This window comes from Orbicella faveolata, unplaced genomic scaffold (genome assembly GCF_042242905.1).
Source record: "Orbicella faveolata isolate gen_17 unplaced genomic scaffold, um_ofav_v1 contig_48, whole genome shotgun sequence".
NCBI lineage: Eukaryota > Metazoa > Cnidaria > Anthozoa > Scleractinia > Merulinidae > Orbicella > Orbicella faveolata.
Window position 1 is genome coordinate 15,119,690 of NW_028301578.1, and position 143,167 is coordinate 15,262,856.

The window sequence follows — 143,167 nt, forward strand, 5'->3', positions numbered from 1 at the left end:
ATGTTTAGCCTTGAAGGCTCATTCAACCAAGTTCTGAATAGTTCAAAGAAAACAAAGTTCAGCGAGGACCGCTGAATATGCAGATACACGTACAATGTTTTGTTATTACTCAGTAAATCCGATCGAATAGATATCGCAGGAAGTGCTGACTACCTCATGTACAAGTTGGTAGGGACTGAAATCGAGAGGAACGTGGAGCGGACTCGAGAGAGCGGCGGAAATCGAACCTAAAATCGACGTTAATGCCATGAACAAGCTGGCAATTACAGATTCAATTGATATTCGGAAATATTCATGCTCGTTTAAAATTCAACTTTCACTTTCACTCCGCGATGGTCATTACCCAAAAAAGAAAGCGTAAGTCGCTCCCGCTTTCTTTTGAGGCTTACTTGTTGTGAACAAAATCGTCAGTACAGTTTCATATATGCCTTCACCAAAGACTACAGCTTTATACTGATTAGTAAACTTCGATAAATCCTACGTGGCTTGTCATGTGCATAAACTAGGCTTGATTGTGGATTCAGATCCTTTTAAGTGCAAGGTTGCACAACATTCGGACTCCCAAAGCTTGCTTCTACATAGTACATATATTTGATTGGTACCAAATGAACTCGATCACGTTGCATGCTTCTCTTTTTGTCCAATAATATTTTTTGCCTTTGAGACGCTCAGATTTAGCTCGAGCGTCTGTTTTATATATAAAAGAAGGAAACTCGACTTAAAATGTGCTATCTTCCTGATTGTAGATTAAATTCCCCCACAAGCGAAAGTGGAAGAGACTTAAAACGATTTCTGCACATGGATAAAATGATTCTGATATCTGCCGAGTTATATCATGGACGACGAGCTTCATGTATCAGTGAGGGAAGAAAATATCAGTTTCTACTTGAAAGGAGAGAATTTTAAGAACCATAATTTACAATTTAAGCCACCAGAAGTTTAGCTTACCTAAAAAAACAGCGGCTACAGTGAAGAGACAATTCATGGTGCTGAAAGCCCGGCGAACGATGAGGAAGAATAGCATCTTGCACTATTACTAAAAATAGATTTTGTCACATGAGATCCCATGAGACCCCCCGCACAGACTCAGACAAACATTTCGATCTGCCAAAGGCGAATGTATGTGCGAGGGCTGCAAGAGTGAAACAAAAATGAAGAAAATTTGGTGAAATCATGGAGTTAATAATTAGAGGGACAAAAAATGGTTTCTACCAAACACTGCTGTTGGGGTGAGTGTAAAACAGACTCGAGGTATCCCGACAAATGGACAAAATCTCTCAAAGAGTTACAAGCATCGGGTAAGAAAGTCTTCATACCGTTCCCAAAACCGTCGCAAGACATCGCTAAGTGCAAGCGTTGGCTAGTAGCTTGTTCTCGGGAATTATTTACAGAGAAAAATATTACCAGAAATACTTATATTTGTGCTCTTCACTGGCCCGGAGAAAAAGGTCCCACGGCTGAATTTCCTGATCCGCTGAAAGCGAATCTAACACGAGCACAAGCGAGTCGAGCATGTGCTCCAAAGAGAAAAGCTCCGAGATCAAGAGCGGAACCAGTCACAAAGAAAGAAAAGTTACACAACAAAAACTGTGGCGAACAATTACTGGACTACTGTATACCGACTGTCGATCGCGAGTCACTAGAATCTGGATCGACGGTCGATGCCATCCTAAACAAACTCAACGAATCTCTAACCAATGAAGAATGTAATGCGACGCCACATGTGTACGAGCACTCTACAGGAAAGCTGGTTTCTGATCAAGGCTCTCAGACCTTGTATTCTAAATACGAGTTATCCGCAAAGGTCGAGACTATGATTTTGAAGAATGATGTTGCCACGAGGAAACCTCAGGCTCCCACAATAGTAAGTACTCTATCTTACGAAAACATCGTGCGAGATGCAAGTCTTATGAAACACTTCATTGGCCTCTCACCTCCACAGTTTGAGATTTTGCATAATTTTCTAGACGACGTTTGTCCTTTGGAGACCATAAACTATTGGACTAGTAAAGATTGCCCTGCAACGGAAGATGCAAGAACTGGCCCAAGAAGTGATTTTTCATCAAGGGAGAAGCTTTTTATTTGCCTTCTGAGACTTAGGAGAGGATTTACTCTCAAGACTCTAGCAGCTCTTCTCAGTACATCAGAAAGAAAAATTGATCCATCCTATTTTCTTCAGCTGATGTATGTAACGTTTAGAGACATGCAACACTTCATGTTTCCTCAGAGAGCCCAACTCAGCAGGTTCCTCCCCAAAGTTTTCAAAACCATGAGGAAAATACGGTGTATTGTTGACTGTACTGAGTTTAGAGCAGAATGCTCCAGGAATTTTGCTAGGCAAGGGAACACTTTCTCTTCATACAAGCACACAAACACATTTAAGTGTCTCATTGCTGTAACTCCCAATGGCGGAGCATGCTTTGTGTCAGATTTGTTTGAAGGGGATATTGATGATGTTGCAATCTTCAAAGAAAGTGGGCTTATGAAACACCTGAAACCATATGATTTAGTATTGGCTGATCGGGGTTTTACTGTGCGGGAGCTCCTAAATCCACTCCAAGTGGAATTAAAAATTCCATCATTTCTGAAAGGAAGAAAAACTCTTAGTGCTGCAGAGGAACTAGAGACGCGTCGTATTGCTAAGGCTAGGATTCATGTAGAACGTTTTAATGAACGCCTTAAGCAGTTCAAACTTGTTGGTCGGAAAATTCCTTTGTCTCTGGCCCCTCTTGCAACTCAAATGTTAGTAGTTGCTTCATGCCTTGTCAATTTTCAGAACACCCTTTGTAAATAGAGTTTTAATACAGAATAGTTGTGTGAAGACTGATTGAAATTTGTACTAGTGCAAGACCACAAGATTAAACTCACTCTGTATTGAGCACTGATGACTGTATATTGAGCATTTATTTTTATAAATCTTGAAAAAGTTATAGTAAGAAAGTTCAAAGAATATCCATACCCTCCCATGGAATGTATGACGCTAAACAGGAATAATATTCAGGTTAAAATGATTCTAACCTAGTTTGATTCTCAATTTTCTCGGTCTTCTAACCCTAATTATTCATTATCCATGAATAATTAGGGTTAAGAGACAAAGGAATTTCATTTTAACCTGAATTTCATTTTGACCTGCATCATATACAAGGGGAGAGGCACTGTAAGAGTCGAGTGTCCTGCCCAAGAGAACAATACAATGTCCCCAACCAGGGCTTGAACATGGACCGCACAATCCGTAGACAAGCACATCAAACCATGATGCTACTGTGGCTCCCCAAGAGACATGGGTGGGTGGTTGGGGAGCAAAGCAAACAAAACTTTTCATTGGAGGTTAATTTGATATTTTCTGAAACAACACATTTTCTCCTTGTGATAATTCTTTTGCAAAAGAGGTTGCTGACCGGTAAGCAGATAGAAGCATTATAATGTAGTGGAAAAAAATTGCAGGCCTTGTATTTATTCAAAAGAACTCAAAAAAAACTCACCAGTTAATAGTAATATGCTGATGTCTCAGTTGTATTACATGTGGTTTAGACATTTTTTTCTTAGACAAGAGGCCTTAATTTAATGAAAAATCAAATTCCTATTTGTAAGGGACACAAAACAATATATCATTATTCTCAATACAATTGAAAAGGGTGGCAGACAATTAACAATCCATTCAATTTGACATTAAATTATATTTTTTATACAAACAACATTTTGAAAAATAAAAGTTGTGTTCAGTATACAGTACTTATTTATCTGAATTTACAAGATACTTGTCAAAGCTCTTTTCATCTATATACAAAAGATACTAATAGAACAACGCTCTATAAAAAAATCCATATGGAAAATTAAATTTCACAACTCGTAAGATGTGGGTGTACAGCAATAATAATGTAATAGACCTCTCTCAATTCAAAATTCTTAAATTTTTGTGCCATGATTTAATTTAAATCTACCATTCTTGTCTTATAAGGTAAGTACCATGACTGTGCTACTTAAATATAGAGGAAATTAAGAACAACAAAATTTACAATCACCATTTACCCTTTTCATCAAACAATGTTCCTCACCAAGCCCTGTCCCCACCAACAGAACATCAACATGCTGCCACTGAACAATTATCAAATTGAAAATAGATGCTAAAATATGAAGGGCAGCCCAGGAACAAAGCAAAAATATGTGTTAACAGCAATCCTCATACATTTTAACCATTAAAGCCCAAATATCCACATATAAATTCTCCTTACTGATGTACATACATTTTTTATGGTATTAGCCGTAATGGGTAATCATTTTATAAATTCTCATCAGCATCTCTTTGGATTAAGTATCATACTGTGAGAAGAACTTGTATGTTGGTCACTCTTGGCACTCAAAGAGTTTTAAGAACAAAGTTCTTAGTCTATAGTACTTATCTTTCCTTCAGTTAGAAAAATCGTTACATTACTCTTCTGCTGATAATGCACAAGTATTGCAGTTAAAGATTTCAAAACTAAACAAACATAGCGAGTTGGTAGTACTAGTACACATGCTTTTTTACCTAATTTACAGTAGACCCAAAAAGAAATACTGTAAGCTCATGGGGAATTCTAAGTTTTTTTTCTTATGTACAGTCATCATGGAATAGCTTGATATTCCATTATGGTTTGAGTTCATGAAAAGGAACATTTGGGATCATATTTTTCCATTTACCTAACTACAATATACTAAAAAGCTTAACGAAAATCCCACTGGCTCATGAAACATAGCTGGAGAAACCTGGATTCCAGAGCCCTTCCTTGTAGATTCTTGCAGCCCATCATACATGTACCAGTTATTCTCAAAATAAACAATACAGATATAGTGCCCTCCATTCCAAAGTGTTACTCCAAATACTGAAACTGAAAGTGGTGTATTTGACAGTTTAAGATAACCTCCTCTGCTCAGTAGGTCAACAGAAAACACAAGAAATGATTTTCAATTCAACATCGAACGAGAGCTGCTCACCCTCACACCCGCACAATGCCATGACATGTTTGCATTGCCATTTTCATCTATTGTGACATCCTCGCTGAAGGGGGTTCCTTCTGAAGGCTGGCTTCCAAATTTCCTTCCATAGTTAGAATCTGGTGGTTGCAGCCAGTCATAAAGGGCATCCAGAAATGCATTGTTATTGATGTACTGGGAGGGTTGTGGCAGTATTACTGACAAAGATTGGACTGTGTGTACTTGCAATGGGCAAGTATTTACGCAGCAAGTTGATGTGATGATGCTTGTCAGGTAGGGACGGAGGAGCATCAAGAAGAAATCCCCTTCATTACCATACAAATCCAGGGTACCAGCCACAACTAGAAATGCGAAAAGGAAAAATTGCCATATTGATCATTTATATCATATTGATTATCCTTTTTTTTTGCTTATTATCATGACTATAAACATTTTAACATAATAAGACTTCTGAACAAACACCCATGTTTGTTGTTAAATAAATTATCCTTATAAAAAATAGTGAGGCATACATACCTTGCTGTTGTTGTGGTAGAGACTGCAGTATTAACAATTTTGCATCTGCATACTGGCCATCATCTATGAGCTTCAGTGCTGTACCTATTGTATGACCTGATTCTGGAAGGTCCTCGAGCTTTACTTTGTTTGATTTAACTAGGGCTTGGAAAATAATTAGCCAATTATCCAAAGGACAAGTATCGGTAAGTGTCACTCCAGTACTTGTCAGTCCACCCCAGGGAAAAATAGTTAGCTCGTGATCTTGTTGACTAGCAGATTTAGGGTTACTGGCTGGACCAGTAACCGAAAGAAGGAGAGCTTCTGCAGCATTGATTTCTGCTTGGGTATATAAGCTGTCAGCAGGAAAGGGTTGTTCAGACTCTGTGACAGATACTGGCAAATCAGATGCTGTGGTTTCACACAGGCCAGATAGGGATGCAGGTGCCACAGGTGTTACAAAGACTCTGCTCTTAGTCGCTGATACAGATGCAGGGGGTGCATTAGGTTCTACAGAGCCAACAAGTGATGCTGAAGAAGTACATGTGGTAGGGGTTTCACCCTCAAAGCATCTGTCAGGTGATGCAGGGGATGCATCAGGTTCCAGGGAGCCAACAGGTGATGCTGAAGAAGTACATGTGGTAGGGTCTCCAAATTCCAAGCAACTGTCAGGTGATGCAGGAAATGATTCAAAAGAATCCAAACAGTCAGCAGCCTCAGCTAAAACAAATGGCGCTAGATCCCTGGGGACACGCATTTCAAAGATTTCTGGGGCAATAACACGTGTCCATAAGGCCGTGGGATTACCCAAAATCTCCTGAATGAGGGGTTCATCCCTTGGTATCCTTTCTACGGAATGAGGACCACTTGCAGCATGTAGAATAAAATCACAATACTTTCTGTCAGTGACGAGAAGGATTTGTTGACACTGATGGTAATAGGCATGTGAACGCTTCAGGATACACTTTCCATCCTCTACCTTAAAACACTGCCTGCTGAGAACACTTTTCACAACTGGGGAGGTGGGAGATGTCACTGTCTCAACACTGTACTGTTTCAAGAGTTTTAGAGATTTAATCTCAATAACAGTGTCACTGCCAACCAGACCATCAGGAGAACAGCCAAGGAATGGAAACTTGGGGTTGACCCAAAACCCTGATGGGTAGACTTTCACATTTCGGACCCTCTCGTACTTAAGTATGGCCTTTGGTTCGCATTCAAGGCCATAACGCATCCAGTATGTCTGGATATGTTCTGACTCAAGTCTCCAAATATCAGAAAAAATAAATTTGCTTGCTTCTATGGCTGCATTTGGCTGACACTCAATGACAAGTTTTCCAACTTTGAAAGCAGAAAGACACTTAGATGCTGTCAATCTGCACCATCTTTCAGAGAACCATTTTTCAGATTTACTTTGTTCTTGTGTTCCCGGGATTTCCATCAAGGCTTTAGGCTTCAGATTTTTATGTAAGGCACTCACTTGCTCCAACAACACTCCTTTTCTCTCACAATCAAGGTTGTAGTCACCGTAGGTGTACTGGAGCTGAGTTTCCCACATTGAAACTCCTTTACCCTCAGCTTGTGAAAGCCATTGCAAGTTACCCAGAAACTTGTTTATGTGGTGCACATTGACATTTCGATATTTAGCTAGCCTCGGATCGAAATCAATCACAGGCAAAATGGCTTGCTTTTTCTTTCCAGGGTATTTGGCATCGCTTAACTTCTTAGGATTTTTGTTCCTCTTCTTGCCTTTATTCCAAGAACATTCTTGGCTTGTGCATGGTTTTGTTAAAACCGTTCCGTGTTTCTGAACGTAGTCAAGTACATAAAATAAAACCGCTACAACATGACTACAACGTCCCAAAGACGAAGCCCGGCAAGGTTCACATGAGGCGTGAAGAACAGCGCCACTGTTCACAGATATAATCACAACAACATTGTGCGGTAGCTCTGTTCTCATCGAAGGCCAAACATGCGCTCTCACAAAATAGTGATCGGCGTTCTGCGTGTCCATCACATCGTGTACAAAGCCTGAATCCACGTACTTCCTTCCATTTTTCATTGGCTTATCGGTCATATGTCCCAGTCCGTCGTCGATGTCTGCTAGATCATTTGCAAGCGATTCTAACGCGTAGTAATACACGTGGCCGTAGTTAAAGAGAGAAGGAATGCAATGAGATGGAAAGTCCCGCCAGCCGGTCGACGGAATAAATGGCAGCGAAATCGAGCTTCCAGTCGCTTGTATCTGCGCACTTTCTTTAAGAACCTTGGCAGCGAACCATTTACCATTGTCAATGCTTGCATCGAGCGTGTGGTGATTCCCAGTCGCTCACACGTTTCACAAGGTCATCGCGTTTATCGCTCAGTTTTAAGCCCCTGCACCTTAACCACCGTTTTAGCTGGTCGACAGTGTATTCCTGTGGATCTCTGTCAAATTTAGAACCAGGAACGTCGTCGTCCTCGGTTAAAACCGTTAAAGATTGAAGCAAACTGCTTGCCATTCACAAATTTCCCCTTAGGATTACTCAGGATTTGGGTCTTTGATTGTCTGAGTCTCGAGGGGGTCTGAAATTTCATGACGTCATTAGTGTAGAGCGCTATTGATCGGCATGAGCTCGGGAGACTAATGTTCACCTGGAGCTTAAAGAAGATTTTCAGTCCTTACTGCGCACTCTTTAGAGTTTGGTTACGTGTTTGTTTTGTTTCATGCATGACGGTACGGGGCTACATAAAACATAGGCACGCAAGGCATGCAAGGGTTATTTTTTGTGAATTAAAAGCCCCCGGAGGTAGCAGCACTCACTCTCAACAGTTATCATAAGGTTAATCCAACAAGTTTGTTTGGTTACGATGTACAGCGCAGAAAGAAAAAAAAAAAAAAAGAATTTGTTTCATTGTAGGTTTAGCTTACAAAACGTTTTTTAGTTCGTATTGTGTAATCGTCGATCGTCCGGGTGAGGGTAGTTCTGAAAAGAACTGTTGTTGGTGACTGACGTTTCGACAACTTGAGCAGAAGTCATCCTCAGAGTCAAGTGAATAGTGTTTGTCAGTCAATGGTGTTATTAATCTGCTCCGTTGAAAGTAATTGGTCAGTTTAGCCATGATGGTATTGGCTGTAAGACGTGATCAGCAATAACAGAAGAGTGATCACGTTTCGAAAGGGCCTTGAAATGTTTCATTTTTCGGTAGTGAAGTCTTCGTTTCGTTTTCCCAGGTTAAAAATCATTGCAGTCCCAGCAACTAAAATCAAGGACAAAAGTTTTGGGACAAATTTGCACTTTTGGCGCTTTTGCGCACACGCCAGACGCGAATACAAGTTCACCTGCCTAACTTCGCCCCCCACGCTCCTTCCAATCTTGAAAACCACTACCTGCAATTTTTTTCTGATTTTCAACATTGTATGGGGTGGGGAGGGGGAACAGTAATGCGTTTTTAAAAGGAAAACAGCACTTTTTTCAAACTTCAGTAGTAAAACACATACAATTCGTTAAATTAAATAAGTGTCCCAAGGACTTTTGTCCACGATTGTAGCTTTATAAATGACTTTGGATCAAAATTATGCAAAGTCATTTATAAAGCTAGTTGCTGGGACTGCAATGATTTCTACATTGGGAAAACGAAACGAAGACTTCACGACTGGAAAGCGGAAAAGTCCACGTTTTACAACTCCGGTCCATTCTGCGAAATATAGTATGCCCTCGACATGTCAGACGTAACTATTTAATTAGGTTAGTTTTTGTTTATCCGTGAAATAGAAATTAGCGCTTTGAAAAAAAAAATCGTTCTTGTTCCATTTTCACCAGATATTTAACTTTATGCCAGTTTTCTCCAGCAATGAAGAAAAAGCACATCACCCCTATGTTTACGAGAAAACCAGAGTTTCGTATTTTATACCTTTATGAGGAAAACAAAAGCATCAAGTTACAAACGTTGGCGTGAAAAGTAAAATCGTCACGTTTGCTGGTGAACGTACTAAGCCTGGTTCACACTAGCGGCATGACAGAACGACATCGACATAACGAGATACGGAAAAGATCAGTTTTATCTTTGTCGTTATGTTCATGCTATTATGTTGCTAATATGTCATTATGTCTACATGTTCACACTATAAACATAACGTCCTTCTTACGTTGAGATAACGTTTTTTTTTTTATGTTAGTGACGATGTCGTTATGTCGCTAGTGTGAACCAGGCTTTACTGAATTTAACCCATTTTATAACAAGACCTAATTTAGCATGGTCTTATTCTGTTGCTTGGAATGATCGTGGTATTTTTCGGTTTTGATATTTAACGAAACCACTTGAAATTAATATCAATATCAAAACCCATTTGAACGAGGAGACATTAGCCGTACCTAACGGTCTGGTGGAAAACACGGGGTCTGGCGGAAAACACGCCCACAGACCTTTCAATGGGTGTGCACGGGTAAATTATGCCACATTCATCACATCCTGCGGCAACTTAAAGGAGCAAGAAAGGGCTTATCTTCACTCTGGTCTTCCTTTCCCAAGAAACTGAGAGAGGGCCCACCATCTTGTCTTCCCCCTGCCCACCCCCCTCTCTCTCTGTCTGCCTACCCCACTTCTCCCCCTGCCCTTTCCAATTCCTCTGAATCCAGCAGTGAACTTAACCTACCTATTACTTAGTCTCGCTCATTCAAAGCAAGGATGCTGTCAGCAGCTTAACTGAACACTAGGAGTTTCAGTTCTTTAAAGACCCTTTGTAAGTTACTATCAAATTAGCCTTCATGTGCAAATTTTATTGGGGGCCAATAAAGAAAATTTACGTTAGTGAAATGGTGGCCATATTTGAGGTTGAGACAAAACAGCTCAGAGATCTTTTGCACACGATTGCAGATGGCTTTCTAGCTACTCTTGCAAGCTAGCTGGTGGTCAGAAAACAGCTGGAAAAAATTCGTCAGGTTACATGTAGCAGTAAAGAGGGAGATTTTGAACAAGGTTTTAACAGAGGGGGGCGGGGGACGGTAAAACTATGTAAACTACAACCAATTGAAACAAACGAAAAGTGCATGTAACTGATGTTACAATTTGCCAATGGAAAAAGTACTGACAATGGCGTATTGTTTGGCAAAACGCTGTCTAGGGTTGCCTTCGGAAATCTTCAGAACGTACGCAGAAATCTTCGGATGTCTTCGGATATGATCGGGTCTTCATCGTAAAAGTAAACCCTAACACCTTTGCTAACACTCGCAGGTTGAAGATCTCACGCCAATGACCTGTAAGTACTATTGTGAATCCTATAGGAAGAACGTATAGAGACCTAGAAAAAGTATGAAAAATAAAGACAGCACCTAGAGAATGGATCTGAAGGTCGAGTTTTGTTCCAAGGCTTTTTTCCCTTGTAATAGCTAGACTATCACAAACTTATTAATTTATTATTTAACTTACTTATAGAGCTTCTTAGCTCCTTAGATTTTCTAAACATACCGCAAAATATCGAAATTTAACGACTCTGTAACTTATGCTTTTGGAATTAGCAGCCTTTAGGGCTCGCCACTCTCGGGGCGCAAAAAGCATTATATAAAGTTGGTACAACTGAGCTTTTTTTACGAAATGAAAGACGGAAATTCATAGAAATAGTTCTTAAAACATGAGATAAATTCTTCGTTACAGTTTGAATTCATGTTCCTGGCATATGGGTGGGCTCTTCATGTCTATGCCGTGCTGCCTGTGGTCGGCAGGAAAACTTGTCAGATAACATAAACTGTTTTTACTTCATGACATACTCCTATATATGTTAGTATGTTGTATCAATATCTCAGTGCGATTGTCGAAATGTTCCTTTTAATACGTATACGCGTCAGTTGAAAATGATACAGAGTTTTATTGTGAAGAAAGATTCCTGTTGTTAGTACATTCCTGTTACTTGATGAAAATTGCATTACAGGTTTTGTACTAACACGGCGTATCGTGAACTGATGAAGCACGAATTGACATTTTTACAACAACATATAAGCGATACCTTTCTTTGTTCTATAGTGCCTTATCGTCATCAAGTTACTCACCGGTCTTAACAATCTCTTGACTGTTGACTGAAGAACTAAATATGCTATTGAACCTTGGTCTCGCCATATTCGGGGGATTGGGAGGGGAAGTGAGGTGGGCTCGCGACTTTCGGGATTAACAAGCGGCCACAATTTTTTGACGTTATTTTCTCGGCGGGGGAGGGGGGGGGGGAGTGTGGGGAAGGGTCGTTAGTGTCAGAATTTTCCTGTATTTTTATTGCCGAGCACCCTTAACACCAACCCCTGACTCGGAAAATTGTGCAAGCACTTCCTGTGTTATTAAAATCACATAAATCACTGACTGACTGACTTAGCTGCAACAAGTGTTTATGTTAAATGATAAACTTTGCCTGCCATGTCAGCTATCGATTTGTAAGTAAATTTCATCAATCTGCAGCCCAGAAAATGTTCAAACTTAAACGAGAACTTTTATATCGCCACCCAACCCGAGAAATTCCTATTCCTGTGTCGGAAGTATGCACTTGTTTTATTGGGCTTGGAAAGAGCAATAAATGTTAAAAAAGAAGCATGGAAATGGTCTTAACTTTCGAATACAGCACCAATATTTGCACCCAAATTTCTGTGATTTCTTCCTTTTTACCCAAAATAAGGGGGGGGGGGGGGGGGCTCCCCTAGATCCGCCACTGCAAAATACCGTCGGATCTGCTACAAATGGAAATAAGGACACTCAGACAACTGGGACCTCACACGTTTATTCTTTCTTCAACTTCGAGGTAAATCGTAAATCGTCGAGATGTCAGGAAATCGTATTGAACAGATTACTTTACTTATACTAGTGAGGAACAAGATTGCATCACCTTAGGTGCAATTGACAGAGGGCTGAATAAAGCGATCAGCTTGAAAGCTGAAAGTAAACTGAATAAACTCAGCTGCAAAACGAGCGAAGCCAGCTTGAAGCCTAGATAAATTCAGCTCACCAATGGCAATCCCAACAAAGCTGGTTCCTAATATACACCTGCCATTTGTAGTCTCGATATTGGCCAAGTTTTTTTTTGCGAGTTTATGGACCGAGACGAAAAAAAAAAAAAGAACGAGGCCAATTTCCAGCCATCTTGACCGAACAAGCTTGGTCAATAAGGGATTTATTATATGGATTTCGGGAAAATTTTTCTTGCGGGACACGGCGGGTAGTCCCGCGAGGGCAAGATAGCTCCATCTTGCCCGCTCGGATAGCCAATCACAGCGCAGGATTTGATTCATCTTGCCCGCTCACGGAGCTAGCCAGGTAATAAAAACTGTTATTTATCAAGGTGTATATCTAAAGTTTGCTGAAAGTACATTTATTTAGTGCACTATTTGTACAGTGTCTTATTTGTACAACTTTTAACACACCGAAAAATCTCACTTTTGTACTATTGCAGTCCACGTGAACTTAGACCTTATTGAACCTATATTTTCACTTAACACTATTAAAAATCGACTTAACTCGTTAACTTATATTTGTTATAGGGAACACTCAATTACTGGTGAACTACTAAATTACATTGCGGCCCTTTCAGTCACATAACATACAAACATTGCAGATCGAATATTGGAAATAGGCGGAAACTTGTTAAAAATCCCAACTTTTGGGAGGTAAACCAGTTAGCCACCGTAAACTTTCGAAAGAAACGACCCTCGCTACTTCCGGAATTAGCAGCCTTTGGGGCTCGCTTAGCTTCTTTCGGGGGTCATTACTTTCGAAGGGCCGTTACTTTCGGGGAGCAAAAAACATCCTATAAAGTTGGTAGGAATGAGCGCTTTTTACGGAATAAACGACGGGAATTCGTAAAAACAGTTCTTAAAACACTAGATACAATTCTTCGTCTTAGTCTAAATCTATGATCGAGTGCTGCCATATGGGTGCATGGGCTCGTCATGTCTATACCGTGTTGTCATTGGTTAGCAGGAAAGCTTGTCAGATACCGTAAACATTTTGTACTACATGTCAGTCTGCTGTAACAATATCTCAGTGCACTGGTTAGGCTTTCAATTTAAATTTGAAGAAACGTTCCTTCTGATATGCTTCAGTTGAAAATGATATTAAACAAACTGAAATCAAAGTTTCCTATAGTACGTTCTTGTTACTTGAAGTAAATTCTACGGGTTTTGTTTTAACACGGCGCAAAGCACGAATTCACGTTTTACAGCTCCTCTTCGTGGCATAAGCGATACCTTCCCTTGTTATAAACTTACGGTACCTAACCTTTGACTTGACTGTTGATTAAACAAATCAGTATATACTATTAAACCTTGGTTTTACTATTTTCGAGAAGAGGGGAGGGGTTAGGGTGGGCTCGTTACCCATGGACAATCGCCACTCGGAGAGTCGCTACTCTCGGGCTTTATTAGTGGCCACAACTTTTTTACGTTACTTTCGGGGGGTTTTTACTTTCGAAAGTTTACGGTGTATAAAAGTGTGGAACTGTTGAATTTGGGATTACCAAACACAAATACATCTAATGGAAGGGGGGTGATTTGAACCTGGGACGTCCGGATTACAAGTTCAACTCCTTAACCACTAGGCCCCGGTCGCCTCTTCATATTGTAATAAGATTGTTTGGGTACCAATTTGATGTTACGAAAAGCACTACATAAAATAAATAGGGAACGACGCCATTTCTCTCTCCTGCTGCACTCTTACTTTCCGGTTGCTCGCTGGGACTTGAGACACCATCATCAGGAGGTTTGGGGTACTTCGCACACTGATCGGTTTCCTCCGCCTGTGGATCCTTGTCCCCGTCACAGAAGGGATTGAAGGAACCGATGACCTTTCTTAGGATAGCATCGGTCACATTTGAGTGATTGCAGTGGGTGCGCCACGCGAAGATTGTACACTGTTTGGCTTTGTCACGTTTCCTGTCACAATGAAACCAAACATGATGATGAGACAAGAAATAAAAGTAAATCAAGGAGTAACTCTGTTGTTCTACTGAGCGAGACAATGTGGTTTCCAGATCACTTTTTAACAAAGATGAGGTCTGAACAAAGGCGAGGTCCAAAGCCGGTTTGTACTTAACAAATAAATTCCATGTTGTCGTGCGTCTGTTGAGTAATAGACCACGGATGACTCAACATGTGGTAGGAGAAAAAAAGTGGCACACGAGGCAATAGCCGAGTGTGTCACTGATGTTCTTACCACATTTGGACGTCATTTGTGACCTATTACTGAATTACGTCATCTATGCGACCTATGCGTCTGTCCTCCAATAGATCATAAGTATCACTTCATGAGCTATGCGGTCAATCTCATCTCCAGTGCCTGCCTTCCTTTAGTCAATACTCAGAAAACGGACTCTGGTCTTAAGTGCAGTATTTTAAGCAAGCCCGGCGTACTCATTTTGAACTGTCTAGCAGTCCGCTCTAAGCGGAAACGACAAAGAGTCAGTGAATCCAGGGCTATCAGATCGAACTTGACCTAGTCCGCGTTTTCGGTGCTGATGGAAGGAAAAGCGAGCTTAGAGGAAAAGATTGGAATGTCGTCGTTGCCGTTGTCGTAGTGGTTTGCTTACGCTCCCTACTCCCTGTTATCTACGCAACCCGTCTCAGTACCTACCACCAGGGTCTTGACCAAAACACAATAACAAGTTCAAGACGTGCTGGCCTCATGGTTAGTGCGCTCGTCTCTGGATCGAGCGGTCTGGGTTCGAGCCCTGGCCGGGAACATGGTGTTGCGCACTTGGGCAAGACACTTTACTCTCACAGTGCCTCTCTCTACCGAGGTGTATAAATGGGTACCGGCGATCTTAATGCTGAGGGTAACCCTGCGATGGACTAGCATCCCATCCAAGGGGGGGAGTAGAAATACTCCTAGTCGCTTCATGCTACGGAAACCGGGATAAGCTCCGGCCTGATGGGCCACTTGGCTCATATACAGACTTTACCTTACCTTCAAACACAATAGCTGTTTACTTCTGACTGAGAAACTAACCAATGGAAACGTTTTGGTGTATGAGCGCAAACAAAAGATCGTGCAAGGTCGTGGACCTTCCAACGTAAATGTAGCCATTTTTGTTGGCTCCTATGTTGTTTGCCAGGCTCCATAACCTTTCCCCTCTATTCACTGTGATCAGGGGTAAAAGGAAAAGATCTAATGTTTTACCTGCACAGAGATGACTGCGCAAAGTGACTGGAGAAGGTTGTCGCGAAGTCACTGATGCAGTGATCAACTGCCTCCTTGTGCTTGTTGGAACACGGAGAGAGGGATAACATCAGAGGTCTCTCCAAGTCCAACCCACTGCAGTATAGCGACTGGACCTCGTTTATATCGGCCGCGTGCAGGCTTTTTGTATGATTTCCGGTTGTTGAACATTTCTCTGCTTGTTTTAAGACGTGGTAGTACAATATCCAAACGTGAAGCCTAAATAATAAGCCAAAACCATTCCAGGCGTAAGTTAACGTCAAGCGTTTAAAATAATAGTAAATAAGTTAGACATTCACTTAGGCCACTTCTGTGCGGATTTACCGATTTATAAAACCATTCTTTTTATAATCAAAATTAATATGCAATCTTACCCGCAATCTGCAGCTGGGTCTTTGTATAAGCGCTTAAAGAGACGCGTTTCGTATTCTCGGACAGTACAGTAGTATTCCATGAATGAGCAACTACCAACTGCTGGTAGCTCAGCATTGCTCTGCTGCAGCCAACCTAAAAAACAGTTGGTCAGTATTAGTGGTAGCAGTAGCAGTAGCAGTAGCAGTAGCTGTAGCTGTAGCGATGAGTGCCATGGAAGTGAAGGTGATGAGTGCCAGTCAGTGATAGAATTTATTTAAACAGGGTAAAAGAAAAATTACAGCGGAGCTGACTTGATCATGTACAAAAAAGGAGACAATTTCTTCAATTTGCTCACTTAGTCAACCTATCCGTACTTTTCATCTTGTTATCCTTGCGCGTGAGCGCTTCTTTGTAGCATTAAATTCTTCCAGAAAAAGTCGAAGAAATAGATATCTCTCGAACTCAACTGAAGTTATGCGATCCGTATTTTACGTATTTATATTTTCCCTCTTAGTTTTGCCATTTGTTGTCAAAATGTTCTGACACAATGAACATACTCAGATTATGTTTAATCTAGAAACTGAAACTACTGACTAAGACTTGGTTTTGAGATTCATACAGCTTCCAAGATATACATTCATAGGGCTTCTTCCTGTTTTTCTGGGAATTGTCAGCCTGTCAACTAACGCGAGCTCTTCTAAGTTATCGTAACAATATATTTGGTGAGTATTTTGGAATGAGCGATTAGTTTAAAACTTGTCGCTTGACTGATTTGTAACGTTTATATGTTTGGGTAAATAATACTTGAAGAAAACAAATTACTTGACGATCGATGCTGTGGGTCTGTTTTTATGCCGCAACACGTGCAATGTTTTCTTAATTTTACTAACTGCAGTAAACCCGATCGACTGGAGACGCGACCATATTTAACAACCTTATGTACAAGTTGGTAGGGACTGAAATCGACGTCATTGTTAGGAACACGCCGCAAAAACAGAATCAATAGAGTGTGTTCATTGTCAGGCAATAAAAAATATAATCAAAAACCATTCAGTGGATAAAGTCAAGAAATTGTGATATTATAAACGATAAATAAATGATTCAGTTCTCCAAGTTTTAGTTATGTGCGTTGTCCCAAAGTTGAGATATTCGTCGAAATGTTCCGCGTAAAATTATAGAGCCTAGTATGGTGATGTTGGAGGACCTCCTTGCTCCTTCAATATAGCGACCGGAAAATAATGTAAACATCTGGAACTTACTTTGGCTATCTAGTCAACTGATTTTCTGAACCGTACCAAAAAAACATTTACACAAGCACTTTTCTTAACACTTTAAGAGTGAATGCCTACAAAAATGGACCTAAATCGCCTATCAATGGCACAAGTCGAAAAATTGATTTCGCTTGTATTTTGTCCATAGATAGGTCCTAGTAAGAATAGAAACGGACCATAGTTAGTTTCTGCTAATACAGCTTTCTTTGGTAGAAATACGCCAAAAACGATTTCGACCCGATTGGGCTCAAAATCTACTTCCGGTTTTGCTGAATTTTCCGAATATTTGATTGCTTCGCGCTCCGCAGAACAGTTACTTGAGAATATTTCAATGGATTTTATATTCAGTTCAGGTCTTCGTAGTATGACTGAGCGAAAAATAAAATAAATCAAAGTTAGTTTTGAGCCCGAAAAGAGATCAAACTGACACGCAAAATTTTACAGTGTGTGGCAAGAGAATTATTGCTTAAAAACATCGTCATATTTTTCTATGGGCTATAACTTTAAATACCGTAAAAACACTTTCTACGGGTTAAATATACACCCACCTGTTAGGCTATCAAAAAACATCTCTGGGCAAATGGTTTCAAGTCGCCCGTCTTGGCCTGTGTTTCTCATAGATTTTGCCCAAAATCCGCCGTTGGAATGTAAACAATTGCGTGACGCGGATAGCCAATCTCGAGTAAAATATTCGTTTCCAGCAATCCGATGAAAGCAATTTTTGAAACGTTGTGTGGATAAAATAATGGAAAATGTTTTTTTTTGTTTAAGTTAGTATAAATATATATGTTTTTTCATTTGCATTGCAACACCCACGACATCCCTGATAAAGAACGTTGCTACAGTACTCCGGGAAATGATTTTAAGACTTGTTTATTTTATTGATTTCACTGATAACTTACAATATAGTGGCAGTTTTAGAGATACACTTAACCAATCCTCTATGGTTTATTGCAATTGAATCATTGACTGACAAATAAAGTCAAGTGGAAATACCATAATTTCTATAAACTACTTAACTGCGTGATGGCATCTCAGCTCTTCTAGCTGAGTAGAAAATTTGTACCTACACAATATGCTCAAACTCAGCTAGAAAACCTGGAATTTCTTGAATTGAATTCGCCCAGGAAGAAATTGCGTTTAAGTTTCGATCATACTGGGAAAAACTCCATCTTTTCTACTTTGGTTGTTTGATCAATTAACTGAAATTTGCAGATCATAACACTGGTAGACAAATAAACATTACAGTGGTCGATCTAGGATTAGGTTTACACTAAAGGAGTTTTTTTTGGATTCGTAAAAGTTCCCGGATTCATCAATTTTAGAGTATTCGGATTAGTAGGGGTTTACAGTGAAAGGATATTCGGATTCTTAACCGTTTACACACGACGATAACTCCGGGCCCATTCATGATGGAATGGTTAACAAGCAGTTTGTTGCCTCGACAACGAGAAACAAAATGCCTCCGAAAATAAGGCTAGGGGTAGGTTGAGACAGTCTGAAGTTTTCTTTCGACTCGCTGACCACGGTACTGTTGTCCATCATGTCAGGTCCCTCCAGGAAGTTATTCTGGTCTTTACTTAATATCTAGAACCGTCGAGGTTTTCGATCGTGCCATCGTCGTCATCTGCGCAGTATTATAAAAGTGATTATCTACACCTGAAACAGCACGAGGTAAATCACCCAGCGACCGCCATCAAATGGCCATTAATGTCCCTACGACTCGACTACGTAGACGACTGGGATCATGTAATCCGCCATTTTCGTTCCACCGCAAACTCAAAAGATCACAGGCGGAAAAATATGCGGATTCGAGAGAAAATTGTTTACACGACAAAACTCTCCAGATTCAAAAGTTTTCGGATTCAAAGTTCCCACTTTAAATTCCGGGGAGTTTTTTTTTCAGATTCGTCCACTTTTATGTAAACGGCAAAATCAATCCGGCACTGAAACGTTCCGAATTCATCACGAATCCGGAACAATTTCCTCTCGTGTTAACCTACAATCCTGGCCATAAGTTGTTGGGACACCTCCCCCTTTTGCGCGCTAAAACCCTCGATTTCAACTACGTCCTTAAAGTTTTAGAACAAAAGATGAATAGAAGCAAGTACAATTGACCCCCCTCCCCCTAGCAATGTTGCATGAAAACGAAGCTATTCTAAAGACTAGATCGGATGTGGGAAAAAAGGAAAAAGGGACAATAGAAAGTGGTTAGACAGTTGTGTTGGAACCAAACGCGATTGCTGAAAAATCGCTATTATTGGAATAAGACGTGAATATCTATCTTCTCGTCTCTTTAGTTCGAGAATACTGTTCTAGGAGGCGAACAATTCTTCAAACGTGGCTATTCTGAAGCTATTGTCAAGGATTTTTTTTCTTCAAGATTTTTATCAACATTGACAGGGGGGAGGGGGGTAGGCGGGCTTGCGCGGTTTTGGTCTTAAGAGAGGCTGCCTGTGAAGTCATCTGCCGTAACTGTCCCAACACTTTTGACCAGGATTGTAGTCTTAAATGAACAGCGAACAGCCATCTTGTTTTGTTCGCGGAAGTCGGCCACGGAAGAGCGAATTTCAATGAAATATATATATATAATTTGATTAAGCAATTAGCCAAAAATAGGTTGGCCGCCAAAACAGTTTAGGGTTTAGCTTAACTCTAACCTTAAGTTTTAAGACTGAAGAAAGAAAGAAAAAAAAGCATTGAGCATTTCAGTTGTTTGAAACAGAAACATTCGCGCACAATGAACTATATGTATAATACGTGCGTAACCTGGAAAGCAATCCGTCCAGCACAGTAATTGTTCAAATTAACAGCTTACCGAGACACTCGCAATGTCTATGCCTCTTATTTATGATTTAAACTTTTAGGATTTGTTTACTTTACTTTTTCCAACTTTTTAGAAGGAGAAAAGGCACTAAATGTGTTGGTACAAATAAAAAGGTTTAACCGAAAATCGATCCGTCGAAATCAATCAACACATACAAATTTAATCACTGTAGCGTTCCTTCAGATCACGTAAGGCTACAATACAAACCAACAATATCAACTTGTCATTACGCTTAACAAATGAACTTAGAACGATTTTCTTTCTAGAACTCGCTCTTGTAATTAAAATGATCAAAGAAAGAACGACAGCTTAAAACGACATAGCAGTAACACCCGAACTCCAAGTAAATTGCTTTTAATTGACGTTTTTAATTAACGAAATTTCCAAAGCGATGACTTTCAAAATATTAAAGTTAAAAGTGGTCCATTATGTGTTTCTTTTTTCACCCAAATGTTCTGAGATAGCCATCTGCGGTTTGTTGGAAACGAATAATGTATTCACGGTGACCGCCCGCGTCACGCAATTGTTTACATTCTCACGGCGGTTCAGGGAAAAATCTATGAGAAGCACAGGCCAAGGCGGGCGACTTAAAACCATTTGCCCAGAGATATTTTTTGATTTTCAAACAGGTGGGTGTACAGTTAACCCGTAGAAAGTGTTTTTATGGCATTTAAAGTTATAGCCCATAGAAAAATATGGCGATTTTTTAGTGCTATAATTCGTTTGCAACACATCGTAATATTTTGCGTTTCTGTTCGATCTCGTTTCGGGCTCAAAAGAAACCTCGATTTATTTTATTTTTCGCTCAGCCATACCATGAAGACCTGAGCTGAATGTAAAGACCATTGAAAGATTCTTAAGTAGCTGCTGTGCGACGCGCAAAGCAATCAAATTTTCAGAAAATTTAGCATAACAGGAAGTAGATTTTGAGCTCAATCGGGGCAAAATCGTTTTTTCGCAAATTTCTCCCGAAAAAAGCTGCATTAGCAGAAACTAACTATGGTCCGTTTGTTTACTAGCTAGGGCCAATCTATGGGCAAAAAATGAGCAAAATCGATTTTTCGACTTGTGCCGTTGTTTGGTCCATAGTTATGGGCACTGGCTCTTAACTCCTAAAATGGCTAAAAATCACGAGATGAGTGTACATGCATTTTTCGACAAACGCGTCTGTAGCATTATGTCACGCAGCCATAACTCCGCAATTCAAAATGCGCTGGTTTCCAAACAAAGGACGCTATTGAGCTGGAAAGTTGTAAACAGATATGAATTTAGTACCACTTATGCCTGATGAAGAAAGCCTTTAGTTACTTTTTAGTTTTGGGTTTGAGAATTTGATGACGTTACTTTCACTTTCAGTCCGCGATGGCCATCACCCAAACAAGAAAGCGGAAGTCACTTCCGCTTTCTCTTGGGGCTTACTCAGGGGCTTACTCCGTGTGAACAAAATCGTCAGTACGCCGCAGAATAATACATACTTTCATCAAAGATTACAACTATATTCTAAGTTGTAAGCGTACGTGGCTGGCATGGAACAGGCTTGATTGTGGGTTCAGGTCCTTTTACGTGCAATGCTACACAATATTCGGACTCCCAAAGCTTGCTTTTACATATTCTATATTTGATCAGTACCAAGTGATCTCGATTACATTGCAACGCTTCTCTTTTCCGTCCAATAATAATTCTTTGCCTCTGAGTCGCTCATGTTTAGTTTGAGGATCTGTTTTACATATAGAAAAAGGAAACGCGACTTAAAATTTACTTTCTTCCTGATTGTATACTGAATTCATACGTAAAAGAAAGTGGGAGCGACTTTCTGCACACAGAGAAAATAATATTAATATCTGTCGAGTTATATCATGGGCTGGCTGCAGGGATCACATTGCGGGGAAAAATATCAGTTTCTAATCGGAAATACGGAGTTTTATGAACCATAATCTGCTTACCTAAAAAAGCAGCGGCGAAAATGAAGAGACAATTCATGGTACAGAAATTGGTCATCAACAGCCTGAAGAAAGATGCGGAGGAATTTGAACTCGTGAGACTAATGTGCACCTGGAGCTTACACAACTTCCAACCGTCACTTCGGTTAGTATTGCCGATTTCAGATGTTATTAGCACTAAGCTCAAAATCTGCTTATGTAAGCTAAAAAGGATTCGTGTCGCCTCGCGCGGAATCCTGGATACATTTCCGGTAGGTCTTTCAACCTCGTTCCCGATAAGAGCTTGGAAACGAGGTTGCGCCTCCTTGTTCTGCGAACTGACAATGGTCCACTGAACACTTTGTTTTAAATAGTCTATGAATTCGTCAGTAAAGGACGTTTTGTTTCCTCAAAAGTTTGCTAATTTTGGTCCTTTTTACACGTTCCAGCGGTTATATGTTGCCCACAGATTTACTTGATACGAGGAAGTTGAGCAAAGCACTGTAACTGGCAACAGAAAGACTTGAGAAACCAGAAACTGCAAGGGACCGCATACGAAAAACGCTGCTAACGTTGGATCTACAAGGGATCTCAGCCAAAAAAAAGCAATGAAAAACACTAGACATCAAGGCTGATACTGCGTGAAAGAAGTTTCTGACCGTTGGTCTTTTCAGATCCGATACGCTGCGCCCTTTTTAAAGGAGGTCACTCCAAAAAAAAACGTTTATCTTTTGTCAACGCTAATAAAAGCATTGCACTAAATTTAGCCACTCACCGAAATTTCAGCCTCTAAAGTGCAGGTTTTCCTTATGAAATTTGTCTCGAAAAAAGCCCAAAATTCGTACATCGTTCCTGCCACTTTGAACAGTACTCAGCAGCCAGGCCGCGTTTTCGTGACGTCATTCCGTCCGAGAGATTTTGTCCAAATGGCTTCCGAAGAGCCTTTTAAACAGCACTCTGGGTCATGGCTGCTCTTGAGCCATATTATTTTGAGCCAAACATGCTTTAAACTTCGAAATGATGGCATTGAAGATAGTGAAGTGGATAATCACTTGGAAAAAATAGATTTTGCTGACCTTGTGAAGGATGCCAAGTCAGTTGGAAGTTTTTCTCATTCCCGCCAATTTCCGGTCGGACGTAATGACGTCACAAAAACACGGCCTGGCTGCCAAGATAGTTTCAAAATGGCGGCCTCCGAAGGCGCTTCTTTCGGGACGAATTTCTTCAGGATAGCTGGCACTTCAGAGGCTGAAATTTCGATGAGTGATAAAGCTGAATATAAATGTTTACTTGCTAATAGGCGAAGACAAAAGAAGTAGGTTTTTTGGAGTGACCCTCTCCTTTAAGCATAGTGTTGTCCATGCGGTGAAATGTTTAGGCTGGCCCTGTCCAACCACATTTAATTTTGCTTTTCGAGACACTAATCGTGACACTTTGTCTCCTTGCGGCCCCGAGACACGTAATGTGGCAGGGCGTGTTTCGGGGTGCAAGCGAGTTTAAAGTACGAAACTTGATAGAGTGAACGGGTCATTTTGCAATTTACGTGCGTTGGCTCTTGGGTTGGCGTTACATATTTTCGCTACACGGTGCTGACGAGTCTCAATAACGACGAAACAGCTGTCCGCTGTTGGGATCCTGCTTTATCGGTTCTTGTCATGTTGGTGTCTTGAAACGTCTTTCTCGTATAGTATCAGCCTTGCAGTTTATTGTTTAATTAATAGAAGGACTTGGTTGGTCCCGACACCTTAAAGGCGCTTTAAAATAGCCAAATGGCAGATTTCGCTCCTTGTTTGGTTCATTATCTCTCTCTCTTTCCTAAAGGTATAAACAATGGAATAGTTAAAAAAATACTTAGGTAATTTTTGAGGTTTCCGTTACCTGTAGAAAAATTAATTAACCGTTAGTCGTAAAAATCACTTGACCCTATTGAGACCCTCAATTACTGGGCAAGGAAATTAAAAAAAAGGCTCTACACTCCACACCCCCTATCTCGATAAAAAAAAAAGAACAAAAAAAATTGCCTACCATGCTATACCAGAATGATCTATTTAAACCATCAACTCGAGAAGATATCTTAATAGGGGGATACTTAAACGCTCTGTCCTGACCCTTCGTAAGACCAAAATCATCTTAGCAATTTTATATTCGCTTCCTGAAGGATGTTTTTCATTAGCGTTGGAGTCGTAGTCGGAGTCGTAATCAGAAGCGTAGAGTGATACGCTCTAGTGAAAATTAAACTGACGGAGAGGGAAGCAGACCACCGATTCCGCTTATGACACCACCGCTTACGATCTAGTGAAAACTAGATTGTCGGATTCGGAAGCGGAAGAATAAACCAATCACAATGCTCGATTCCGGGGCTTGTGGTTGACATGATCATAAGTGACGGAGTCGTAAACGGAATTGGAAGAAATGGAAACGTTCTGATTCTTCTGACTCTTATTCCGTTGAGCTTGGGACTCCACTAACGACTCCGATTTTTGATTTTCACTAGGTCATAAGGCCTCCTACGACTACGGCGCTAGTGAAAACCAGCTTTCAACGAGATTGACTCACATTTAAAAAATGGCAGTTGTGCTCGTCGTACCTTTAAGGGGGTAAAAAAAAGAATGGTTTTAGTACCTCTAAGGGAATTCAGCCTCAAAAGGTTCACAGTGGGAGCTTTTGTAGTACCTTTTAGGGTATTGAGCCCAAAAACAATACGACAGGGGATAATGTATTGTTCAAGAAATGGTAGCTAAGCAAAATGGTATTTAAAAGTTCAATGCTAAGGGTCTCTGGTAGGTTCAATCTCTTAGAGAGTGAACCTACCACAGTTTGTTCGTCATCCATCTATCCATTGATCGCTGAAAAAAAAATGAGAGTTTACTCTTTTGATTGGCCCTTACCTCGAAGTGTGTTAAAAAGGTTACATTTTGGTCTTTAAAATGCTATAAATTCACGAGGAAGTTATTGATTAGGCCGTTATTCGTAAGGACGGTTAGAAAGGCTGCAAATTACTGATCTGTAGCTTTTCCGATAAAGGCAAATCAATGATTTTTTTCTTTAATTAAACAAAATGTTGCAAATGTGCCACACTTTACGTCTAGAGCCGAAGAAAAAGATAATTAACCAATGAAGGAGTGTTTACCCAGTACTACTAGTGATGTTTTATTAGACGAGCTTGCACGGACACGGTTTCATTTGTAACTGCATCTTTGTCGATACGGTTACGCCATCCGCTTACACGGCGACGGTGGAATAAATAATGAATATTTTTGAAAACGCTGTCGAAAGTGGAGCGTTAAAAAAACGACACGGTTTCATGTGCTGTGTAAACTTGGATAACAGTGTCTTTTTGAAAACGGCTTCCGCTTGGCGCGAAACCATGCACTTTTTGTTACGGTTTCGAAAGGATGTAACCGTGTAGATTTGAACCGCGTCCGTGTAAAGACTTGCGAACGCACGTGACCCCAAAAAGCGTACCTTTGTTGTACTTCATCAGTCCTCAGAATAGACTACGCTGTAAAGTCGACAGTGTGACCAGTATATGATAAAATAAATCAGACCAGTAAACATGCGTGTACGGTACGAACATGTAAATGCACCGTGATTTGTGTTCATCATTAGTACGCTTTATAATACATCCCAGTGATCAAGATAATAAACTTAACTTCAGTTTTCACTTTTCAGGAAGAATTCAATCGGCTTCAATTTAAACAGACCGTTTAAATCATTCGCGATAGCGACGAAAACGGAAGTTGTAAACTTTATTTTGGTTTGAATACAACTGGTTGCTGTGGCAATCTTAAAAACTGACAAACAAATATAAGTGTACCGCACGTTCGTTGAAGTTTCAAATGAAACACTAATATAATACATCAATATCTTTATTTAAATAAATATCTGTGACAAGTTACTGGAAGTTTAATATTAACTTCCCACACATATTTTCTATATCACAAAGTAAATTTCTTGTGCAAAAATGCGGCTATTTTATGTTGAGGGGTGGAGTTGAGGACCACTATGTCATTCACAAAATTCATTGTGAAAGTTAAGACAGGGAAATAACCTGCCAGACAAAAGAAGCATTGTTGTTTAATAATTACCCTTTTTATGACCTCAAAACGTTGCAGTCGTACCAAATGTAAGCACTTATATTTTAAATACATCGGTCCAATATATTATCCATGACGTCAAGCATTTTTGCAAACTTATTTCAAGCAAGTCATCAAACTGCTATGAAATTCGCTTTGCTAACAGATTATATGATATTGAAAGATCCAAATTGCGTTAGAACTTGTTACGATCTCGCTTCAGCCTCTAGCATCCGTAAAACTATGTGCTTATCTGACGTATAAAGGACTAAAGCACGGGAAGTCGCTGAACTAGCTCGATCTAATCCAAAATGCAAAGCCAAACTTACTGAATAAATATTGTTTGTTTGATTGAGTTCTGCATGATAGACATCAAATAATTAACACGTTTCTCTCTTAATCTCGACTGAATGGCCTCGAGTTTTCAACACACTTAATTTTTTGTAAGAAAGTGTTTCCATCAAAAGTGACTTAACTTAACTATTGTTTCGTCTGACACTACGACTTTGTGTAAAGTTTCCCATAACCTGATATAACGTTTTGAAATTTTAGCAAATGCCCGCCGGAGCCTATCAACGTTAATGATATTCTGTCAAAAAATATCATTCAACAACGACCAGTGTTATTTTTAAGATTGTGCTGTTCGACAATAGTTCTAATATCTAGTTTGCTCTTTCATTTAATGAACAAAGATCAACAAAGTGTAATCACGTTGAAAGCTTATTCGGCTGGTCGACCACAGTCCCGCACATTATCAGGAGTCTAAGGTGGGATACCGGAAATTAAAAGCGAAAGCTAATGTAGGACATTGAAATTCTCACTAGTAAGTAGAAACTGTGGCGATGATCGGCATCATAAAGGCTTTCCGTAGATTGTTTAAGCACGCTGAACCTTTTATTTCAGCAGTTGTTACAAAATAATAAGTGGTGCTTTTAATTCTCCAGTGATTTTACTTTACACATGAAAGAGTTTCTGAAGCTTTTGTTGTAATATAATATCTTTGGTTCCTTTGCTTTTAATAAAATGCAACTGGTACGAAGTCTCACTTGTTGTGAAGTAAACATACAGAAAAGTATACCTAAAGTTGCTTATTTAATACTCCTGGACAGTATTTTATTTTAATCCTTCACAGAACGAGCGTTATGCGTCATACACCCTCAAGAAGTCTTGTTTACCGCCAGTTCATCATCTTAATGCACCACTGACCACGAAGAATCGTTATCATAATAACGGAACAATTAATTAACTGTATTTTCACGCAGTATTTTAACTGGCGCACCGGGCATTTAAACTTGTTTTGAGGGTCGAAGTGGGTAAAACTGCGTTGACGTGTAAGCGGAATGATCGAGCGGACGATGAATGCTAGAAAAGTTCGCTTCGCAAGCGAAACTTTCTCAGTACTTTTACTTTCGGTTTTCGTTCTGCTATCAAGCGAAGTTGGTGCCAGCCTCCTTGATCCAACTCAAATTGGAAGGGAGCTGCAAACGTTTGCGAGGGATGCCCTTGGAGTGGATGAAATGCAGGTAAGAACAATAGGAAATTTTGCTAAGTCAGAGTGCATGATATCGGTCCAACTGTTGGTCATACTGATTTGAGTGAGGGACATGTAGCCTTAAAATGGTTTGAACACAAGCTTTCCGCAAATTTAAAATCCCTATCCAAAACTTTTTCCAGTTACTCTAATCTTCTTTTTCAAACGTTTAGGTCTGATTAGATTTACCAATCGGTTAATAGTTTGTCGCAGCGTTATCGTTCAATATCTCTCAAACTTCTTCCTTTTGGCAGTGTATTAATTAGGTTTTACAATTTTAGTTTAAAAAAAACTATTTCGAAATATTTTTGGCGGTTTTACCCAGTTATTCATAACTCGCTTGCTATTAACTTTTGAAAATCCGTCCAGTAGGACTGATTGGATTAAGTTGTGTTACACGCAAATGATGAGTCACTGAGGCGCGAAAGTTTTTTCACATTCTTGCACGTTTCCAAAGAGGTTCATTTAATACTCTCCGGCTGACGCCGACTGGGAGATAATTTTTCACTATTTGCTCAATTTCTGCCATTTTCTGCTTTGAAAGTAGAACTCTGGTATAGCTCTTACCGAAATATTACTATTTTTCCGACAGTTTCGTCATTTGTTGTCTAAATTTTCCACATTCATGGAAGTTTCCAAAGACGTTCGTTTTATACTCACCCGCCGAGGACTAAAATATGCATACATTCTTCTCCCACACAAAGAGCCATATTATATCCTCTAAGTGAAGTGTTCTAACTGTTGCATATTTTTTATCTCTTAGAATTATTTTGACAGCCTTCAGTATCAGAAAAGGACCATAAAAGGAGAAGACATCACTCCACATCTAGCGGTGAAACTCTCTGACAAGTTCAAAACAAGGTTTGAGGTTGCCAAACGCCTGAAGAAAGCAGTCGAGGACTCGTATGCCAGGTCAACGAAAGCTGCACCACAAACAGAATGCTGCCACGTCAACAAATCGACTTTGAAGTACGATGTAAGATTTCACTCAAGAGTGGATCTCGACAATGTTTGTTTGAAGATTTCAGGCAGCGCGTCTCCAAACCCAATCCATTTAGACGAGGGCGTTTTCAAGGAAATGAAAGACATCTCGAAAACGTATCCCTTCATAAAGTGGCAGTACTTTGGATCAGAGCAGGGCGTCATGACCAACTTTCCAGTGTTTGACGACAAAGAGGAATGTGACAAGTATGATCCCCGTTACAGACCATTTTACGTGGAAACCGCCACCCCTGAAGCTAAAGATGTGGTGCTTGTTGTCGACATAAGTGCGTCCATGACAGGAGAAAAACTTTACATCGCCAAAGAAGCTGCGAAAACAGTTTTGGATACCATGAACCCAAAAGACCAGGTGGGTGATCAGGGGCATGCAACGGATTTGTCCCATTGTTATGATATCTGTTCGCAGGCTTATTTCCTGAACTACCCCCTGATGTTTACATGCGGGTCCTAAACTCGAATTGGAAGTTTGGAGGTGTTGGTTCTTGTGGATGAAGGAAATCCGGTATTCCCGGAGAAAAACCCTTGGAGAAGGCGAAAACCAACAACAAACTCAACTCATTTCTGGCAGGGGTCGGGATCGAATCCGAGTGACATTAAAGGGGAGGCGAGCACTCACCACTGCGCCATCCCTCCTCCGCACTGTGGCGAAAAAGGTTATGAATTGTAATTGTAACGACCAAACCAGGGACCTCATAGCGATGACGATACGTGACTGATGCATTTGGGCTTCATGTGTACTGTCAGACCTTTATCATATTAATTTATTTCTGTAGGTTGGTATCGTGGCATTTAACAATTACGCTTCCACTCCAGGAGATGTTGGAGGCAAAAGTCGCTGCTACAGTGAAGGGTTAGCTTTGGCAATCCCTACAAATATCAGAAAAATGAAAAGTTATGTCGATGGGCTGGTGCCTCATGGTAAGACAAAAGATCAGTCATGTATAAATCAAGGGTGTAAATCAAGGATTCGATAAGACGGCACTAGTTTTAGCTGTCCAAGTATCGTTAAGGGTGCACTCGAAGAAATAATAGTAACATAACGCTCTTAATTTTGTTTTTAGGCTCGTTATCCGCCGGTCTCTCGACTCTGGTCTATACTAGCCCGGGCTCCTTTCCCGAACAGCGGCTGGTAATGGAGTCAATTCTATTTTAAGTGATATCTTTTAGTGGTCAAATAAAGCTCGAGCCACGCCTGGATTGGTTTCCTTTAAGCACTTAAGGTTACAGTATACCTTCGGGTCGGCAATTTTCTTCATATTTGGATTTTTGGGTCAAAATAGTGGTCGAGGAATAATCTCTAATTTCTGAAAAAAATTTTTGAAAAAGACTAAATATTGGCGGAGAAATGGCGGTTTTACGTTTTCACCGGAAGTAAAAGTTTACCTCTTGATTGACAGCCCTATGGCGCGTATGGAATCAACGGAGACGATTTTCGCGGAAATTACCTATATGGATGTCACGAATTGACTACTCAGTTGATCAGCATTGTTGTTCTGACTACCCAGCTTTTTTGGTATTAGGCGTGTCTCTATTAAGTTATAAGTAAACATAGACCACGTTTAAACCATGGACCGGTTCGAAAAAGCGAAAACAGCGAAGAACGATGAGTCCGATATCGACGAATCGTCGCACTCATTGAGACCATTTGAAGTATAATCCATGCAAAGTTGCCCACACACAGTTGCTCTCGGCGCTTTCTTTTGTTTGTTTTCTTCGCTCAGCCACTCTAACGTTCGTATCCTTTTTAGTCTTCCCCATTTTGCCAGACCAGCTTCAAGAAAAACCGAACTACAGAAAAATTCTCTCTCTGCCTTCGGTTCCTTGAGCGCATTGCGAAACACAAGAGTTTTTTAGAGATTCGCGCGTAAATTTCACCAGGAGGTTAACGGTAGTAAACTTTCCCTGCACTGATTGGCTTAGTTATCTGAGAACCCAGTTGAAGGCGTTTGTGGGCGGAGTTTGTTTGCGAAGCAGAAAATTTTTCTTAACGCTGTTTTCTCGAATAAATTTTTTCACTTGAAGCAGACACTTTAAAGAGTTATAACTCAAAGGGAATTTGTTCAATTGCTCTTAAATTTGGACAGTGGCTAGTTTAACATATAAACTACAAAAGCGTGTCTGGGAATTGTTAATTACGAAATACTTTTTCTTCGAGAGCGATTTTCGTACGATCACTCCACATTTTTTTAATCCTATTTCGAAAATGTTCTGTAACTTTTTACTGCAATTGAATATGCCAAAACGCAGACACGTTTTTTTAAGCGCTTTGGGCCCTGACACCGAGGAAAAAATTAAATTGGCGAAAAACGAAATTCGCTTTGACTTGTAGCTTTCGAAAGGTGATTCGGGCGCTCGCATTTAGTGGTCGTGAAAAATTTAACAATTCATTTTCTTTCAAATTTCTTGGTATAGTTTGATAGCCAGCTCCATAAGCTTTAATTTGATATAGGGGTTTAGGTATCTACAGTTTAAACTGCACGCGCTACATCGCTTGCGCGCGAGACACCCCTGAAGGTATACTGTAACCTTAAATCAAATTTTCCGTTAAGCATCCCCTACCTTGTCATATGAGAGTTCCCCCGAATGCCTGCCTCGCCAAATGAACTTCACCCCCAAACACCGTTCGGACACGTTCGATAATGTCACCCCTTAAAAACTGTGAAGTGTAATTACTGCGTGTGCTCTTTTTGATTTACAGGTCAAACTCAATACAGATTGGCGTTTGAAAAAGCTTTCAGTCTACTGAAAGGCTCAGTCTCTGAAGAGCCGGGAGAGAAGAAGAAAAGAGTCATTCTATTTCTGACTGATGGGGCACCTTCAGATGAAAACAAGGAACTGATTTTCCATACCATAAGAGATAAAAACTTTGACCTTAACAATTCGGTCATCATTCTAACGTATGGATTTGGCAGTGCAGTGAATCAGACTATTCTGGAAGACATCGCCGAGCAAAACACAGCAAAATATGGTGCACCTGCAAGCACTTCTGTCGGAGACATCACGGTAATAAATGAAGTGTTAGTTCAAATGATATCGTTAACCGCTATCTGCGGCAGAGATGTTGCGACACTCGCCTGTTTGACACGTTGCATGACATATTAGGGAGTTTTAATAATGACGACAGCAACACCGAGGAGGACGCCTTGCAAAAAATTGATTCATATTTTACCTTTGAATGTTGCGACTGTGTCATCTGTTCTGGTTAAATATGAAATGAATGCTTTTAATTCCAAGGGAAGATACGAAAACTGCGATTCACGTTTCCCCCAAAAAAGGGGAACTTGGTCATTTCACGTTCTTGTTTTGCAGATGACGGGTATATGAAATGTACCAAGATTCAAAACGCTTGTGCAGAACCGTTGCTTTGCTCGTTAAACCTTTTGTTTTGTGACGTTCTCGTTAGTGTCGCCGTCGTAGTTTGCTAAAGCCCCCTATTGCTTAACCAATACGGTGGAAGCTTTCTTAATGGACACCTCCACGATACAGAAACCTTTATGTAGCTATTTGTTTCAACCTATGAACTTCATTTCAGGGAAACCATGATTCGTATCATCCTTAGTTACTTCTATGGTTCGGACACCTCCGAAATACAGAAGTTCAGCTGAGGCCATCAGATATTGGCCAAAAAGACGTTGAACTAAAACTGCCGTTTTAAAAATTTGCACCACCGCTTGTCAACTGTGTTTATAGTTGAAGCCATCAATCAACATCAATAAATTCATTAACCGGGCTGACCGGGCTCTAACTTGTGAATGCATCTAATCAGCTCTTATCTTATCTCTGTAGCGTGGAGAATACACTTATGTCGAAGACATCAAGAACCTAAGAATTAAAATGGGAATGTATTATAATTTATTCGCACTGGGAAAGCAGCTTGACCCTGTGGTGTCTGTGCCTTATGTTGACGCTTTTGGAACAGGTAGGATATATTCATCATAACAGTTCATACTTACCACTATGGTTTATAGTGTATAATGGACTGTTTGCAGCTGTTTCATTTTCCCAAATCTCAAATCGTCGACTGCGCGCGTTAAAAAACCAGAAAGAAAATTGCGGAAGCCATAGTCATTCCTAAACCTGTCTTGATCGGAAGCAATATATCAGGAAAATGAAACGCATCATATAGATCCTGCACCAGTGCCGGTTAAAATAATAGCAAAAAGTGTTTCTTTATTGAAAATGCGTGATTCAAACTGCGCCAGTGGGATAAAAATTGACAGTACACTGACTAGAGTGTTCGTTATTAACTTTCCGTATCATATCTAACAAACCAGTCATCATTAGCAGGCATTGTTGCTGTAGGTTGAATCACTTTACTTTTCATAAAGGCTTCAAGACTTCCCAACAAATGCCGTTTTCACGGTTACCTTTGCTCATTTGCATTACAGTAAAATCGAGCATGTAAATGAGGCAATTTCGGGCTATTTTGTAGTTTTAGCCCGAAACTTTCTCGCATCCACGTTGGATTACATTGTAATGCAAATGAGAAAAATTAACTGTGTAAAGGGCTATTATTAACAATATACCCATGTTATCGGTTATTGAAATACTGCACATGAATTCTTTATCTTCATTTTTAGGACTTCTTATGTCGATCACGCTCCCTTGTTTTCATCAAGGAAAGTTTATTGGCGTGGCAGGCACTGATATCAACATGGATGATCTGTTGTCAGATATCACGTTCTTTAATCAAGGTCAAAGCACCTATGCGTTTATGATCAGTAACTCTGGAAGGACATTAATTCACCCGCTCCTTCCAGCTCCAACCGATGCGTACGGGGACCCCGTTTTTCTGGACATAAGGACATTGGAACCAGAGGCAGAGTTCGAAGAGGTTTTCTATTCAATAAAAAGGTATGTTCACGGTTTAAAGTACGCTCCTTGCTGATTCACTTCCTTGTTGCGCTCAATATTGCTCCACAGCGCCTCCCGTAGAATATACCCTTGCCTATTGATACGTAGCACAGACCGGAATCGAAAAAAAAAAAGTATTTTGATATTGGGTAAAGGACATTCCTCCCGTCTTGAAAGCTGATATTGTGACACTCTTGAATTTAGCAAGGTGCATCCATTTTGTTCTTTCCTAGTGGAAAATCTGGATCGAAAACATTTGTTGCTAAACGATTTCTGCCAAGAGGGGGAAAAGAGAAAGAAGGAGTAACAGTAAAAGAAGTTAATTCCAGATACTTCTGGAGGCCATTAGTAGGAATTGATTTCTCTGTGGGTGTGGTTGTACCTGTTTCCCATGCTGAGGATCAACTTACCTCACTCAAAATTCCTGCAGGTTAGTTTTTTTATAAGAATACATCAATCATTTGCAGTTCCTAGTAGATCAATTAAAGTTAATGGTTTCATATGTTCAAGGCTCAAGAATACATAAAGGATCTCCTCTGTCACAAGGCTAATATGAGATTCTCACTACACTTGGTGACCGCGCCTTTTATCGTTCCGGTCTATTTTTACGGAACAATTTGCCCGTAATCATACGATCAAGCTCGTCTTTGGACATTTTTAAAAAACGAGGGAAGACATATCACTTATGACTGTTTATAATTTTTGTACATCTTAGTTACATAAGCCCTTTTATATTTTTGTGTTTCTAGCACATTTTATGCTTTTTATAGACCTTTGTTTTACTTTGTTAGCTTCTTTTTATATGCAGAACGCTTTTGAATATTTTATAGTATTAGTGCTATATATAAATTTATAATTATTATTCTTATGAACATTATTATTATGAATATTGTCATTATCACTGTTATTATTTTTATTATTATTATTTGTGACATCTGCGACGGTTTAAAGCAATATTTTCGGAAACAGAAAATATAGTCCCTTCTTATCAAGTGCATGCACGTTTCCCAGTTAAACAAAGATCGATGAAAACGTGCACTTACACATGACGTCAGCCTAAGTGAAAAGGACGGACTGAAGCAAGTATATATTGCTCTGATAACTCGTCAAACGTTTTAACTGGTTGATTTTGTGGTTTCGTTGTTGTTCTTCTATAGACTACACGTTTAAATATCACCGAATTGACCTGAATTATCCGGAGAAGCCGTGTTCTCAGTTTGGGACACATGCTGCTAAAGGTAGGTTGAGCAAAGCGGTCACTAAATGCCTTGCAAAATAAAGACCTTCCTCACGATCTGAATCTATCCAATCTGATGGGAACTGAACTGAGTAAGGAGGAAGCTAAAATCTGCTTTCTACGTTTATAGCTTTACCTGCATTTGAGCGGCATTTGGGCAGCTGGCACCACTCATCAAAAGAAACCAATTTTGATATCCCACAGGGATATCCAAGGGACCTGTTCCTTTACGAATCTCTTCCCTAGCTAAAGTTCTGCAGGCTGGAAAACCCAGCAGCACTCACCTAGTTGATGTAACCTTCATATTCAAAATTTGTTTGCTGCCATGATACTTGTATCTTGGTTGAGTGAGATGTGTCTGAGAGAAGTATTGAAAGATAGCCGGCCCATTTAACCGCCCAATTGGTGGATTATGCGTTTAGTGACGTGTGCTCTGTATCACTAGAACGAGAGACGAAAGCAAATAAGGTTAAAGATAATCATAGGCTTTAACGAATGGCTATTGTTTTGTGTCCGGCAGATTCCCCAAAATATATTTTCAGATAAAGGTGGCGATGGACGAATTACTGTAAAATACAGAAAAAAGAAAGCTGTTAATGTGACAGTCAGCGCGCCACCCATTCGCACTTTCTTTCATAACAAGCTGTTGTTGTAAGAATGTCTGGCTAAGCTTAGATTGACAAGAATACTAGGAAGACACTGAGGACATATTCAATCTGAGACATTCACAGGCAGTTAGAGCATCGAGCTCTAAATACGGCACCGTACTCCACAACTCACTAAAAACAAGCAGCAACAGCCTCAGAAATTAGACTTTGTTATAAAACGAAAATGACCGAATGAGGTTTAATAATACATTTTCTCTAATAGACACCACTGTGGTAAAGTTTGCTCCGGGAGCCTATTTAGACCCATACGAGTATATAGGCAAAGATGAGACAAAGGCTGACGTGCAGCTGCTAACTGCTTACATGAAAGACGACTCAGGAACAGTAAGAAATCCAGGATTGAAGAGCGGTATCCGGGACACAGTGACTGCGACTTGGCAGGTTGAAGACTTGTGGCTGCGTGACAAAACGGAACTCACGCAATATTTGGTCTGGAGATACATTGGTACATCAAATGGAGTTTTTAGAACAACTCCAGGTAGTGTGGAAGACAAAGGTTACGACCCAAGACAGAGACCTTGGTAAGAATAACTCATTAGGAATCGTCTTAGTGTACTTTCTGGGGCGATTCCAGCAGAATATGTCGTCACAAAAAAGGCTGTACTGAAAAGTTGATTTTAAACACTTGCTTTAGTATAGTATCACTGTATATTTCCAACGCCACGGGTGTTTTTTCTATTGCTTATAGAAAAAGAGTGCGAGTGTATCTGATTTCTTAAACCAGGCACACGATTGATTTCCCTATCCTGGACATGCGTATGTGATAGTGGTCTACCAGCGAATAGTCGATGATGAAAGAACAATCAGATAAATAGATTTGTAATGGAACAGGAGCGTCCAATTAGAGTATATGCACGAGGGCGGAATAACAGACTTTTGAGGTCAAATTGAGCCTTAACAAATTAAAATCAATTTTGTTCTCGATTTTATTTGATAGGCAATAAATATTCTCCACAATGCAAATTTTTTCCACTTCCAGCGCCTTCATTTTTAACCAATGGTTAAAATTTACTACTTTTTCTTCAGGTATTATACAGCTTTGGCCCACACCGGTTTGTTAACTCTTACAACTCCGTATTTGGATTCGGGAGGAGCTGGAGTGGTGATTACCGCTGGTCGGGCGCTGTATCGAGGAGAACCGAGTCATATACATCACACAAACGATGAAGTTCTTGGAGTTATGGGGGCTGACTTTCCACTAACTTATTTCCACAGGTAAGAATTTATTATCACATGTGTTGGCCAATCAATTCAAATCTTGCCAAATTTTCACCCAAAGCGTTTATCTATATAGCACAATATAAAACTATACTTTTATGTCTATTTTACAGGTTACTCACCGAGGTTTACCCAAAGTGTAAAGATACACAGACCTATTCCTGTTTCGTAATGGACAGCGCTGGCTTCCTTATCATGCACGAAGACTTCTTGCTTTCATCAGCTGCAGCATCAGATGTTGAATACGTGCACATCACGGAGAAGGACAAGTACGTTGCAGAAGACCTCATCAAAAAAGGGTACCTGAGAAAAATGGGATGCCGTGACCTGGAAGAGATTCAAAGGCAAAGCTTTTACGAAGTCAGTTTACCATCAGGTGGAGTCGATGCTCTCGGAAATGGTGGAAGATGTTCCAAATACCAGCTGGGAAAAATTATAGGAACAAATGCCTATATAGGTTTGCAAATAATTTTTGTATATTCGTTTTTCATAAGATTACCCAGGTTAAAATATTTGTCTGTACAGCGCACTGTTTGTCTATCTGTCTGGCTGTTTGTCTGTCTGTCTGTCTGTCTGTGTGTCTCTCTGTCTCTCTTTCAATCTGTCAGCCACCTGAAGAGTCAGTAGATCAGTCAGACTTTATTAATACTTTTGTCAATGTTCATTCGCAGGGGTTGCTGTAAGAGAATCCTTCTGCTCTACAGAGCCTTGCCCCTGTTCTTTAGATAGGGAATGTTCTCTATTCAACTTGACGTGTGAATGCCCTTGCACCTCCCCCTTGGACTTCCGTTACTGTCGCAGTCAATTCCTCGACAGCAGGTTTGTTATGCATTTTAGCAAATTGTTTGAAAATCGCAAATTTGAAAACAAAACGTTCGTTGAAAGAAGATTCTGTTTCAAGACCTAACAAGACATGCATGTACCTTTTTGTATTAAAGGATAATGTAAAACAATGAGACTTTTGTTATAGTTAACAGTTGTAAATAGGGAATAATTAATCACTTTCCCACAAACATGTTTGTTCTATTTCACTTTCCACGTTGCTGATGATTAAACAAGCCCTACCATGACACGATTCTTAGGAATCTAATATCTGTCTCGGGATGATTTTGCATTTGATAAAAAAGACCTACGTGGATGTAATAACTCCCTTAATTTGCCAGTGACAGGCACATGTAGATTAAATGGTAAAAACGCGGAGGCAAGATTCACGTTTATCAGTGACTGAGTATTAACCCTTCTTTTTGTTTTTGTTTTTGTTTTTTTTAAGCGATCCTATTTGCCCACCCTCAGCACCTGAAATACAACCAACGAGCAATCAGAACTCGCCAGTCCCTAAAAAGATATGCAAAGATCCTACGCCAGGATTAGAAAAATGTTTTGATCCTCGCTGCAGTGAAAGAAACAGTTCGCAAGCATGTGAAGGCGTCGTTGGCTGCTATTGGTGTAAAAACGACAAAGATGATGTACCATTAAATCAACCTTACTGCGCTAGTTCAGAAGTGTGCTATAGAGGCAGAGAAGGTAATACCATGTAAATACCCGAAGACGTCTTTCAGCCTCAGCGTTTCTTGTAGCAAATGCAAAGGCTATTAATATCACCTTGTGACTTGTAATATGGCTATTTAATTTCCTCCCGATATAGTCAACAATGCATAAGGCAAAAATAAGAATCTATAAATCAACAGTCGTCAATTTGATTTGTTAATCTATGCACAGCTGATCAGGAACAATGTCCATTGGAGGGTCCAAAGGTAACGTCACAACCGCAGCAAGTTAACAAAACCAGAAATAAATTTGTCGGTGACGATGAAGGCAGACGGACCGGAGTTATTGTTGGAACTGTGATTGGTTGCACTGCTGTTGTGGCTCTAATAGTGATATTAACGATCTTGGTAAGTCAATTCTTTCCTGCCTATCATAGGATCCAGAGTTGCATGTCTAAGTGGTCGAATGTAGGCGTACATATGACAATGAGTGGAGTTTTGTTGTTTTGTTTTTTTTGTGTGTGTGTGAGGGATGAAAAAGCTATATTAAGGTAAGATGGTGCTGAGTGTTACCAACACTAGGGAAGCCACCTTTTTTACTGAGATATGCTCCTAATGAGTTGGGTTTTTTAATGGATCAACTGGCATTTAGAATTAAGTTTTCTAAACATACAAACCTTTTCCAATTTACTTCTATAGGTAATAAGACATCGCCATAACCTAGGCGGACCACCCATGAACAAAAACAAGAGCGCTTCAACACGACAGATTATCGATCCTGAAAATCCAGATATTGCTACTCGTCCTCCGGCACCTCTTCCGGAACCAGTGGATCTTGCATCTGATGAGGATTATGACGATCCAGATGAGTTGCAGCCTTCCCGTAAACCTTCAGTAATTTCTGTTCAGTGGCCATCACCTTATGATGAAATAAGAGCCCGGTTTAAACCTCCAGCCCTGCCACCTGCAAGGAAACCATCCACGACTTCCACCCAAATCATTCCTAGATCTGTAAGCTATCCGACATCATATCCTGAGAAAAGGAGCGAGATAGAGTCCAGCAGATATCCACAGCCTCCTGTGTCTCCAATCAGAAGAACATCGGGCGCTGTCATGAACACTACTCCACCCAATTTTGTAGCAGGAATCTCCTCTACAGACAGAGGGGTACCAGACGTTCCTGAAAAGAAACGCGCATCTCTTGTAATTCCACCTCCACCAATTTCTGAAGAGAAAAGGCCATCTAAGGACAAGCCATTGACTCAGCCTGATAGACCTTCCTCAGCAGCTGCTTACGAGAAAGGGGAGCACCAATATAGCAACTTACCCTCACCACCTCCTGAGCCTAAGAGCCCGTCTGATACCCATTTGATGCCACCCATAGCTGAAGCAAATGAGCAAAGTTACTCTAACAGGCCGGGTCTACGACAGCGCGAGAGTTGTGATTCAATCGCCCTTGATCCTCATGGCTACATAACATTTATTGCCTCCGAAGGCGAAAGGCTATCGGAAGACCAGCCAGAGAGTCCTGCATCTGATACAAACATGCTGCCTGATGGGCCTTCTTCGTCAGCTGTTTTGAATTCACCCGTTCATGAACCAAGCGACCCGTCTGATAACAGTTTGATATCACGCACAGCTGAAGCAACAGAGCAATGTGTCTCTAGCAGGCCAGGTCTGTCACAGCGCGAGAGCTGTGATTCTATCGCCCTTGATCCCCAAGGCTACGTAAAGTGCATTTCTTAGAACGCAGCACCGGACCCAGTTTGAAAGATCATTCCCAAACACCGAGACAAAGTAAACGGTTGGAACCTGCGAGCGTCGTCTGAAGCAGGACAAAATAAATAACACGGTACGGTCGTGTCGATTTCGCTAAACTGTATCAAGTATAGTTTTGACAAATTATAAATTGTTACTAGCTTAAAAATATCGGTATAGCCTCCAACGTTATGGTCTCGAAAGTGAGGACAAGCTCCCGTCTCTTAGACCATGGCCTGCCAGTATCTATTAGTGTGTGATCACTTTACTAACCAAGATACCATTGCAGAAAGAATTTTAAGGCATTGGTTTGTGATATCCAGTAGCTGTAGTCTACAATGTATTATTGGCAAGTCCGAAGATAAGCCCTATAATCTAGATCACGACAATAGTTGTCATGAACTTGTGGACAATTTGCACTATTCCGCTTGTCTCATAAAAGATGGAAGTAAAAAAGAGTTTGTATTATTTATCTACTGTAGTTATCAATTTGCAGTAGGTATTTAATTAAGGCATTTTGGTAGTAGGTTGAAATAAACCGGGTTGAAAAAGAAACTGAAAGCTGTATCTCGTTTTTACAGTTCAAATTGTTGGAACTCTTGACTGTCACGCCAGCAAATGCAAGTTGTCTTGACTTCTCCCTCTCCACGTCTAGTGCATTGTCGACTTGTACCACTGCAATGTTTCGACACTTGCTTTGGAACAACAACTCTTGAACCGCGCTAAAATATTTATCACTGGGTACTAGTTTGAGAAGCGTTTCATGGAGGACTCTTGCTCCGCAATGCAGTTGACAACTCTCCGTTACCATTTCGTCTCCTGCCTTCACATGGTGAAGGAGGTGTTCTGAAAACGTAGCTAGCTGTGTGGATAAATAATAATTCATTTTCTCTTTCGTTTCATTCCATGGTGTTCGATGTATCGTCTCTGTTTTAAAGTTCTCGTAGTGGGTGTTCTTTACATGCAATCATCAAAGCTCCCCCTGAATCATTCCGAAAATATGCACTATCAATCAGTTTATAATGAACAGTGTAGAAGGCACCCCGGTTTCTGGAAATTTGATGTGCTTCCTGATTAAATTGCTGTGGTATCTAATTAACGTAGATCACGTCATAAGTTATTGTCTTTAATACCTCATGAATAAAATGCGTGGGAAACTTCTTAATTTATGCGGAACATGTCTGGGCAGTTGTAAACGCATTTTGAATAAACTGCAATCAAAAGTACACTTTGATACCAAAGTTAAATAGGAGCGTAGACGAGTATTTCAACTGAGGCAGCCATTTTAGAGGGTCTAACAAAGGGGTCATTGGCGCGAATCGAGGCGCATAGTAACAGCTCAGCCGAGGTAAGGGTTTTATAGGGAGCTAGTTGGGTCAGCGGAGTGAATCGAACGTAATAGAGAGCTCCAGCCGAGATAAGAGTCGAAGGGAGAAGCCAGACAGGTAAGTACGAATTCTACGTGAAACGTTAACAATGTACAACATTTCCAAAAGAAATGACTGCCGTCCGCATTTTATTCATGAGGTATTAGATAAAATAAATCAGACCACTGACTTGCGTGTACGGTACGAACATGTAAATACACCGTGATTTGTGTTCATCATTAGTACGCTTTATAATACATCCATGATCAAGATAATAGACTTAACTTCAGTTTTCACTTTTCAGGAAGAATTCGATCGGCTTCAATTTAAACAGACCGTTTAAATCATTCGCGATAGCGACGAAAACGGAAGTTGTAAACTTTATTTTGGTTTGAATACAACTGGTTGCTGTGGTAATCTTAAAAACTGACAAAAAAATATAAGTGTACCGCACGTTCGTTGAAGTTTCAAATGAAACACTAATACAATGCATCAATATCTTTATTTAAATAAATATCTGTGACAAGTTACTGGAGGTTTAATACTAACTTCCCACACATATTTTTTATATCACAAAGTATATTTCTTGTGCAAAAATGCGGCTATTTTATGTTGAAGAGTGGAGTTGAGGACCACTACGTCATTCACAAAATCCATTGTGAAAGTTAAGACAGGGAAATAACCTGCCAGACAAAAGAAGCGTTATTGTGTAATCATTACCCTTTTTAAGACCCCAAACGTTGCAGTCGTTCTAAATGTAAGCACTTATATTTTAAATACATCGGTCCGATATATTATCCATGACGTCAAGCATTTTTGCAAACTTATTTCAAGCAAGTCATCAAACTGCTATGAGATCCGTTTGCTAACAGATTAGATGATATTGAAAGATCCAAATTACATTAGAACTTGTTAAGATCTCGCGTCGGCCTCTAGCATCCGTAAAACTATGTTCTTATCTGGCATATAAAGGACTAAAACACGGGAAGTCGCAGAACTAGCTCGATCTAATCCAAAATGCAAAGCCAAACTTACTGAATAAATATTGTTTGCTTGATTGAGTTCTGCATGATAGACTGATGGATAATATGTGTATATTTGGTCGTTCCGATAAGGGTTTCTCTATTGTCTTTGCCCCTATTAAGCCGGCGGCAACCCAAAATTTAAGATAAGAGTCTGAAATTGAACGTGACGAGTGATAATTCAAACACACGTCTATCATGATTGTCTTGAATTGATTCCATGTTCACCAAGAAATTTATAACCCGATAGCCAAAAATATTTAAGGTACACCAACCTCTGTTAAGCGGCCAACCCAAAAGCTCTCAGATCGCTCACAATCATTTGCCCAAAGAAATTTTCACAGGAATCTGCAGACCATCCTTCTGCGATTCAACCATGAGAAGGTTAATCCATTTGAAGGCTTCGCACATGGTGAAAATTAATTATATTCATGAAGTACTTTTAAGTGAATGAAATACATGTCGTCGAAATTTAATTATTTTGCACCTAAAAAGACAACGCAACATTTTCTACAATCAACCCAGTACACATTCAAACATTGCACAAAAATGTTTGAGTGTTTTAAAGACGGAAGAATGATGTGGTTTTGCATGCGAGGCTCTCAAACTTGTTTAATAAAATGGTGCGTCAAATGACGATTTTAACGGATTTGGTAATTTGCATATTTCTTTGTAACAAAAGGATATTTTGCCAAAAAAACTACCCAGTAGTTTTTGTCATGCCCTATCCTATCTACCATAAAAATGTGAGCGAAATCGAATTTTCCATATTTATGGACACGGACTTAATCTCGACTGAATGGCCTCGAGTTTTCAACACACTTAATTTTTTTGTAAGAAAGTGTTTCCATCAAAAGTGACTTAACTTAACTGTTGTTTCGTCTGACACTAAGACTTCGTGAAAAGTTGCCCATATTCTACATCTACATCTACATTATGGGGTTCTTGCAAAGGGAGGCATGCTCCCATCACTGCAAGACATTAAATAAAAAAAAAATAAAAAGGAGGGTGGGGGGTAAAAAACCCTTAAAAATATATAATAAAATATGTATATAATTTAAAAAGATTACTTAGAGAAGTTAATTAAGATTAAAAAATTAGAACCTAATTAACCAGAAAACGTCATTAGCAAATGCCCGACGGAGCCTATCAACGTTAATGATATTCTGTCAAAAATATCATTCAACAACGACCAGTGTTATTTTTAAGGTTGTGCTTTTCGACAATAGTTCTGGTATCTAGTTTGCTCTTTCATTTAATGAACAAAAATCAACAAAGTGTAATCACGTTAAAAGCTTATTCGGCTGGTCGACCACACTCCCGTACATTATCAGGAATTTATCAAAGTTAGGATACCGGAAATTAATTAAAAAAGCGAAGGCAGATGTAGGACATTGAAATTCTCACTACTAAGTAGAAACTGTGGCGATGATCGGAATCATAAAGGCTTTCCTTAGATTGTTTAAGCACGTTGAACGTTTTATTTCAGCAGTTGCTACAAAATAATAAGCAGTGCTTTTAATTCTCCAGTGATTTTACTTTACACATGAAAGAGTTTCTGAAGCTTTTGTTGTAATATAATATCTTTGGTTCCTTTGCTTTAAATAGAAAGCAACTGGTTAGAAGTCTCACTTGTTGTGAAGTAAATATACAGAAAAGCATACCCAAAGTTGCTTATTTAATACTCCTGGACAGTATTTTATTTTAATTCTTCACAGAACAAGCGTTATGCATCATGCACCCTCAAGAGGTCTAGTTTAGCGCCAGTTCGTCATCTTGACGCACCACTCACCACCGGTCAGGCAGTGTTGGACACGACTCGGAAAGCATGCCAGGATAAATTTTCCCTGGAGCTCATTTTCATCTGATCGCTGAACGGCAAACATCTCCACGCGCTGATGGTGATGTGGAAATATGACTTATAGGAGGTTCCCTCGCATCCGATGCTGAAAGAAATCTGGAATGACATCCATATGAGATATTCCGCAGGCCCAGTAATAGCTGTAGATGACTTCTGCTCGATTCACAAAGCCACCAGTTTCAGTGCTGAACAGATGATTTTTGGAGTCGAAGCTTCGCGGTTCATCGAATCTTTACGGTTGAAAGATAAATTATTTCCGTTTCTGACCTCTTCGAATTCGATGCCGGAATTGAACCTACCTTTCCTTCTTAGGCATCTCGACTTGCATATAAAGTGTATCAGTGTATCGCTGGCCAACAACATGGTTGTTGACAGATATTATGGTTTTGTTGGACGATAAGAGAGCTGAGGTTGGTAAAACTTACGTAGAAAAGGGTGAATAATTCGGAATCAAAGCAATGTTTTGTCCTTGAAAACTTGTGTAAAGCTTGATTAATCGAGTTTCGCCCGCTGTATTTCTTTATCAACCAAAAAGAATCATAAACAACTTGCTAATGAGCTATGGCTCTTTCAAAATAAAAATAATTTGCAATAAATGGAATTAAGAAGCTAGAAGCTTAATGGGAGAAGTAGGGTATGTTTTGCTTCAATATAAGTGGTAAAAGGTAATTGTATTCGTCCCCTGTACCAGGTCACACTTCCAGCAAATTCTTGTTCAACTAGCTTACAAATTCAGGATTAAATGTGTGCTGTGTGGATCTATTTTGTAGACAATGGGATAACACGATTTTGGTCTTGCTCAACTTCCTTGAATGCATTTAAAGTAAAAGGCAAATGACTTTGCCTCAGACATTGCCACTGGCAATATCAATGTTCAAACTGGTGAGAGTTTGAGATTTCTCTTCACCTAGTGCTTAGGTGTTGGATTTAACGTGTATCTGCTCCAAGTGCCCCATTCCTGGGTTCTCAGTAGATGTGGCTGGCCATGTAAAAGGGAAAATCGGGCTCAATGGAAACAAGGCTTGGTTGAGTTACATGAAATGAACGCTTTGGACAAATAATATACCTCGTGCTATTTAAAGTGGTTGCAACTAAAATTGCAGATGGGAGATGTAAAAAAAAAAACTGACTTATATTTACTTGCAAATAATAATTCAATTCCAAAGTATGTTTTTTAAACTGAATATTTGCAAAGTACTGACAAGCACAACAAAAAAACCAGCAAAACAGCACAAAAGCCATATTCTGGTAACAGCGGCTAACATATAAGTTATAATTTACTAATGTATAAGTTCACTTATAAATTAGTAAACTGAAAGATTGTGAATGATAGGCAGGGTCAATTGGCAATGAATGAATAGCTCATGGTCCTCACCTGCCTTCATTGCATATCCTCATACCACACCTCTGCTGAAGTTTCAGGTTCAAAGTGAGTTGTGTAAACTTAAGGGAGCTCTTTACCCAGAACAGTACTATGTAGGTCATATGAAATATCTGCCAGTTTAAAATTTATTATTTACGGCAAGTCCTGTGGTCAACAACACAATGGTCATGCACTGATATTAACATTTTCTATAGTGGCTATTAAACATTTTGCCAAAAACAGTCTCCACAGCACTTCCTTGTGTCGACTCGTAATGACTGTGACAACTGAATTCAGAATAATCTAGCATGTAGTTGTATCCTAGATCATCTATAGTGAGATGTTTTGACTGCGATAACTAAATTGTAACAACATTTTAAAATACAAGCAGATGCACTATATTGAACACTTGCAGTGACTCTTAAATCTTGGGCTTGCCATGCAGCTTTCTAAGTAGTCACTTGCATTATGTCATAATGATTTCTGTTTCGGTCTATTCCATTCTAAATTCAATATCCTAAACAGCACCATGCTGTAGCTTTCCTTGTTTGATCACTACGGTGTAAGTGGATAAATTTAGTTATTGGGAAATATAGCAAAGTTAATTCCAAGCCCATAGTCTTTTAAAATACCAGCTGGTAATTCAGCATTTGCTTCAAACACATTGGCTGGTTCTGGGTTGACAATTATGCGTAGCTATACACATGAAACACTTATTATTTATTGATGTATAGTCTGCCACTACTACCAACATTCAAAGAAAAACAGGCATAAAGAAGTGGGAGATCAAAAACAATCGGCCATAGATGACTGAACAATAACATACGATCCAAGAGTGGTAAATTTCTGTTAGAGATAACAATTCAAGACAGGCAGTGACCTTGAAAGTGAAAATTCCCTGTAAATTAAATGATATCTTTAATGGACTAGCATCCAAAGCAGGATCCAAAATCTTGAACATCTGCCAAACAAACGAATGACATACGCACTACAAAAAGACATAGCACAAAAACATTAAGATGTAAAAGGAACAAGCCAAGCCACAACATTATACTCTTAAAACAAGGGTAGAAATCACACAATCAGTCCCGCGAAATACCGCCAACATCTGACAAATCAAGGGAAATGCCCCAACTTCGAGTCCGATTTTGACCGTTAAAACGGCGGGGTCCGCCTGGGCCAGCCGGACTTTTCTTAAAGTTCAACTCTCGACCTAGAGTTTCACGCAAAAATAATTCACAATACTGATCCCTGTTACCCCGCAAACGACCAAAAGAATATCCATGTCAAGCGCGTGTGGTAAACAACGTTTTCAACTTCGCATGATTTCCATTGACTAGTTTTGATGCAAAAATTGCTTACCTGCACTTGAGGCTTGCCAAATAACTGGTCTAGATATTATACTAGCAGCTCCTAGAAAAGGTTCGCTTGTTTCTCGTGATGAGTGCAGAAATCGGTCGAGAAACGACAACCTATTCTCCATTCGCAACGAAAAATGTGTCCGCCATTGCTCCGGCTAAGACGACATATGATTGGTCGAATACTGTCATGTGGACCGTGTCCAACACCGCCTGACTGACCACGAAGAATCGTTATCATAATAACGGAACAATTAATTAACTGTATTTTCACGCAGTATTTTCGATGGCCCGCCGGGCATTTAAACTTGTTTTGACGGTCGAAGTGGGTAAAACTACGTTGACGTGTAAGCGGAATGATCGAGCGGACGATGAATGCTAGAAAAGTTCGCTTCGCAAACGAAACTTTCTCCGTACTTTTACTCTCGGTTTTCGTTCTGCTATTAAGCCCAGTTGGTGCCAGCCTCCTTGATCCAACTCAAATTGGAAGGGAGCTGCAAACGTTTGCGAGGGATGCCCTTGGAGTGGATGAAATGCAGGTAAGAACAATAGGAAATTTTTGTAAGTCAGAGTGCATGATATCAGTTCAACTGTTGGTCTTACTGGTTTGAGTGAGGGACATGTAGCCTTAAAAAAGCTCAAACACAAGCTATCCGCATAATCAAAATCCCCATCCAAAACTTTTTCCAGCTCCTCTAATCTTCGTTTTCGAACGTTTAGGTCTGATTAGATTTACCAATCGGTTAATAGTTTGTCGCAGCGTTATCGTTCAATATCTCTCAAACTTCTTCCTTTTGGCAGTGTATTAATTAGGTTTTACAATTTTAGTTTAAAAAAAACTATTTCGAAATATTTTTGGCGGTTTTACCCAGTTATTCATAACTCGCTTGCTATTAACTTTTGAAAATCCGTCCAGTAGGACTGATTGGATTAAGTTGTGTTACACGCAAATGATGAGTCACTGAGGCGCGAAAGTTTTTTCACATTCATGCACGTTTCCAAAGAGGGTCATTTAATACTCTCCGGCTGACGCCGACTGGGAGATAATTTTTCACTTTTTGCTCAATTTTGCCGTTTTCTGCTTTGAAAGTAGAACTCTGGTATAGCTCTTACCGAAATATTACTATTTTCCCGACAGTTTTTGTCATTTGTTGTCTAAATTTTCCACATTCATGCAAGTTCCCAAAGACGTTCGTTTTATACTCACCCGCCGAGGACTAAAATATGCATACATTCTTCTCCTATACAAAGAGGCTTATTATATCCTCTAAGTGAAGTGTTCTAACTGTTGCATATTTGTTATCCTTTAGAATTATTTTGACAGCCTTCAGTATCAGAAGCGGACCATAAAAGGAGAAGACATCACTACACATCTAGTGGTGAAACTCTCTGACAAGTTTAAAACAAGGTTTGAGGTTGCCAAACGCCTGAAGAAAACAGTCGAGGACTCGTACGCCAGGTCAGCGAAAGCTGCACCACAAACAGAATGCTGCCACGTCAACAAATCGACTTTGAAGTACGATGTACGATTTCGCTCAAGAGTGGATCTCGACAATGTTTGTTTGAAGATTTCAGGCAGCGCATCTCCAAACCCAATCCATTTAGACGAGGGCGTTTTCAAGGAAATGAAAGACATCTCGAAAACGTATTCCTTCATAAAGTGGCAGTACTTTGGATCAGAGCAGGGTGTCATGACCAACTTTCCAGTGTTTGACGACAAAGAGGAATGTGACAAGTATGATCCCCGTTACAGACCATTTTACGTGGAAACCGCCACCCCTGAAGCTAAAGACGTGGTGCTTGTTGTCGACATAAGTGCGTCCATGACAGGAGAAAAACTTTACATCGCCAAAGAAGCTGCGAAAACAGTTTTGGATACCATGAACCCAAAAGACCAGGTGGGTGATCAGGGGCATGCAACGGATTTGTCCCGTTATTATAATATCTGTTCGCAGGCCTATTTCCTGAACTACCCCCCGATGTTTACATGCGGGTCCTAAACTCGAATTGGAAGTTTGGAGATGTTGGTTCTCGTGGATGAGGGAAATCCGGAATTCCCGGAGAAAAACCCTCGGAGAAGGCGAAAACCAACAACAATCTCAACTCATTTCTGGCAGGGATCCGGGATCGAATCCGAGTGACTTAAATTGGGAGGCGAGCACTCTCACCACTGCGCCATCCCTGCTCCACTGCGGCGAAAAACGTTATAAATTGTAATCGTAACGACCCAACCAGGGACCTCATGGCGATGACGATACGTGACTGATGCATTTGGGCTGCATGTGTACTGTCAGACCTTTATCATATTAATTTATTTCTGTAGGTTGGTATCGTGGCATTTAACAATTACGCTTCCACTCCAGGAGATGTTGGAGGCAAAAGTCGCTGCTACAGTGAAGGGTTAGCTTTGGCAATCCCTACAAATATCAGAAAAATGAAAAGTTATGTCGATGGGCTGGTGCCTCATGGTAAGACGAAAGATCAGTGATGTTGATATCTGTGTTTGTCGCAAGGGTATAAATCAAGTATTCTGGCCTCACTTAGGGTGTTCATGACAAAACGCCACTATTTTTAGTATCTTTAAAGGTGCACTCAAAGAAATAATAGTAATGTAACGTTCTTATTTTTGTCTTTAGGTTCGATATCTGCCTGTCTCTCGAGTCTCTATACTAGCCCAGGCTCCTTTCCCAAACAGCGGCTGGCAATCGAGCCTCTTCAGTTTTAAGTGATATCTTTTGGTGGTCAAATAAAGCTCGAGCCACGCCCAGATTGGTTCCCTTTAGGCGCTTAATTCAAATTTTTACGTTAAGCATCCCTTACCTTGTCATATGAGAGTTCGCCCGAATGCCTGCCTCGCCAAATGAACTTCACCCCCAAACACCGTTCGGACACGTTCGATAATGTCACCCCTTAAAAACTGTGAAGTGTAATTACTGCATGTGCTCTTTTTGATTTACAGGTCAAACTCAATACAGATTGGCGTTTGAAAAAGCTTTCAGTCTACTGAAAGGCTCAGTCTCTGAAGAGCCGGGAGAGAAGAAGAAAAGAGTCATTCTATTTCTGACTGATGGGGCACCTTCAGATGAAAACAAGGAACTGATTTTCCATACCATAAGAGATAAAAACTTTGAGCTTAACAATTCGGTCATCATTCTAACGTATGGATTTGGCAGTGCAGTGAATCAGACTATTCTGGAAGACATCGCCGAGCAAAACACAGCAAAATATGGTGCACCTGCAAGCACTTCTGTTGGAGACATCACGGTAATAAATGAAGTGTTAGTTCAAATGATGTCGTTAACCGCTATCTGCGGCAGAGATGTTGCGACACTCGCCTGTTTGGCACGTTGCACGACATATTAGGGAGTTTTAATAACGACGACAGCAACGCCGAGGATGACGCCTTGCAAAAAATGGATTCATATTTTACCTTTGAATGTCGCAACTGTGTAGATCTGTTCAGGTTAAATATGAATGCGGTAATTCCAGGGGAAGATACGAAAAGCTAGCCACTGCGATTCACGTTTCCCAAAATACGGGGAACTTGGTCATTTCACGTTCTTGTTTTGCAGATGACGGGTATATGAAATGTTCCAAGAATCAAAACGTTCGTGCAGAACCGTTGCTTTGCTCGTTAAACCTTTTGTTTTGTGACGTTCTCGTTGGTGTCGCCGTCGTGGTTTGCTAAAGCCCCCTATTGCTTAACCAATACGGTCGAAGCTTTCTTAATGGACACCTCCATGATACGGAAACCTTTATGTAGCTATTTGTTTTACTGGCTATGAACATCATTTTAGGGAAACCATGATTCTTATCATCCTTAGTTACTTCTATGTTTTGGACACCTCCAAAATACAGAAGTTCAGCTGAGGCTTTCACATGTTGGCCAAAAAAGACGTTGAACTAAAACTGCCGTTTTACAAATTTGTACCACCGCTCGTCAACTGCGTTATCATTGAAGTTATCGATCAACGTCACTAAATTCATTAATTTAAACAGTCTATTTTATGGCTGGCCGGGCTATAACTTGTGAATGCATCTAATCAGCTCTTGCCTTATCTCTGTAGCGTGGAGAGTACACTTATGTCGAAGACATCAAGAACCTAAGAATTAAAATGGGAATGTATTATAATTTATTCGCACTGGGAAAGCAGCTTGACCCAGTGGTGTCTGTGCCTTATGTTGACGCTTTTGGAACAGGTAGGATATATTCATCATAACAGTTTATACTTACGACTACGGTTTAAAGTGTATTAACGACTGTTTGCAGCTGTTTCATTTTCCCAAATCTCAAATCGTCGACCGCGGCTAAAAACCAGAAAGAGGGAGGCAGCGTGGTCAGAGCGCCGGATTTGAAATCCGTAGGTCCCGGGTTCAAATCCGGTTCTGACCGCTAGCTGATGTTGTTCTCGGTAGCCCCGAGTTCAACTTCTCGGCTGCAGTTGTAAATAGCCAACTGGTCTTCTTCCCGTCAGTTGAGATTCTTAACCTAGTTATGTTTATTTGAATAATATTTATCCTGTTTGTTTACATTGGCCCTGAAAAGTCCCAAAGCATGGGGGAGTGGCAAATTAAGTATACAATGAAGTATACACAAAGAAAATTGTAGCAGCAGCCATAGTCACTCCTAAAAGTACCTTGATCGGAAGCAGTATATCAGAAAAAGGAATACCTGCATCAGTGCCGGTTAAAATAATTGTAAAAAGTGTCTCTATTTCAAATGCGTGATTCAAACTGCGCCAATGGGATAAAAAAATATTTTGACAGTACACTGAGTGTTCGTTACTAAATTGCCGGCAAGGGTCGAAAATTCGATTTCGCTCATATTTTCATGGTAGATAGGCTAGGGCATGACAAAAACTACTGGATAGCTTTTTTGGCAAAATATCCTTTTATTTCAAAGAAATATGCAAATTACCAACTTCCGTTAAAATCGTCATTTGACGCACCATTTCCTTAAGCAAGTTTGAGAGCCTCGCATGCAAAACCACATCATTCTTCCGTCTTTAAAACACTCAAATATTTTTGTCCAATGTTTAAATGTGTACTGGGTTGGTTTTAGGGAATGCTGCGTTGTCTTTTTGGGTGCAAAATAATTAAATTTCGAAGACAGGTATTTCATTCACTTAAAAGTACTTCGTGAATATAATTGATTTTCGCCATGTGCGAAACCTTCAAATAGATTAAACTTCTGGTGGTTGAATCGCAGAGGGATGATCTACCGATTCCTGTAAAAATTTCTTTGGGCAAATGATTGTGAGCGACGCGAGAGCTTTTCAAAGTACGTCAAAAATGCAAATATTTGACCATCCGTCGTCAAATTTCAATTTACGGGTTAGACGTATATTTTAGCATGCGCCACATGACTTGATCTATAATAAGTTGAAATAGACACAGAGCTGATAATTTCGGAATGTTTTAACCTTATTTGTTGCAAAAGGCAGGTCAAAAGCCGATTTGACGTGCTTCTAGTCGATCTCTCACCATTCGTCGTACATAAAGCAGAAGTTTGCTTTTGTTTACACAAAGTTAACGTCCGATGTACATCGCCAACTATCAACCTATTATTCGTCGAATACCACGGATCTGTGACCATCTTTCTGCGCATATGAACATCACTGCATCTAAAATGGCTGAGTCATTTGTAGATAGTTGCTTGCTTTGCACTGCGCCAAAATAATACGTTTGATCGATTGCTGACCATTGCTGTTAACATCCTCGTTCCCAGGGTCTCTCATCTTACCGCCCCCTGGAGCTCGCTCGCTCCAGGGGGCGGTAAGATGAGAGACCCTGGGAACGAGGTTGTGCTGTTAAGTGTGTCGCCCCAGCACAATCTTACAGCCGTTATTTGTTCGTCACGCAATGCTGTCACGGCATATGCTGCACATTTTGATCTATTTTGTATAGAACACTCTCAGGATAAATGAAACAATTTAATCGTTGTTCATCTTTTTGTTCATATATATAATAATATGTGTATATTTATATAGTTGTATTCTGTAGTGTACGTGGCCACGGGCCAAATCACGTTTGTTGTACGTTTTGATGTTTCAGATAACAGCTGATAAAGCTAGTGACAGTACTCACTAGAATTTTGAAAAAAATATTGCCATGAAACAAATTATAGATCAATGAAGCAAGAATTAGCTGAAATGAAAATAGGAAATCACAACGTGTCTAATTCACGAGAAAAACAGACTAAATTTAATTAGTAATTACGTGAGTAAATAGCCCTGGCCATGTCATTTTATTTGGCGTATTTTGTTTGCCTAGTGGCGAGGCATCGGTATGTTTGTAACAGAAAATAGAGGACTGTTTTCAATACAGTCCAAAATGATTGTCAGTAAAATATTGTAAATAAAACACCTATTGACCGGTTACCTCCGCGGCCACCATTTGGTCGTTCCGACAAGGGTTTCACTATTGTCTTTACTCCTATCATAGGGGTAAAGACAATTCAGCGGCCACCCAAAATTTAAACACTTTGTTTTGGAAAGGGCGATGGCAGATAAGGGTCCGAAATTGAAGGTGCACAGCGAGTGATAATTCAAATACACGTCTATCATGATTGTCTTGAATTGACTCCACGTTCACCAAGAAATTTATAACCCGATAGTGAAAAATTAAATATTCAGGGTACACCTCTATTTAAGCGGCTAGCCCCATAGTAAGCGGTCACCACCCATTTCCCCGGGAGTAGCCCACTGTATTACATGTAAATCAAAAATAATTGCACAGCGCGAAAAGACCCAAGTATGAGTTTAGCGTTACAGTATGACGCAGGCCATGTAGGTAGCGGTGGTCGGGTAAAGATATCAACAGGGGCAATGGTAAACTATTCATTCTTCTCATTTCTTAATTTAATCTCTTCCTACTCAACACGATTGTGTGCTCCCAGTGGTTCCCAGCTTTACGGAGCCTTATGTATTGGGATAGAAATTGTCCTACCCCTACCCCCTAAATTGGGATGACAGTATTGCGTGACGAAAAAGGAACCGCTGCAAGCAAGGATTTAAGCCATCAAACCATGATGATCAAACGTAATATTTTGGTGTAGTGCACAGCAAGCAACTATCTACAAATGACTTACCCGTTTTTGACTTAGATGCAGTGGTAATCACATGTGTTGAAAGAGGGTCACAGATTCATGGTATTCGACCATTAAATAAGTTGACAGTTGGCGATGTACATCGGACGTTATGTAAACAAAAGCAAACTTCTGCTTTAGGTGCGACGAATGGTGAGAGAAACACGTCAAATCGGCTTTGGACCTGCCTTTTACGGCAAATGAGGTTAGAACATCTCGAAATTATCAGCTCTGTGTCTATTTCAACTTAACATTGGTCAAGTCATGTGGCGCATGTTAAAATATACGTCTAACCCGTAAATTGAAATTTGACGACGGATGGTCAAATATTTGCATTTTTGACGTACTTTGAAAAGCTCTCGCGTCGCTCACAATCATTTGCCCAAAGAAATTTTTACAGGAATCGGTAGATCATCCCTCTGCGATTCAACCACCGGAAGCTTAATCCATTTGAAGGTTTCGCACATGGTGAAAATCAATTATATTCACGAAGTACTTTTAAGTGAATGAAATACCTGTCTTCGAAATTTAATTATTTTGCACCCAAAAAGACAACGCAGCATTCCCTAAAACCAACCCAGTACACATTTAAACATTGGACAAAAATATTTGAGTGTTTTAAAGACGGAAGAATGATGTGGTTTTGCATGCGAGGCTCTCAAACTTGCTTAAGAAAATGGTGCGTCAAATGACGATTTTAACGGAAGTTGGTAATTTGCATATTTCTTTGAAATAAAAGGATATTTTGCCAAAAAAAACTATCCAGTAGTTTTTGTCATGCCCTAGCCTATCTACCATGAAAATATGAGCGAAATCGAATTTTCGACCCTTGCCGAGTTATTTTCCATTTTTATGGACAGGGACTCTTAACAATTATTAACAATTTCCCCATGTCATCGGTTATTGAAGTACTGCACATGAATTCTTTATCTTCATTTTCAGGACTTCTTATGTCGATCACGCTCCCTTGTTTTCATGAAGGGAAGTTTATTGGCGTGGCAGGCACTGATATCAACATGAATGATCTGTTGTCAGATATCACGTTCTTTAATCAAGGTCAAAGCACCTATGCGTTTATGATCAGTAACTCTGGAAGGACATTAATTCACCCGCTCCTTCCAGCTCCAACCGATGCGTACGGGGACCCCGTTTTTCTGGACATAAGGACATTGGAACCAGAGGCAGAGTTCGAAGAGGTTTTCTACTCAATAAAAAGGTATGTTCACGGTTTAAAGTATGCCCCTTGCTGATTCGCTTCCTTGTTGCGCTCAATAATCCGCCACAGCAAGTTCCGTAGAATATGCCCTTGCCTATTGATACGTAGCATAGGCCGGAATCGAAAAAACAAAAAATGTATTTTGATATTGGGTAAGGGACATTCCTCCTGTCTTGGAAGCTGATATTGTAACACTCTGGAATTTAGCAAGGTGCATCCATTTTGTTCTTTCCTAGTGAAAAATCTGGATCGAAAACATTTGTTGCTAAACGATTTTTGCCAAGAGGGGGGAAAGAGAAAGAAGGAGTAAGAGTAAAACAAGTTAATTCCACATACTTCTGGACGCCATTAGTAGGAATTGATTTCTCTGTGGGCGTGGTTGTACCTGTTTCCCATGCTGAGGATCAACTTACCTCACTCAAAATTCCTACAGGTTAGTTTTTTTTATATATATAAGAACACATCAATCATTTGCAGTTCCCAGTAGATCAATTAAAGGTAGTGGATTCTTATGTTCAAAGCACTAGAATACATAAAGGATCTCCTCTGTCACAAGTCTAATCTGAGATTCTCATTACACTTGGTGACCGCGCCTTTTCTCGTTCCGGTCCATTTTTACGGAACAATTTGCCCTTAGCCATACGATCAAGCTCGTCTTTGGACATTTTTGAAAAACGAGGGAAAACATATCTTTTTAAAAATCCCTTATGTCTGTTTATAATTTTTGTAAATCTTAGTTACATAACCCGTTTATATTTTTGCAATTTTAGCACATTTTATGCTTTTTATAGATCTTTGTTTTACCTTGTTAGTTTTTTTTATATGTAAGGCGCTTCGAATATGTCATAGTATTAGCGCTATATAAATGTATTATTATTATTATTATTATTATTATTTGTGATATCTACAACGGTTTAAGGCAGTATTTTCGCAAACAGAAAATAAAGTCCCTTCTCATCGAGTGCATGTACGTCTCCCAGCTAAAACGAAAATCAATGAAAACGTGCACTTGCATATGATGTCAGCCTAGGTGAAAAGGACGGACTGAAGTATTTATTGCTCTGATAAATCGTCAAACGTTTGTTCTGGTTTCGTTGTTGGTCTTCTACAGACTACACGTTTAAATATCACCGAATTGACCTGAATCATCCGGAGAAGCCGTGTTCTCAGTTTGGGACATATGCTGCTAAAGATAGGTAGAGCAAAGCGGTCAGTAAATGCCTTGCAAAATAAAGACCTTCCTCATGATCTGAACCTATCCGATCTGATATGGACTGAACTGAACAAAGAGAAAGCTAAAATCTGCTTTCTACATTTATAGCTTTACCTACATTTGAGGGTTCGAAATCCAGTGGTTAATCACGTGGGCAGCTGGCACGACTCATCAAAAGAAACCAATTTTGTGCGATGAGCATTATGTTGGGTTTCTAAAGATATAACCTTACCATCAGGGATATCTAGAAGACCTGTTCCTCTACGAATCTGGTCCCTAACGAAAGTTCTGCAGGCTGTACAACCCAGCAGCACTCACCTAATGTAGTTATGTAACCTTCACCCTCAAAATTTACTTGCTGCAATAGTACTTGCATCTTGGTTGAGAGAGACGTGTTTGAGAGAAGTATTGAAAGATAGCCGCCCATCCAACCGCCCAATCGGTGGATTATGTGTTTAGTGACGTGTGCCCTTTGTCACTAGAACGAGAGACGAAAACAAAGAAGGTTACAAATAATCATAGGTTTTAAAGAATGGCTATTTTTTCGTGTCCGTCAAATTCCCCAAAATATATTTTCACATAAGTGTGGCGATGGGCGAGTTACTGCAAAATACAGAAAAAAGGAAGCTGTTAATGTGACAGTCAGCGGGCCACCCATTTGCACTTTCTTTCATAACGAACTGTTGTTATAAGAACGTCCGGCTAAGCTTAGATTGACAAGAATACTAGGAAGATACTAAGGACATATTCAATCTGAGACATTCACAGGCACTTAGAGCATCGAGCTCTAAATACGGCACCGTACTCCACAACTCACTAAAAACAAGCAGCAACAGCCTCAGAAATTAGACGTTGTCATAAAACGAAAATGACCGAATGAGGTTTAATAATAAGTTTTCTCTGATAGACACCACTGTAGTAAAGTTTGCTCCGGGAGCCTATTTAGACCCATACGAGTATATAGGCAAAGATGAGACAAAGGCTGACGTGGAGCTGCTAACTGCTTACATGAAAGACGAATCAGGAACAGTAAGAAATCCAGGCTTGAAGAGCGGTATCCGGGACACAGTGACTGCGACTTGGCACGTTCAAGACTTGTGGCTGCGTGACAAAACGGAACTCACGCAATATTTGGTCTGGAGATACATTGGTACATCAAATGGAGTTTTTAGAACAACTCCAGGTAACATGCAAGACAAAGATTACGACCCAAGACAGAGACCATGGTAAGAATAACTCATGAGGAATCGTCTTAGTTTACTTTCTGGGGCGATTCTAGCAGAATATGTCATCACAAAAAAGGCTGTACTGCAAAGTTGATTTTAAACACTTGCTTTAGTATAGTATCACTGTATATTTCCAACGCCACGGGTGTTTTTTCTATTGCTTATAGAAAAAGAGTGCGAGTGTATCTGATTTCTTAAACCAGGTACACGATTGATTTCCCTATCCTGGACATGCGTATGTGATAGTGGTCTACCAGCGAATAGTCGATGATGAAAGAACAATCAGATAAATAGATTTGTAATGGAACAGGAGCGTCCAATTAGAGTATATGCACGAGGGCGGAATAACAGACTTTTGAGGTCAAATTGAGCCTTAACAAATTAAAATCAATTTTGTTCTCGATTTTATTTGATAGGCAATAAATATTCTCCACAATGCAAATTTTTTTCCACTTCCAGCGCCTTCATTTTTAGCCAATGGTTAAAATTTACGACTTTTTTTCAGGTATTATACAGCTTTGGCCCACACCGGTTTGTTAACTCTTACAACTCCGTATATGGATTCGGGAGGAGCTGGAGTGGTGATAACCGCTGGTCGGGCGCTGTATCGAGGAGAACCGAGTCATATACATCACACAAACGATGAAGTTCTTGGAGTTATGGGGGCTGACTTTCCACTAACTTATTTCCACAGGTAAGAATTTATTATCGCATGTGTTGGCCAATCAATTCAAACCCTGCCAAATTTTCACCCAAAGCTTTTATGTTTATAGCACAATATAAACTGTACTTTTATGTCTGTTTTACAGGTTACTCACCGAGGTTTACCCAAAGTGTAAAGATACACAGACCTATTCCTGTTTCGTAATGGACAGCGCTGGCTTCCTTATCATGCACGAAGACTTCTTGCTTTCATCAGCTGCAGCATCAGATGTTGAATACGTGCACATCACGGAGAAGGACAAGAACGTTGCAGAAGACCTCATCAACAAAGGATACCTGAGAAAAATGGGATGCCGTGACCTGGAAGAGATTCAAAGGCAAAGCTTTTACGAAGTCAGTTTACCATCAGGTGGAGTTGATGCTCTTAGAAATGGTGGACGATGTTTGAAGTACCAGCTGGGGCAAATTATAGGAACAAATGCCTATATAGGTTTGCAAATAATTTTTGTATGTTCGTTTTTCATCAGATTACCCAAGTTAAAATATTTGTCTGTACAGCTAACTGCTTCTCTATCTGTCTGTCTGTCTGTCTGTCTGTCTGTCTGTCTGTCTGTCTGTCTGTCCGTTTCTCTTTCAATCTGTCAGCCACCTAAAGAGTCAGCAGACCAGTCAGATTTTATTAATCTTTTTGTCAATGTTCATTCGCAGGGGTTGCTGTAAGAGAATCCTTCTGCTCTACAGAGCCTTGCCACTGTTCTTTAGATAGGGAATGTTCTTTATTCAACTTGACGTGTGAATGCCCTTGCACCTCCCCCTTGGATTTCCGTTACTGTCGCAGTCAATTCCTCGACAGCAGGTTTGTTATCCATTTTAGTAAATTGTTTGAAAATCACAAATGTGAAAACAAAACGTTCGTTGAAAGAAGATTCTGTTTCAAGACCTAACGAGACATGTACCTCTTCGTATTAGACGAAAATGTAAAACAATAAGACATCTGTTATAGTTAACAGTTTTAAATAGAGAATAATTAATCACTTTCCCACCAGCATGTTTGTTCTATTTCATTTTTCACGTTGCTGATGATTAAACAAGATAGGACATACCTTCCGGAATTATAACCCTACCATGACACTATTCTTAGGAATCTCATTTCTGTTGCGAGATGATTTTACTTTTGATAAAAAATACCCAAGCAAATGACATAACTCCCTTAAATTTGCAAGTGACAGGCACGTGTTAATTAATTGGTAAGAAAGCGGGAGCATGATTCACGTTTATCAGATGTTGAGTATTAACCCTTCTTTTGTCTTATTCTTTTAAGCGATCCTATTTGCCCACCCTCAGTACCTGAAATACAACCAACGAGCAATCAGAACTCGCCAGTCCCTCGAAAGATATGCAAAGATCCTACGTCAGGATTAGAAAAATGTTTTGATCCTCGCTGCAGTGAAAGAAACAGTTCGCAAACATGCGAAGGCGTCGTTGGCTGCTATTGGTGTAAAAACGACAAAGATGATGTGCCATTAAAACAACCTTACTGCGCTAGTTCAGAAGTGTGCTATAGAGGCAGAGAAGGTAATACCATGTATTAAAGACTCGAATACGTCTTTCAGCCTCAGCTTTTCTTGTAGCAAATGCAAAGGCTATTAATATCACCTTGTGACTTGTAATATGGCTGTTTTAATAGCCATTTGCTTCCTAGTCAACAATGCATAAGGCAAAAATAAGTATCCAAAAATCAATAGTCGTGAAATTGATTTGTTAATCTATGCACAGCTGATCAGGAACAATGTCCACTTGAGAGTCCAAAGATCACGTCACAACCGCACCAAGTTAACAAAACCAGAAATAAATTTGTCGGTGACGATGAAGGCAGACGAACCGGAGTTATTGTTGGAACTGTGATTGCTTGCACTGCTGTTGTGGCTCTAATAGTGATATTAACGATCTTGGTAAGTCAATTCTTACCTGGCTATCATAGGATCCAGAGTTGCGTGTCTAAGGGGTCGAATGTAGGCGTACATACGACAATGAGTGGAGTTAAATTGTTTTAGTGAGTGTGTGTGAAGAATGAAAAAGTTATATTAAGGTAAGATGGTTCTAAGTGTTACCAACACTAGGAGAGCCACCTTTTTTGCTGAGACATGCTCCTAATGAATTGGGGTTTTTATGGATCAACTAACATCTAGAATTAAGGTTTCTAAACATACCAGCCCTTTCCAATTTGCTTCTATAGGTAATAAGACATCGCCGTAACCTAGGCGGACCACCTATGAACAAAAATAAGAGCGCTTCAACACGACATATTATCGATCCTAAAAATCCAGATGTTGCTACTCGTCCTCCGGCACCTCTTCCGGAACCAGTGGATGTTGCATCTGATGAGGATTATGTCGATCCAGATGAGTTGCAGCCTTCCCGTAAACCTTCAGTAATTTCTGTTCGGTGGCCATCACCTTCTGATGAAATAAGAGCCCGGTTTAAACCTCCAGCCCTGCCACCTGCAAGGAAACCATCCACGACTTCCACCCAAATCATTCCTAGATGTGTAAGCTATCCGACATCATATCCTGAGAAAAGGAGCGAGATAGAGTCCAGCGGATATCCACAACCTCGCTTGTCTCAAATAAGAAGGACATCGGGCGCTGCCATGAACACTACTCCACTCAGTGCCGTAACAGAAATCCCCTCTACAGACAGTGAGGTACCATACGTTCTTGAAAAGAAACGCGCATCTCTTGTAATTCCACCTCCACCAATTTCTGAAGAGAAAAGGCCATCTGAGGACAAGCCATTGATTCAGTGTGATAGACCTTCCTCACCAGCTGCTTACGAGAAAGGGGAGCACCAATATAGCAACTTACCCTCACCATGTCCTGAGCCTAAGAGTCCGTCTGATACCCATTTGATGCCACCCATAGCTGAAGCAAATGAGCAAAGTAACTCTAACAGGCCGGGTCTACGACGGCGCGAGAGTTGTGATTCAATCACCCTTGATCCTAATGGCTACATAACATTTATTGCCTCCGAAGGCGAAAGGCTATCGGAAGACCAGCCAGAGAGTCCTGCATCTGATACAAACATGCTGCGTGGTGGGCCTTCTTCGTCAGCTGTTTTGAATTCACCCGTCCATGAACCAAGGGACCCGTCTGATGACAGTTTGATACCACGCACAGCTGAAGCAACAGAGCAATGTGTCTCTAGCAGGCCAGGTCTGTCACAGCGCGAGAGCTGTGATTCTGTCGCTCTTGATCTCCAAGGCTACGTAAAGTGCATCTCTTAGAACGCAGCACCGGACCCAGTTTGAAAGATCATTCCCAAACACCGAGACTAAGTAAACGGTTAGAACCTGCGAGCGTTGTCCGAAGAAGGAGAAAATAAATAACGCGGTGCGGTCGCGTCGATGTCACTAAACTGTATCAAGTACAGTTTTGACAAATTATAAATTGTTACTAGCTTAAAAATATCGGTATAGCCTCCAAAGTTATGGTCTCGAAAGTCAGGAGAAGCTCCTGTCTCTTATACCATGGACTGTCAGTATCTATTAGTGTATGATCACTTTACTAACCAAGATACCACTGCAAAAGGAATTTTAAGGTATTGGTTTGTGATATCGAGTAGCTATAGTCTACAACGTATTATTGGCAACTCCGAAGATAAGCCTTATAATCTAGACCAGGACAAAAGTTGCCATGAACTTTTGTTCAAATGAAGTGGACAATTTGCACTATTCTGCTTTTCTCATAAAAGATGGAATTATTTATATACTGTAGTTATCAATTTGCAGTAGGTATTTAATTAAGGCATTTTGGTAGTAGGTTGAAATAAACCGGGTTGAAAAAGAAACTGAAAGCTGTATCTCGTTTTTACAGTCCAAATTGTTGGGACTCTTGACTGTCTCGCCAGCAAATGCAAGTTGTCTTGACTTCTCCCTCCCCACGTCTAGTACATTGTCGACTTGTACTACTGCAATGTTTTAACACTTGTTTTGGAACAACAACTTTTGAACCGCGTTAAAGTATTTATCTCTGGGTATATTTTGAGAAGCGTTCCATGGAGGACTCTTGTTCCCCAATGCAGTTGACAACTCTCCGTTACCATTTCGTCTCCTGCCTTCTCATGGTGAAGGGGGTGTTCTGAAAACGTAGCTAGCTGCGTGGATAAATAATAACTCATGTTCTTCTCTTTCGTTTCATTCCACGGATGTTCGACGTATCGTTTCTGTTCTAAAGTTCTCGTAGTGGGTGTTTTTCACATGCAATCATCAGAGCTCCCGCTGAATCATTCCAAAAATATGCACTATCAATCAGTTGATAATGAACAGTGTAGAATGCACCCCTGTTTCCGGAAATTTGATGAGCTTTCTCAAAATGTCATGCTTGCGTAGAAAATAAAATCATGCAGGCTGAATACTTCATGACGATGTCTATTAGGGCAAGTAAAGCAAGGAAATGAAAAAGAAAAAAAGAGAAGAAAACCATGTCTATGTTATCCGCGGACGTACAATTGGAGTAAAGATTCCCAGATGGAATCACTCCGGTTGAAATAGTAAGGTTAACCAGATCCGTGACCGATTCACTATAACTGGCGCTGCATCCTTCAGAAGTCTCGCTGTGAGGCCATCAAGCCCCGTTGCCTTAGTCAGCTTGAGTTTTGTTAGTTCTTTACACAAGACATTAGTTGAGACCTTTTGAAGTACAGGGCCTCTATGGATACTAGCCTCGTTGCTGAATGGGCTACCCTGGTTAAATAAAGTTACTTGCTCGCTTGCTCGCTTGCTTGCCTGCCTGCCTGCTTGCTTGCTTACTAAGCAAGATTTTTTTTTGGGGGGGGGGGGGTATAGCACATGGGTCGTAACCACGTTAATATATGTTGGTTTCTTTATATATTAGTTCAGTTTAGTAGAGCGGAGAGAGATCATCAATAGGGAATTGAGCAGGGCCTCCAATCTTATCCATCAGCCGCGAATCTCAGTGTATGGTCTTAATTTGAAGCTGCGATCTCGTAAATAACATAAATATCTTAGCTTTAGGCGAGATGGTAGCGGTAAAGGGCACAGCGGAAGTGTAACCCAGCACGACCAATATAAACGTTTACTTTTTTCCAAAAGCTAGTTATGAAACTTCTGGAGAAGGGGACTAAAAGAGAAACACGATAAGGAACAGAGTGAAAGAAAACGATGGCCCAAAACACCACGTGGAAAGGAAGTATACTGCAGCATTCCTTCAAACAGGAAATGTTGCCGTGTGAACAGGCAATGATTTTGTCAATCTTCAAACCTTTGAAGCATGGAAATTATTTAAACAGAGTTTCCCGAAATCTTCTTCTAATAAAGACAGTTTTAGGTTGATTTTTGGCAAATTAATAATCACACCTCAACAAATGTGTTCTTGGACGAATAATTCAGTTGTTTGTTCTTGATTCTCTCTCATGTTGACCCAGACTCGCAGCGCAAATTGAAGTTGTAATTTTCCCACGTATGGGTCGGTCTGTTGAGTATCTAAATAAATGTGCCGAATTACCATACATGTGTAAAAATAGAACTACTCGCCCGACGGAAATATATAGTAAGGTTCATGAAACAGCAGTGTATGGAGTGGGCTAGATTTTATGTATACCCCATGAGCAAAGCGCTGCCAAAAAAATGTCTTGATAACACGGGAAAATTACACAGAATTGTAATATTTGGTCAGCTCAGTGCATTTCGTTTTTGCACTTATGTGGTCATTCAGTTCAACTGAACACGCAAGACTGATTCCACCTACGTCATGCCAGGCATAAGCAGAAAATAAACATCTTGAACGTCAATAAACCATAACTGGGGTTTTTCCCTTTTTAATAGTAGCTGACTCATGTGGAGACCTAACCGAACTGATATTAATAAAATGTCATCATTATAACGTAACTACAACAAAGAGATTGTACAAAAGACTCAGCGGAGATGTAAGCTTCAATAATGAGTGTTTTCTCAATGTGCAGCGGACGACACGCACTATAATCTCGAAACAAAAAACACCGGAACACCAACACTCAAGCCAGGGTTTTCCCCAGATTTTTCGTTTTAGAAGTTGACTCATGCAGTTACCTTTTGAGCCAATAATAGAAGAAAATTGTCTTCATAACAATATAATGAAGTATAAATATTTACACTGTAATTTTAAGTTAGTTTCGTGGGAGGCAGTCGTTAAAGTTGCTTGGTTGCTGAACGATGGAAGCGAAAATGGCTGCTAGCTATCACCAGCCCGGAAACGCAATTTCCGCCGTACTTTTTCTTTCTTTTTGCATCATATTCATCAGCGAAGCTGACGCAAACCTCCTGGATCCCACTCTTATGGGAAGAGAGCTGCAAACGTTTGCCCGTGATGCCCTTGGAGTGGATGAAATGCAGGTAGGTTCCCCTCCGGAATCGGCGGAAGAAGTCACTTTTTTCAGTATCATGTTAAGAAGATAAGGAGATTTTTCATCACAACTCAAGGTGCGAATAAACTTAGCTAGGTGTATGAAGCCTTCTGGACAGATAAAGATGTGGTGCCTGTGGTCCGGGGCATGATGTCAGATTTCCTTTGAAAGCAATTACGTTTGTTTGGCACAGCAAGGCCCAACGTAAACAAAAACTTCAGTTAAAGATAAAATTGACCTCTACCTGAAAGTAGACTAAATAATTGCTGCAGATATTATATCGAATGTATCTTTCAGGGCTAACTTCTTTTTGAAACGTTTGATTTCATTTTAAGCATATGATCAGCGTAATGATACGCATCAATACTTGTTCACTCCATCACCCAAGACTAAATATATTTGGTCAGTTATACGATTTCAAAGACGAAATGTCGCGAAATGAGTTTGTTGAGAGGTAATCGTGACCGATTCAAACAGTTACTCTTAAGTTTCTGTTTTAAATTGAAAAATGGAGATTATTAAAGGCTTCTTTGATGTTATTTCTACTTGTTTAAACTGACTGACGTTACACGCAAATGATAAGACACTAACGATTTTTTTTTTTTTGCGACACGTTTCCGGGTAATTTACATAGAAGAACCTTACGTCATAGCACTACCCTTGTTAATTTTACCTGCATTGTTTTGCTTGACACTACTTATTAAAGGTTCTGCTTCATGTAAATGTGAAACGAAAGTTGACTTTGGCTGCAGAATACCCTCTCTCTAGATGATTTGCTATTCTTTCCATTAAAGGAAAATGTAGCGACTAGAACTTTTGTTTGCTTTTGGGTGTCACGTTTTCCCGTGACCCCTGGAAATCATGCAACCCACTCTGTAATACTTAAACGTTCTTCATTATACGTAGTTTTGTGTTTTTCACTTTTGGCCAGTGCTTGTTAGCGCTGAAAGTTCGATCTGCTGGTTGCTACCGCGTTTTTTCCTTAGCTGCTTCACTGTTGTGTGAGCCCGGAAGTACAAATTCTAGAATTCGAGTCGCCACAGTTTTTTGAATCACACACACATCACACACCCACGATCACTTTTGTTTACTCGTTTTTACGCATGATTAAACTTGTGCATTCAAACTGTGACGTCTGTAGCGCTTACTAGAAATATAGAAAATATTTAAGGTAGGCTGGCCAGTCACGCTCATTCATCGTCAGTTATACAACAAAAGATCAAAGAGTTTTTCTTTTATTTTTTAGAATTATTTTGATGGATTTCAGTACCATAAGTCAACAATCAAAGGAGAAGAGATCACTCCACATCTAGCAGTGAAACTCTCTGACAAGTTCAAGGCAAGATTTGAGATTACAAAACGCCTTAAGAAAGCTGTCGAGGACTCGTACGCCAGGTCCGAGAAAGCCGCGCCGCAAACAGAATGCTGTCACATCAACAAATCGACGCTGAAGTACAGCGAACGATTTCGCTGCGCGGTGGATCTCGACAACGTCTGCATGAAGATTTCTGGCAGCGCTTCTCCAAACCCAGTCTATTTAGATGACGGTGTTTTTCAGGAAATGAAAGACATCTTGGAAACTTATCCCTTCATGAAGTGGCAGTATTTTGGATCAGAGGAGGGTGTCACGACAGTCTATCCAGTGTTTGACGACAAAGAGGAATGTGACAAGTTCGATCCTCGTTACAGGCCGTACTACGTGGAAACCGCCACCCCTGAAGCCAAGGATGTAGTGCTTGTTATTGATATAAGTGCATCCATGAGTGGAGAAAAACTGTACATCGCTAAAGAAGCGGCAAAAACAGTGTTGGATACCATGAACCCAAGAGACCAGGTAGGTGATATGTGGATACAGAAAGTGTTGAAAAAGAGTGATCTAGGATAAAGCTGGAAGTAAGAGAGTCGACTCTGATGGAAAATAGCCCGTGTCAAGCATTTCTGGCCATGGTAATTAGTCAGTGTTAACCAAAAACGTATGAATTCCTTCACGAGCCAAATTTTGCTCGTTAGAGACTAAGAATGGTCAATTGGATCGATTTATGGCGAAAAAGAAAGTTTTCGAGAAAATTTGTGCTTTCCTGCTTGAGGCAAAGAAATAATGGGCACCGAAGGCTCTAGAACAAACCAAAAACAACTCTCCACGACTCAACTGTATTGCCTGAACACCACAATCAAGGAGGGAGAATCCTTCTGCGCGATGCTTTTTAAGGAAATAAGGGGTTTGATTCACCATTTTCGGACCCTTATCATTAAAAAGTAATGTATTACTTGCCTAACCTGAGGGTGTCCCAAGCCAGAGGTCTGAGTAAACTTCCCAAGGCCATGAAGTCTTCTTCCTAGTCTTGGATTTCTTTCTTCCCATCTGACAGTAGAACACACAGTAGCTTTATTTTACAAACCAAGTAAATGTAAATATGTTGGAATTCTATAGGTTGGGGTCGTGTCATTCAACAATCGTGCGTCAACTCCAGGAGACGTTGGAAGCAAAAGCCGCTGCTACAGTGAACGGTTAGCCCTGGCAATCCCTGCAAATATCAGATGCATGAAAAATTATGTCGATGGGCTGATACCTTATGGTAAGAGATAAAGAAAAAGTTTACTGCAGCTGAACAACACTAATCATTATATGAAACTGGGAGAGCCCTTTAAGGTGTGATTTCATATAACTTTATTTAGTATTTTTATTTATTCATTTATTCATTTATTCATTTATTCATAGGCCAAACTCAGTACAGAATAGGATTTGAAAAAGCTTTCAGTCTCCTGAAACGCTCAATCTCTGAAGAATCGGGAGAAAAGAAGAAAAGAGTCATTTTGTTTCTGACTGATGGGGCACCTTCCGATGAGAAGACGGAATTAATATTTGAGACCATAAGAGATAGAAACTTTGAACTTAACAACTCTGTTATAATTCTAACGTATGGATTTGGCAAGGCAGACCAGGCAATCCTGGAGGACATCGCCAAGCAAAACACAGCAAAATATGGTGTACCAGCAAATACCTCCGTTGGAGACATCCCGGTAATAAAAAAAGATATCAAGTCGATATTGCAATGAAATATTAGGATTACTAACAAACCGCCAAACCTAGTCGTAGAAAATGCCGCTAGCGCTAAAGGTGTATGAGATGACATTAGTTGTAGCAGGATAGCTAGTACACTGGGCGACGCTTTGAACATTTCTACAGTGAATCGTGACTGGATTAATTCGATTGACTAAATTGTCCTTTCAACCGTGATAATCTTGTTTCGAAGAATATTTCACATAATGGGGACGCTCTTGCTTGGCAAAACAATAATAATAATAATAATAATAATAATAATAGTAGTAATAATAATATATATATAATATATATATAATGTACAATCATATGATAATAATTTTTCTACTAAGATCTAATAATGACGTAACGACGCATGAACAGCCTTTGTATTTAGACCTATTTACCATCATACTTTGCCGCCCTCCTTCAATCTCTGTACTTTTATTATTCCAAGGTACATGTTGGGAGTTTTCTCTGACATTTTGAGCTAGAGTGGCCATCAGCGTGCAGTGCGAAATTACTCAGTGAATTTTGCGCTGAAGTGCTCCATACGTCGCTTTCAAAGAAGCAGCGCATGAAATGGTTTGTTTGTCTGAGTCACGCCGTGGGTTAAATTGTCTTGGCGCCATTTGTGCGCGACGCTATTCACAAGCGCTTTACAAAATTATTTATAAAAACTATTCACAAATAAAAAATGAAAATGAAAATCATAAGCCAAATTCTAATCATATTTACATCGAAATGAAAAGAAAAATACAACACAATCAGCGATAAGATAAATTAGAAGATCAAAAGAATAAAATAAAGCACCTAAAAAGGTTGCCTCTGTATATCAACATTATAACCATTGTTCCAATATCACATATTATGCAATAACTGTGTTCTTAATTAAGTTTTAAACTCGAGTCAACTGCTGAGTCCAGGAGAGGAGTCAGCATCTTATGTCTCCTCATAATGGAAATACCTAATAAAACGTTTTCGCCTTATTCTTGATTTTTTGTTTAAAGATTTACAGCAAGAACCTCGAAACTAGCTCTAAATCAATCTTAATATAAGCTAGGCAGTTAGTTAGAATACAGGAACTGTGTGTCCAAGGAATGTGGTACATACGAGAAATATCGATAAACATTGGCTGTCATTAGGGATACAAAAATATTTACCTTTGAAAATGATTACGTACAGTTTGGCTTGAAAACGTGTATTTATTTATGTAATTTTTTTTGGAACTCTGATTTTACATTTTCAGCCTGGAAGATACACCTTTCTCGAAGACATCAAAACCCTAAGAGGTGTAATGGCAACGTACTACAACTTATTTGCTCTGGGAAAGCAGCTCAGTCCGGTTGTGTCTGTCCCGTATATTGACGCTTTGGGCACAGGTACTATAAACCACTTGTACACGGATCTGTGTGGTGCACTCGATTGGTTAATATGACACTAGGAACTGTGTGGCTAAAAGGATAGCTAGCGTGGTTTGAACATTTAGACATTTCAAAGTAAAGTTCCGGCGTTTGAAAATGTAATAAACAAAGCCATACAGTCACCATTCTCTTTAACTAGATTGTATTATTTTGCTTTTCATGCCGTTTTACGGATTTCTGCACAAGCATTACAGTGTTTGTACATCCCAATTAACAATATAACCAGTTTGAATTTAAAGTCTATCTCTTTGTTTTTTTAGGCCTTATGGTCACGATCACTTTACCTTGTTTCCATAAAGGAAACTTTATTGGTGTAGTTGGTACCGATATTCACGTTGAGGACCTATTATCAGACATCACATTCTTTAATCAAGGCCAGACTACATATGCGTTTGTCGTGAGCAACTCTGGGAGGACCTTAATACATCCACTCTTACCAATTCCAACTGATGCGTACGGGGAGCCGTTTTTTATAGACATAAGGACCTTGGAAACGGAGACAGAATTCACCGATGTCTTTGACTCGATTAAAAAGTTAGTATGAAGTAACATTTACAATGGACTGGGCTTAAGCTGAGTATTTTAATACAGTAGTACTTCTTGTAGTAAGTCCAATTTCATTACAATTTAAAACTCATCCAGCTGAGAAAAGGTCCACTTTTATTGCTTCTTATTACATTATTGCTAGGTTAATTATGCTGTGAATATCAAATTTGGATGAAAATTGTGAAGTTTCTTTGTTCGTAACTAATCTATGTCATTCTTCCTCGAAATATTTCTCTTTCTTCCCACATGGAACTCATGGTAAACCTCATTCTCTTTTCCTTTCTTCGTCACCTTGAAGTAAAGTACCTAATTTTTCAATTTGTTGTTTTGTTTTCCTTTCACTCAGTGGAAAATCCGGTTCGAAGACATTTGTTGCCAAGCGATTTCTGCCTCGAGGGGAAAAAGAAAAAGATGGAGTAACGGTCATCGAAATGAACTGCACGTATTTCTGGGCGCCATTGGCTGAAATTGATTTCTCCGTTGGTGTAGTCGTACCTGTCTCACACGCTAAGGATCAACTAAATTCCCTCACTATTCCTCCTGGTAGGTTCCTCAAGAGCCGTTATCTGTATCGTTGATGTTGTAATTAATGTCTGCCAGTGTCAGTTCATTGTTTTATATTTAGTTGTGTGCTTTATAAATGAAGAAGAAGTATGGCAATATTATCGAGGACCCCCCTCTGGACTATATATATAGATCAATTGGCTACGTTTTGTAACGTTTTGTCTACCTGCCAAATACAATCTAGTGTGACGTTAATCTAATTGATAAATAGACCCAACAAATCAGTCAACCAAAAGATTGAAACATGCATTTGGCCACCCACTAATCGGGCAGGTGTGAAAACAAGTGAAAGCAGCTATCACTCCTTTATTCGGATTGTTCTTGTCAGAATACAGATCCAAATATTGATTCACATTACCTTTTAGCGAAATCCTTGAAGTTGCGATGGCTTTATTGTTCCTTTTCAGACTATACGTTTAAATACCACCGAATCGACTTAATTCATCCCGAGAAACCATGCTCCCACTTTGGAACATATGCTGCTAAAGGTAAACAACCTTTGCATATTACCACTGAAGAAAGTAACCTGCAAAAATGTTAAATTGATGAACATCTTCACCTGAACTCTGCTCAATATAAACTAAGCTTCTCAACCAGACAGGTAACAAGAAGAGAAAAATCGTCAACTTTGTCTAGATCTTATCAGAAGATACTATCTTGTGTGACAATTCTAGATCTCAGAGACTCGTTTAAGTTAGTCAGACCGTTGGAAAATGTACAAACAGTACAAGAACGTTTTTAAAGATACCATGGGTGACAGAAAAACACCGTGAGAAAAGAGATAAAGAGACCACGATAAAGCACCATATTCTCGAAGTGTAACAGCCATTCCTCTTTGTTACATATTTTTGCCAGACACTACAGTGGTAAAGTTTGCTCCAGGAGCCTACATGGACCCGTTTGAGTTCATAAGTAAGAAAGAGACGAAGGCCGACGTGGATCTTCTAACTGCTTACATGAAGGACAAAACGGGAACAGTAACAAATCCAGGTTTGAAGAGTGACATCCGGGACACGGTGATTGCGACATGGAAAGTGGAAGATCTGTGGTTGCGTGACAAAACGGAGCTCACACAATATTTGGTCTGGAGATACATTGGTACATCAAATGGAGTTCTTAGATGGACTCCAGGTTGTTTGGAAGACAAAGGTTACGATCCAAGGCAGAGACCCTGGTAAGAGATATGCATCACGTGTGTTACATAAATATTAATCTTCTGGTATTTTTCTGCTATGGTAAGATCATTAATGACCCATCTTGCATTACATTTGTTAGGCAGAATTTTCAGTGGCAACAAAATCATTTCTCAATTTTTAATGTCTTTAGGTATCGCACAGCATTGGCCCACACGGGTTTACTTGCTCTTACGTCTCCATACGTGGACTCTGGGGGTGCTGGAGTGGTGATAACCGCTGGGCGGGCGTTGTATCGCGGAGAACCAAGTCATATGCACCACACAAACGATGAGGTTCTGGGAGTAATGGCGGCTGACTTTCCGCTGACGTATTTCCACAGGTGAAAGTTGTTTTTCACATGTGACAAATCTCATCATTTTTGCTGACAATAGAAAATAAAAAAAATGGCTCATAGCAAATCATCATTTTATACTATTATTTGCACAGATTACTCACCAAGGTTTACCCAAAGTGTAAATGGACAAAAACATATTCTTGTTTCGTGATGGACAGTGCTGGTTTCCTCATTATGCACGAAGACTTTTTGCTCTCATCAACTGCAGCATCAGATGCAGAATACGTGCATATTACTGAGAAAGACAAATATATCGCAGAAGATCTAATCAAGAAGACATACTTGATAAAAAGAGAATGCCGCGATCTAGAAGAGATTCGGAAGAAAAGCTTTTACGAGGTGCACTTACCACCAGGTGGAGTGGACACTCTTAGAAGTGGTGCAAGATGCACCAAATACCAGATGGCGCAAATTATTGGAACCAACGCATATATAGGTTCGTAATTCAACCGTTTTTTACAGCATTTAAAAGATTGCTCAATTAATGCATGGGTGTTGTTCTGCTCGTCTAACTTTCTGCCTGGCTGGCTGGTTGTCTGTCTATCTTAGTGTCTGTTTGACTGTCAATGATTGTCTGTCTATGGCCTGTCCTTCAGACTGACTGCCTGTCTGACCCAGGCAATCTATCGATCTATCAATCGATCGACTGATCGGTCGGTCAGTCAGTCATCTAGCCATTCCATAAATTCATCGACATTTATCAATCTTTATTCGCAGGAGTCGTGGTCAGAGAGCTTTTCTGCACTCCAGAGCCATGCCCCTGTTCTTTGGATACAAAATGTTCCTTCCTCAACTTAACGTGTGAATGTCCCTGCACCTCCTCCATGGATTTTCGTTATTGCCTTAATCAATTCCCCGATAGCAGGTTTGCCAATGTAATTTTGTAAAAGCGGGAAAATGTAGTTGAAATAAAGCACTGCATTCCAAATAATCAATCAGCATATCGTATGTCATTAAATTACCAAAAAGCGGACCCTGACATCAAAAAATTACTTTGCTAAAAAACTAAAACTACATTTGACACTGGTTAGAAATATTTGACATTTAGACGTTTCTTTGATTTCCGTCACCTTCTTTATCAAAAATGGACAACAACAGAATAACGTCTCAAAAGAGCTTTATTTTTTTTCAAGAAGGTAGTTTTTCGAATCCTGGAATTTGATTATTTCTTAGCGCGTTCTTGATTTTTCTATCTCTGTCCACGGTCACGGTAACGTGCGAGCGATGTGTGCGTTAAAAAAGTGATTTGAAAAAGAGAGAGGAAAAAGTCGTTTGCTGGCCAAGGGTAGGTCTGTATAGTGACATAGCCTCCTTAAATTGGGATTTGACTGTTGTGTCATATAATCAATAGGTACGAAGCTTTACTGTGGCTCAAGCTTGTCAGACAATGTGTTACATAATCCTACTTTTGTTTTGCATTATTTTCAGCATTCCTATTTGTCCACGGTCGGCGCCTGAGATAGAGGCGAAAACTGGTCACCACAGCTCTTCCGTCCCTAAAATGAAATGCAAAGATCTAGATCCTAACCCGGGATTAGACAAATGTTTTGATCCTCGCTGCAGTGAAAGAAACAGTTCGCAAACATGTGAAGGCGTCGTTGACTGCTATTGGTGTAAGAACGACAAAGACGATGTGCCATTAAAAAAGCCTTACTGTGCTAGTTCAGAAGTGTGCTTTAGAGGAAGAGAAGGTATTTTATTACATGCAAAAGAAAACAAGGCCAATATACGGCCATCTTGACCTCACACTCGGTCACTCACTTTTAGGATTATTATCCATCAATTCTTGCCTTTTTCTGCGAATAGCTTGTGTCATCAAGTAACATCTTTCCATCTTTCTCACACTCTACCTATACCGTTATTTCTTTCCAAGCTCACATGCTCATTACTTTTGTTTCTTTGAAACTATCCTCAGCTGGAAATATAAAGTGTCCAATGAGGGCCTCGAACACAACGCTTCATCCACATAGGGACGAAAGAACTAACGACAAAGTTAACGCAGTTCAGAAAGACAGCGGTCATGGTACGTCGACTGGAGCTGTTGCAGGAATTGCCTTTGGGTGTATGGCTCTTCTGGCGGTTATAGCGATAACCACGTTCTTGGTAAGCATAGCTCCATCTCTTGTTAAAAAACAAATTAGGACTATTCTTTTATAGCGCTATAAACTCCAAGATGAAATTTATAATGCTGTCAGTTTTTTGTTACCGTGAAAGTTGTAAGTGTCTCCGTAACCCCCGAGGAAACTACGTTGAAACTAGATGCTTGATTTGATTGCTGTTGAAACCGATTTGGATGAGTGGTTTTCTAACGCTGGAGTTTTTGTCAATTTATTTCAATATAGGTAACAAAATATTGCCGCGACCCTCCAACAAACAACAGCGAAAGTACCTCCTTGCAAGACATCATTACTGCGGAGCCGACAGATACCAGGACACGTCCTCCAGAGCCTCTTCCAGAGCTGGGACTCGACAATGGCGGATCTGATGTGCATTATGATGAACCTGTTTCGTTAGAGTCTCCACCTCAGGCTTCAATAGCTCTGATAGTTTCCGCTCAGGGGCCATCGCCCTATGACAATGAGACGACAGTCCGGTCTGTCGAGAAACCACCGGACGTTCCTCCTCGCCGGAAGGAATCTGTTGCAGCTGCAAGCGCCACTAGTCCAACAACGAGCATTCAGGCATCATATCTCGAGGAGAAGGGAGAGTGTAGTGGACCTCCATTACCACCTGAGTATCAGAACAGAAGGGCATTCGATTCTCCGCCACTGGATATTCCTGAAGAGAAAGGTAAATCAGCACAAGTAATTCCTGCACCACCCAGAAGACATTCGGAAGACAATACAAATGCCACTTCTCCTCTGAAGAACAGGCTGGCCAAGACGCCTTCCTCGCCTCTTTCTGGACTTAGGAGTCCATTCGATACCAATATGCTGCAACCCGCTGCTGGTGAGTCACAACAGTGTGGCTCTTACAGGCCAGGTCGACTAAATCGCGAGAGAAGTAATTCTGTTTGCCTTGATGTGCATGGCTACGTAAAATGCATCCCCTAGAATGCAGTAGTAGTAGTAGTAGTAGTAGTAGTAGTAGTAGTAGTAGGAAGTTACACCATCTCCTTTCGATAATAATTTATCACGTATAATCATGCATGAGGAGATATACTTCATTACCAGCCTGCTTTCATTATAGTCTTTAGAGTTCATGAGGAGTTTTACAATACCTGATGTTGATTCTCGTTGAATGTCAGGTATTATTAATTTCACTAATTTCTTTAAAGAATGCCTGCCTCTGTAAAGAGTGGGTACTACAATGAAACGAGAGATGAGTTTCATTTTCTACTTGATTCAATTTACAAAACAGGCATAAGCTATTTCCCAAGGGAGATTATCTGTCTGATATCTACCTACTTGAATCATTACTTCAGTAATGATTGAAGTAGTTCTTCACTTCAATCATTTTACCGCCGGTTAGCTCAGTGGTAGAGCACCGGACTAGCGTGCGTGAGGTCGCGGGTTCAACCCCCGGCCGGACCAACACTCAGGGTCTTTAAATAATTGAGGAGAAAGTGCTGCTTTGGTAATGACATCTGTAAATGGTTAGACTTTCTAGTCTTCACGGATAAGGACGATAAACCGTAGGCCCCGTTTCACAACTCTTCATAAAAGAACCCACACACTGATCGAAAAGAGTAGGGGACATAGTTCCAGGTGTGGTGGTCTATCTCTCATCTGATGGTTAAATGCTTGGAGATATTAGCTGCATAAGTTACTCTGAAATCCGAGAGTAAATAAATAATATGTACTTATTGACTGAGTGGGAGGGCCGGACGAGAAAGTATTTGGCTCGAGGTCAGGACGTACGGACCGAGCGCAGCGAGGTCCGTGCGTCTTGACCGAGAGATAAATATTTTCCGGTCCGGCCCGACTTTACTCAGTCAATAAACATTTTATCATATGACCACTTAACGATTGAACCTAAATAGGACGCAAGTACATGACATCAGACTGCCGTGCGCGGAAAAACTACAGAAAAGATTCTACTATAAAATCTCAGTGTCATTTAATTATTTCTTCGCGTCGAACAAGAAACTCACAATTCATCGAAAAACACGACAAATTTTCTCATATTTTTTTTCAATGTAAGTCTACAATTACAATTCATGCTAAAAAGCCAACAGAAAGTTGACATAAAGCTGTCAAAAATATGTCAAAACCATCAAAAACTGAGCGAAAAACTTAGCGTTTGCTTCACGCTTCACTGAAATTGTTCACAAATCTTCTTCATCTGAAGACTCAAGAAAATGTCGGCGTCGTTTCAAGCTATTTGTCGACCTCTTGGATTCTCTTGAACAAGGAAGAAGCACAAACTGAACATTAATGACACCGATGTTGGCTCCCGCAAACAGTGCCTGGTTTGCTGACTTTGCTGGCTTTGCTGTGTTGTGGAAATTCAAGCGAGTTTTATTTTCTGGATGAACTGTACGGTAATGAACTTGTGTTCGTACTCAGTTTTTTCTCTTCAAACAACACTGATGTAGAAACTGCAGAGCAATTTATCCTACTGTACACAAGGTATGTTTGTGAATTCTCTTCTCCCAACTCTGGAAACTCGACGAAAAAAAATTATATCGTACTTTGTTTTCCTCGCGACTTGCCGGTTTTCTTGTTTTTGACCCACGGTGAATTCTTTGATGCTTTCAACTGAAAGAAGTTTCGCCTCAAGACTGTTTGCTTATTCCGAAGGTTAATTATCGGACAATCTATCCGGAAAAGTTGCTTTCTTGACCGCCTGAATGCATGTTGTTGGCTTCTGGGAAAGTTGTGAACTTCTTCAGTTGTGAGGACTGTGGACTTTCTTTCCGTGCTTTCGGAGTGAGTTGGAGACTGAAGTAGTTCTGCATCGGACAGTTCGCCTGGAGCGTAAACTTCGCTCTCAGAATGTTCACTTTCATCTCTCACTTTGAAGAGAACAAAATTTTGCAGCGACAAAATTGTTTTGTCATCTAACTCGCATCGAGTTTCTAGTAGGGCCGTACGCATTTCTAGAAGGGCCGTTCGTGTTTTTCCGGCCCTATCACTTCGACGTGTACGGCCCTCATACGGGACCTTTTTTCTTATGGTTTTCCAAGGAAATTGCGCGCGGGGCCGTACAGGTCATATGATAAAGTAATGTATGTAATGCATGTATTAGTTTGTGATTACATATTTTGAACTTAACTAGATGCCGTCTTTCAGAAAAATTTCTTGAATGGGTTAAATATTCATTCATATTTGTATTAGTAGTAGTTTTGTGGAAGGAGAAGAAGAAGGAGAAGTAGTGACGGTAATGGTGGTATAGTAGTGACAGTTGCAGTAAAACTGTGTTAGTACTATTAGTACTAGTTTCGCAAGGGAGTGTCACGTATGCCTAGCAACTCCTCTGGCAATAGTAGTAGTTACACTTTATTATAACACGGTGGTTCCGTTCAGGTCTAAATATTACGTTTGTAGTCGGTTGAAAAAGAGAAAAACTTTACTTAAAGTTATGTTAACTAAATGTAATTAGTGAACAACTTTGCTATACAGGGGTGTAAATGTTTGACAGTTATTAAATTGGTTTCCTTTGAAAAGTGTGGTTTCTAATTTCACTTTAACCCTGCGACGTACAAGCAAAGTGATATTCCCACCGTGGGACGCCTTCGTCAGTTTTTGTTCAAACAAGAGGTGGTGTCCAAGAGGCCGGAAAAAGGAAGATTTTATTTATCCCAAAATTGATCAGATTGAAAATGGTGAAAAAAGTTAAAGCTACGGCAAGAATTTTTTTTATTAAAGACTGGAAAATTGATGATGCGTACCAAAAAACGGTTGCTATTAACATGCAGTTCCAGGAACAATACAATGTCATTAAAAATTAAATCCACTTATCTTGTGGGAAAAGTTACCAGATTGCTTTATTGCTTTTAAAGTAACAAATTCTCAAAGTTAGCGAGGGTCTCTACCCCACCCCTCCACCCCTCCATCACCTCTCATACATACAGACGAGGTAAACAGAGTTTTTTTTTAACAATTATTTCACGAGCGCGCGTTGGATATGAGATGGTAGATATCCAACGAGGCACGTAGCGCCGAGTTGGCTATTTTTATCCCATATCTGATAGGCGCGAGTGGAATAATTGTTTTATTAAAAACGTCCCCCAAATGCGCTAACCATATATGTAGAGCATCGCTAATATACCATGATGGCTAAGCCAATAAACACTCCTGAATTGCATTATCCAATGATCCAGTTTTTACTAATATTTGTCATTGCACTCGATGCTATAGACGGCTATCTCTTAAGTACCCCATAAACATGCAACAACCACACTTTGTGCAGTTATTTAGACAGTGTCAATAGGGATATTTCGAGCTGCATTGTTTTGAATATTATTTTGAAAGCCACCGTAATACGGCAGTTACATCATTTTTAAACATCACTGGGAGTGTTGGCCTTTGTCAAAACTAAAGAGAAGTAGTACTATCTGGGCCGAGGTAGAAAGGACAGCCCAGAGTCGATCGAGATCGAGATCGAGATCGAGATCTTTGATGGCCTATGCTTCACTTGGAGGGAAGAGCCTTTGCAGTGTTGTTCTTTAATCTAGGTAATAGGTAGTGATCATTATTTAGTCCAAATTGCACTCGAAATAGTGTTATTACTAAAGGTAACATTTTGTGTGCTATACTTTCATTAAATAACTCGTTTCGAATATTCTGTCAGCTTTTTTTTCTTATTTATCAGAGGAAGTCGGTTACACACTCCCCTATTTATTTTATGTTCGACTATTTTAACCTTACAGTCACAGCTTCGTCATCTAAGCGTGACATGCCTTTTTAAGTTATTACTTTGGAGTACTCTTGCCCAATGCATCCATCACACATGATTGACATATACCCTCGTTGAGGCAGGGACGTATCTGCAGTGGATATGGGACACAAGGTCAAGACAGGGACGTCTTTGAGTTAGACATCTCTCCATGAAAGTCGTATCTGTAAGGAAATATCTTTATACTGCAAACTCCCCTCTAAAGCATAAATACGTGTAAGGAAGATATCTTTCTTTTGATGAAATCTATCCCAGCCTGGCACATATTTGCCATGAAAGCTCCGCTCTGAGGTATAAATCACTGTAAAGAAGATATTTATCTGAGGAAGACATCTAAAGCTGAACCCTACTTGTTTGCATGGGGATCTCGCTCTGAGACGGAAATTGTTCCAAGGAAGGCACTTCTCTAGCGCTAAGGTAAACTCCAATTTAAGAAAAAACTCTCTCTTCAGCAGATACAAGCTCCTTCCTTTAGCTGATATGTATCTAGAGCAGTTCCTCTTCTAAAGAAGACTCTAACTTAAATTAATTGCCTCAAGGCAGACATCCGTATGGCAGACATATTGCTAAGGCAGATACGTCCCTATGGTGAATATGTCTCTACAAGACATATCTATAAATCAGACTACACTCTAAAATGAATACCTCTGTAACAACTGCACCTCCGCAGCTAACATTAGTACGTACATTTAGTAGGAGCATGTATAGCGTGGAATATTGACCTGAGTTCTAGTTTTCAGTTGTTTATTAAGTTTGTTGTGTTTCTACAGGAGCCTCCCCGGTATTACCGAATTCCAAGTATACATTATCGTCAGTGATATCACCAGCCCCTTCATCATGTGATTCCACTGGTATTTTAGCAACCTTTGGCGTTACATTGCCATATAGTCTTTCTCCCTGTTCCGAAATAGTCGCCGGGTTTGTTGTCTGAGGCATATCCCTTTCAGGAAGATGGTTTGATATGTTTGTCATGTCAGAACACTGCATATTACCATAGACTCTCTTGCTGTTTCCCCAACTGGTCGGCGGGTATGTCACCTGAAGCGTGTTTTCCTCAGGAATAGGGGTAGATGGGTCGCCAAGTTCAGAAGGTCTCCTAGCTCGATGAGCGTTTACTCTTCCAACGTCAATGGATGCCTTTCTGGGATGTTCTTGATCGCTCAACTGCAAAATTCCCATAGCCAGTGTTTCTACGGCTCCAGAAGGCCTCCGTGTTGCCGGAATGGGAGGGGGCTGGTTACCACTGACCTTTCTTTTCAAGGGAATGCTTGGTAGCTGGTCATGAGATTCAGGTTGCTTACTTATGATGTTTAGGTCTCCATTTGTGGAAGGTTGTGATCCAGATTCTCTCTGGGTGTCATTGATAGCTGCGTATACAGGACCAATGGGGTTATCAATTGACATGGGATGGTCCGGCTCATGATTATTCGGCATATCACCCATTGGTCGGTAATGACGTTTACCCTGAAGAAAAAAACCCGCACATGTGCACGTGTTAGTCAAGCTGCAAACTTAATTCTATTCAGTACTCTCCGAAGGTGAAAATTCTTATCTTTTAGAATTCTTATATGCTTAAAACATCAGCAGATAGTCACGGTGAAAATGCTCGACTACAGAATGTTAATATGAAAAAAAATCGGATTTTAAAATGTACGTTCCAAATTTGCCCCTGCCAAAGGCGTCCTGTGAATCAGGAGGAATTGTAAAGCTGTGTTTGTATCAGATTTAAAACCCTTCATTAAGTTCCATAAATAGTAACACCCATTAACTGAGATGGCAACTATCTTAGGCACAATATACAGAAGAGATTAACTGGCTAGTTTCTTACCCAATATAGTGCAGCCACTACCACCGCCACGATGATTATACACCCTGTACAAATTCCTAAAATGACACCAGGAGACAAACCGCCATTATCACCACCATCTGGACTTGACGTCTCTGCTTGGCCACAATTTGGTTCATCGTCTGCCAAAGATAAAAGGAGTCAGCACTGAGTTGCAGCAACAATGTGCGCGACGTTGCATTTGCAGGATACAATCTTGGTGCAACATACTGTATTGTGTCATCATGTGTCTCCAGAGCTTGTGTGTCGCAACAATACAACACAACACAACAACAACACAACACAACACAACACAACACAACGCAACGCAACGCAACGCAACGCAATGCAATGCAATGCAATGCAATACAATATAATACAATACAATACTGGTGTAAAGGTACCCGTTATCTCGAACTCTGTTATTTCAAACACCCCGCTATCCCTCCCCTTCCCCTTCTTTCAAGCTCTTGCATGTGATATTTCAGGCATTTACTGTCAGTTATCTCGAAGCTCTTTGTCTCGAACTATTATTTGCGTTCCCCTTGCTAGTTGGAGATGGTGGGGTTCTAACGCATTCCAGTGTGATTAATTAAATTGGTCATTGACACATGGATGAAATCTTGAAGTATCAAAAATGATGATTAAATAATTTTACTATTACCCTTAATGGCCGGAGTCTCTTTCCCTCTGAAGCACTGTTCGTAACTATCACAGTACGGCTTAGGTAATATGACATCATCTTTATCCCTCTCGCACCAATAGCAACTAACAATCCCATCGCAGGTGTGCTGACCGCTTTTCTCTTTGCAGTGAGGATCAAAGCATTTTTCCAACCTAGGGCATTCTTTCTTTGGAGAAAGAACTTCCGACTGGTCAGGGGCCAGCGCTGGGCAAACAGGAAGGCTAAAATATACAGTACAATTTGGTTGTAATATAAACATACTGCACACGGCTGAGGAGCAGCCAGGGAAGGGGAAGAAGGGGGTTGGGGGGGGGGGGGGGGGTGGGAAGAGGAGCACTGCCTAATAGCTTTGATGACTCACTCAAAACTTCAGTTACGAAGAGATTCGTTTGCCTGTCATTTCTGTTGAATGGGTACGAGTCGTTATATTTAGAATCCACGAGACTCAGTTGTAATTTCCTTTTCATATGTCATGTTATTATTTTGGAATAAGATCATCTTGGCTTTTGTCTAAAGTATATGATGTAGCAAGGTCCTTTTATTAAAAGTCATTTTGTTGCTGTTGCACATTTCCGTGTGGCAAACTGAATTACTCGAACGTATTGGTAATGCAAACCTTATAAAAAAGGTTTAATTTTCAAATAACATATCAAACAACCTAATCTTGCAAATATCCCCTTCCTACTGTGGCCCTATTACTCTAAAGAGCATTAAAGCAACTGGTTAGCTTTCGCAAGAGAAAAGTAAGGAGAAATTTGCAAAACAGGATGAAGTAAAGTTATCTTAAAGTCAACCAACCTGCTATTGGGGAACTCTCCGCGACAGTAATGAAAATCCAGTGAAGAGATACAAGGGCATTTGCAAGATAAGAATTTACACGGTTCATTTGAAGAACAAGTACAGCCTCGAGAACAACCTGGATCTCTCAAAGAAATTCCTGTAATTTAATACAGTCAAGTGTTAATTTCCTGTCTATGCAGGGAAAATTTAAGGCCCTCAGAAAGTTTGAACGCTTACTGAAGTAATAAGTCCCAAATCTGGTGAATTTTCCTTACATTTAGATCCGATCTTGTAAGACATACCGTTGTTTTTGCCATGGCAACCATACTTTGACAAGCATGTTTTTCAAATTTTGAATTTTCCCCTTTACGACTTAGATTTAGATTTAGTGAGGTTTTTAAAGGTTTTCCTGCGTTTTGTTAAAATAATAAAATCCAAGTTAGCGGTTGTTCGGAGATTATGACGTAATTTTCCTTGATATTTCGTACTATTCCGACTTGTGATACACGTATTAAGTTTCATTGTTATAGAATTTACATTTTACGAATCACAGGGTGTTTTGCCTTGAGACAAGGAAGAAGAAAAGCCTGGTCTGTTTAGAAATAATGGCTAGCTGAAATATAATATTATAGAATTGCACGAATCGGCTTATAAGTGTTTATAAAGTGTTATTTAAAATATTTCACACAACTTATCGTATTTTACCTAAATACATGTTTGTCCCTTCAATTTTTCCAATTTGGTATTTAGTACAACTTCCAGCATTATCTGTTGCATCCACTTCACCAGATTGAGGTAAATTGACTTCATAAAATGTATGCTCTTCTATGTCTTCTAGGTTTCGGCATTCCTTTTTAACCAGATAACCCTTGTTAATCATGTCTTCTGCTATATGCTCCTCTTTCTCGGCGATATGCACGCGCTCTATCGCTTGTCTCGAAGCTGAAGGGTCCATAAAGCTCTGGTGCATGACAAGGAAACCAGCGCTGTCCATAACGAAGCACGAATAGGCTTGTATATCCTCACACTTTGGGTAGTTCTTTGCTATTAACCTGCCAGACAGTTTTCAAAAGATCATGGAACCTTTATGAGACTCACTGTATGGATCAACGCCAGTCGGTAGACTTCTATCACCGCTAAATGTAACAACAACGCTAAATGTAATAACAACCGTAAATGTAATAAAAACTAACTCTAAATGTAATACTAACCGCAAATGTAATAAAAATCAACCCTAAATGTAATAACTTACCCCACCGTAAATGTAATACAATTTAACGCTAAATGTAATAAGCTGACCAAACGTAAATGTAATACAAGTTAACCTTTAATGTAATAACACGTTACTAAGGGTGGCAAAGGCGTAAGTGGCATCAATATCATCAGTGATATGATATCACTTCAATAGATTATCAGATTACCCAATCACGGTTAATCACCTTTACTAACTAAACCGTTAGGCAGATTGCCCCCGGGGGTTACTCCCATACAATACCTATACGGGTATGAATACGTTTTTCTAATATGTTTATTTAATTTACAAATAAGTTGTGATTATATTTGAATGAGTATCGTTGCTATTAAAGTTGTCATTATATCAACTGTACCATCAGTATATTTTTATCTGTTTTATCATACTACCGTCTCATCAAAATCTTTTGAACACAACCAGAAGGACTTCTAATAATAGCCCACTTTCAAAAAGAGTGTAAACCTGGGGTGAGTATAGGTGAGGGATCAATTATGGGATCGTTTGGGGGCGCTCGCACCTTTGTTTTCAACCTCCTGCTCCCCCAAACGATCCCACAACTGAGTGCACGCAAAAAATCCCCGAGACTTCAAGTGATGCCCCGTAACCGTAAGGGAGCTTTTAAAACTATGTTATTACATTTGAGGTTAACTTGTATTACATTTACGGTTGGTCAGCTCATTACATTTAGCGTTAAATTGTATTATTATTGTATTAGCGGTGATACAGATGTAAGACTTCTAGGTTTCCTCTTAACCGACAACAAATAGGATTCTGTTACAAACGCTAGTAATGCAAATGTGGGAAGTATCTTAAGTGCCTTTTTCGAGATAATAATAATAATTTAAATAATAATAAAAGTAATAATAATAATAATAATAATAATAATAATAATAATAATAATAATAAGCTAAAAACCGGCCATCCCCTAGTGCCCCAGGACCATGGTTTGGTCTCGGCCCTAAGGACTCTAAGCAAACATTACGTGAGGATGATAATAATAATAATAATAATAATAATAATAATAATAATAATATGTAAAATAAAATTGTTGAGTGCTTTTTCTCTATACATCCTTTTTTACTTTTAATTTCAGTAAACTTACAGTTTTCCTAGCTCATTGTGAAGGGAAGCAGACACGGTACAGCATGGGCAGAATGCTGCTCTGTGTCTAAGTTAGTGCAGTGTCTGAAGTTGTTGCGTACATCAAGAAAGAAACATCTTTCAAAATACTCCCGTGTTTTTTGACAAGGGTGGGTGGCATTATCAACGAGCATCAGGGAATGGTATGTTGCAGAAAATCTAATTAAAATTTTAACAGCACTCAGGTGCCCTCAAACGGAGTTAACTGAATTCGCGGCCCTCCCTGGAATATTTACCTGTTGAGGATCAATCAACAAGTATATTTCAATACCATACCTGTAAAAATAGGTCAGCGGAAAATCGGCTCCCATGACCCCCAACACCTCATCACTTGTTTGATGAATGCGACTTGACTCTCCGCGATACAAAGCGCGGGCTGCGGTTATCACCACTCCAGCTCCAGTAGCGTCCAAATATGGTGTTGTAAGAGTAAGAAATCCCGAATGACGTAATGCAGCGTAATACCTTGAATAATCAGTGATCGACGTCTGAGGTATACTTACAACAACAACAACGACGACGACAACAACAACAACAACAACAACACATCTTTGAGGATGGATAAACAGATCTTTTAATTTTTTAAAAAAAAACTAACAATAAAAAGTCACAACGTTTCGACCTTTCCGACGTCATTTACAAGTGCGAGTAAAAATATATAAAATTAACATAAGACAATACTGATATTAATAAGCTTAAAGAACTGATCTAAACAAATTGTTTAGGGCGAATTTAAACGCATTTTTTTGTTCAGTGTTGGTTTTAGTTCTTAAAGAAACAAAATTTTGAAAATAAGACAGTCAAATTTGCTCGACTGTGCTACCCTGAAAATATTTTGCAGTATACCATCCGCCAATTCATTGATTCAAAAGTGTCTGAAGATTCACTTACCCAAGTATCGGAGAAGAGAGAAGCTCCGATTAGAATCGTGCTGCCTTTTAAAGACCAGAAATCTGCAAACGCAGTACGTAGACCTCAGTCGAAAGATCAACGCAGATACTAGCACGGTCTACACAAGTCGAAAGATCAAGGACAAAATCAAAGTGAGGGAAGACAAACCACCGTTAGAGAATGCGTGGTGCAATGTTTCAAGTGTGACTTGTGCGATGCAGGTTATGTCGCCTAAAGTTCTTAGCTTATCTTACCTACACCAACGAATTGAAGAACATGAAGGATCGGCAGTTGGACAACTGTTAAGAAGCCGGATGACAATGCGCAAAGTTTTAAAAGTTTACAGAAGTGTCGGAACAAATGACTGTCCTGGCTATTTTCCTACATTGAACAAAAGTTGTGTTTCAATTGGTGCTAAATAATTTGTTTAGATCATTTCTTTACTCTTATTACTATTGTTCTATTGTCTCATTGTTTTAGGTCACTTGTCTTACATATTTTATTGCATTCTATCGTTCATGACATTTTAAAGTATTTTTACTTTTAGAAACATATTATGCTAATTTTGTGAATTTTTTCTCGCACTTGAAAATGAACTCGGAGAGATCGAAATGTCGTGATTATTTATCGTTAGTTTTTATTGCAAAATCGATCTCAGAGAAATTACTCATCTAGATTTTTAAAGCGGAGATAAAAGATTGAGCTTGCCAGTTTTAAAAGGAATTAAGCCCGAGAGAGGAAAACCAGAGGAGGAACTGAACGACCTAATGTGATAGGTGGTACTGCGACTATCCTGTGCGCGCCATGCATGCTATATTCTCGTTATTGTATGTATGTCTGGATTCATGAAAAAAGATGTCAAAACTGGTGCAAAACGTTTTTGCTTGACTATCGACGATGGTCGGCAGTCAGGTCGTTGCGGGCACTTTAAAACCAAGGAGGCTTCTGTCAAGAACGGTTCTGACAGACAGCCCAGCAGGGTGCTGGCTACCAGCCGGTACCGAGCCAGGCCGCAATGGCCATAATCAGGGAGCGGCACTTTTAGCTGAAAACTGGTCATACCCTTTGCTGGCTAACTTTCGCCGACTGTGCTGCGCAGACTTAATGACCGGCAGCCAGCCAGCTTCACACAAGCAAGGTGGGCGAGTAGCCTGCGTAGTGAGAGACTGGCTGCGATTGATTGACTGAAGGAACTTGTGTATTTCCTGGAAACTGTCACGGTTTTCAGAAATCCATATATATATATTAAAATATATATATTTTAATGTTACATCACGTACCAGGGTCGTCTTCGGGGATCATAACCTCTGGACAACACATCACCTGGAGTTTCCCTAAAAACTCCATCTGCTGTACCAATGTATCTTTTGATCAAGTATTGTGTCAGCTCTGTCTTGGCATTTAACCACAAATCTTCTGCTCTCCAGGTAGCAATCACGGTGTCCCGAATGCCGTCTCTTAGCTTGGAATATGCTTCACTACCCGCTAGACCCATCATGTAGTAGGTTAGTAACTTTACACTCGCTTCCGTTTCATCGGTGCCAAAATATTCGTAAGGATCCAGGAAGGCGTCTGGTGCAAATTTTACAACGGTGGTATCTATGTGGAGAAACTTGAATTGAATGGAATAGGAATGGGCACGACGAAGTTGTGGCTTCTCGGAAGTTAAAGTCGATTACTTTCGAAGTACAGTCGAACCTCTATTTAGCGGCCACTCTCAGGGACGAGACCACTGACCGCTTAAAAGAGGTGGCCCTTTAATAGAGGTTCTCCCGAAAGCAACGTTGAGCGCAGTCCAGTTTTCAGTTTATTAAATATAAGTACAAACAAATGCAAGTGGAGAAAAAAGTGGAACAATGATAGCTATAATGCAGTTCATAACGTTAACAAAAGCCAAAGAAACAATTACGCGACGTTTTCTGTCAACCCAACACTGGCTCGTGTGCTGTGCAAACAAACTAAACCGTTGCGGACTTTGTTCTGTGATTGTCATAATTTAACACTGTTCAAAATGTGTTTTTACAGTATTCCACATTGCCATTCTTTTACCTTCATCTGGCTAAAACCGTCCCACTTCAAATCTGATCTTCCTCGCCGTTTAGTAGAGGTATAAAACAAAACAAAATCACCCTTGGAACGGCAAGAAGCTGGCCGCGGCCGCTTAATAGAGGTGGCCGTTGTAAAGAGGTTTTTTACTACAGTATGTGGCTGACAATTTTTCCGGGACTTTGGCCACTGGCCGCCGAATAAAAGTTGGCCGCTTAATAGGGCGCCGCTTAACAGAGGTTCGACGGTACAGTTAAATCTCGCCACCTCGAACTTAAAGCGCAACAGGGAAATAGTTCAAAGTTGCATGGAGTTCGAAATATCCAACAGTAACTGACCGAAATGGGTTTGAATTTCATGCGTTCACACGAATTAGTGGTTTCTTGACAAAATGTCTTCATATATGGTTTAATTTTGTTCTTACCCTTTGTTGCTAGTCGTCCAAAGTTTAAACACGTCTTCTGAGTTGGCGCCAGGTCTATTCGATGATAGTTAAAGGTGTAATCTGAGGAAAGGTATAAAAGATTGTTGTCAACAGTATGGTCTCATGTTTTATGCTTCTATCAAGTAAAGCACAACTTTTCTATTTTAAGGAGGTTCTAACAAACATGCTCTACATACTCAAATGAATGGATAAATTAATGAATAAATGAATGAATGAATGAATTATTCAATCGATCAGTCAATCGATCAGTCAATCAAACAAACAAAGAATCACCCGCCCAACCAAACAACCAATCATCCAGTCAGTAAGTCAGTAAGTCAGTAAGTCAGTAAGTAAGTCAGTAAGTCAGTAAGTCAGTAAGTCAGTAAGTCAGTCAGTCAGTCAGTCAGTCAGTCAGTCAGTCAGTCATCAGTCAGTCAGACAATGCATCGCTCAATTAACCATTCACTCAATCAACAATTAATCATCCAATCAGTCAGTCAATCAGACAGAGAAGGGAACAAACCTAATTTACCTACCAACTGGGATTTTTAAAGTGTCTAACATTTCGTTCTTCATGGAGATTGGTATGACTACTCCAAGATAAAAATCCGTGCCATTTAGAGGACGCCAATGATACGTTGAGTTAATATACGTCTCTGTGACTCCTTCCGTTATGTTTCCCCCTTTAGGTAGATACCGGGCGACGTAGAATGATTTGGATCCACTCACACCTCTTGAGCAATCAAAGAGAAGAATTGATTTAAATTGATCACCCGACGAATTTGAAACTTCTCCAGATATGTATTGCTATTTAATTAATATCAGTGTTGTTTAATTAATCTAGTTCAAGCGATTAATGGCCCGCCTAGATTAGCACTTGCTATCCGCGGGCCAACTAACATGTAATTTTAAAATGAAGGAAAATAAAAATTATTGTTGTTGTTGTTGTATATATAACCTAGCCAGACAGTGTTCTTGCCTCAGGCGCTCAGCTTCCCAGAGCCTGCTTGCACGGATACGTCCAGTATGTCTTGAATTTTCCACCCCAGGCAAAAAGAACTTTCGGCACTAGGAGAGCTTCTTTAAAGTTAAGTAATCGGCATGGCTTTTCGATTTGGGATGAATGAATGAATGAATGAATGAATGAAAGAATGAAAGAATGAAAGAATGAAAGAATGAAAGAATGAAAGAATGAAAGAATGAAAGAATGAAAGAATGAAAGAATGAAAGAATGAAAGAATGAAAGAATGAAAGAATGAAAGAATGAAAGAATGAAAGAATGAAAGAATGAAAGAATGAAAGAATGAAAGAATGAAAGAATGAAAGAATGAAAGAATGAAAGAATGAAAGAATGAAAGAATGAAAGAATGAAAGAATGAAAGAATGAAAGAATGAAAGAATGAAAGAATGAAAGAATGAAAGAATGAAAGAATGAAAGAATGAAAGAATGAAAGAATGAAAGAATGAATGAATGAAAGAATGAGTGAATGAATGAATGAATGAATGAATGAATGAAAACTTTATTTAAGTGTCTATGTATTTTTTCAAAGAAACACCTGATTTAAATCAACGTCAGGTCTCTATATATCAGGTTAAGCGAGGTAACGACCATACATCAGGCCGAGTTTATCTCCGTGTCCTCAGTAACATCACGGAGGCATACAAAAGCAAAAAATCCAAGAGTAAAAAGTCTTAGCTGAGAGCGCAATATACCTTTTTAGCTTGGGCAGTCTGCTGCCCCATTTCACACCATGATATAACACTCCCGAGAATTCTTGCTTTTAAATTTTCAATTAATGGCTTGAATATGAATGAGTAATTTTTAGATGGACAAAATAATAAGTCTCTGGATGATTTCACCAGGTCTGTAATGGAAAAACAAACCGCCCTAGCTAAAACGGGCGATCCGAGGGTCAGCGCACCAACCATTATGCCATCGCACTTCCCTTTAATATAGAAGATCCCAATCTTATTTCATGGATTCACGTCGATGCACATACCTTGCCATCGAGTCAAAAATGGCCTTGAACTCGGACTCCGGCCGTTCCAGGTTCCTTATGTCCATATAAATAGGGTAACCGTAGGCGTCAGCTGGAGCTGGTAGAAGTGGATGGATTACGGTCCTTCCAGATGTCATGATCATAAAAGCATAGGTGGTCCTGCCTTGTTTAACGTACTCAAGAATGTCAGGCATAAGGTCTTCAATATTGATATCTGTCCCAGTCACGCCAATAAACCTTCCTTGATGGTAGCAAGGCAGGGTTACAGACACTAAAAGCCCTGAAAATGGAGTAAGAAAAAAAGAAAGATTAGCGAGCTCGCCAACTTCTATTCAGCTCTCACTTTTAAGACATGGACAATAATTTCAAAACAAACTTAATGTGAAAACCAAGATATTCGATGTTACAAATTGTTACTTTTATTATTTAAATTTTTGACATTCTTTTTAACGAGTTAGCTTCTGTAACTTTATTCTGTACATTAAACGTGTTGGAATATTAAAATTTCAATTTAAAATGATTATCATTGTCATTGTCATTGCCATTGTCATTGTTATTATATTTCTCTTACCGGTCCCAAACGCGTCAACATATGGTACAGAAACCACTGGACGACTAAGCTGCTTCGCAAATAGAGCATAATACGTTGCCATTTTGCTTCTCAGCGTCCTGATATCTTCAACAAAAGTGTAGCTTCCACGCTAGAGATAGAGAGAGTCACAGCTCAAAGAGGAACATTATCTTGCCCTATTCAGATTCTAAGACAAGGATGATCGAGAGAACGATCCTACGTAATTTCAAGAATGTCTAAAGTATGGTATATAGGTATTGGAGTCTGGAGGTACGTCCAATTATATAACCTCAAGGATAAGTAACAGAGAGAAGTAATATCTCAAACACGGAAGACCGTGTTTGACCACATTTTCAAACACCGAGAAGAGAGTTGAATATACGACGCGTAGCGGAGTATCTTTGACGAACTTTGAGGTGCTTGGAAATGTGGTCAAACACTGTCTTGAGTGTTTGATAAATGTTCTCAATCAAAACCTAAAGTAAGAAGAAAAACGGAATAAGATATCCAAACACTGTCACGGTCATGATTTCCTTTGTTTAGACTTGATCAAATTATTAATTAGTTTGAAAATGTTGTCTTCAAATGCCATACTAAAGTTATGAAACCGAAAAGCACCCACCTCAAGTACTTAAAGGGACATTGTCACCATTTTTAGCATGATTTTGGAAATCTCAAAAACATATATCGATCACTGTAGAGCAGCACTCGACAAACAATTAAAATGACTCAAAATTAAGAAAATCGAAACTACCTCAAAGTCCTGCATGCAAGTCAGATTTTGATAAAGAAAACACAAAAATTTTCATATCTGTCAAATGTCGCTCAAAATACCGTCGCCACGGGAACGTTAAATTCTCCCTAAAAATATCGCATTTGATTACAATGACATGTCAAACCAAATTGTTCTCAATTGAATTTCAACCAAATTCGCAAATCTGGGCGGCTTTTTATCCCTAAATACTAAAAAAGTTCTAAAGGTCAGCCTGAGGATTTTCTGCCCCAATCCCCTGTTGGTCTGCTGAATAAGCCTATGAGTGGAAATGGCGCATCAACAATGCGTTACATTTGCTACATTACCGCGATGTCTCCGACGGACGTATTTGCTGGTACGCCATACTTTATCGTGTTTTGGTTGGCGATATCTATCAGAATTTCCTGGTATGCCCTGTCAAATCCGTACGTTAGAATGATGACAGAGTTATTGAGCTCCAAGTTCCGGTCCCTAATGATCCTGAACAAGTCCGCCTTGGAATCCGAGGGATCCCCGTCCGTCAGAAATAAAATAACTCGTTTTTTGCTTTTCCCTGCGTTTTTAGAGACCGAGCCTTTCAGTAACTGGAACGCCTTCTCAAAAGCCGGTATGAATCTTGTTTGACCTGTAAAGCAAGAAATAAGAGCATCAACGACCTCTCTTGGAGAAACCATTCGGTCATTGCTTGCAGATAGGACAATAGCCGGTTAAACTGGGGACAGAAGATAGATTCTTTTGACGGCTTGGCTATTTATCAATCTTGAATTTGCAGTTTACAGTTAAATCAACTGCCGCGGCGAGTATGTGAAGTTAAATTTTTAAATCATGTTTCAAAAAACTGAAAGGTGTCGTGACAACCTTACAGATCAACTACATAGGTGGTGTAACTACGCACTATACGAATATCAGATGGATCATTCGTTTTTTGCAGCGTGGGAAAGTCGACTCCTTTATCCAGTCAGGTACGTTGCCATTTACTTACCATTAGAAGCGTGTTGTTTATCGACGAAGTCCTTCAAATGTCTTATATTTGCAGGAATTGCAAGAGCTAACTGCTCACTGTAGCAGTCAACATCTTGTGGCGTCTTGACGTCACCCACAAATGAAACAATGCCAACCTTAAAATTGAAAATCATTGGGTCAAAAGAGTCACATGACACTCCGTGGCCCACGTGGTTAGATCAGTTTAGAACGACGAAAATCAAGTAACCTGGAGCAAGGAAAATTAACCTCAGTCTTAACGTAAGCCAGTGAATAGATGAATGGAAATAGTTGTAGAAATCATCATTTGTAGTCACTTGTGGGGGGACGACCTTTCAGAAGGTCGTTCAGCAGGGGTATTCTCGTGATGTGTGATAAGCAGGGTTGGTGCAGTGGTGAGAGCGCTCGCCTTCCTCCAATGTGTCCCGGGTTCGATTTCCGGACCCAGCGTCATATGTGGGTTGAGCTTCTTGTTGGTTCTCAATTCTTTACTCCGAGAGGTTTTTCTCCGGGTTCTCCGGTTTTCCCCTCTCCTCAAAAACATTTCCAAATTCCAATTCGATCTGGATTATTGTCAAGCACTAGTTATCATGAGCCTCTGGCTCGGGTGATCGCGCAAGCACTTCCTGTGTTTGACATTAAATTTGCATTTACATTTACATTTTCAATCATTAATGTGGCCATATTACTGGTAGGAAATACACGTGCAATCTGCACTGCATTCCTTGCCAAACAAAAGGTGCAAAATATTAATGTTATTCGACCTGCACCCGGAAGTTTTGGCCCTCATTCAATAATTTGGGAACGTCTTTGTCTAAAACGACAAAGCTGACTTGCCCTCTTTTCAAACATAACTGAATATTACTTACCTGATCTTTTGGATTCATGGTATCTAAAACTGTTATTGCAGCCTCTTTAGCGACCCTTAATTTGTCTCCAGTCATAGACCAGCTTGTATCCATAACAAGCACCACATCTTTCGCTTCAGGAGTAGCAGTTTCCACATAAAAAGGTCTGTAACGAGGATCGTATCTGTCACATGGTTCAGAATCATCATATGTTGGAAAGTTGGTCATAACACCTTCCTCTGATCCGAAGTACTGCCACTTGACATAAGTATGTTCCTCCGAAATGGCTTTCGTTTCCTCGAAAAATCTGTGGTCTAAATATCCAGGATTTTCAGGAGCATGACCAGAAATTTTCAGGCAGATAGTGTCTAGGTCGACTTTGGAACGAAACCGTGCATCGTACGTCAGCGTCGATTTATTGACTAGGCAGCATTCTTTTTGTGGCGCGGTACTCATAGTCCTGGAGTACGAGTCCTCAACTGCCTTCTGAAGGCGTTTTGCAATATCAAACCTTCTCGTAAACCTGTTACGAAGCTTTCCGGCCAAGTTAATGATGTCATCTCCTGATATGAGTTGGTCATGGTATTGAAGGCTTTCAAAATGTTTCTAAACAAAATAAATAAAATAAAATGTTCTAGATGAACCTGCAGGATTTATGAGGAACATAGTTTTATGGAACAGATCGTTGGATGCCCCTGTGTATTGACCTATCCTATCTAGTTACATTTGCAAATTTGTTGCTTCTGTAGATATTTATTCGTTCACTTCAATGTTGAATTATATTACTTTTACTACCCAACGTCTTTCAACCGCCGTCAGTTGCTCGCAATGTTGTAGCGAAATCGATGTGTAATAACGTACAACAAAGAAAGAGCTTTAAGTGATTTATTCGCCCAGTGTTGCACACAATGCAGGCCCCCAAAATACAGGCGGTCCTTGTGCTTAAATTGTTACAAAATTAAATAATCATACAAAGCATCTGATTGGCTGAAATCAAATTGGTGATCAAAATAACACGGGCTAGGGCACGTGCAGTATAACGTAACGCAATATCTCTACAACTGTGCAGACTCATGTTTAGAAACCGAAACAAATCGAATGCCTCACATGCAAGAAGTCTTGTTTTGATCTTTTCATGATGACAAACAAACTCATAAAAGCTTACAATTTTTATTTTTAATTTCGCATAAGTATGACCGTCCATGTTCATACTTATGCAAAATTCTTATCTTTACTTTCAAGCTTGATAATGACCGAAGTTCGGTCGAAACGTCGCGCGCTTTTACCGTAAGATGTCATTAAGGTTGATGTTTTTTTTGTAGAGAGATTATTTGCATAGAATTCATTATACGTAAACGCTAACATATTTCTGAGGTTAAGCCTTCGAAAATGAAAGAGAAGAATTATCACTTTCCTCCAGTAAATGCATGCAGTGTTCGAAATGTAGAACACGTTAAATTACCTAGAGCTTGTTATTTACTGCTTGCAGTCCACCGCAAACCTTCCAGTCTAACAGACAAATGATTTAAATGGCTGAGCAGTTATAAATAATTCAATGTGTGTGTCAACTGTTTCATCAGGTTGGATATTCGCATCTTTAAAACATCAATTACAGACGTTTACTTTAGTAAACTAACTCTGATTCTATAACTGCCCATAAATGGTCAATCAAACTTGAGCGCGAGCTTTCACTACCAGAAGATCCTAAATTTGATTTCACTCGCGTCAACGCAAATTGAATTCAAAGTTTCTAATGTTCAAATTTGAGCTTTTGAAATTGAGCTTTTGCAAGTCTTCCCAGTTGTGAAGTATGACCGCAAACGTTGCTATCCAACTAAAACAAATCTGTTGTTGAAGCCTTCTGCTTACCTGCATTTCGTCCACACCGAGTGCGTTCGTCGCAATAGACTGCAGCTCTTGCCCAATCAACGTAGGATCAACAAGAAGATCTGCATCAACTTGCGATGAAGACATGAAGTAGACTACTAATAAGAAAGTGGCAAAAGTTGACACTGAAGTGTTATTTTGCTTGGAGTCAGCCATCTTATAATTTACTTCCGTATGCGTAACGACGTATTTACCAACACACCTCAATAAAATAACTCAGTGATAAATGATTGACACGCAGAGTGGGTCACCGGGGACACTTAATTTGACGTCCTTGCCGCGGTATGTTGACGATGCGATTAATTATCAATTTGAAAACCACAAAATTGTAGCCAAGTATGAATGAAACGTATTCCTTAGTCACGAAACTATTTGTTTACTACTCTTCAGAACAAACCATAACTGACGTATGCTTCTTTCAGTTTTGTAAGTAAAAGAGAGAATGGAAAACAAAACAGGACCTTTTTTAAAGTATTTTACTCACGTACCAAAACACTGGCAACACACTGTCACATGAATTGTTTTAATACAATAGCATTTTCATCAGAATACTACCAAAATAGAATAATAACCTACTTAATATGCAAAATAAAGAAAAAAGGAAAAGAAAAAGAAATATATGATAAAATAGAAAGTAAACTGCAAATTTATGCGCCGCGCGACGTAGATTGACCCCTTTTTGTTTATATATATTGTTTATGTTGTATCCAGAAACGCATTTCTTGTCAATCTCTTTGTATGGATTAGTCCATGTCTGCCCTTTCGCCAACTGTGAAACTAGAAAGAGTGACATGTTTTTGTCTCCGTCTAGAGATTTACTTTGTTATGAATCTTCTTCCTGTTTTAAGAATTCGCTTGTGATGGAATACATCCGAACAATTTATATGCAAACAATTTTTTTTTTCCGTCATGCAATCATTATCAATTGATTTTGGAGGTAATAATTATAGTGTCCTATTCCACTTTGGATAAGGAAGTGACGGAATTATGGTTGCAATGCACCAGTTTAGCAGTCACCATTCTACTTACATCGCGTTGTTACTGGTCGCATTCTTCATGTTTCCAGCACAGTGTGACTCACGTCTTCTAGATCCAACTCTTTAAGGACAAGAGTTGCAGATTTTTGAGAACAACGTTCTCGGTGTAAACGAAATGCGGGTAACTTGAGAAATAATGATCTAGTCAGTATGGGTCCTCAGTTGAATGAATAGGCCCTTTGCACGATCCGGTTACATGGTACGGAATAAATTATGCTGGTTACACAGTGGGACTTCTAAAACAAAGGAGAGTCGGGCTGGACTGGCACGAGTTCCTTTGTTTTGGATAGAATTTTACCTGAAAACTGTAAATGTTCCTTTAGTCTAACCAACTGTACAATTAAGACGCTCGATCATCGAAGGTTGTCGCACGTAAACTTGTAAAAGCGTTCAAAAAATTTATTCCAACAAATGGGGCCAGTAATTCAGTGCATCCCACTTAGAATGGCTCAGCGTTCGACGTTTGATCCGATAGACGGTTGTAATCAAGACGAGTAAATTTTCCTTCATTTTCAATTAATTTTAACTGGTTGATAACCCTCTACCGGGAGGCGCGGTAGCCTCATGGTTAGTGCGCTTGTCTCCGGATCGAGCGGTCCGGGTTCGAGCCCTGGCCGGGGACATTGTGTTGTGTTCTTGAGCAAGACACTTTACTCTCACAGTGCCTCTCTCCACCCAGGTGTATAAATGGGTACCGGCGAACTTAATGCTGGGGGTAACCCTGCGATGGACTAGCATCCCATCCAGGGGGGAGTAGAAATACTCCTAGCCGCTTCATGCTACAGAAATCGGGATAACCTTCGGCCTGATGGACCACTTGGCTCGCATGCAGACTTTACCCTACCTACCATTTTCAATTAAACTGCAATTGTCAAGAGCCTGTCAAGTACTTCAACTTACTCTCCCAGTCCACAGTCTTGATCAGTTATATAACGGTTATCAGTTACATGCTCGTGGATTCTCGCCAATTATTTAAAAATTTAGTTCATTTCTCCACTATCACTAAATTTTCCATAACTAAAATCTCAGCTACCGGCTCTCGGTTACAAAGCGCGACATTTCTTAGCTAAGAGTATAAATTTGTGGACTAAGGCAAATTGTTTATTTCAACACTGTTTGTTGTGTGAAATGAGGTCCATCAAATTCAGACTCGAAAAGAAGCTAATGTCAGCCAAACAGCTTTGCTTAATTAGACGAGACAGTGTTGTAAGTTGCGTTTGTTGTTTGGATCATTTACTAACTAAAACAATGAGTGAATTACCATATCGAAGTTGAATAATAGACCATTTTACAGTTGCGTGTTCAGTCATATCGCCTTTGTTTGGCCCCGAGACGGGAGGTGACCTTGGTTTGATACAGGCCACACTGCTTTTGTTGTGTAAAACAAGTTGTTCTTATCCTAACTAGTTCACTTCGATCTTGCCTCGCATGCATTCATAAGCCAAGTTCTGCACACACAGTGGTAAAATGGCCCGTTTAGCCTTATAATAGCAGTATTTTCTTTTCCTACCGTGAAATATCATTTTGCAATATCTTTTCCTCGCTTTATGGCAAGGTTCAGTAACACTTTTTAGGATTCATAAAAAAATAAAGCAAAGAGCATCTTCATTATGTAGAATGAAATGTATATTGCTAATTATGTCAGTGTTGCGTGAAGTATTTATCGCCAAATAACACAGCGGGGGGATGAAATTGTGGATTCTTCTGTTCGCTCGTTCCCCTAGCCGGTCAGTATAAACGGACTGGGTATAAAACACGGACTGAGGTATAAAACGCGGACTAAGCTTTACGGACTGGATATAACACAAGGCTAAATGCGGCCTACCGACTGCGAACTGAGTATAAAACACGGTCAAAGGTACAAAACGCCGATTTTGGATGAAGGGAATAGGACTTTTGCGCCATAAATGTCATTTGGTAAAACTGCGCATGTGCTATCACCCCAAGATGGCCGCCATTGGAGGTAAAGGCCGCGATTGCTTCACATATTAATTCTTCTTTTCTCGTAGAGTTTCGAAGTCCGCAGTCGGCAGTCCGTGTTTTATGCTGACTGTTCCCCCACCCAAGGAAAAATAAGGACCGCTAATCGTCCTGCGCCCTTTTGTCGCGCAAAATATGTTTATACTTGCGACTATCCTTTTGGAATCTGCAAGTCCAGCACTTTGCACCTAACGTAACTTGTAAGTTGAAATGAAAAGTGTACAACAGACTCTTGTGTCAAATGAACTAGTGTTGAAATGAACAACTTGTCTCGACCGCCTTTTCCTGTGAGGGGGTTTCAAATTTATAGTCTTTTGTAACAAATGTTGCGCTTTGTAATCGGTAGCTGAGATTTCAGTTCTCCAAAATTTAATGATAGTCGAGAAATTGGCGGAAGTTTTAATGACTACATGTAGCATGTGAGAATCGACGAACTTTTAAGTGATCAGACCGAGATCATCAGACATGTGGATTAGGAGACGAAGGTGACAACTACAGTTTAATTAAAAATGAAAGAAAATTTATTCGTCTTGATTACAAACGTCTATCCGACCAAACGACGAACGTTGTTACAAGTTTAATATATGTGCGACAACCTTCAATGGTCGAGGGGTTAAATTGTACCTGGTTACCAACGGCAAATTTACAGTTTCTATCCTGGTTATAATTACAGCAGAAGTAATTTATTTAACGGCTGTGGACCCTTACTGGATCATATCTTCTTACCCTCATTTCATTTACAACGAGCGCGTCATTCGCAAAAGTCTGTAACTCTCGTCCTCTAGCAGACGTGAGTCACATTGTGATGAAAACATCAAGAATACGACAAGCAACAACGCGATGTAAGTAGAATAAGGACTGTTAAACGGACAGATTGCAGCCATGATTCCTTCAGTTTCTTGTCCAAAAAGTGAAATAAGACCCTGCAAAATCAATTAATACCGATTGCATGACTGAAAAAAAAAATAAAAAAAATAAAAAAAAATAAAAACACTGCTGGCATGTACATTGTTTGGATGTATCCAATCACGAGCGAATTCTTAAAACACGAAGAAGACTCATAACAAAGTAAATCTCTAGACAGAGACAAAAACATGTGACGCTCTTAAGGTAATTCCCCTGAAATAAAACTGCCAAGAGATTTTTTGTTCAAACTTTGTCCAATGAATATTTATCATATGAGAACTTTAATTATAAAATAAAAAAAAGGGGGCTGCCCATGCTCGTTAAGGAGCAGTGAGGCATTGAAAATGCCGGTCCCATTTTAGCATTATTTAATGCTTTTTACAAGAACGCATTCCAAGTTATTGTAAACTCTCTGTGAGCCCAGACTCATGAAAACACGCTTCAAACTACAGTCAATAGTTGTGTCGGACACAAATAAACTTTTTAAGTTTGATTTTGACGGACAGCTGAATCCTTGTTCAAATATTGGAACCAAATTGCTTCCCACGACTATCAAACTGCAAAATAGAAAAGTCTACACTGCAGCTGCTATTTTCCTAATTTATTCAATTTTCAACAATGGAAATCAGATCAGTCTGTTCTCACGCAAAGCTAATGATTAGTTGATTAAAATGACTGGAAAAAAATTTGAGGTGCCCGAGCTCGTTAGTGAGCTATAGCCATTTTTGAACTGACAGGACTCAATATCAAGGCAAATCCGCCATGTTTTCAATGTGCGGGTGCATGAGCGCGCGCTAATGACGCCAGAAATTATTCGCAGTAAGGATGCGCAATGCAAATGCGAGAAATCACCTCAAGGTGGTCGAACACAGTTTTCGCGCGCGCTTTTGCTGATGCAATTCAGCGCGCGCACAAGGATTGCGAAAAACAAGCATGCCGTCAATAGAGCGATCATTTCATTTACTCAACACCCGCACTATCTGTGCTATTTTTCTCTATAATTGAACGCAGTGTATTGATGGCTTTAGTCTTTTATTACAAAGATATGTAAGAAAAGGTAACGATGCAAAGAACCCAGCAATTCTCAGCTTTTTCTTTGTTACCGAAAGAACCCAGTTAAATGCAGCGCATGCGTAGCAAGTCAAAAAATTGCGATTATAACATAACTAAAGCAAAGCCCGCGCTGTGATTGGTTAATTTAGCGTCTACTGTTTGCCCATGGGTGTACGCTGCTGACGTGTGTGCTAATGTTTACAAAGCAAATCTTTTGACAGACATTGTTTCCAAAGTAATGGCCGACGTTCTTCTGCCAGAAATGCGAAACTGTTTTCACAGTTGTCTGAAGATGAAACTTTATCGAGTTGCCGGTGTGCAGTCGGTTGTCATGAATGAATTTTCGCGCGCTTGTTTTCTCTTGTCATGTAAGACTGCACGAACATTTTTTTGTGATGTAGCTCAATAAAAGGACTTCTGTTGTTCCAATGTCTCAATGTTATGTTATAAAACAAATGGTAAACGCCATAGCGTGCACTATTGAGTTATGGATGCACTTGGGAGGTTTGCTAAGCACTCAAGAAACGTGCTTAGCAACCTCCCGCGTGCATCCATAACTCAATAGTGCACGCTATGGCGTTTACCATTTGTTTTATAACATAACATTGAGACATTTGTTAATTGAATGAAAAATTGCACTCTCGGAAATACACCTATTTCTCGAGAACCACTCATTAGAATTTCACGAAATTTGGCACGAAAATACTTTAGGCAATAAGTAACTAGAGTATTGAAAATAATTGAACTTTAGCAAAGGAAATTCTAGATATTCCAGTGAACCTTGAACAACGGATAATTAAAGATCTCTGTGTTAAATTATTAGCAAAATGGTGTTAACTTGTCAGAATCGTTACAAGCTTGTTGCATGCAAATTATAAAGCAAATCTAACGACCAGATTTTCTACAAATAAACAAAACCGATTTTAAAGGCCTGTTTATAAATATTCATGTTGCCATGGCAACGACACATACGTCAACTTAACCATCAAAAAACCAAAGTTTGTGTTGTTAACTTGCTTGCTGCCATTTTTGGCGACCGAGGGATCAAAGGTTTTGGAGAAAGTGGTGAATGAAACACAGGTATCAAAAACTGTGTTCAGCCACCTTAAGAGGGTCTGTATTGGGTTAAATGACAACTGAAAAATGGTAAAAAAAATAAATGACAACTGAGACATGCCCCAAAATTTAACGGACAACTGACATGTGTGGTCATATTCACTAACAACACATTAAAGGCTTTAGCAACCCATTGTTCTTGTAATGGCTACCAAGTGCCACTTGATATTTTCCAAATAATTCTTCAATTGAAAGCTCTAAAATAACAATAACAACAGTAATAATAATAATAATAATAATAATAATAATAATAATGGTAATAAATACCATTTTTAGTTCTAGAAGTATTTGGTAGTAGATTACAGGAGGGCAAAATAACTTGCCATTGTTGTATGAGTGTTTGTGAGTTTTTTCTTCCCTATTCCTCTCTGGATAGCCAACATGCCTTGGTTTGATTTAATCTGGCCACTAACAACATAAATATTACTGGCTAAATTCATTCGGAAGAAATGAAATTTGTAAAGGTAGGAGTTTGCAAGAACCTTGAAAAATTAATGCGGTTTAATCATCCTTATTATATACTTTTAATTAAACGTGAGTGTAATCTAAGCAAATAATATCGACAGGATATCAAATTTAGAAAATAAATATTAGAAATACCTCTTTGTTGATCAATATTTTCATGACATTGTTCTTTTCGTGGGCCATCGGCATCCTATAAATGACAATTTCCTCATTATTTATGAGGAATTCTAACCGAATTCGCAAAAACATGCCCGCATTGACTCAAAGGCAGTCCCAGCGGCTAGAGTAAAATTCCCAGAAACACAGTCAATATCAAGCCCGAATCCAGGCAAAAACCTAGCGGGCATGTTTTTGCGAATTCGCTCAGATATATTTTTTTATGTTTTAGCGTGTACAACGAGAGCTAAGAGAAATAAGAGTTAAAAATTTTTCTACCTTCTGCTTGTTGCAGGTCTTTCTTTTCCGCAGTATGTATTTTCCGTGTTCCTTGAATTTTTTGTCCGTTTCGACTTTTCATTTAGTACACCAGTTTGTCCCAGGTTTGTATGTAGTTTGGAAAAGATTTTCCCACCTGGTCAAAGACCTGGCACAGGCGGTTTGGGATAGGTATTTTGGCCATATTTCGGCTATGCCCCAATGACGACGGACACGAACATCGTTTGTCGTTTCGATTCATCTCGTTCCTGTGCTTCAGACAAATCCAGGATCCGGACGGAATCCCCCCAGTCCTTGCCAAAATTTTCCAGCTCGTCTAAGCGAAGCCGAATCACCGTAATTGTCTTTTCCTTCTCCAGTTTTTCCTTTTTTACACACCGTTTGTCGTCCGTTTCCGTTGCGTCACGCATTGTATGACTAATGAAAACCACAAAATACTACGCCGTCGGCTCGTAGCATGACACGGTTTTTCAGGAATTTTTTTGTAAAACTCAAAACAAAATGGTAAATCAACAGAATACCGGTAATTTAATAAACTTTGTGTCTGAAAAGTGCTAAGTTTTACCTGCTTTCTTTTCCTTTAACAAATTTCTATGAACGTTACAACTTTTTTTTTCGTAAATTCTGCATGACACCGGTTGTTTCCCATGTTTCCCTTTACATTTTTGCGCGGGAAATTGGCGCGCGGCTGCCAATAAATGTACTCATTTGCGCGTGCCCGACGTGCCCATTTGACCGCTGTGTTATGCATGGGTTACCTTTACTTTCCTATATGGGTATGGTGCTCCGCTTAGGGGCCCTTCGGGCTGCCGGAACTCCGCTGTTAGTTATGTGAAATGTTTGTGTGGGAATAACTGAATAAAGGCGAAGAAAGTTTTTAAAACATGTTCAGATAAGTGATCCGTCGCTCTGCTGACCAACTAACCGCACCTCAACTTTAGGTTTATATGGTGGTTTAAGGTTTATATTAACTAATTAGACCTATTAAACATATTTTTACTTATTAACTACCTATATATTTTATATAATATTAGTATTTTATATTTTATATTTGTATTTATGTTAGTGTCCCCAATTAGTTATCTTTAGCTAAATACTCCGACACTTCAAATAAAGTTTATGTATGTATGTGGTGAAGCTTGAACCACAAGGGACATTGTTTGATCATACTGAGTCGACGGTGGCATGTCGATTCTCGTGGAATAAACTGGAACGTCTAACTGTGGACCGCAATTTTGCGGTTGAGGTATTTATATATGTGTTTTCGAGTTCCTGTTACGTGACTCGAAACACATCTCTCGGCTACACATAACTTGCATATATTATAGCGGAGCTCCGGCGGAGTCCCATAGCCATATAGAAAGGTAAATGAAACCCATGAATAGGCCCTTTGCAGGATCCGGTCACATGGTACGGAATTAATCACGCTGGGACGCAAGGTACGCAGTGGGACTTCCAAAACAAAGGAAAGTCGGGCTGGACTGGTACGAGTTCCTTTGTTTTGGAAGTCCCACTGCGTAACTTGCGTCCCAGCATAATTAATTCCGTACCATGTGACCGGATCGTGCAAAGGGTCTATTGATTTTCTTATGGTTATCATGGCTAGCGGTAATACTCGTGGGCGCTTACCAACGACGACGACGGAGTTGCGCAAAATGGCGCCATACTCCAGCTGAAAGATTGACAGAAACATGCAGCCTTGATTTATAGTCTCCTTCTTTAATATTGGACATCCATGCTATAATCAATTGACACCTGTCAAAACAAGTTATCTGCTGACTAGTATCACATGACCATATCGCGGGCTCAAGTTAAGAGCCCATCGAGGTCACGTGTTATTTGAAGTTGACCGCTGAGCGAGAACATGTTTTCTATTCGATCGCCGGCTCATGTCAGGTTAACTTGTTGTAAACAGGCCCGGGTTGTTCGAACTCAGGATTAAAAGATAACAGAAGTACAAATAATTCTTGTATACAAATGTTTTTCACTACTTTTGTTTTGTGTATTTTGAGATTATTCAAACTCAAAACAGAAGGCCAAACATTATACAGAAAACCTCACTGCAAAGTTACAAAACTAAAATCAAAATTCTCGCTTAACCTGGGTTGTCTTAATCGGGCTTTGAACAACCCGGCCCAGGAGCTCCGCTTTTAGGCTTGGCTAAATCTGTATATATTACTACCTTTACAGTATTCACTTATTCTGATTTATGTATGAATTTTTTGCTTGTAGTTTGAGTCTAATCACAATGTTCATTGTGCATGCTAAAATGTGATTCGCTAATTTACATCGGCCCATTCATTAACAAGTGCTGTAGTGATACATCTACTTTTTTCGCCAGTAAAACTACTCGTTCAAGATCGCGTAATTACAATTACAAAAACCTACGTCTTTCTTTGTTTTGCTGTTGTTTTTATTTGATCGGTGACGTTAGTAACGTTCCCGGCTGGGGTCTAGCATTTAGCTTGCTATCATAATATGGATATTATACCAAGAATTGTAACAAGGACTATAATAACAATATTCGGGTCACGTTTAACCGAGGTAAGAGTATGACATCATTACATGTACCATACAAGATTGACAATAGTGCTTGGCCAATTTCCGTGTGAATTACACGAAGTACAATGCCGAAATAAGAATAATCCCTCGATGGACTATGAAACAACATATTTCTTGCCTCTTCTCCATTTTTCCCAAGAGAAAATATGGAGGAACTTGAGGTTACAACCCATTGTGAAAGAAAACGAAATGATCAGATAAATAGATTACAATCCATTATTAAAGGCGAAAAAAAAACCCATTTAACTTTACAAATGATACAAAATTGACCATACAATTGCTATCTTCTGGAGGTGATAAAACCAAAATTGTGGTGCTCACTACTTGTGAATCCACCTAGCCAGTTGGCGAGACAAAGTCTACATATTATATGAAAGAGCAAGATATATAAGCAGGACTAAAATGCCCTAATGACCGTTTTAAAGGAAGTCGTAGCAGATGATATGTCAAGGGTGGTACATCTCGAGAACGTTAGCCTACATTTTTTAAGCTTGTCGATTACAATCCATCACAGTGTTCTCATTCTTATCCAGTCTTACTCATGTGACTTACCACCTTGATTGTTTCCGTTGATTATTAAGAGTAAATTTTACACATTATAACAAGTGACTTAATACACAGTGGCTAGCTTGTCCTTTTAAAAGCACAATAACTCGCAATTCGATGTACTTTTCCGATTTCTACTTTTTGTACGTTAATACCCTAACAAGAAAGACACTTCACACTCGCAACGCTGATCTAGAATGTACTGGCACCCTGGTAATTAGGGTTACGTGGGGGCGCTGACGGGTGAACACGAACGCCAGCAAGCCTATTGGGTACCCTTCCTCTATTACTGTATTTGATGGCCATAAATACTGCTGCAAAAATAGCAGCTATTAGTCCAAGGACAATACCAGCAATGGCTCCACCCGAAAGTCCACCCTTGTCGTCATCATCGTCATCGTCGTTGGGGTCTTTAGGAGCATCACTGCTTCCAGGAGCTCTTGTGCCTGAAGAAATAGACAAATCATTAGTTTATAGTAACCAATCACATCACGGCATATGGTCCTAACAGAGAATTCCTCTTACTAACAGACATTTCAAACCATATGTCTCGTAACATTTTACTTGTAGTTATTATAACTCGATCGATCAGTGCCTCACCCCATCCGGGTGTATAAATGGGTACCGGCGAACTTAATGCTGGGGTAACTCTGCGATAGACTACAATCATGGACAAAAGTCTTGGGACAGATTTGCACTTTTGGCGCTTTTACGCACACACCAGACACCAATACAACTTCACCTGCGTAACCTCACCCCCCACCCCTCATACAATATTGAAAACTAGTACCTACAATTTCTTCTGATTTTTTTTTGTATTGGAAGGGGAGGAGGAACAGTAACGCGTTTTCAAAAGGAAAGCAATGCTTTTTTCATACTTCAGTGGTAAAACACATACCATTCGTTAAATTACATCAGTGTCCCAAAGACTTTTGTCCACGATTGTAGCATTCCATCCGTAGAGAGTAGAAATACTCCTAGTCGCTTCATGCGACAGAAACCGGGATACGTTGCGGCCTGATAGGCCACTTGGTTCGTATGCAGACTTTACCTTTACTTTTACCATCTACATCCATAATGAAGGCAGCTTTACTGATTTAACTTGATCACTCCCAGTCAAATTATCTATTTTGCTTTGATTTACATTACGTGCTAAAGAATTTACAGTAAGATTACAAGAAAAACCCCAATTCTCTCATAAAAGAAGGTGATCGATATTAGCAATAAGACAGAACTGTTTCTTGTACAAACTGCCCAGTAAGAAACTCACTGCAACCTACCTTCCTTGCCACCATAACAGGCGTTGATATCAGCGCAGTATTTGCTGGAAAGTGGAGCGTCGTTCTTGTCTCTAACGCACCAATAGCAACCCACTACCCCGTCACATGACCCTGAATCTGTCTTCTCGTTGCATTTTGGGTCAAAGCATTTCTCTAAACCACTTACGGAAGGATCATTGACTTGCTCAGATGGAACGACTGTCGCGGGCACAGGACAAATAGAAGTGCTGCGAAGGGAGTAAAGGGTAAGAGACAACGTTTTTCGGGGAAGCTATGTTTACTTGTGTAAACTCTATTTTACAGTAGTACCCGCACCAATTGGTGGTTTTGCAAGCATTCCCGGAAAATTCAAATCTTAAAGACCGAGGTGGTCATGTTGGATAACAGGAACAATTGGAGCTAATTCAAATTACCGTAAATCATCGAATTAGCGTCCCCACTCTTATGAGCGCCCCCTCCCTCTCCCCTTTTTCTGAACGAGAAATGAGACAACAAAGGATGTATAGTTTTCGTTGTGTAATATTAGTATTGTATTTTGTGAACACGTTTAGTTTGGAAAAAAAATTACAAGTACTAATGGTGCCTTGACATAAACTTTAGGATTAGCTTTTTATGTCGATAAACAGCTTATATTCTTGTTTACACGCAGATGATGTATTAAAAAAATGATCATGTCAGGTCACGATTTGGGAAAAATTAAGCAAACCCCCCCCCCCCACCTCCCACCCCCCTTGATTAATCGCTCCCCTCGAATAACCGTCCCCCGTATTCTCCTAAATTTGAAATAAGCGCCCCGGGCACTGATTCGATGATTTACCGTATTTTGTTCACGGTCATCCAAAATGGCGACGATGACGTCAGTTGCAAACGAGTCTTACACACATTACAAATTGCCATTACTGTCCCTTCCCATGACAAATGTCAACCCTGAGCTTCAAAGTCTAACTGATATCACTAACAGCATCTTACTCCGGTGTCAATCAAAACAGCCAAACCTAAAAACACTAGATCAAGACGTGACTCTTCAAACTGGCTCAGTAAAAGACTTTGTTTCTAGAACCCTTTATGAGATGAATTTTACGACAGTGTATAATTTCGACTTTTAGTCACGGTGGGCACAGAGGACTCAAAATGTGGCAGGGGTCGGCAGTGCGTATTGTCAGCGGTTGCCCAACACACTGAAAACAAATTTTAATATGGCAGCAAGTAAACTTTCGAAGGTTGCAGTTCGAGAGGCAGTTATTTAAATATGTACAGTAAAAGCTGAATCTAACAAAATCAGAATGAAAAACCTTTCACCTTTTGCTTAAGTCTTCGCACTTTAGCTTTCTGAAGATTTAGCTCTCGCGCTGCGGTCAAAACTTTTTCATATTCAAGGGCATTTCTTTCTGGTAGCTCTTTCAGCCCCCTCATCATAGCTCCAGCATCGAATCTTGCGTATACCTTTTTCTTCGGCATAGGCATCCTCGTGCAGGTATTAGATAGTATTTACTTATCTATTTATTTTTCCTCTGTTCGAGAAGATATCGCATTGATAAGGATGCCTGAGGCTGAACTTTCCTCCCAAGAACTGTCACCCAGAACTGCTTCACAGAGGCAGCTATCGAGCAAGTAACCTTGATTATAAAATGACTAAACATCGGTGTGCAATAACAGATTTTAACAAATAAAAAATACAGGTTTCTTCTTTAGGAACTGCTCTTCCCAGAACATTCAAATTTGCCACTGAATAATAACCCACGCAAAAGCCTTTTGAAACCGAAAATGTACAAAAAATAAGACATAACAAGAGGAAGAGTAGTTTTCACAATACCTTAAGCAGCAGGATCTTGTTCGTCGAGTTAAACAAACAAAAAAAAAAACACACACACAAGTTTGGTACCGTTTGAAATCTCGAAGCTTCAAGCCTTTTCTGGCGACGAGCATTTATGGCAGTATCCGCTTACATATTGATACACAGGGCTCAAAATTAATGATTTACATATAACAAAAAAAGGCAGTCTGAACACCCACCCCCAAGGGGTAACAACTTTCCGCCATTTTGAAAATGGATTTCGCGGCCACATTTTGCGCTCCCTGTGCCCACCGTATGTTTGCGTGCTACTAACAAGCGCAGTACAAAGAGTAGTTGTTTTGTCTTCCTTGCTGGCCGGAAACTCGCTTCTACAATAATGGAAGTTAAGTCGCGAAGAGCATGGACACTGGCAACTCAAACCCTGGACACTGGAGCATTCTTTGTTACTGGAACACGTACAAGACCTGGAGGGGCATGAACTGTCACGTGATATGATTCCTGATGAAAGAAAAAATAACTCAACAACGCGGATCAGGTCAAAGTACAAGCCTGTTTAGAAATCCCAATAAAATGAACTGACAGATTATTGCAAATGAATTGGTTGAAAGTTGCCAAGTAGCAGTTTCTGTATTGGTAGTAAAAAAGAGCTTACAGTTGAGTCAGCGGTATATAGTTTCAGTCGTGCAACGCAGGCTAGATGAAAGATTTGAGATATAATAATAAAGACTAAACGAATACCCCATTACCATAAAAAAAATGATTTTTTTCGTGCCTGTCCATTTGTTCGGTATCAATTAAAAGTTTATTGTCCCGAAATACTTTATATATTATTATGTCTCATGCCTCTATCTCCATCCATTTACACGAGTCTGTCTTAATGCCTAATGACATTTTGCTTGAATGGGAGAGTGGAGTTCTCTGAAGCATGGACGAAAAACCAAGGATTTTAAAATTCTTTTCTGCCATTAAAAGTCAGTGTACTACAAAAAGTATCGTGGGACGGGTTGACATGGTTGCCGACATTATCAACTTTTTTTTACCTAAAAATGCATTGGTTCCCACCATACTAGAGAACTGGTACTTCTTGCAGCGGACTCCACTATCCAGCGTATCCACGCCTTGTAATGGAATCTTAAGCTCGTAGAAGTTTTGTAGCTTGATTTTCTCCAAATTGCGGCATTTTTCTTTCACCAGATAACCTTTCTGTAACAGATCTTCGGCTACGTCTTTTTCCTTTTCAGTAATGTGGACATATTCCAGTGTTTTGGCGGTTATTTCAGGCACAAGGAAATCCTCGTGCATGATTAGAAATCCAGCTGTGTCCAGAACGAAACAGTCAAAGTTGGCTTCTTGACATTTTGGATATGTATCTGTCAGGAGTCTGAAAACAAATTAAGCAATTAGATCATGAGCTCGAGATTTCTATAGCACAATAGTTGACGAGGGCGCAGCCCGAGTCAACTGTCACGCATAGAAATCGAGAGCGAATAATCTAATTGTTTTAATGTGAATTTAATAGTCGTTCAAAACTTTGTCTAAATACTCTTCACAGACACCCCAACCACGAAGCAGGAATACTTTGAATCTTCACACCGTGGATATGTATCGGTGAGTAACCTGTTGCACATAAGGGAAAACAACAAATGGGTTACATAGGTGTAACCGTTGCCTGGCCTACCGATGGCTGACTGTGACCAGCGTGTTGAATTGGTCTTCTACGATTATGATGGTCTGCCTACCTGCCTGACTGAGGGACTAAGTGACTGAAAGACTGTGTTACCAAGTCACTAAGTGACCTGGTGACTGAGTTATTGAATGACTGAGTGACTGAGCGATCAAACGAACGAGCGACCGAACGACCGAACGACCGAACGACCAAACGACCAAACGACCGAACGACCGAACGACCGAACGACCGAAAGACAGAACCACCGAACGACCGAACGACCGAAAGACAGAACCACCGAACGACCGAACGACCGAACGACCGAATGACCGAATGACCGAATGACCGAGTCTAATAGTAATTGGTGGAATTCTACTAGTATACCCATGCAAATGCTGCAATCTGATTGGCTGAACTACTCGTACACTATCAGCCATTAGAGTGCAGTGGCTATCAGTAGTCCACGAAATGCGACGTTTTTATCATTTTCCGAAGTTTTGGAAGAAAGTTTAGATGTAAATAGATACTTAAATTCCTGAGCAGATTAAACCAACGACATTAACGGTTTCTTGACTTTCAAAAACTTGAAATTATAGAAAACACGGGTGCGCGCGCGTAAGCAACAGCAAGTTTCCAATGAAAATTCAATCCGCACGATTTTGTTAAAGCGTTAAATTGCACCTAACCCCCAATATTTTTTTTTTTTTTCGCTAAAACGAATCCACTTGTTATTCGACGCATTTAGGCGAAATAATTTTTGGATTTGGTTGAATCCTCGATTTTCTATACCCTTTCAAAGTCGCGCTCGAAGTGCCGCACGACCGCGTTTTAGGGAGTCTGGGGCGGTGGTTGCTGATGACGTCTACTCAGGAACCAAACACAATGGCGCCTCAAACAACTCTCTGTACTTGCTCGAGAAAATGGAAAACAAAACTAATCGTTCCAATATATTTTGGGACTAAAACGGCCAAGTTTTGTTTCAGAATCATTTCTTTTTCGTCACTAGAGTCAGAATTAAGTTTCGACTCGGAAGAATCCGAAATAAACTTCGATCGAGCACGTTCGACGACGGGGAAGACTTCTGTGTGGACGAGCTGCTTGTATATTAGAAATGGAAAGCTAGATACGAAGTGGAAGAACAGGCAAACGAAAAGCAGTAAAGAACACTCAAGGACTGCTTTGGATGGTAATTTCGTCACCTAAACACACGCGAGTTTATAGCCCACGCGTTTATTACCACGTGTTTGTAGCCCACGCGGTTATTACCACGCGTGTTTATAGTCCGTTTACGTTTGTCCTTAGCGAGAATGTATTTTGTCAAGGTATGGTTGTTCTATTAAATCCGGTTTGTGTTTTACTTTCTGGAATGCTTCATGTTTATAAGAGCGACGTAAGAGTTGCAGTTTTCGAGACTTGATGACCTCCAAAACACTGGCTTCGATCGATTGAAAATCGTAGAATTGTTTTGGACCTGTATTTTTGAAGCTGCGGAAAGCAAAGGCAGAAGGAAACAGTTCATACAATTACCGATTTCACATTGTCACACGTTTTAAGTCGTAACTCCAAATAACCAATGTAAATTTTTCTCAAAGTTTGCAGTGAAATTCGTCGGGTAAGCGAAAAGGATGTGTTCCCTCTGCGGTCCGCAGATAATGTTACGCGGTCCTATTTTCCACACTATTGCACAGAATACGAGTACGAACTATTGCACAGAATGTTTGTAGCACTGCTGATTTCCAAACCTTCGAAAACTCTGCAAGTCTAACAGTTTTGTTATCATGTAATTCTTTAGGATTAATCTTCGACTTTTATCTAAATCAAAAGAGAAATAAGTGTTGGTTGACGGCGTACAGTTGCGACCTACATTTACATATCAGTACATCGGTTGTACCGCTTCTTGATTGATCACACAACTTTGCCGGCTATGTTATAAATACTGCGGGACTGGAAGATATGGTTGTTGGTAGTACTTCTACAAATTGCTGGTTGGCTTTAAGCAGAAAATTTTGCAAATAACGTTTGAAAGTCTGCGGAACAATTCCCGTGAGAGTTCTTCAATGGTTTTCACGGACTCAGTTCGCTTGTTTCGGTTCGACAAAATCAACCACCGTTTACGTCTTTATTGTAGCATTGACCGCTCATCGCTAGTAAATTGTACAGTATATCTTCTTTTTATCTGGGATATTGCTGCAACAGCTGATAGCACTTCTGGAAGGCGTTTCTGAGCACTTTTCGAATGTACACTGCACCATCCTGAAGGAAATGAGAGGACGTGAAATATTCAACCTTCACGGGTAGACATCACAACAGCCGCTGGACCCATTCTCCTCAAACTCGGTCGCGAAACAAAATGGCGGTGTTTTAAAGCTATTTTCGAGATTTCGTCGGGGCACAGAAAATCGAGGATTTAACCGAGTCCAATTTTCTTTTTTTTTAGCAGAAGTATTTCAAATAACAAGTAGATTCGTTTTAGCGAAAAAAAAAAAAAAAATTGGGGCGCTAGGTGCACTTTAAGATTAATAATTGCGTAGGAAAATAATTGGAAACCGTTATTAGCGTTAATTTCAGTAGGAATTCTACTAAAACAAGTAGATTATTCCCTCTCGATTTCTATGAGGTGACAGTCGATGAGGCCGAAGGCCGAATCAACTATCTCTCTTATAGTTCACCACTAAATTTTCTCCGATTCTTATTGGTTTAAGGTGGCTCCATAGAGTAATCATTTATCACGTTGCGCGCGCTGGGGTTATGTTTTGAATGCTGTTTTTGCATTCGTTTTTACACCCAGTCCTTTCAAACTTATTAAATGTAATAAGCAATGATGATATGTTGATTTACTATCATCTCTGTTAAAATCTTGGCTTTCAATGTTGAATTATGAAATAATGCCCAAACAAATGCGTTGTTTACAGTTTTTAGGGCTTTATCTGTGATTTTCTTGAATTTCCTTCGGGGAAATTTTCCGAAATTTTTACGGTACATTGTATACGGCGAGATGCGAATTTTAAACACGAAAAAAGTAGGGTTTGTAAAGGCAGGTTTTTTTATATATATGTTTTCAAATTTATGTCTTTTACCGCTGCAAAAAATCTGGTCTTATAGATTTCCCTGAAAAACGAGCTCCGACTAAAATAAAATGTTTACCACCAATCTGCCAAATTTTACGGAATTTCACTGAAGGAAACCTAAGAAAATTCACTGTCAGTTTTGCTTTTTGTGCTCATGTTGACGTAATAAAATATCGAAAAACACTGACGTTTTCCTTTGAGCGCGCGCAGATTACTTCCTCAGCGCTCACGCGATCGTAAAACTATAGGGAGCCACCTTAAATTGATCACGTGACGCGATAGTGTCCACCCGCGGAGAGACACTATTAGCCCATAGTGCCCGTTCGAGGAAAATACCCGGATGGATAGTACTCGTCCGTGAAAATGTTTCTGTAAAGAAGCGGGCTTACAGAAAATAAACAATAGAAATGTATTAAGTGGGTTTTTGTCTGTTTTCTTTTTCAAATTTTACAATTGGCTTTAACGACCTTTCACGGCTTTTATCTAAAAAAGTTGAAAATAATTCAATATGAATTTTGAACTGGCGCGCGGAAGAAAATTTAGTGGTGAACAATAAAGACAATAGAGTGTTTATGTCTCGGAACTATCGGTCTGATAGTTGTCCCTTGGAAATTCCATGTTCTTAAAACTAGCACATCTGCCCTCGAAGCGAAATATTTGTTTTTAAGAACATCAAATTTCCGCGGGGCAACTATCAGCCGATAGTTCCTCGACAGAAACGCTTTACTATTTAAATAGAAATCTCGAGCCCATAATCTAATTGTTAATTAGTAGTCATAGTCATTCAAACGGTTTGGTAGTGTAAAGCATCATTTATACTTACTTTTGAAAATATGACAGTGGGAAATCAGCGCCCATTACACCCATAACTTCATCACTTGTTCCACGTTTGTGCTCTGATTCCCCGCGATACACCGTGTGGGAAGCGGTAATTACCACTCCTGCACCAAACGCGTCAATGTAAGGCGTAGAGAGGGCAACCAATCCCGTGTTGCTTAGTGCAGAGTGATACCTGGTAAAAATCCAGTTATTCGTCCAATGTTGGTCGAAAGGCTTGTCTGTCGATCGTCATGCATTATCGAAAGACGGTCCATCTAAGTTATATTTAACACGCACAATTGTACAAATTTGGTTTAACCATGTCCCACGGGATATGAAAAAAGTGTTCGTGAATACGTAGTAAAATTACGCAAATGGCAATTCCACGCTGTAAATTCTGAAACTTGTCTTACAGATTCCATTGTGTGGCGGTGTCATGTACGTAATGAATGGGTGTTTGCGTGGAATTACATCAAGGCGGTCCACTCGAAAAAAACCTGCATTTGGAAGCCCTCTGCACGACTTCTAGTACAAGGTAAATTTACTTAAAGTTAAGAGGCGTAATTGTAGACATATAAGAAAAACACCCTAACTGTTCCAAGTTACTTAAGTCCCATTCCTATGCAATCGACAGCAATTAATATGGAGTTTCAAGCAGCCAGATTTTGCAAAGTCGAATCTCGTTACTTTCCAGTAAAAGGATGTCGGTAAGCTGTGCGTCTTTGAAGGCGCTCATACACTTAGACCGAAAATATTCTTAATAATATTCTTACCACGGCCTTTTACTTGGATCATAGCTTTTAGCCAGTACCACTCCAGGCGTCAGTCTGAAGACACCATCTGCAGTACCCATGTAACGCCACACCAGATACTGACTGTATTTCTTCGTCAGTTTGAACCAAATGTCTTCCACCTTCTTAGTTGCTATAACACTATCTCTTACACCATCTTTAAAACCGGGATTTTCTCCTCTTTTTCCGGTCATATATACTTTGTAAGAGTTGACTTGAGAGACCGTTTCTTCAAGACTGAGATATCTGTATGGGTCATTGAATGCATCTGGGCCAAATTTCACAACCGTCACGCCTAACAATAACAAGTAAAAGCGGCAAACCATGAACGCCATAAAAGTAATGGAATTCCTTAGCTTGGTTGCAGACTTATTTCGCCAAGCTACCTGTTTTACTATTATCGCTAATAGCTGTACTTTTTCATGCTCTCATTTGAGATAACTGTGCTGTTGCTTCAGAGTGGTGCTTACCTTTAACTGCGTATCTTCCAAAGTTGTCACATGGATAGGAAGGTTTTATCAGGTCCAAGCGGTGATATAAAAACTGGAAATCTGACGAAAAAAACATTAGTATGAAGCTCCTAGTGTAGTTTTTAATCATTGTACGGGTCCCAATGTGTCTTTGTCGTTTGGGAGCGGACAGACTCACGTGACTCTTCAGTTTTCCATCGAGGATAGTTTTACAGCTCTCAAACTCGCTAACATCACGAAAATTGGTTCATGCTCCCGATGTCCTAAACGTAAGACACTAACTAAATACGCCTTCCAGCCGTGTAAGTCAGGGTTTATCGAATGAAAGAATATATTTTCATGTAATTATTTCGTACATATTTCTGGTTGGCAGCCTGTCATGCTCTCTTCCCCTCTATTTGTTTTTTTCTCATACCTGACGGGATTGACTGTTTCCATAATATCTCTGATTTGTCATCGGCAGCTACCACAATTGCCACAGTAAAGTTTGTTTTTTTAACTGGTCTCCAATAGTAAGTCGAATTTAACTCGACAACTGTCACTCCTGCGTAAACTTTGCCTCCACGGGCCAGATATCGCTTGGATACAAAAGTTGTTTGACCTGATCCACCTCTACAGAAGTAGAATAAAATGAACATTTACCTCATGTTTTCGTTCTTCTGTGCTATCATTAAGCTCGTTTTCTGTTTACTTTCTAAATGATACGATGTCAAGGTATGAATAGGAGACAAAAATTAGGGACGCAATTACAGGGTCTGGATTAGTACAACACAAGAAAAGACCCAGGCCTAGGGCGTCCTTCCCTAGAAGAAAAAGAGAACACCCAGTTTCCTGTCTTAAAAGTGCAGCTTTACTATTCAGTTGAATGACAGAGGCGTAGCCAAGCCGCTCAGGATCGCTTTTTGCAAGGCGAGTGATCCCTTTGCTGATATTTGAAACGCATTTTATTTTGACTAAAGCATTGAGCGTTCATTTGTTCGATAAATAACGTGTCTTGGAAGAAATCTCATGGTGGCTTAAGACTTCACTGTCCAACGAATGCTGTACACCTTACTATTTACCATGCATCAGACCACACACCTTTTCATGGACTGAAACACTTCTGAAGTGAAAGACGGAGCAGGCTCAAGGTCCCTGATGTCCATGAAAATGGGATTGTCGCCTGTATTAGAAGGGGATGGTAGAAGAGGGTGCATCATGGTCCTACCAGAATTGTCTGCCATGAAAGCGTAACTTGCTTGGCCGTTTCGAAAGTAAGTGACTTCTGACAGAAGATCTTCCATACTGAGGTCTGTGCCAACAACACCGATGAACTTTCCATCATGGTAGCAGGGCAGTGATACTGTGGTCAGAAGGCCTGCAAGGTATTATGTTGAATGATATATTGAAGTAGGCGAGAAGGCCTATCTACAGAAAAAAAAAAACATTTGTGGCCCAAATACAGTTATGTGGAGTACGAAATATATTAGATTTGTCTCGTCCCGTCTAGGCCAAGCATTGCTCAAATATACCATTTATCTATTTGATCAGTATTGTCTGCTTTTGGTGGCATTGTGTGTGTCATTTCTAGTGTCTCTTCTTCTAATGTGATCAAAATACAGACTAATGATGTTTCGTATGGGACGATTAGGGAAACTGGGAATGACTATTCAATAGTGAATTTAATGCACCTCATAAAAATAAGCATTTATCAAGAAAAGTAAGCTTTGTGTATTCTGAGACAGTAGAAAAAAAAAATCAGTAAATGTAAGTTATTACCGCTGCCAAATGCATCAACGTAAGGAACTGAGATGATAGGCTTGTCCTTCTCCACATTCCTTGAAAAGAAGTCGTAGTAGGTTGCCATGGTGCTCCGCAAATTGTTTGTATTTGAAATACTTGTAAATTTACCATGCTGGTAAAAAAGAGCATTAGGACCATTAATTAGTAAGAGCTACTTCTGCATTACTGCTAGCCTAAGGTAAGGTAGATCTGCATTGAAACCTAACGTGTACCCACTGGGGCGTGCTTTGCATTTACCCGGTTTCCATTAAAGTATTTCTACACCCTCTTGGATGGAATACTAAACCACTGCAGGGTTTCCTACCAAAATTAAATTGCCGATACCTATTCATGCAAGTTGAAGAAAAGAGGCACTGTGGCGATAAAGCTTCTGGCCGTTCAAGACAAAAGAATCCACAGCATGCCATCCAGAGTTGGCACACTAACCGTTGGACCACCGAGGCTCCATTTGGACAATTACATAAAGAAATAATAACTCATGCATAAATTTATACATTTGACAGCATTCTAGTTTGCATATTTAGGAAAAAATATGAAAAAAAAATATTCGCTTTGTCTACTAAAGAATAGGACACATTCTGGAAAACGTCAGTATTAAGATGATAAATGGACTTTTTAACAAAATCTATCTAGCTAAATCCACCTCCAATGAGTCGTACTGACTGAACGACGTACTGACGGACCTACTGACAGATCGACCGACAACCTGGCCGACTAACTGGCAGGATGGCTTGCTGACGGACTGACTCAATGGCTGGCAGGCTGACTGACTGAGTGTATGAAGGATGGAAGTAAATAAGTAAGGAAAGATGGAATAAATGAATGATCGAAGGAATAGTACTAGCTGGTTGGCTGATTACCTGTAGCTTTATACTGTTTATATGGACAAAGCAGTTACTCACGATGTACAGGAACATAAATATTCACTTACAGTTACATCAGGCGCCTTAGAGACTCCGTAAGAAGTGCCATCTTGATTAGCAATGTCCAGGAGTATCGGTGCATTGACAAACATACCATACGTCATAATTATAACGCTATTGTTTAGCTCTGCGTTCTTGTCTTTGATAATTCGCATGATATGGCTTTTGTCATCATTTGGTTCGCCATCGGTAAGGAACAGGATAACCTTTTGTCTCCGAAAGTTGTTTTGAAGAGAAGAACCTGAGCCTTTCAGCAAGTCAAAAGCTCTAATGAACGTATTCCCGTACTGTGTTCCTCCTGTTACAAGAAGCAAAAGAGAACGATTACAAATGATCATCTCGTTGCAGGTCAAAATTATTAGTTGCTTGAACTCATTTTGTGTTTTGGATTGACGGAAACAAAGTCGAACTCTGTGTAATGGAAACGAGCTAGACCAATGTTCTATCGTCCCACTTAAGTCTGGAATATGAACTAGCCCTTTCCCTGACCGAAACTTTGTGTTTTATGGTGTCCTTGTGAGATTCCATTAAGGCTGACGAACGCCAATGAGCTTTCGTAGGAAATCCCGAGTCATAGAATGCAATCGTTTTTGTCGCCAAAAGGGGGGTCATGTTCCCAAGCGTTCCACGCGTAGACCATGGAAACTCGCTCTTCGTGACAGAACGCGGTGTTTTGCGAAGAAAGTTTTGGTGAGAATCGCGCCTTATACGTTCATCTCGCATACAAAGATGTCGATCGTTATCGGAAAGGGTCGGTCCACGAATTATATTGCTTGAAAACCAGCCAGGTAAGCAAAGGTCAAGCTCGAAACGTTCTCGTGAGATAACAACTGAGCCGATCGCGATATGAGTTTAAACTACGAAAACAGTGACAAAAAATAGGCAGTCAATGACTGCATGTGGCTACTGCTGTTATTATTAAGAAAATTGCAGTAAAACAAATCATACTGCAATAAAACGAGCTAAATACGAAAACGTTTTTGGACTGGTAGCTCGTTAAAAACATGCGACTTGTTTCTTGCACCGCGCGAAATATGTCGACCTCCAAATTTGTAAAGATGAGACTTTCGGTAACTTGAATTAAATATCGTACCTCCAAGTTAGTTGGCTTTCTAGTAGGATGCAGGAAAAAAAAAAAACGTATGATTTCGGAGGCAAATTGTGCGGGGAAAAGTAAAACTTTTTATTATGAGGGGAATTGTGCGGGATTATGTTATTGACGAACCAATGTTCTTGCCAAGTCCTAGGGAAAATCTGCATTGACGATAGTTTGGCCAACTTTATTTATACGTTAGGTTTCAATGCACTAGTAGTTCAAATATATTCAGCAGTCTTAGCAATCACCAATTCTTTTGGAAAACTGTGTCTGACTGCCTAAGAAAATCATGTTGCGTGACATGACCTAGACGAGTATGAAACCAAATTAAATAGCAAAACATAATGCCGCATCTCCCCTTATAAATGAGTTCCTTTTTAAAATACTCCTGCCTTGATTCAATAAAACTATGTATGTTAAATATTTTTTCATAAACTGCGGGTCAGGGTCGCAAATTCTGTGCAATGCAATTTGCGCGTTGTCACGAGGCTGTCGTTTTCGTGAAGGAGTTTATGTATTCACCCTCCAAATGAGATATGACTCTTGAAAAGGGTTTAAGATCGCAACACGGCAAAGATGTTCAGCTCCACAATTTACTCGGATCGCCACGACCAGTCAACGAACTTCGCACAACTTCTGTTAGCATATACAATGTAATCGCCATAAGTTGTAATAAGACCTCGAAAATTCTTTGCAAACAAGTTCTTCATCAATGCGTAGAAAGCTGTGCTTCATTCTTGAACCAAAATGGTTTAAACTCACAACTTGCGATAGGATGAAGAGGATACTCAACGAAGCAACTTGAATTATAAATATCTAGGCAGAACTCTTGCGTTAAAATATCCTGATTCTTTGATTTGTTTTTTATTGTGTCCAATACGCGTTTTCGTAAAGTGCGATTTAATACTGCGGTACGAAGCCCGAGTAAACGCTCTTAGGGCGTCTAGTTATCATAATGTTGGAAAATTACTAAATTTTAAATTGTAACTCATTCTTATTAGCTTTAACTTCGATGGCATTCAGGGTTACGGGGTTAAAGACCCCAGCGCAAGTCTCAACCCGGCATTTCTCAGTGATAGGCTCTACATATAACTCTTTATGAGGCACACCAGCCAAATAGAAGTGGCGTTACTGGTTTTTAACAACCATATCTACCCAAAATTTCATACCCATAACTTGCTGCTCGCTAATCAGCACACGAAGACATGACCGAGAAAAAATTCCAAGCCAACAGACGTACCATTAGCGTAGAGAGATTTGACGTAATCTTGAAGGTATTCAAGATTTATAGGTGTAGCGTCAGCCAGGCCCTCACTATAGCAGGATTTGCCATCATCGCTGCTACTCCCTGGCGTTTCTACAGTGTTACTGAACGACACAACGCCAATCTTGAAAGGAAATTATATATATAAACATATATAAAAAAAACATACTGAGCAAATCATCAACACGATGATGTCGGTGGTGGTGGTGGTTGGAGTGTCCATAGAAGTGTTAGTGATGGTGGTGTTCATGGCGGTTGTGTTAGTGGTGGAGGGGTGTTAGTAGTAGTGGTGGCTGTACTGGTAAGGGGGGTGGTTGTAGAAGTCAGATAGGCAACGTCATCAGTGGTAGAAATCTTGGTGATGACAATAGTTATGGTCGATTGGGATGAGTATATATTCATATGGCGGTGGTGGTGGCGGCGGTGATGGTAATGATAATAGTAACAGTAATGGGTAAATTCAAGTGATGGTGATGATGGTGCCTGATAGTGGCGATGGGGGATAGAGGGCTGATGGCGACGGGGATGATACTAAAGCGTAGGGAAACTGCAGTGGTGGTGTAGATGGTGGTTGGGACAGTAACGGATTATCCCGTCGCGTATACACCAAAATGAATCCTAGATATAAGATGACCCAAAATGACGAGAGAGATAAGTAACCAAAACTTTTTATTTCCCTCTTTTGTGGGAACGAGATTCACTTTTAAAAGAACAGAGCAAATCGATGCCTGCCATAGCCTGTATGCTTTCTCTTAAATTCTGGACCAAGCATTAGGATAGTGAACAGTTGTTTAATGTTAAATACTTACCCTGTCCCTGGGGTTCAATGTTTTTAGAACTGTTACAGCAGCATCTTTAGCTACTTCGATGCGATTCCCACTCATGGATCCGCTCGTGTCAATAACAAGAACCACGTCGTTGGGCTCAGGTATGGCAGTTTCCACGTACCATGGCCTGAACCGAGGATCATAGCCAGAACAATCATCACTTAGTTGAAAAGCTGGAAAGTTAATCAGAATTCCTTCTTCAGAACCAAAATATTGCCACTTTATAAACGGTTGGTCAATAAGAATCTGTCTCATTTCGTCAACAAACGTGTCGTCCAAGTATCTGTGGTTCGACGGAGCACTGCCGGATATAGCAATGCATCCTTTGGTTAGGTCGATTTTCTGACGAAACCTAGAATCGTACTCCAAGCTGTTGGAAGTGTCACCCGTTTTACAGCATTGCCATTGAGACGAGGAGGACTGAGACCTGGCATACGAAGCTTGGGCAGCTGTCCTCAGTTTTCTCACAACGCTGAATCTTTCCTTAAATTTGTTTCCAACTTTATCGGCCACGGTAGACATAAGGCTTGCTCCATCTACTGTTTGTTGTTTGAACCGACGTCGGTCATATTCAAACTACAAGAAAATAATGTCAGCAGAACAGATTGGCTTTAAAGTTAAAATCTCGAACTAAACGATATTCTTTCGTTATTTTCTTGTAACAGAGTTATGTGTCTTTACAAGAATGAAACCCGTGTAGCGAATTATTGCCCATTTAAGCTGAAAGAAATTAATGTATTTTGACCCCAGCAAAACAATTCTTGGCTTGCATGTACTGTCACGCAATCCTGACGCAATAAAAAATCATTCGAAAACCATTCAGTGGATAAAGTCAAGAAATTGTGATGTTATAGGAGATTAATAAAGATGACACTTCTCTAATTTTTAAGTCTGTGCGTTTTCCCAGACCTCAGATGTTCGTCGAAATATTTTGTACAAATTTACAGAGCCCAGTATGGAGCCGCCATGTTAACGTTGGTGTACCGTCCGCGGTAATGAACAAATAAGCATTTACATAAGAACTTTTCCTAATACTTCAACTTCTGAATGGGCTAAACTCACCAGATAAGTAGATGTTTTTCGACAAACGCGTTCGTGTCTCGTTTGCTCGAAAAACGCAAAAAACAACAACAGCAACAACGACAAAGGCTAAGGAAAATAGACTGAAACGTTTATAGGCTGATATAAGGACCTTGACTCATTTTACGCCCTAAAGACCTGCGAACGAGTAATAAGCTATTAATCGATTCCAGGAAATCCAATCAAAGGCAGAATCCTCCGTAGGAAAAAAGATGGCGACTGGTACATTTACCCATGGTTCTTAGCACACGAAAACCTTAACAACGTTCATAAAAACGTACAGAAACGTTGTAAAATCTTCAAACCTAGGCTACTTAATGTCCTTAGTACAGGGAAATATATTGTAAAAACTTTTTTTTTTTGTGCCTTTTAGGCTGTGTTAGGTTCGCAAGGCCTTGTGATAAAATGCGCATCCGCCATCTTTTTTCCTACTGTGGATAGCTTGAGCACATCGATTCGATTGAATTTCGTAAAACATCAGTTGCAGAACATTTAGCTCAATCGCAACATAGCTAGTGCTTCTCAGTATAACGACTGCCTGGGTACACGCAGCAAAGCGTCTAGTTTATAATATCTCCGCCTTGCCTTTGGCAAGGTTAAGAAATCTATGACACTGATATTTTTATTCTTTACATTAGGAAAAATCAATTAGAGTAGTTGTAAGTGTAATCGAATGGTGACGAGTGAAATTATTTCCTAATTTCACGAAAAAAACCCATTTGATTACCTTTTAATATCGTGGGTGACAAATTACGCTCACAACCGTAATTTTTGTTACTGGTTTATTCTCTCAAAAACCGAGAACATTAAGAAGAATATAGTTTTAGTTTAAAGCATACGTTATTGCTAAAGTTCGTAATTTTCTGAGTTTCTTCCCAAAAAATACTTTTCGTATTCTTCGTGCTTGTTCATAATGTTTCAAAATTAAAAGCAACTGTCAAATCTTTCTTAAGTGATGAGCCCTAACTCGTCATGAACGAGTCTATCTTTTAATCGAGGGTCGAGGGTCGAGGGTGCCATGTCGAGGGTCGAGGGTCGCGGGTCGCGGGTCGCGGGTCGAGGGTAATATCTTTTTTTTTTTCTGGATTTGTTGTTTTACTCTTTGCTGTAGGCTCGAATTCCGCCGCTCAGTCGGCTCCGATCTACATATAATTTGTTCCTCCCCGATTTGGTTAAATTTCCGCTAACATGATCGCACTTCATATCACAAACGTTTTTGCTACAGCGAGGAAGATAATTTATGTAGTCTTCTCGATTCAGATATCTTTTTGGGTTCAATGTCGAGGGTTTGACAATATAGCACAGACCTGATTATTTATCTATAACCTTCTATAACATTCAAAGTCCGGTTTTTCATTACGCTGGATGCTTTGGCCGATGTACTAATGCCATCAACTTTTGAATGGCTATCCGCGTAAAAGTAAATCCAAACATTCAGTTTTGCAGTTATAATTTCTTTAAAAAATGATAACACACAGGGATAACAGAAAGTGGTTCGCGTTAATTTTTGTATTGATAGTGACAATGTTCTGTCAAAGTGCCTCACTCACTTCGAATTTCACATTGTTAGCCGGCAAATTTTTCACTGTAGAAAACAAATAAAAACGCCTTCCCTGGCTTCGTTTGTGTACCTTTTTTTCTATGTCGCTGTAGTGGTTTAGGTCGTGTTGCTACCAATGCGATTTCGTAGAGTGTTGGCTTCATTGTGTTCCAGAGTTATTGACGGGCCGCGATGAGAAATATTCATTTACCATCTATCAAACAGGAACTGTAGGTGAAATCTGGAGGCGATGGGAGCTATGGAAGCAAATTTACGGCTATTTTCCTCCTTCGGTAAATTCGCCGTTAAAAAAATATCTGTGAGATTTGCGATCTAAATTACCACTCTCTTTCGGTAAACTTAAAGGGCTTTGCGATGGGTCGCAATGAAAAATGTCTGTGAGATTTGCGAGCTTAAATAGACTACATATCACGGTTCTCGACGCCATCTTGGTGGGTAGGCAAAGCGGTTAGAAATTACAGTCTTTGTGTAGGAATCCGATTGCAAATAACTTTTTCCAAAATTGAATTTTACTCAATTTATTAATCGCAACGTTAAACTACTAGGTAGAGGATTGTATTCAGAACGTTTAAAGGATGTAGCTTGGCTAGAAGACGCTCGTTTAATTTTTTTTAATTTTCCATACATTTGTCTGTAAATTTGGCTGGGTGGACGCGGTTCGCGGGAAAAAAAAATAAAGACAAATGTATGGAAAATCAACTGAGCGTCTTCTAGCTAAGCTGCATCCCTTAAACTTGTTGAAGACAATCTTCCACCTAGTATTTTACACTTAGTCAGAATGAATGATAGGAAATCAATAGAGGAATTTAAAACATATTGAAGGTATTCATGGGGAAACTTTTCAAGCAAAATTTCCTCTACGTGTTTATTCAAAGAACTAGTTTTACTCGGAAGAAAGCCAGTTCAAATCCAGTTCTATTTTCGCGGTGGCCGTTTCTAATACTGCTATTTCCCTTTTTTTTCTCCTGAAACTCCTGTTTTTCATCTGGATGCCAACTCAACTCTCCACAGGAAAACACTGACTCACATTTTGCCACTCGGCAGATGCGAACTTTGTGATTTCTTACATGGCAATTACATAGCGTTGACCGGTATTTCCAAGCGCGGAAGCTGCGTCTCTTATCTTGGCAGAGGTTTCTTCAAGTTCTTATTTTTTAGCGCTTGCTTCCTCAAGTTTAAACTTTAATTATTAGCTCTTTTCCTCGATGAAACGTTCACATTGGCTAAGTAAATGACGCCTGCTTGTCGGAAGAGAAACGTCGCTCGTTTTCCGTACTCGATGCTCGTCTTTTTCAAACTATCCGACTTTTTGAGCCAATTTTCGTTTCCCTTTGAGGTTCGAAAAATCGGGATTCCACTGAGCTGTATCATTGCGGTAAATTTCGATTACAACCTTCAAAGGGACGAGCAACCTGACTGACATTGAAAAACAATACATGTGTATTTACGCTCAAGGAACCTTTCAGCAACTTCTTCTCAAGTATTAATGACTGGCTGGAGAGTGTCAGGGTTAAGGAATTTTACTGAAATAACAAGATTTGCGTATGGCAAACACTTGTTGAGGTATCTGGTTCCCACTGTCTATGACAAATCTGAAGCTGATAATAGGAACATACCATCACGAAGTGCATTCAAGAACATTTGGCTAGACTTATGCACATTTCTTAATACACACAGGACACACACGTACAGGAACAAGAAAGGATATAAAAACAGACACCTAGATTTGATGCTCATCTCACAATACGCATTTTATTTATCCCTGAAGTACCCAAGCAGTGATGCCAAGGCTTCAACCTGAATGAATCAGACGGGATAAGGCACATGCCCAGATTTGACGCTCCTCAGTCAAAACACTTATCAAGTTATAAATCCCAGAAGTCCTCAGGCATAGAGTAGGCACCTTGAAGATACCAGGACGGGACGAGCTAGGACGGTTACCGGAAGTAAATTTACTCAACCGGGCATGCGCAGAACTACTCATCTCTCTGCCGTCCTCGTCTCGTCAAGGACGCCATTCTGCCCGACTAGCCGTCGTATCAAAAACGAGAGTTTTTTGCTCTTGTTTTGCCCCGACAAATGTTCCAATCGACCTTATTTTCAGTTATATTGATAAGAATGTCTATACGGTTCACATTTTTCGTGATTGTAGTGTAGAATACTACGCTGAGATACCAAAATGTGAATAAAAATGTTCCTTGTCTTTCGTTTGTCTTTCAGTCACTGTTCAGACTCTGTCACGAGTGTGCAAGCTCAAAACAAAATGCAAACTGTATGCATTGAGAGTACATCAGTGTAAGTACAGTCGATAAAATGTTATAAGAATGAATGACATAGAAGCACCTATCGAGCAAATAAGATACACGTTTTCAAACTGTCGTTTAGTTAGTGTTTTTTTTTTTTTTATATACTACCCAGAACCTGATGAAACGTTTGTTTTATTTTTATAATGCTTGTTACAATTACAGATGGAAATTGAAATGTTCACCAAAAGTCAGGATTCTTCGGCGACGGAATTCTCTGGTCAGAAAAAGCCATCTGAAGCAGGTCGATCAGATTGTTCGTTTAATTTTTTCATACGGAAATTCAGGTTTCTCTATTTAATTATTGACAGATGTTTGCTTCGCTTATAAAGAAAAAGAAATTCAGCATCGCTGTTTACTACAGTATCGTTTAAGCTTAATAGGATAAGATTTCTACCATCTCTGTTATAGTCTAAAGGATATCATTGCTTCTGTGAATAGCTTGTACGAATTAAGTTCGATTTATTGACGTCGCCGTCCTTTGCGAAAATACGCATCTTAATCACTTTGTTTTTGGCGACACAACATGACCCGCCAATGTTTCCCGCGTCCACTGCCGTTCCCGTCCTAGCCTTCCCTTCCTCGTATCTTAAGGTCCCTGGTGATGCCAGGACTTCAACGTGGATAAACCAGAAGGGATATATAACACATGCCTAGATTCGACGCATATCTTTAAAAAATGTACTGATGGCATATTGCAATACCTGGTTACCTTTGAGATTCTTAAGTTGCATGTTCCAAATATATATTTACTTTCCCCATTCTACTAAGTTCACTATAACCATCTTCCGTGGTGGCTCCCTAGAGGTATCTCGTAATTTACCTAAGCCATTACATGGAGGATGGTAGTATTCTGATTCAAAACGTGGGTTGTAGTTACGTCTATGTCTTTTGAAGAACTGGATAAAGTTCTTCACTGGAAGTCATCCAGGTTATATTGACGCCGTAGGGCAAAGAGATGATATCAACAATGCTGCTTTGGATTGTCAATCAGCTATATGGTTAAGGCTAGCATTATAAACAGAAATTTATCACAGTTTCTATGACATAATCACCAGTGAGATTTTATTCAGAGTAACTCAGTGAAGGCTCAAAAGGCAGGTGTAGTCAATCAATAAAACTGTAAAACCAATTTACTGTTTGTTTGCTTTTTTTTCTCCTTCTTCTTGCCTTGTTGTAATATTCGCTTTTAACTTTGCTGTGTATGTTTATATCTTTATTTATTAAGTTACTTTAGCTTTATATAATACACGTGACCGTAATTTTTATAATTGTATTCCATAGAGAGCTGCCTAATTTTTCTTAGCATTATGGTTGTTATAGGCCTTTAATACCATTTTATAAGCTTCAAATTATTGTATTCTGCTTTCCTTTTTTTCGGTTTACACTCTTTACTTTTTATAAGAATATTGCTTTTCCGACCGAGGCTGAATATTCTTATTTTTCTGCCGATTTTAGACTGAAAATATTCTAGTTAATATTCTTAGATTATAGCGGATGAAATTTCTGTTTTCGAATGTAGTTAGTGTCTGAATGGTATTAGAATAATTTTGGAGCCAGCCTGCTGCATCAGAGCATCGAACATATGGCTAGTGCTGTTTTGTTGCATTTTGGTTAGTTTTGCCATTTAGGGAAAGAAGAATTTTATACGTTTAGTTATAAACGTATGATAGTGTTATATTTACAAATTTTCAACACACAAAAAAAATGCATTATTTTCAAAATCTCAGCCTCGGGTTTTTTCCTAAAATACACTTCAAATTTGGCAAAATTCAGCCTCGACATTCCTATAAAACATAGTCTTATAAAAAAAATAAAAGGTGTGAATAAATGTTGTTGCTGTTGTTGCTGTCAACATCAGTCTTGGTTGATAGCTGGCAATAATTGATGACAAGAAATGTTGTAAGTTCAAATGTTATTGATTGCAGATAGCCATGGCACTACACATCATTCTGGGCACTAACAAGTCTAATATACTTAGAATCTAAGCAATCATAAACACACATTATTTCAGTACGTGCCAGTCTCAAAGGAAACAAGGAGGGCTCTTTCCCGGTAGAGTCACCGATTTTGGTTACTCCAGTAACCACAGATTGAAAGCGTGACAGAAAATCGGTGTTACTTTGGATTCTCACCAAAAATGGACAGTGGGATGATCTCATCATCAGCCAATTACAGGTTATTTTTCAGCTCTTTTCGTCATAACCCCCGCCCCCCCCCCCCCTTGGGCAAGTTTTGTCAAGTTAGCTAATTACACGTAGTATGTAAGCGAAGAGTAATGGCGTCGCTCGCGGAGAGATGTTTATTTGCTCAAATTTGGGGAAAAACTCTGTCGGAGATGTAAGACAGGACATTTCTAAGGATACAGAAAGTAATTTGGGACCAGTTGCTGGCTTCTAAGGCTGCATATTTATCCAGATGTAAGCTTTATTTCGTTTTCGTGTCGAAAGCCACGCGGTGAAATATTATCGGCTTGTTCTGCTGTCCTGTTTTTTTTTGTTTTTTGTTTTCCTTTGTGTTTTTGCAGCCCGCCGAGGCCATTTTTACGTCTCAATCAGTTAAAAAGCTCGAAAAAGATGTTCCCATTCAATTTTAAGCTCTCAGGCAATAATTCTGGATTTTTTTTGACCGAAACGTCGGTTCGTGTTATGTTCGTGTTTTTCGTTTGCCATGGGCGACCGTCGCTTCCTTTGTTGGGTCAAGCAAAAGAGCGAGGTGACAAAAAAAATTCTAATTAGTTCTGGTTTTGTTCGATTTCGCTGAAATTTTAAAACGATAAAGCTGGATTGTTAAGGAATAGATTTACCTTCTGCCGATGTGTGGTAGCTATTAACGCTAAAGTGATATATCCCTTCGAAGTCAGGGTTTTCAAGAGAGTTTTTTGCTACATGTGGGTTCGGTGTGATTTTGTAATCAGAGGTTTTTGTTGACCCTGAAGGAAAAAAATATCCGGAAAAGGTCATTTTATCGACGATTCAGACAAATATAAATTTGTATATGTTCTGAGCTAAATTTCTAGTGAAAAAAGACTATTTTTGACGAGTGCTGGGTTTTTAATTTTTTCCCGTGAAAGTTTCGGTTGGGGATGGGTGTAATTACTAATCAAAGAATATTCATGCAAAATGTTTTCTCCCATTGCAAAAAGGCTGCATGATCAAGAAAGTTTTACTTGCCTATGCTTTTCTTGAATGCGTCCAGTCACTCAGTTTATCGACGCCGATATCCTAAATGAATTGCCGTAACTGTAGACACGTTATGTGTTCTTCCCGGATCCTCAAAAAGCGCCCCACTTTCCCGGCACATTTACGTCTACGAGCTGCATAGCAAATTTGGCTCGTAAACGAGTTATATAAGCTTACCCACAGAAATACTACCTAAATGTATCTTCGAATTCAGTAGAATATAATCTCTTGAATCGCTTTTTAGCGAAAAAAAGCACGGTCGAAAAAAAACATCATCTCGCTCGAAAAGAAGGCAATTTTCCCGCTATTTGAATTGCATACTTGTAATTGAAATCCAACCTCAGAAATGTTAAAAGGGCAATTCACACCGGCTTGCGTTACAGGAGTCGGGTGCATAATCAGACGTGCCGGACAAACTTGTCGCGGAACTCTGCGGTAGTGAAACCGAAAATCCAACGCCACTTCATAGCAACCAAACTGCACGAAATTTTCAACTTCCTAGTCAGTCTATTGCTCTTACTCCGAAAATCCAACGTCACTCCATAGCAACCAAACTGTACGAAATTTTCAACTTCCGTGTTATCCCCGGCTCTGACGTTTAGTTAATAGCTAGAAATCTACTTTCCCAAATCGTCATCTCCGAGTCCAACACTTAACATCTAAACTAACTTGTAAGTTGAAATGAAAAGTGTACAGCACACTCTTGTGCCAAATGAACGAGTCTTGAAATAAACAATTTGTTTCCACCCACGCCTTTTTCCCTCTTTTCCTGTGAATGGACTATGAACAAAGGTCACAAATTTATACTCTTAGGTAAGAAATGCTGCGCTTTGTAACCGAAAGCTGAGATTTCACCTTGCAAAATTTAATGTAGTCGAGAAATTCAGAGAAATGGGCTGAAGTTTTAATGACTAGCTACTGAGAATCGGCGAACATTTATCTAATTAGACCGAGATCATCAGGTATGTGGATTAGGAGAGGAAGGTGACAACTACAGTTTAATTGAAAATGAACGAAAATTTACTCGTCTTGATTACAAACGTCTATTCGACCTAACGTCGAACGTTTTTACAAGTTTAATTTACGTGCGACAACCTTCAATGGTCGAGGGCTGAATTGTACCTGGTTACTAACGGCTAATTTAGTTTCTATCCTGGTTATAATTACAGCAGAAGTAATTTATTTAACGGCTGTGGACCCATACTAGATCATTATTTCTTACCTGCATTTCGGTTACACCGAGAGCGTCATTCGCAAAAGTCTGTAACTCTCGTCCTAAACGAGTTGGATCTAGAAGACGTGAGTCACATTGTGATGAAAACATCAAGAATACGACAAGCAACAACGCGATGTAAGTAGAATAAGGACTGTTAAACGGACAGATTGCAGCCATGATTCCTTCACGTCCTTGTCCAAATATTGAGATAAGACCCTGCAGAATCAATTAAGACTGATTGCATGACTGAAAAAAAAAAATAATAATAATAACAATAATAAACTGTTGGCATGTACATTGTTCGGATGTATCCAATCACGAGCGAATTCTTAAAACAGAAAGAAGACTCATAACAAGAAGATCTTTAAGATCTTACAACCGCGCTTTTAAAAGTTAACTGCTTTGGTAGCATGAGTGACCCGAAGAAAAAAAAAACGAAAAAAAAATATCGGTTTTGAACCTATTTCCAGCAAATTTGGCCCACTGGAAGCAGAGAAAATTACTCTATTTCCGGTCATCATTTTTCAGCTCTTTTCGTCACATCCCCCCCTCGGGAGGGTTTTGTAAAGTTAGCGAATTAGTTCCAAGCCACCGTAATGGTGATTGCTGTCGGCGAAATGTTTATTTGCTAAAAAATTGCGGCCAAATCTTTCGGAGATGGAAGTCAGGACATTTGTAAGGATACAGAAAGTAATTTGGGACCAGTTGCTGACTTGTAAGGCTGAAATTATCCAGAAGTAAGGTTTTCTTAACGTGAACGTAACGAAGGCCACGCGGTGAATTATCGGCTCTTCTCACTGTCTCGTTCTGTTTTTTGTTTCGTTCTCTTTTGGAGTCCGCCGAGGTCATTTTTTCGTCTAAATAACTTGAGAAAAGTTCGAAAAAGATGTTCCTCTTGAATTTTCAGCTTTCAGGCAATAATCCTGGATTTTTTTTACCGAAACGTAGGTTCACTGGTTATGTTAATGTGTTTCGGTGGCTATGGGCGACCGTCGCTTCCTTTGTCGACTCACGCAATGAAGCTAGGTTACAAAAAAATCTGATAATATTTAGTTCTGGTTTTGTTCGATTTCGTTGAAATTTTAATATGATGAAGCTGGATTGTCAACGAATAGATTTTAATACTGCCGATATGAGGTAGCTATTAACGCTAAAGTGATATATCGCTTCGATGTCAGGGTTTTGAAGAGATTTTTTTGCAACGTGTAGGTTCGGCGTGATTTTGTAATCTGAGATTTCTGTTGACCCTGAAGAAACAAGGTTTGGCGAGTAAACATTACAGATTGCGTAATTCAAAGTTGGCCGAGTGGAGATCTGCGTCTGGTCTCCGACAAAAAAAAAGTAAAAAAAAAATAAACCAAGGGTAGAACATGAACCGCGCTCGGCTCATGGCCGCGCGGTTAACAAAGTAAATCTCTAGGCAGAGACAAAAACATGTGACGCTCTTAAGACGGTCTGTATGGAGTTAACTGACAACTGAAAAATGGTCAAAACAATAACTGACAACTGAGACATGCCCGAAAATTTAACTGACAACTGACATTTGTAGTCAGATTTACTGACAACACACGAAAGGTTTTAGCCGTTAATTGAAATTTTTTTTTTTTAGTTTGACCTTAGGAGTTTGATATTCATGCTGTTTACTTTGTTTTTAGACCCAAACCATCACACTGAGTTTCCTATTAAGTCTGTAATGATATCGCGCCGAAGGAAGGATCCGGATAGTGAAGAAAAGCGTCTTCCCGGAGGTATCCAGGATTATGATTCTGGGAAATCATCTCACCTTTCAGGACGGAGGGTCACAAACTACTCTTCTGAGACAATTGCAACTGAGTCACTATTTTAATAATGATTGAATCAAAAGAACTTAGCCAATCCAAATTATGATTTGCTAGTATTAAAACAATTAAAAATTTCGGACTAGAGGCTATGTTTTGGAAACCTTGAGGGGTACACCATGCAGAGCGTTTTTTAAGTGTCACAACTCATAGCTTCATATTCTACGGGCAGCGTTGCTGAGACCTTGGACTCATGTGAATCGCTTAGCACTTGGTAATCGACATATTATAGTTTAAATTGGCTTAATTCTTTTTATTTCCTACAATTGATTAATTAGTTTCTAATTAATTATAGCGTTATAATTTGCAGCGTTAGCGATAATTTCGCACCATTATGATAATAATTGTGTTCATCATCTAACTTAGAGGGTGGCAAAGGTGGGGTACCAATCACGCATTACGCTGAATTTTTTTTATTAAATCACCCATCACGGAGAATTTTTTCACTAGTCACGCGTCACGTAAAAAGGAGTAAGTACATCGCCAATTTTACGTTCTCGACCCTAAAAGCGTCGTTAAAAGAAGAACTCTGCCGATTCAACCACGAAAAATGCATCGGCAAATATGTGACCTCTCACGCAAAAACGTTCCTTACGGTATCCGTTCGAGCGGCTGAACGCACGGCAAGTGAACGGATAATTTGAAAAACGATAGTCAATTTACTTGTTCCAAGATATCTTAGGACCACTTGGTTCTACATGAGTTGATAACCACTGAATATAATGAGTAATGACTCTAAAAACAATTTAATGAAATGCAAACTGTGAAGGTAAATGTGAGGGATTCATGAGATGTGGGCTGTGTAGGTATACATTTGGAAGTAACACGGTGAAAACTGTGTAGGTTTATGTGGGGGATTAATAAGATGTAGGCTGTGTAGGTATATGTGGGGAATAAATGAGATGTATGCTGCGTAGGTATATGTGGTGGATATACCTCCAAATGTAGGATCTGTAGGTATATGTAGGAGATTAATGAAATGTAAGCTGTGTATGTATATGCGGCGAATTAATGAGATGTATGCTGCGTAGGTATATGTGGGGGATTGATGAGATGTAGGTTGTGTAGGTATATGTAGAGGATTAATGAGATGTATGGTGTGTAGGTATATGTGGGGGATTAATGAGACGTAGGCTGTGTAGGTAAATGTAAGGCATTAGTGAGGTGTAAGCTGTGTAGGTATATGCAGGGAATTAATGAGGTGTAGGATGTGTAGGTATATGTAGGGAATTAATGAGATGTAGGATGTGTAGGTATATGTAGGGGATTAATAAGATGTAGGCTGTGTAGGTATATGTGGGGGATAAATGAGATTTAGGCTGTGTAGGTATACGTAGGCGATTAATGAGAGGTAGGATGTGTAGGTATATGTAGGGGATTAATAAGGTGTAGGCTGTGTAGGTATATGTGGGGAATTAATGAGATTTAGGCTGTGTAGGTATATGTAGGCGATTAATGAGAGGTAGGATGTGTAGGTATATGTAGGGGATTAATAAGATGTAGGCTGTGTAGGTATATGTGGGGGATAAATGAGATTTAGGCTGTGTAGGTATATGTAGGCGATTAATGAGATTTAGGCTGTGTAGGTATATGTAGGGGATTAATGAGATGTAGGATGTGTAGGTATATGTAGGGGATTAATGAAATGTTGGATGTGTAGGTATATGTGGGGGATTAATGAGATGTAGGATGTGTAGGTATATGTGGGGGAATAATGAAATGTTGGATGTGTAGGTATATGTAGGCGATTAATGAGATTTAGGCTGTGTAGGTATATGTAGGGGATTAATGAGATGTAGGATGTGTAGGTATAAGTGGGGGATTAATGAGATGTAGGATGTGTAGGTATATGTAGGGGATTAATGAAATGTAGGATGTGTAGATATATGTGGGGGATTAATGAGATGTAGGATGTGTAGGTATATGTGGGAAAATAATGAAATGCAGGCTGTGTAGGTATATGTAGGCGATTAATGAGATGTAGGCTGTGTAGGTATATGTAGGGGATTAATGAGATGTAGGATGTGTAGGTATATGTGGGGGATTAATGAGATGTAGGATGTGTAGGAATATGTAGGGGATTAATGAAATGTAGGATGTGTAGGTATATGTGGGGGATTAATGAGATGTAGGATGTGTAGGTATATGTGATGGAATAATGAAATGCAGGCTGTGTAGGTATATGTGGGCGATTAATGAGAATTAGGCTGTGTAGGTATATGTAGGGGATTAATGAGATGTAGGATGGGTAGGTATGTGTAGGGGATTAATGAAATGTAGGCTGTGTAGGTATATGTAGGGGATTAATGAGATGTAGGATGTGTAGGTATATCTGGGGGATTAATGAGATGTAGGATGTGTAGGTATATGTAGGGGATTAATGAAATGTAGGATGTGTAGGTATATGTGGGGAATTAATGAGATGTAGGCTGTGTAGGTATATGTGGGGGATTAATGAGATGTAGGATGTGTAGGTATATGTGGGGGATTAATGAAATGTAGGCTGTGTAGGTATATGTGGGGGATTAATGAGATGTAGGATGTGTAGGTATATGTGGGGGAATAATGAAATGCAGGTTGTGAGGGGATATTAGGGGGGACGGGGGTGGTTGAGGAAAAATACTTTATTACAAATCCAGAAGTATTGTTTTAAGACAGATTAAGAGAGATGTGTATATTGAAGTGGAGTTAACTTGCCGCCCAACCATCCGGGTGGTGTCTCACTTATAAAGCGAAAAAACAAAAGGCTTGGTTGTGAGCCAATGAGAAAGCACTGACATCATAGCCAAACCGGACAAACGAGTTTCTGACACCGGCCAGATTTGATTATTCAAAAGGGCGGACATACCTTAAGGACATTCCACTGAAATAGAACCTGCACTGAGATATTTGTGAAACTTTGCCTGTTGATTGATTATATTATAGGAACTTAAATTTTGAAATAAAAATGAGGGGTCCCAATGTTCGTTTAGGAGCAACAGCACCTTGTTTATACCATATAAAGCCATATAATAGCACCATGATTGTAGTCACGATTGCTTGCTAAATTCACGTTTCCGACGATTGCTTTTTGTTCTACACTGAGAATTGGTCCATATTTATTTTACACAGAGAAATTTATTACTCAATTCAAAACAACAGAAAAAAATGATAGGTCACCATACTAGTTTGCGAGAAAATGACAATTTACCTCTATGGAGAGGTCCAGCTGTAAAGAGAAAGCCGCCATTTTTTAACGCGCGCGCGCTAATCACGCGTGAAATTATGCGCAGTAGCGATGCGCAATGCAATACTGGGGAATGACCTTAATTTAAGGTTATTCCTCAGAATTGCATTGCGCATCCCTACTGCACACGATTTTCGCGTCATTAGCGCGCGCTCGTTGGCACGTGCACATACAAAATGGTCGTTTCTTCTCGGAAACGAGTAGGGGACCTAACGATTTTTTCACTTAGTTTGATTGCAGCGATCACCTTCTTTCTATAAAGTGAATATAGACCAATTTCTATTGCAGAGTGACAAATTATCACTGGAAATGAGAGCATAGCAAGCACTCGTAAACGATAAGATGTGCCCTCAAGAACACTGCGTGCTTGGAACATACTGAATCCCTGTCGACTAAATATAGGTACCTTTGTCATGAAACGTACATCAAGTTGCTCCTTAAAACATTGATGCAGTACATCCATTGTTGTATTTCTCGCTTACCTTTCTCCCTATTTTTCTGCTCTCACAAAGCGTAAAGTGTGTGGTTTAAATGTAAACGTTACTGAAAGCAGATAATTTAAGGAATTATGGGGTTTATTGAGGGTCCCCCTGCTCCTGAACGAATATGGAGACCCCCTTTTTTATTTCAAAATTTAAGTTCTCTTGATGTAAGCAGCCAACAGGCAAAATATGAATAATAATCTAAGGTGCATTCTTTTTCGGGGGAATGACCTTAAGGCTATAATATGTTAATTTCCCAAACATTCTTTATATACACGCTTATGTTCTGTAACGGCTTTGTAATTTATGCTATACATACCGTTATATATTAAAATAAGCGTTCACCTTATGTATCTTGAGTACAGTAGCCAGATTAAGCTTTGAATGATGAGGTTCGTTTAAGGTTCTCTCTACCATCTAATATTGCACGTTGCAGCTAAAGGGCAGTTTAAATTCTTCGACAACGTCTACTGTCTACGAATGCCTACGAGCGAAAACAACTTCCCGTGCCTCGCGACTTAAAGCGTTACAATTTTCAATGTTATTCTACCAGATATCATTGTCTCCACAACATTTAGAGTTGGGGCAATTAAGTGGTGAGATCCTCGAGAACTGGAAGCTATGGGAAAAAATACTGTAATAATTACTTGGTTTGGTGCGGGAAAGCCCCGAGTATCAACTCGCCATGTTCAAGGACGTTATTGATGACAATGGCCTTTAAGTGTTCAAAGTCTTAAGCTATACTGAAGAAGAAGATGCAAACGATTGCCGTGTAATAATAGGGAAGATGAAAAAGTATTGCATCGGCGAAGTAACGTAAACGAGATTGTTTCAGCAAGAGGGAAAAACTTCCTACCGAAACGCTCGACAACTTAATGGCTGAATTGAAAAGAACCTAGGCAAAGAGCCGCAATTTATGTGATTTTTTACGTTTATTACACGTTCGATTGGTCTTGGGATAAAACATAAGCAAAGCACAAAGCAGCCACTAAGAATGACACACCCCACGTTAAACAAGTGTATCGACCTCCCAGCATCCGAGATGCAAATATAGGGATCTTAACAATGACGACGGCGACGCCGAAGACAACGCCTTGTAAAATTGAATTTGTCCAGGACGAAGGCTAATTAGGCGGCTAAATAAAGTTTTACTTTACTTACTTTTACTGTCGGATTTGTCAGAAGGAAGCTGCATCGTTGCCCTGAACACATTTAAGAAAAACTCTTGTTATTTATTAGTAAGAGACTTTCTGTGTGTGATTCACATACCCAAAAGGAAATTCATGACATCCAGATCTTGGGTATACATATATGTTATTTGCCGGCTGGGAGGTCCGTATAATGAAAAACTGTGATCGAGGTCTTGAAAATGCTGACCGAGACCGCAGGCCGAGGACAGCATTTTCAAGCCCGAGGTCACAGTTTTTCACTATACGGTCCGACCCTAAGCCGGCAAATAACATGTTTATTTATTTTTTCCTGCGGTAAATTGGTTTTACTGATTACAAATGGATTTGTTTACGCGACCCTTGTCATCAGGGTGGAAAAAGGCAGGGCGGTGAAACGGGCAGTCCGCTCTTGGTCCAATGTGTGATGCGGAGAAGGACTGGCACGAGCGCTTCTTCCGCGCTTCCGGTGAGATTAATGGCTGCCAAAAATTTCCTCTCGACGAACCGGAAATCAACTTTTCTTTCTTTATTTTTGAGCCACCAGTGGTGTATTTTCAAAAGCCTTTTTGATGCGTTAGACAAAAAGTCAATACGTTTATGTCTGTTGTAATGATGCCTAAGTAGTTTCGTCTTAGGCTGTCCAAATTTGAGTGAATTAAGACAGTGTCGAATGCAGGCATGTCCCGCTTATCATGTCCAAGCCGTGATCCGCTTCTTCTTTTACGAGTACTTTACATTACTCCACTCTAAATTTTACATATGTTGAAAATCGATAGCTTTCACATAACACGGTAAAAAACCAACTGGATATATTTGGATATAGCGGCGTTTCAGAACTTCAAAGTTACCCTACTCTTGCCACACCCTTGCTTGGACTGTTTTGCCATAGAAAAAGTAATAAAATTTTTGCGAGTTTGAGTTTCGCCTGAATTGCAAGCAACACGCGATGTTTCATCAAGGCACAAAAACTTTTGTCTGTAAATACTGCTCAGTTTTGTGTGTGAAAATCCAATAAATCGCTGGTTGTCGATGAAAAAAAGCGCCCGCCGATGCGTGTTTTGTTGCTATAAACATGACAAATTAGACTTCAATTCCACTCTTTCGTGTAAAAACGTACACCGAACTCAAACAATATTTTTAAATGTGTTTAAGACTGATGAATGTTTGAGAACACATTAGAAGTTTAGCTTAAAATATGGGAAGAAAACAGAAACAATCAGCACGGTTACGGTAGCGCTTTCATTGATCAACCCGAATAACGATTCAATTTCGATTTTGTTGTCTGAGTTCTCAAAATTCCATGTCTATTTCATTTTCGCAGTATAAAATTTCAATATGTTGAAGAAACACACATGATGTTAGTAGTCTTATAGCGTTGGCGATAATTGTTGCAACATCACAGCACAAAAGATGACGAAAATAATCTTTGTCAAGATTTTATATTGACAATTGAAAACACCGACCCGGACTTGAAAGTACACGCGCTGCACTATCCAAATTTGCTACTTGTATGCGCCAGATTTATTTTCCTTTCAAAAGCTTCTGCAAACTCGCCAAACGAGCAGAAACAATAACAAACTATCGAAACAGATTTTGGTTATGATTGAACATGCATTGTTCTGAAAAATAACTCGATACCAGAGTAGAGAGTTTTCTTGCATAAACTTTATTCTTAAGTCAAAAGCTTACGCGTACAACTAGCGCGAGCAGATCGTACTCATTCACAGCGTGAAATTTGAAGTCCTGTTTTCCACCCTGAAAAACTCACCTTTTCCCATTGCCTCAGAACAAAAAATGCACCAAAAGAAGTTGCTAATTCATATAGAAGGGAGTCTCGTGGAATTTCTTTAGAAATCTAAGTTCGAGTGCAAGTAAGCGGAATCTGCTCGTCTTAGTAGACCCCAGTCTACTGCATCACACCTTTTTGCTCGGACCCGCTCGTTTCACCGCCCTACATATAAGCTTGTCATTGAATCGGCTTCCGTGCCGTCTACTAACGAGTTGTAAAAAACTCTTCGCAATGAGCGAGTAACTCAGATAGTAGACAAAGAAAGACGTATTAAAGAACATATGTTAGTTGCATTTTTTTTTTTACCAGTTAAGTTCTCCAAAATTTGTTTTTGCGGTGTAAAATTTCGTGCGAAGTTTGAAGTTCCATTACAAAAACAATTTCTGTCAGTCGTTGCTTTTAAAATCACTCAGAAATCAGAATTTTCTACCGTAAATTGAATAGCAGGAAGCGAGGAAATTCGTTAAGTGTATTCCACAGAAATTCTCTTAAATAAAGCAACGATCAGAGAGGTAATCACGACTGAAATTGACTCAAATTTTACGGCGAGAGAAACACAGGATTACGCGCCATTACAGCGCCAAGCTACAAACAACCAAGCAAACTCTCACAACTTCAAAACACTCAATTGAATTTACTTACAGTGACTTTCCTTGCCATTTTAAAGTAAACAGAGATAAACTTGCGTTGACTAATCGTCGATGGACGTGTAAAAAAGGCAAAAGATTGACGATTACCGCTAACTTTTAGGAGCGAAATATAGGCAGCGAAAAAAAATTCCGGCCCGTGGGCCGTATCGTAAAAAGCTGGGCCGGTCACGTGCGTATGATAAACCAATCAAATTTGAGGATTTAGGAATCCGGCCCGTTCAGATGCTTGAGAAAAAAAATAAAATTTATTATCGAATACCAGGGTATGTGATTCGCATACCTAAAAGGAAATTCATGACATCCGGATCTAAAGTGTACACGACAAGCCGCTCGTTTTGTTAAACTTTTTATATTTTCGAATACGAGGGTATGTGACCAGTCTCTTGAATGAGCTAATAATGAAAACGCATCTCATTAAATCGGTTCTGCAACCATTTCTCATTAAATCGATTGTTATCAGTTGATGTTGAACCAAGCCGGCTATTTACATGTACCATGCAAGATTGACAATACAGTAGTTCTTGGCCAATTTCCTTGCGAATTACACGACGTGCAATGCCACATATAGCTGTCAGCAATTATTTTTCCCCTTTTTTACAGAAATAAGAATAATCCCTGGATGGACTATGAAACAAAATATTTCTTTCCTCTTCCCTATTTTTCCCACGAGAAAATATGGAGGAACTTGAAGTTACAACTCATTGTGAAAGATAATGAAATAAACAGATAAATGGATTACAATCCATTATTAAAGGCAAATGAAAGCCATTAAACTTTATAGATGATACAAAATTGACCATACAATTTCTATAGTATATAATTATATATAGGAAGACAAAACTAGATGATGCTTTCTTCTGAAGGTCATAAAAACCAAAACTGTGTTACCCGCTACCTGTGAATTCACCAAGACAGTAGACGAGACAAAGTCTACAGATTCTATGAAAGAGCAAGATATATATGCAGGACTGAAATGTCACAATGACCGTTTAGAAGGAGGTCGTAGCAGATGATATGTGAAGGGTGGTACATCTCGAGAACGTTAGCCTACATTTTTCAAGTTTGTCGATTACAATCCATCTCAGCGTTGTCATTCTTATCCAGTCTTGTTCACGTGACTTACCACCTTGGTTGTTTCCGTTGATTCTTAATAGTATATTTTACACATTAAAAAAAGTGACTTAATGCATAATGGCTTGTCCTTTTAAAAGCACCATAACTCGTAATTTGATGTACTTTTCCGATTCCTACTTTTTGTACGTTAATACCCTAGCAAGAAAGACACTTCACACTCTCAGTTCTGATCTGTAATCGCGGACAAAACCTGTTGAGACAAAGACATATCAAAGCCGCTCTCCTCAAACTGCGATGCTAAAAAGACACCCCCAGGCAAGAAATGCCCTTCCCCCCTCCCCCCTACCCTCCCTTCTCAAAGTTGCCGTTTGTTTTTTTAGAAAATATCTTTTACGATGAACCATTCATGCTTAATTCACGCACAAAGCAAAATTGAAAGCGGGAAAGGCCGTGGAAAAGTAGGCAATAAGAGTGGGAATCTGTCATAAGTCTACATTTGACTCAGTTGTCTCAACAGTTTTGTCCGAGATTGTAGAATGCATTGGCATCCACTCTATGCCAGGCAGGGTTATATGGTGGCGCTGACGCCTGGACCGCAGGAGACGGCGGTGACGGTACCCTTTTTCTATTACTGCATTGGACGACTATACATACTGCTACAGCAGTAGCAACTATTACTTCAATGACGATAGCAGCAATGACTCCATCCGACATTCCACCCTTATCGTCATCATCATCATCGTCATCGGGGTCTTTAGGAGCATCACTGCTTCCAGGAGCTCTTGTGCCTTAAGAAATAGATAACGCAATATCCTTTTATTTACACTGAACATTCCATTCAGTGGATTTCAAGTGACAAGAGAAGTCCTGTCACTAATTGCAATTTCGACTAGTAACGAAACATTCTACTTGTAGTAATTGTCACCCGATATGATAGATTTACTTTCGTAATGATGACCTCTTCGCTACTTTAACAGGATCTCACCAAGTCAAAATAAATATTTTGCTCTGATTTACATTACGTGCTGAAGAATTTACAATAAGAGCACAAGAAAAGCCCCCGATTCTTTCATAAAAGAAGGTGACGTCAAAGCCCCTGAGTGAATCTTGGATCCGATGACAGAACTGCTGCTTATAAAATTTACTGCAACCTACCTTCCTTGCCGCCATAACAGGCGTTGATATCAGCGCAGTATTTGTTGGAAAGTGGAGCGTCGTTTTTGTCTCTAATGCACCAATAGCAACCCACTATCCCGTCACATGACCCTGAATCTGTCTTCTCGTTGCATTTTGGGTCAAAGCATTTCTCTAAGCCACTTACGGAAGGATCATTGATTTGCTCAGAAGGAACGACTGTCGCGGGCACAGGACAAACAGAAGTGCTGCGAAGGAAGAAAAGGACAAAAAGACAACGTTTTTCGGGGAAGCTATGTTTACTTGTGTAAACTATATATTTTGCCTTCACCACACAACCGAACACACTCAAAGGTTGAGGCATGGGCGCGTTGGTCAGCCACGCCCAAGATATGTTTTATTTGCGACAATAAACTTAAAACAAAGTGGATAAGAGATACATGAAGTAACGTCCTACATGCGCCAAAGTCGGACACGTAAACCCCAAAAACCTCTTGTTAGGAAAAATAGAGACCGTGTACCCCCGACCAAAAGCAGTGGCGCCACCTTTGGGGTTTTAAGGTTGATCTATAAACAACAGAATGAAAAAACAAATCATATGACGCTAATTACACAATAAAAATAAACCTTACGGGAAAGTGCTAGTGACAAGGATGACCGTAGAATGTCACAAGTTTCTCATCCGTCTCTTTTTACAAACGTATTACCCATGAGCCTTCGCGTACTACTCTCCCACCCAGTTCTCCGTTCCGTGTCGGCAAAATATTAATTTATGTCAATAAATGTCACAACTTACATTTTTAGAGCAGCACCCGCACCAATCGGTGGTTTGCAACCATTCCCGGGAAATTCAAATAACAAAGACCGTGTCAGCCATGTTAAATGACAGGATCAATAAAACTTTGATCAACTATGCAACATGGCGGCGAAGACCACGGTTCCGAACGATTCTTAAACGCATCACATACCCAGTCCACATTAACTGCCATTGCTGCCCCTTCCAGTGACATATGCCAACTCTGAGCTTCAAAACCTAACAGTATTTTACACTGATGTAAATCAAAATTATGAAAAAAAAAAAGTAGATAAACTTAAAAACCTTATATCAAAGACGAAACTTTTCCAACTGGTTCAATAAATGATTTTGTTTCTGGAGAACTTTGTGAGATAAATTTACGACAGTTTAAAATTCAACCGTTAGAGTTCTAAACTTAGAGTTCGCGAATTATTGACAGGTGCAGTGCAAAGAGCGTTGTGTTTTCTCACTTGCTGGCCGGAAACTCGCTTCTACAATAATGGAAGTCAAGTCGCGAAGAGCATGGACACTGGCAAGTCAAACCCTGAACACTGGAGCATTCTTTGTTACTGGAACACGTGCAAGACCTGGAGGGGCATGAACTTTCACGTGATATGATTCCTGATGAAAGAAACGTATATGTCAGCATGGTGGATCAGGTCGACGAACAAGCCTGTTAAAAAATCCCAATAAAATGAATTAACAGATTATTGAAAAGGAATCAGCTGAATTTTGCATTATACTGGCAGCGCAAAAGGTTCTCGGTATATAGTTGGGCCAAGAAGATAAAATTTCCGCCGTGCAACGCAGGCCGGGGTAGATAAGAAAATGAGAGATAATGACAGTAAACAGTACACGCATACCCAGCTATCTACAAAATTTGATTTCTTTTGTACTCATTGATTCCTTCGATGTCCATTAAAAGTTATTTTTTTCCCAAAATACTTTAAATACTATTACGTCTCATGCCTCTATCTCCATTCATTCCTTAATGCCTAGTGGCAATTTGCTTGGACAATGGAGGAGTGGAGTTATATGTAACATAAATGAAAAAAAGTAGTATTTTAAAAATATATCTGCCATTAAAAGTCACTGTGCTGCAAAAGGTATCGTGGGTCACCAAAATTTTTCACTTTCTTACCTAA

At 39.7% G+C, this 143,167-nt stretch overlaps 10 protein-coding genes and 1 long non-coding RNA gene across 14 annotated transcripts in view; 4 read left to right on the forward strand and 7 right to left on the reverse strand.

The window, feature by feature from the left end:
- Nucleotides 1-1,029, reverse strand: part of LOC110044854 (uncharacterized) — a 34,720-nt gene extending 33,691 nt beyond the window's left edge. The window contains exon 1 of the mRNA XM_089281299.1: nt 949-1,029. Coding sequence (XP_089137425.1) covers nt 949-1,024 — 76 coding nt within the window. The 5' untranslated portion in view covers nt 1,025-1,029. The remainder of the gene's footprint in view (nt 1-948) is intronic.
- On the forward strand, nt 1,023-2,893 carry LOC149096674 (uncharacterized). The gene has a single exon (XM_089281298.1). It carries the CDS (start codon nt 1,202-1,204, stop codon nt 2,792-2,794), a length of 1,593 nt encoding a protein of 530 aa, XP_089137424.1. The 5' UTR covers nt 1,023-1,201; the 3' UTR covers nt 2,795-2,893.
- Nucleotides 2,894-4,858: 1,965 nt separating this feature from the next.
- LOC149096675 (uncharacterized) lies at nt 4,859-7,967 on the reverse strand. Its single transcript, XM_089280937.1, has 3 exons — nt 7,800-7,967; nt 5,488-7,732; nt 4,859-5,312 (listed from the first exon to the last, which is right to left on the reverse strand). The coding sequence occupies exons 1-3, from the start codon at nt 7,965-7,967 to the stop codon at nt 4,942-4,944; spliced, it is 2,784 nt and encodes a 927-aa protein (XP_089137063.1). The 3' UTR covers nt 4,859-4,941.
- A 4,805-nt stretch (nt 7,968-12,772) lies between these two features.
- Nucleotides 12,773-22,247, reverse strand: LOC110044793 (uncharacterized). Its single transcript, XM_089281208.1, has 4 exons — nt 22,029-22,247; nt 16,008-16,140; nt 15,595-15,852; nt 12,773-14,351 (listed from the first exon to the last, which is right to left on the reverse strand). Exons 1-4 carry the CDS (start codon nt 22,081-22,083, stop codon nt 14,033-14,035), a joined length of 765 nt encoding a protein of 254 aa, XP_089137334.1. The 5' UTR covers nt 22,084-22,247; the 3' UTR covers nt 12,773-14,032.
- A 5,060-nt stretch (nt 22,248-27,307) lies between these two features.
- LOC110044855 (VWFA and cache domain-containing protein 1-like) lies at nt 27,308-40,390 on the forward strand. The gene is made up of 15 exons (XM_089280815.1): nt 27,308-27,603; nt 28,375-28,962; nt 29,387-29,531; nt 31,312-31,616; nt 32,400-32,532; nt 33,194-33,467; nt 33,701-33,897; nt 34,625-34,705; nt 35,575-35,893; nt 36,399-36,587; nt 36,704-37,047; nt 37,262-37,409; nt 37,861-38,114; nt 38,310-38,485; nt 38,777-40,390. The coding sequence occupies exons 1-15, from the start codon at nt 27,421-27,423 to the stop codon at nt 39,821-39,823; spliced, it is 4,383 nt and encodes a 1,460-aa protein (XP_089136941.1). The 5' UTR covers nt 27,308-27,420; the 3' UTR covers nt 39,824-40,390.
- A 5,183-nt stretch (nt 40,391-45,573) lies between these two features.
- Nucleotides 45,574-46,945, reverse strand: LOC149096676 (uncharacterized). Its single transcript, XR_016204473.1, has 2 exons — nt 46,811-46,945; nt 45,574-46,436 (listed from the first exon to the last, which is right to left on the reverse strand). It is a non-coding gene; the product is annotated as an uncharacterized LOC149096676 (long non-coding RNA).
- Nucleotides 46,946-46,990: 45 nt separating this feature from the next.
- Nucleotides 46,991-62,057, forward strand: LOC110044756 (VWFA and cache domain-containing protein 1-like). Its single transcript, XM_089280814.1, has 14 exons — nt 46,991-47,345; nt 48,117-48,704; nt 49,130-49,274; nt 49,766-50,070; nt 50,874-51,006; nt 54,836-55,109; nt 55,346-55,542; nt 57,230-57,548; nt 58,054-58,242; nt 58,358-58,701; nt 58,920-59,067; nt 59,533-59,786; nt 59,988-60,163; nt 60,448-62,057. Exons 1-14 carry the CDS (start codon nt 47,163-47,165, stop codon nt 61,492-61,494), a joined length of 4,302 nt encoding a protein of 1,433 aa, XP_089136940.1. The 5' UTR covers nt 46,991-47,162; the 3' UTR covers nt 61,495-62,057.
- Nucleotides 62,058-64,338: 2,281 nt separating this feature from the next.
- Nucleotides 64,339-77,322, forward strand: LOC110044913 (VWFA and cache domain-containing protein 1-like). Its single transcript, XM_020750486.2, has 15 exons — nt 64,339-64,599; nt 65,857-66,444; nt 67,042-67,186; nt 67,330-67,631; nt 68,900-69,032; nt 69,335-69,608; nt 69,967-70,163; nt 70,592-70,672; nt 71,040-71,358; nt 71,511-71,699; nt 71,807-72,150; nt 72,432-72,579; nt 73,143-73,405; nt 73,630-73,817; nt 74,057-77,322. Exons 1-15 carry the CDS (start codon nt 64,420-64,422, stop codon nt 74,765-74,767), a joined length of 4,062 nt encoding a protein of 1,353 aa, XP_020606145.1. The 5' UTR covers nt 64,339-64,419; the 3' UTR covers nt 74,768-77,322.
- A 291-nt stretch (nt 77,323-77,613) lies between these two features.
- LOC110044771 (VWFA and cache domain-containing protein 1-like) lies at nt 77,614-95,798 on the reverse strand. 2 transcript variants are annotated; one of them, XM_020750350.2, is made up of 16 exons: nt 95,671-95,798; nt 94,624-94,739; nt 92,776-93,360; nt 91,908-92,043; nt 91,252-91,550; nt 90,172-90,301; nt 89,601-89,880; nt 88,137-88,333; nt 87,598-87,678; nt 86,408-86,726; nt 84,513-84,701; nt 82,550-82,896; nt 81,863-82,001; nt 81,044-81,285; nt 80,383-80,522; nt 77,614-80,018 (listed from the first exon to the last, which is right to left on the reverse strand). In XM_020750350.2, the coding sequence occupies exons 1-16, from the start codon at nt 95,690-95,692 to the stop codon at nt 79,302-79,304; spliced, it is 3,939 nt and encodes a 1,312-aa protein (XP_020606009.2). In that variant the 5' UTR covers nt 95,693-95,798; the 3' UTR covers nt 77,614-79,301. The 2 variants fall into 2 exon arrangements, with proteins under 2 accessions (XP_020606009.2, XP_020606008.2); XM_020750349.2 differs by lacking the exon at nt 95,671-95,798 and having other exon boundaries at nt 94,624-95,310.
- A 7,538-nt stretch (nt 95,799-103,336) lies between these two features.
- LOC110044880 (VWFA and cache domain-containing protein 1-like) lies at nt 103,337-130,605 on the reverse strand. 2 transcript variants are annotated; one of them, XM_089281164.1, is made up of 14 exons: nt 129,871-130,389; nt 120,505-121,098; nt 119,672-119,819; nt 117,344-117,633; nt 116,389-116,524; nt 115,711-115,987; nt 115,046-115,242; nt 114,631-114,711; nt 114,143-114,455; nt 113,374-113,562; nt 108,857-109,197; nt 108,168-108,314; nt 106,022-106,252; nt 103,337-105,187 (listed from the first exon to the last, which is right to left on the reverse strand). In XM_089281164.1, the coding sequence occupies exons 1-14, from the start codon at nt 130,039-130,041 to the stop codon at nt 104,934-104,936; spliced, it is 3,369 nt and encodes a 1,122-aa protein (XP_089137290.1). In that variant the 5' UTR covers nt 130,042-130,389; the 3' UTR covers nt 103,337-104,933. The 2 variants fall into 2 exon arrangements, with proteins under 2 accessions (XP_089137290.1, XP_089137289.1); XM_089281163.1 differs by lacking the exon at nt 103,337-105,187 and having other exon boundaries at nt 106,074-106,248; nt 108,130-108,314; nt 129,871-130,605.
- An 8,377-nt stretch (nt 130,606-138,982) lies between these two features.
- Nucleotides 138,983-143,167, reverse strand: part of LOC110044858 (VWFA and cache domain-containing protein 1-like) — a 26,280-nt gene continuing 22,095 nt past the window's right edge. Inside the window, exons 11-14 of one of the 2 annotated variants that reach the window (XM_089281677.1) lie at nt 143,164-143,167; nt 142,493-142,643; nt 141,248-141,474; nt 138,983-140,880 (exon numbers count right to left, since the gene is read on the reverse strand). The exon at nt 143,164-143,167 is cut by the window's right edge and continues 337 nt beyond it. In XM_089281677.1, the coding sequence (XP_089137803.1) occupies nt 140,603-140,880; nt 141,248-141,474; nt 142,493-142,643; nt 143,164-143,167 (660 nt within the window). In that variant the 3' untranslated portion in view covers nt 138,983-140,602. Of the gene's footprint in view, nt 140,881-141,247; nt 141,475-142,492; nt 142,696-143,163 lie in introns of those variants that run through there. The other variant, XM_089281678.1, reaches the window with a different exon arrangement.

Bases quoted from the DNA above. Each gene is read 5' to 3' on its own strand.
- LOC149096674 (XM_089281298.1), top strand. From the start codon at position 1,202: ATGGTTTCTACCAAACACTGCTGTTGGGGTGAGTGTAAAACAGACTCG.
- LOC110044855 (XM_089280815.1), top strand. From the start codon at position 27,421: ATGATCGAGCGGACGATGAATGCTAGAAAAGTTCGCTTCGCAAGCGAA. The intron at 27,604-28,374 runs GTAAGAACAATA...TTTATCTCTTAG, and splicing joins TTGGAGTGGATGAAATGCAG to AATTATTTTGACAGCCTTCA. The intron at 37,410-37,860 runs GTTTGTTATGCA...GTTTTTTTTAAG, and splicing joins AGTCAATTCCTCGACAGCAG to CGATCCTATTTGCCCACCCT.
- LOC110044793 (XM_089281208.1), bottom strand. From the start codon at position 22,083: ATGACCAATTTCTGTACCATGAATTGTCTCTTCATTTTCGCCGCTGCT. The intron at 16,141-22,028 runs GTAAGCAGATTA...ACTGTTTTTTAG, and splicing joins TTTCGCCGCTGCTTTTTTAG to GTTGGCTGCAGCAGAGCAAT. The intron at 14,352-15,594 runs GTAAAACATTAG...TCATTGTGACAG, and splicing joins GCGCAGTCATCTCTGTGCAG to GAAACGTGACAAAGCCAAAC.
- LOC110044756 (XM_089280814.1), top strand. From the start codon at position 47,163: ATGATCGAGCGGACGATGAATGCTAGAAAAGTTCGCTTCGCAAACGAA. The intron at 51,007-54,835 runs GTAGGATATATT...CTTCATTTTCAG, and splicing joins TGTTGACGCTTTTGGAACAG to GACTTCTTATGTCGATCACG. The intron at 60,164-60,447 runs GTAAGTCAATTC...TTGCTTCTATAG, and splicing joins TAGTGATATTAACGATCTTG to GTAATAAGACATCGCCGTAA.
- LOC110044880 (XM_089281164.1), bottom strand. From the start codon at position 130,041: ATGGCTGCAATCTGTCCGTTTAACAGTCCTTATTCTACTTACATCGCG. The intron at 114,712-115,045 runs GTATGAGAAAAA...TTTTTTCGTCAG, and splicing joins GAAACAGTCAATCCCGTCAG to ATTTCCAGTTTTTATATCAC. The intron at 106,253-108,167 runs GCAAGGAAGACA...TTTACTCCCTTC, and splicing joins TAGAAGCGAGTTTCCGGCCA to GCAGCACTTCTATTTGTCCT.
- LOC110044771 (XM_020750349.2), bottom strand. From the start codon at position 94,797: ATGGCTGACTCCAAGCAAAATAACACTTCAGTGTCAACTTTTGCCACT. The intron at 92,044-92,775 runs GTAAGTAATATT...TTCAATTTTAAG, and splicing joins CCATGAATCCAAAAGATCAG to GTTGGCATTGTTTCATTTGT. The intron at 84,702-86,407 runs GTACGTGATGTA...TGATTATTCAAG, and splicing joins GATCCCCGAAGACGACCCTG to GTATTACGCTGCATTACGTC.
- LOC110044913 (XM_020750486.2), top strand. From the start codon at position 64,420: ATGGAAGCGAAAATGGCTGCTAGCTATCACCAGCCCGGAAACGCAATT. The intron at 71,700-71,806 runs GTGAAAGTTGTT...TTATTTGCACAG, and splicing joins CCGCTGACGTATTTCCACAG to ATTACTCACCAAGGTTTACC. The intron at 73,818-74,056 runs GTAAGCATAGCT...ATTTCAATATAG, and splicing joins TAGCGATAACCACGTTCTTG to GTAACAAAATATTGCCGCGA.
- LOC149096675 (XM_089280937.1), bottom strand. From the start codon at position 7,967: ATGGCAAGCAGTTTGCTTCAATCTTTAACGGTTTTAACCGAGGACGAC. The intron at 7,733-7,799 runs GTGAGCGACTGG...TTCGCTGCCAAG, and splicing joins GCGATGACCTTGTGAAACGT to GTTCTTAAAGAAAGTGCGCA. The intron at 5,313-5,487 runs GTATGTATGCCT...TCGCATTTCTAG, and splicing joins TCTACCACAACAACAGCAAG to TTGTGGCTGGTACCCTGGAT.